This window comes from Ammospiza caudacuta, chromosome 11 (assembly GCF_027887145.1).
Source record: "Ammospiza caudacuta isolate bAmmCau1 chromosome 11, bAmmCau1.pri, whole genome shotgun sequence".
In the NCBI taxonomy this organism is placed as follows: Eukaryota; Metazoa; Chordata; class Aves; order Passeriformes; family Passerellidae; genus Ammospiza; species Ammospiza caudacuta.
Genome location: NC_080603.1, coordinates 12782560 through 12905760, shown reverse-complemented (window position 1 = coordinate 12905760; position 123201 = coordinate 12782560). Strand labels below are relative to the sequence as shown.

The 123201-nt window shown below is 37.5% G+C and overlaps 1 protein-coding gene across 1 annotated transcript; it reads left to right on the top strand.

The window, feature by feature from the left end:
* The first annotated feature begins 12609 nt into the window (after window positions 1-12609).
* Window positions 12610-119976, top strand: DNER (delta/notch like EGF repeat containing). Its single transcript, XM_058812316.1, has 13 exons — window positions 12610-12852; window positions 56694-56990; window positions 67381-67475; window positions 69883-70049; window positions 83796-83941; window positions 89486-89639; window positions 91577-91690; window positions 98600-98824; window positions 106262-106384; window positions 108274-108387; window positions 109433-109564; window positions 113028-113274; window positions 118917-119976. The coding sequence occupies exons 1-13, from the start codon at window positions 12610-12612 to the stop codon at window positions 119026-119028; spliced, it is 2169 nt and encodes a 722-aa protein (XP_058668299.1). The 3' UTR covers window positions 119029-119976.
* The last annotated feature ends 3225 nt before the right edge of the window (window positions 119977-123201 follow it).

The following is a 123201-nucleotide window of genomic DNA, read 5'->3' as shown; positions in this document are numbered from 1 at the left end:
TTGAGAAATCAAAATTCCTTTCAGTACTTAGAAATTGTTAAATTCTGGCTAATCAGGCTAGTTATTTCCCCTAAACTAACAAGTTTTCTTTTATCCAGCTGAAGAACTCGTGCTTCCAGAACATGTAACGGACATTCTTCTGGTGAACATTCACAGAGTTACCTGTGCTTGCTCAGACCAGTGCTACTGAAATGTAATACAGACTTGTCATGAGCATGAGTAGAATGTGAAATCCTTGCACAAAGAACCTGATAACTGAACAGTTTTTTATTACCGTATTAAACCCGACCGAAGGCGCTTCACCCTGTACATACAATAATGGTAGCGCGCAGTGCGGCATAGTTTGCATCCAACTTCAAGGCAGTGTTTAAACTATGGACTGGTGTTTAAATTGTTCTGATAACTTGATCAAACTGAGCACAAACAAGTGTTTATAGTGTGTGGATAGCAATTTGTTCATTTTTTTAAGGTTCTATATTTTAAAAAAAAACTGACTTGTGTAAAAAAAAAAGAAAAAAGCTAATATTTTGTATTAAAATATCATGTGTATTGATACTTTTTTTACCCATGTTGTCTCCCTCTAGAATCTGGCTTTCATTGACTTGGAAATTTTGAGGAGCTTTCAGATTTGATAGTGTAACTGCTTGTGTAACTGTTTCAGTGGGAAAATAAGTTGGTGCCTATCTAAAAGGAAGGAAAAAACAAGTACCTATGGTGGTCTGTTCTGGCTGTCATTTTGAGCACAGAGTACGTTTTTAGTTTGCCTGAAAAGTGAATGAAACCCTTTTGGGTGACACTTCTTTTTTCCTACTAAGGGCAGCTTCTAGCATATTAGAAGAGCAGTCTGGCTTATAAGGTAAAGATAGTAAATTACAAGAATAAACTGAAAAGTCACATTTTGCATAACTGCAAGTATTGTCCTGCAAACAAATATGGATATCTAAAAGTAGTTTAGAATGAGTGGAGGGGTGGTGTGAGATCTTAAGGATTTCTCCTTTTCAGGAATTTTGGATTAAGGGAAAAGCTCACTAAAATCAATCCAGGGGTGTATGTGGTCATTGTAGTACTGCACTGTTTTGTATACCTTTATAAGGTATAATAAAAGGTGCAATCAGAAGTCTTATCTTTGAATATGGATGCTTTTTTAGGATGGTAAGTTCAACTCTTCTTAGGTAACACCAGTTCCTATTTTGGATGAGTTTCATGTCCTTCTGTGTTAACATGAGCAGCAAAAAAATAATTATTTCATGAAAGGGCCATAGAGGCACTGATAGTTCCTACTGAACTTATGCAATATTTTTGTTGTTGTTAGATGTTGGCTTTTTACCAAAATACCTGGTTTAGGGAACACTTTAGCATCCCATCTGACACGAATTAGTTACAATTGTTCTTCATGTTCTCTAGGAAGGTGCACAAAAATTAATTCCCATCATGTGTGAAGTCCTCCATGCTCACTGCCAAACTTAATCAGATACTCAAATTTCTATATGCAGACTGCTTGCATAAATGAATTGCCCAGATTCTTCTTTCCCCTCAACCATGTGTTTTATTTTCTATCTCCTTTCCCTTACTGAGCTGATGAGAAAGTGGGTGCCTGAGGGCAGGGACTGGTGAAATTCCAGGTGCCTGTAACACTTGTGCCCTCTCTTCTGGCCCCTGATGGAGGTAGGTCTGTCATCTGTGGAGTTTCTGGGCCTTGGTCCCCCCTGTCTTCCCATGAGTAGTGCCAGTTCCCATGCTCTGAGCAGCCTGTACTCTGCAGAGGCAGGAAATAAGGGCCTACCTGGCATGAGATAGAATGCCATGGTTTCAATATGATCGTGCCTTCCCCAAGCCAGAAGTTTGCTATAGCTAAAGCTGTTGGCAGTATGGAGAAAAATGAAAAGCCTTGCTGAAATGGATTCTGGAAATGCTGAAATTTGAGGAGGAGGTATAACCTGCTGATAGGTGAGCCTTTTCAGGGCTTGCCCTGTCTTTTGCCTCCTTTCCTTTCCTGGTCTCTTGATTGCTTGAACTGTAAAGCATCTGTGCAATGTGACCTCTTCCTGTGTTCCCAGCGTGCCATATCTCTCCCACTGTGTTGTGGTTTTAGGAGCTTTTCTCAGGTGAGTGTAGGTGGCTGCCCCAAGAGTAGGAGTGGTCACCCCAGCCCAGTGCAGCAGCAGAGGCTGCACAGGCAGTGCTTGATCAGAACCTTGCTGCCTGTTGTACAGCAGATGGGGAACATTCCATCCTCTGCTGCCTGTGACTGACAGCCAATGGCTGAAGGAATGACTGATGCCTCCAGAGGAATACCATGTTCTTGTCTCCTGGTACTGGAACGTGCCTGTATTGATCAGGTATGAAGCTGCTTTGGGGCAGAGGGAGGAACAGATTCTGGGTCTCTTGTGTGTATCTGGGACTAGTGATATCTCAGGTTGTAGGCAGAACTAAGTGGAGGGAGAATAATAAGACACATTCAGTATTTCCAAGGCACTAGATTGAAGTTCCTGATAGCTCTGGATCTAGTTTGGCAGCAGCTTCTGGAAAACTGGTTTAAAGAGAAAAAAAGAGGAGAGCAAAATGCTACAAGAAGACACAAAACCCAACCTAAAAGATGTAACAGCTGACAGGAAAGCCCCTCTCCCACCCACCCTTCACAAAGGGGGGGGAACTCTCAGTCCTGTGATATTTCCCCACAGGGAGAACACTGAGCAGTTGAAGCTGGAAGCGGTATGCTGGGGTAAAGCAGCACGTGCACTGTGCCTTTGCTCTTGTCTAGCTCTGTCCTGTTTCCCCTCCTGCCCCTCACTTCAGGATTAGAATTCCTAAGCCCCCATAAAAGACAGCAGTAGACAAGCCTGGGGGAGAGTGTGGGACAGCAACCACCCTGCCCTCTTGCAGGAAGAGGTGTGGAAGGAGGTTTCCCTTGCAGAATGTAAGCTTCCACACTGAAAGCCAAGGCAGGTTCTTGCTCTGGAAATAGATGTAATGCCGTTTTCACATCTCCCAGCTATTTCCCAAATATTTTACTCTTCCTTTAGCTGCTAATCCAAGGTGTTCTAGGCTAAATATAGGCCAGGTCTGACTGCAGCTCAGCTGTTCTTGGGACTTGCATGCAGAAACCTCTGACAGGCAGGGTGATGCAAGCACTGATCCAGAAATAGTTAGCCTATCTAAGAGGTGGCATTTTATTTCCCAGCCTCATCTTCCAGCCTTTTTTACAGATTATTGCCTCAATGTATCAAAACTGTCAGGATATTGGCTAAACAGTGACAATTTGCTAGCTGATTACTTTCCCCCCCACAATGTTTCCCATATTCTGTGCTATGCTTCTTAGAAAAAAAAATAAATTCATTCCTTCACTTTTGAACTTGGCATGCTTAATTTACTGGAAGTACTGCTGTTACCATTCTGAAAGGTTCCCCAGAGTTTTGATATTTCTTGATAGAGGACCAGTTATTGTTCTGGGGCACTAAAAACTATAAAGGCTATTCAAAAGGGAAGAGGTCGTTTCAAAACTTAATCAAGCAGCAAAATTATTCTATCTTTACTAACACTGGGTTCTAAGAGTGGTAATTTCCAATTTATAGCCAGCAGTACTGGCACTTCTGGGCCAGGAGCGGGAGGGAAAGGGAGAAAGTGGCAAGAGAGCAGCTCTGCTGGAAAGGCTGAGCCCTGGTCAGCTTTGTGCCCTGGCAGCCAGGGAAGGCAGCAGCATCACACTGCAGTGATGGGAGCACAGCTGGTGAATCAAGGGAAGGGATTATTTCCTTTGCTTCATATCCCCAGAGGAGAGATTCTGCAGTCCCCATGGGTTTTTTAAGACCCAAATGGATATGTGTTTGTTTTACTAAAACATACCACAATTCTAAAATGAGCTTTCTTTAAAGTCAGAACTGTATGACAGCATCAAACTAAATTGGTATGCATTTTACCCTTGCACTGTTTGTGCTACATCAGTCCCATCAATTTAAATCAATTCAGTGGGAGAAATTCATATGCAGAGAGGTTTTCTAAATTTTCTGATAAAATGAGTGGAAAACACAAGGGTCTTAGCTTCAGCTGCAGATTATGGGTAATCTCCACATCAAAGCACTCCTTTTCAATTGGCTGAAAATTACAGGCCTTAATTACTTCTACCTTTCAAAATCGTTTAAATTCTCAAAACTTTTCTGGCTTACTTGTCTGTTTTTAATATTGAATGAATTTCTCATCTGTGATGAGAAACTGTTATGACTCCATGTTCATCTCTGCCCCAGCAAGCACCTGGTCATTTCCAATTTCTTTTGGAGAAAGTAGTTAACATGATTTGACAGCACTTATGGAGAGATGCCATAATTGCATATAGAGGAGTTTCTAGAAAGAGCAGTTTTCACAGGTATTAGCAAAAAATAGCATCCTGAAAATGGAAAGATAAGAATTAGCAATGTGAAATGGACAAGATAGGAAAAAGTTCTGTCCTGTATGTGGAGGTTGAAAAATGAGTACTGATAGGTGAGTGACCAGCAGTGCTGTGGATGTCCATGGAGATGCTCAAGACGTTTATGGTCATGTTCCATCACTCACCTCCTGCTTTACTGTGTTAGTGCAAAAGCTTAGTGATACAAAAGATATTTTCTACCAAAGGCTCACTGTGCAGGTTGCAGATGAATTAAGCCTTGATCTTAAGAAATGTATGGTCAAAGGAACAGAGTAATATGCTGTTTAGGATCCTATGCCCAGTGTTGATACCCTTGTATGTTCCAGTTGTCAGTAATATTTGATATTGTTGAAAGCTGTTGGCAGAATTCAACAGGAGGCCTGATTTTGAATTGGTATAGATCCTTCTTGTCTATGACAGGATAAACAGAAAAAGATATATCCAGAAAATACCAATTAATTCAAATCAAGTAGGGTTTCATTTTGTATATCAGTTCTTTGGTGAGAGGCATTTATGGATCCACTAAGCAATCTTTGTTAATGAAGCTTCATAGAAAAACATTTGTCTGAAGAACAACAGTGAAAGAGCAGAGATGGGAGTTAAAGCTGTACGGGCAGCACGTCATAGGAGGAACACAGGTGCTTTGTGCTAGCAAAGGTGACCCTGTAACTCAGCAGCCCCTGCTCTGCCCTAGCAGCACTGATCTCTTGCACACCTCTTCCCAAAGTAAAAGCAGAAGAGATGTGCAAGTTGCATTGGGTAGGCAGTCAAAGCTTTACAGCTGAATTGTGGAAGCACTGTTAAAACAGGGCCAGAGGCTGTGCAGTACCAGCTGTGTATTGTACAGCTCTGTGTCACTTCTATCTTCTCATATCCTTGTCATTTTTGCTACGTACATTATATGTTACAATTACTGTCCCCACTTTTGCTTTCCTCTTTTTCTTCTCTCATGGTTTATTTTTCAGTAGTCTTGTACTAAAACACATTCAACTGCTTCCCTCATACTAATAATTTAAAGGTTTTATCCTCCTGTGCTGAAGCAGACTATTTCTGACCAAATCACATAATAGCACTGATGTCCAGATGTTTCACATCTGTTGAGTCCAAATTAAGGCTTTTAATCATTATTCCAAGAGATTTACTTTTTTTTTTTTTTTTTTTTTTGTGTCACCCTGACTTCAAAAATAGATTCTTATATCCACACTGGATCTGAATGTGCTGATGCTTTGTGCAGGTCCTCTCCTATCCACTCACATCATTCACTGGTTGTATTGGGTCCATTATGTAACTGACATTTTTGTTTTTCTTTTTTTTTGCTGCTAAAGACAACAATGCTTATTCCCATTCAGGGGATGGATACACAGACTGCAGCTTTGCCTGTGTTAATAGTCTCTTTTCTCCATGTATATTTCTTAGCTCCCTTTCCTCCACCACATTAAATATAAAGTTCTTGTCTTCCAGTGCTCTGAGAAGGAACTGTTGTTCCCTCTCTTGTTCTTCACCTCACACTTGAATGTATTCTCATGGCTGCCTCAGGCAATTAAAAAATCTTTAAAAAGCTTCTTTGTCATGATATTTGCCCCAGAAATGATCATGATAAATGACAATTGCTGTGGATGCTTCTGGCTTGTGATTACAACTGCACGAAGAAATTGCATGTGCAGTGGTTAACAAGGAGAAATGGTAAAGATGCAACTTTTACTGCCATGATATGTCCATGCAAGCTATAGTACCTTGGTCTTAAAAAAGGTGACCACAAAAAGTTCAGCTCATCTAAAAATATGTTTAAAACAGCTTAATATTAATGTAGAATCACCTACAAAGTAAAAGTGCTATGTTAATTATTTTAATAGCTCCTTCATCTGTAAGGAAAAAAAAGTAAAATTAGATCTGGTGACTGAAAACTAGAATAATTCAGATTAAAATTATGATTCCTGAGAAAAATATACCTTGAGTCTTCATCACTAGTTGTCTGCAAATAAAGACTGGATATTGTAATTTATGCATATTTTTAGTCTGAATATAAAATAAATGAGAGGCTCTTTATGTGGGAGGCCTCATGAAAACTGGCCCAGAACTGTCTTACAACATTACCATTTTGTTTTGAAAAGGTTTTAAGAAACAGTGGAGAGAGTTTCTAACAGGCTGTCATTAACTCTGACTGGGGCCTGTGTGGAATGCCAGCACACATCCTCTGCCTCTGCAAACACCACTGATACCTTGCATCTGTCCAGTCTACTTTTCCCTAAATTTGTGCTGTGCACAATGGCTCTCTTTTTCATGATAATGAAGTCATAGTGGCTTAATTGTTTTCCCATAAACATATAATATTTATTTTTAGTTTGTACAGAAATTAGAGCCTGGTTGTTTTCCCTAGCAAGGTTCAGCATTGTGTAAACCAGTAGTTCAGAGCTTTAGGATGAGTTTTGTACTTACCACAGCCTCTCTGTAGCTGTTAGGCAAGAATCCAGCTTAACCAATGTTAAGTCTTTAAATTGTTTAGGATCTGAAGCTTGAGCAGGAATTCTTCTCTGTGATGGGGGTGAGGCACAGAAACAGGTTGTCCAGAGAAGCTGTGCCTGTCCCATCCCCAGAAGTGTTCAAGGCCAGGCAGGGATGGAGCTCTGGTCTAGGGAAAGATTTAGGACTAAATCTTTAAGGTCCCTTCCAAACCATATTGTGATTCTGTGATCTCTTTTTGAAATAAATGCTAAAGGAGAAAAAGAAACTGAAAAGACAAGTCCACACTGTCTACTAATTATAAAGTCATGTAAAAGAATAGAGAGCAAAAAAGTGATATTTTATTGTGAGTTTCAATTCTAGTGAGGTTGATATTATGAAGCAATAATAAATTGAAAGACTTCAAATGAACACCTGAAAAAGGTTTGAAAGAATAATTGCATGAAAGAAAAAAATTGCAACTCTGTTTTGTATTTTCTGGGAAATTTTGTGCTGAAATTAAAGCAATAAAAGCAGTTCCTTATTTGGGGCATTTTTTACTGCTGGCTGCCCCTTGAGAATCTCAGGTACTGTTCTTTTTTGTTTATCAACCAAACTAAAGCATCACCTTTTTGATAACTGCTCAGGAAGAATAACAAAAGAAGCATTAAGCCTTAAAAGCTGTCAGTAAATTATCTTTTTTTTTTTTTTTTTTTTTTTTTTGGTTGGTTTTTTTTTGAAGGGGGAACAAAGTGGTAGGGTCAGCTGTCTATTGGCATTTTATTTTTCCTTTTTACAGCTTCTAATATGTAAGATTTCTAGTCAACCAGAACACAGATGTCACATCCTCTGCCATTCACACCTTGAAATTCATAGAAGTAAAAAGTCATTTAATTGCTGGATATAAATATAGCTCTTCTTCAGATATCTTGCTTCCTTGAAGTTCTTACGGTCTAATACTTCTCCTGATTGCTGCCATATTAAGCACAACACTTGAATTACTGAAACATCTCTATAAATTCCAGGATGAAGATTAAGGTAATTCTGACATTAATTAATTCTGATCCTGTGCTTTGCACTTGCTCTCTTTCTTTAACTAAAAATTACTGTCTGTATGAATGATACCTTATGAATTATTTGCTTTATCTCTACTGAAGTTGTAGTTACATCAGATCATTATTTGAAAGTCTAGGTCACAGCTTAAGAATAGAGCAGAAGATTGCAAATGGCAAACCCTATTCATTCTAATTACTCTGTTGTATCTACATCATAGGATTTAAAGACCTTAAGCTGTACCTCTGCTGGTTGCAACATCTGTCTTGTGAGAGACTTTTCCAACAAGTGAATTCAAACCTGGTATAAATATGCAGAATTCTACTCGTTGCAGTTTGCTTAGAGGTAGGTCCAGATCAGTTTTTTCCTATGATAAGTTTCTCATTTTATGAAGTACAGTAATATCTGCTCTGGTGTCACACAAAATGGTGGTAAAAAACACTGAGAGTATAGAAACCACTTCTTGGCTGAAGAGTGCCTGTGTTCAAAGGATGTATACAGCTTTTTGGTGAAAGGTGTGCTAGCCATTGAAAAAATCTCTGTTAACCCTTAGAGATAAGAGCTTTCTTAGATATCTGAGAGTTGTTCTGTTTGTGAAATATCTATACTGTGAATATTTTATCTCGTTGTTCCAAAATTAAATAAATCCCACACAGACTGTTAAAAGTTGCTGTGAACCAAGCAAACAGGTGAAGATGTGGGAAGTTCTGCCACTCCTCAACTGCCTGCCCCTGATAAAACACACGTCATGCATTTTCACAGCACGGTGGCTTTGTGCTCCCTGATAGAAGAGTTTAACTTCTGCTCTATGGGTTTTGTCTTAAAGCACAATTTCTGACTACCAAGAAGTTATGATTCCCACAATGAAGAATGTTTCTCCACCTGGGCTGGCAGCTCTTGATATTCCTTGTGTCAAGACCTCCCTACTTGTACTGCAGCTCCCCTGCCCAGCAGACATTAAATAACAACACACACCGTGCACACAAACCTGCAGCATTATCACCACTTCTTACTGCAAAGTTAGCAAACAAAAAAAGAAAACATGCAATTTCCAAACAGCTTAACAGAGGGGATCAAGTTAAAATAAATATAAATGCAAGAGCTGGGTAGAAAGGCAGATAAATCCCTACACATTGTCAGGGAGCAAGGTGTGTGCCAGGCTGTGCCAGGAGAGAAAAAAAACACCAATTATTCAAGTGTACACAGAAATGAAGCAGTATTTTTCCCTCACCCAACTACAGCAGTAAATAATGTATTTTAAAAATTCTGTTTCTGTTCAGAGCCTTAAACTACCTTTCTCCTATGGTTAAAAACTGCCCTCACAAACCCAGGAAGGAGAGACAAAATAAGTTTCAATATGAAACACCTGAGCACCTTCCTTCCAAAGTGAGTATTCTTACTGAATTCTGTGGGCTACTTATGTGTTTAAATTTGTACTCCAGTATTTTGATAAATTGAAGTACGGGTCATTCAAAGTTAAATTAATAGTTTCTATTCCAGTAAACTCTATGTGTTTGGAAAAAGAAAGTTAAAAACATGCAGCAAACATTTTAAGTAAATGCATTTAAAGCTTATGAAACACAACTTTTAACAGTAATAATTTGTGATTCCAGCAATTATTTTCAAGGGGATGTAGCTTTAATTTTGCCTGCTATTCAGAATGAGATTGGGAGAACAATGGGCATTTTTAAAAAATTTGCCTTCAGTTGCATGAGTGAGGCCCTTCTGAAATTTTCCAAGTGCCATTAAGGTCCCAGTCCTTGTGCAAATTGGAACTGGAACTCCTGAGATGCTGTAAAGCAGGCACAAGCTGAGGGAGGCATGAGGAAAATGTTAGTTTTTCAATTTCAGTTTGACCCAAAACAAGCAGCAAAAGAATCACAGTCCAGACACTGTTCAGAAAAGGCTCAACACAGCAACTTTCTTATATAAATTAACTCTTACGCTAGTAAAGAAAAATGCAAGAAATAATTACTAGTTTTAAAGGAACTAATCAATATTTAGAAAATAGATCATTGTTGTCATGGGAGATATTTAAAGCATGTGGCTTTCTTTTAGCAAATAAGAGTGGGTTTTTTTTGGTTACTAAATATTTAAACAGAACAGATAAAAAAATCTCTGTGAAATCTCCTTCAAGCCACTAGAGGATGAGTACTTCTCCATCAAAATAAATAGTTAAGCTGTAATGTAGCTTATTTAAGCCACACTAATAAGCTATTTAGCTGGTAATACAATTCAAATCCTAGCAAGTGTAAATGAGGGAGACAGCTTGAATCCTTATTGACTACTAAGATTATTAATTTGTTTATGGAAACCTGACTATGAAATTATTTAAACTATGCACATTGGAACGTTAATATGCATAAAAAGAAATAGCATTTCAAAAATGACTAATTAGGTAAGCATAATATTTTCTGTTGTAAGGTTAAATATTTCCATATGAAATTAATGTAAACATTGCTTATATATTCTGTAAAAAGCTAAGAAAACTGTGATGAAGGTATGTACAACCTGACTCAGAGCACTGTGTTATGTCCTGCTTGGTCAGCTGCATTGGTTGACCAGCTTATTTTTCAAGTTGTTATTTTCTGCAAATACCAGGCTACTCCACCAACAATTCATCGTCTAGTGTAGCTGTCAGTCCTGAAACCATATTTTCCAATGCTTATATAAATGTCTTACTCCCAAAAAACCTCAGATACAGACCAGAATTATCAAACCCTTTGGGGGTACAGGAACAACTGGAAATAGGGTCACTACATAACTGACTGTTCAGCCATCCTCTTTGTTAGGGAAGATCAGTCAGCAGCTCAACACAATTAGCATGAGCCAGGAGCAGATCTTGAGCAGAAAGATGGGTCAGGTTCGAGAGGAGAACATTCAGATTGTCTGGTTTTGATGATTTGTTCTATAAAATGTTTAGAGAACCGGCCAAAGCTTGTTATTAACAAGTATCTTCGACAGCCTGTGCAGAAAGGTGAAGTCCTATGAGACTGCAAAAGGACAAAGCTTATTGAGGAGGAGGACAGAGAGAATTACAGCCCTGCTGCTTTACCAGCAAATCCCAGAGCAACCTGGGATATATACAAGTTATTTCAGAGCACTAGGAAGATAACAGGGAGACAAGCAGCAGCCTCTGTGGACTTATCAAGAACAAATCCTGTCAAATGTAAATGGAGTCGGTTGGAGCGGAGCGGTCACCGCAGCGCCCGGGCCGCAGCCGGCGGAGGCAGCAGAGGGAGCCGGAGCGGCACCGAACGGGCTGCGAGGAGAACGGGGAACGGGGCCGGGGGCATGGAGGAGAACGGACAGGATTTGGGAACGGGGCCGGGGGCATGGAGGAGAACGGACAGGGTTTGGGAACGGGGCCGGGGGCATGGAGGAGAACGGACAGGGTTTGGGAACTGGGGAACTGGGCTGGGGGCATGGAGGAGCACAGACAGGATTCAGGGACAAAACATCATGGTCAAGCTGCTTGAGACCCTGAGGAATTGGGCTGGCGGGATGGAGGAGCGCAGACAGCTCTGAGGAACGGGGCTTGGGGGTGGAGGAGTACGGACAGGATTTGGGAACTGGGCTGGGGGCATGGAGAAGCACGGAAGCCCTGAGGAACTGGGTTGGGGGTTGGAGGAGCACGGACAGGATGCAGGGATATATCATGGTCAAGCTGCTTGAGACCCTGATGAATTTTCAGTTCAGTTAGCATCACCAGTTATTTCTGCTCGCGATAGAGCTTTCGGCCGTATGTTAAGTGTGAAAGTTAACGAAAATTGTAGCCAGGAATCCTCCTATGCCCTGTGATAGGGATGTGAGAAGTTGTCAGTTACGAGAAATTCAAATACTTCACTTTTGCAGAAGCAAATGGATAGAAGGCCAAAGAACAGGGCTTATCTATCTGCTGATTTACAGATCTTGTACCTTAGTTCTAGTAAGAGGTAGTAGAAAATTCCCCAGAAGACTGGTAAAATAAAAATCGATTTTTAAAAATCAGCCGTAGGTAACCCCACTTGAGAAAACATACAGGTTCTCTGCCGTATGAGAAATGACAGGATTAGTGTTTATGCTTTTCATCTGACTCTGCTTCGGCCTCAACAGAACTTTAAAGTAATCATCAGCGAATTTCACTAGTGAAACAGTAAATAAGCAGCAAATGGTGAGCTGATCTTACGCAGGAGTGTCCCTTCTCGCTGTCTGCCTGAGCCGGGGCAGCGCTCGGTCCCGCGGGGCTCCTCTGCCCCGTCACTGGCATCGGCAGGAGGCCCGGCAGCCCCGGAGCGCCCCTCGGGCACCTCAGTAACGCGGCAGCGGCCGGGGCGCAGCGCCGCTCCCCGTGCCCCGGCAGCTCGGCACAGCCCGGCCGCCGCCGCCCGGGGGATGGGGCTGGTGCGCAGCGCCGTCCGCTCCGCCTGGGCTCAGCCTGGCCCGGCGGATCGCGGCAGTCCCGGTCCCGGTCCCGGCCCCGCTGTCCCGGCCCGGCCGCGCCCCCTCAGCCCGTCCCGCCGGGCCCGCGCGCTGCGGGCGGGCGGCGCCCCCTGGCGGTCACGAGGCGGCGCGGCAGCGGCTCCGCCCCGGCCCGGCCCCGCCCGCCCGTTGCCCGGGGAACGCGGGCCGGGAGCAGCAGGGCGGCCGCTGCCTCCATCCCTCCTTCCTTCCTTCCTTCCCTCCCTGCCGCCGCCAGCAGCGGAGCGGCGCCCGCACCCGCACGCCCCGCCGCCATGCCCCGAGCCGCCCCGCTCCTGCTGCTGCTGCTGCTCGCCCTGGCCGAGCGCCGCTCCTGCCTTCCCGCGCCGGCCAGCGCCGCGCCCCCCAGCCGGGACCCCTGCCTCAGCCAGCCCTGCCGCAACAACGGCACCTGCTCGCCGCTGCCGGCGCCCCGCCGCCTCCAGCTGATCCTGCCCCAGCCCCCGGTCGGCTACAGCTGCACCTGCCCCCCGGGGGTCACCGGCGACTCCTGCCAGGTAAGGGACGCGCCTCAGCGCCGCCCGCCCGCCGCGCGTCCTTGTGCCCGTCCCTGCCCTTGGGTGTCCCCGCGCTCTGCGGGGACAGAGCCAATGTTCCCCCCCGCTCCCGCCTCACCCCTGCCCCGTCCGCGGGTGGCTCTGCCCGCTCTGCCCCGCTCCGCATCCCGCCCTTCCCGCTGCCCTGCGCCGGCCCTGCCGCCCCGGCCGGTCCCGGTCCCTGGCGGGCGGTGTCGCGTCCCCCCCGCCCCGCTCGGCCGCTCCCCCCGCCGGCTCCGATCCCGGCCGCCGCGGGCACCCGGGGCTGCTGTGGCCCCGGCGCTGCCCGGGCTTCCCCAGGGGCTGCCGGCCCTGCGGGCTGCGAGCCGCGACCACGGGCGGCAGATGGAGCGGCTTGGGGCTCCGGGCTCGGTCGGGGTGCGGGAGGATGGGGCTGAGCTCAGCCGGTGCTGCCAGGTTAATGTCAGTACTTCAGCCCGCCCCGCCGCCCAGACCTCGCAGGTTATTTAACACTGACTTACTGGAAGGTGAAAAAGATGGTCCTTGGAAGCGGATGCTCCATTGCATTGAATGCTAGTCCTTAAATCGCGTCTCCAGCAAGCAGTCATTTTCATAGGCTAGGAGTGCTCGCTCCCACGTTTCGGGTGCCTTTTGAATTGATCTTAAATTCTGAAGGATCGGAATGTTCAAAGTAGGGATAATGATTTAAAATACAAAGAAGCAGTAAGCAGCAGTATCTTTCTAATGTGCTTAGGACCTAATGTAATATAATATTTGGGACCTAATGTAATATAATATTTGAATTTAATTATTGTAATGTGAAATAGTATTTTTCTTTTTTTTTAAATTTTTTTCTCTTTTGTCTCTAGCATTAAGGATCTTTGTTATCATGTTAAGAAATTTGCAAACACTCAGTTTTGTCTATTTCCAGATACGGAAAAGCAGGTGCAGGTACACAGAGGTTTGTTTCATGCATGTGTATATGCTGGGGTACTTTCTGTGGCAGTGGTGTACAAAAGGCTCTGTGGATTGATGTCCATTTGTCAGTGCGCTCGCTCGTAAGTGCATTTGACATAGAAGCAAATGACTTCAAGTAATTTCAGTCAGCGTTTTAGTCTTTATTTTCTTGTTCCTTTGTCATGTAGTATCTGAAGCATACTGCTGAATAGATGAAAGGGATAATGAGTTTACTGAAGACTTAATGTGTAGTGGAGTGTAAGAGTCATTGTAAAGCAGGAGCTCTATGCACAGAGTTCTCTGCTTCCCTTGAAATGCCTCAGCTGGTTCAATGTAACAATGAAAGTGAAAATATTTACACTAATGAGATTCTGTAAAATCGGAGAGATGAAAGTGGATTAAATAGATTTCTCTTTGGCTATTTTAGATCTTGTCTTAGGAGTTTACTCTTTCTATCTCTACAAGGAGAGAAAGAGAGCGCTGTGTGTTTGCTTCTGCACGTTGGTGTAAGACTTAAGTGTCTGAGATCGATGACTGAAAGATTAATGACCCTTTTGAAGACCTAGTAAAATGTAACACTTGCTGCCATCACACCTCCTGTGAAGTGTTGTGCCTGGGGATCTGGGTTTAATTGTTATTCTAATAAAAGACATAGGCGATGTTTTCAGAGCAGTTATGCATTCTATTAACTAATAACAGGAGGCTCATGGTGTTACACATTTTGTTTCTTTTTATAAAACAGTGAGCAATGACCCTGCAAGGAATACTGATAAAGAAATGAGTGCCACTTCTAGCTATCACATCAGCAGCAGAAGTGTGGATACCAGGTAGTTCTGGAAAGTTAATATGGTTTTTAAATGTAACTTTAACTGGAGACCAGGCAGGGTTTTTTAAAGGTGTAATATAATTGACAGTACACCCATCTTTGAGGTTTTGCTCATTTTATCAAAATAGGGAATAAATAAATGTTTTATAAATGCCTTACTTGTGTTGCTCTGTCATTCAGCTACCTCAGAGATGTATCAGGTCTCATTCAGGTATCATTCAGATACCTTAACAGATGCCTAATGGCTTAAACTTCCACAAAGAAACGTCATGTTTTCTAATTCAGTGACAGTAAATAACTATAATGATTTAGAAATAACTGTAAGGATTTTTTTTTCATGTGCCATTACAGGTTATGAGAAAACTATTGGCTAAATCAAGGCGTCATTGGGATATATCTAGATATGGGTTTTTGTTTTAATGCTGCAGTTGTTACTGAACATTTGGACTCATAGAGAGAAACGCCAGGAAGGGAAGAAAGAATAGGAATTATTGTCTTTAGTTACTCAGATCATGGAAAGTAAGTTTGGATTTTTGGAATTTATGGTGGAGCTGGAGTTCTTTGGGAACTCCAGCTTCCCTAAAAAGATAGGATTGCTTTTGTGTTCCTTCTTGTAGTGAAGGCAACGTTTCAATGATTCTGCTCAGATGTGTCAAGATTTTAGAATGAAGACAAAATGTACTCAATGTGCCTGTGAGCCAGCTGGGCATGGTGAAGTTGATAATGCAGAAAGATTGCTGAGAGTCAAACCTGGAGACTGCACATCAATTTTACCCCTGAAGATTTTACTGTAACTGGTTTGGATGCATCTGTGGATGCTGGTGCTGGCATGGCAAAAGAATAAAACTGACATCACATGAGATACTTCTAAAAGTCAAGAGCTTTCCTATTACCAAGTGATGTATTTTACTGGGGCAAGCCAACTCCATGATTTCACGTTAGAATTGCTTTAGTAACTCATTATTTATTTAACAACAAAAATTACAGGTCCTTCTAGTGCATCCATCCCATGAATTAGGCATTTTTATATATCTCATATTTTTTATGGTTTGAATATACTTTGCTTTGCAAACTTCGGGCTTTTTTTTTTTATGGATTGTCTGCTCCCCTTTGTGGGACATTGCTCTAATTTACACCATTTGTTTTCATGGTTCTGAATTTTTTTCCCGCTTCTCTTGACAATACTTCTAGTCTGTAAGGGAGACATAGAATTACTGTGTTGAAGTATCTTAAACTTTGGTCTGAGCAAAGAAATCACTTTCCCAAGGAAATTGTACAAAAATTATAGTGAATTCAACTGCCTTTTTTTCTGTGGGAATTTGAAATTGACCATTTCTCAGGTTTACACTGAGAGAATTTGATGAAATAAACTGAAATGAACATATACTAAAGTTCCATTAACTTTATATTCCCTAAAGCTTGTGTTTTACTTTTAAAAACAATCTTTGCTTTTAAATTACTAAGGTAATCACTACTCTGTTATGTTTAATGATGTATAGAACCAATAATACAGTTTTTCTTGACCCAGAAAGTTGTATGTAAAAATTAATCTTTGTTAGTGCCTCATGAAATAATTTTAGAGACATAAGACACAAAGTAAGTAGTTAGGAAATGAAAAACCTTCATGATCAACTTGAGAATTTGCTTAAAAATACAGACTTGAAACGTAGCTAATTGCATTGAGTTGCATGATGTTTATTTGATCCCATGCTAGTGCTAATTTTGTTAAAAGGCTATCACATGAAGAAATATTAAATTATTAATGTATTTTAAAATACTGTCATACATGCTTTGTTTTGCTTTTCTTGCTTTTTTTTTAAATTTAAATTTTTTCTCTTTTGGTTGATAATTTTCTTGTTCTTTTACTTTGTTGCTTCTTAATATATTTTTAGTTATTTTATAGATTGTTAGTAATGAAAACTAGAAAACAAGTAGTGTCCAAGCATAGTGAAGCAGCACTCTGACTTTGCAGCAGTGCCCTTCCATCCAGTGTGATTAGTGATGACTGCCTGTTCCACTGCTGACCCTGGCGTGGTAGCCACTGGTGCAGGGCGTTTTTGAGATAGTGCTCAAGTTACTCTTTTAGTAGCAAAGAGTTCTCTTTGGTCTTGGGGATCATTTGTTGTGCTTACTCTACTGGTTGTATTTCCACACCTAGAACAGAAAATATTTTTTAGACATAACTGTGGACATTTTATTTATAATGGAATCCGAGAAGGATGTAGCCTGAGTTTAAAAAAGTCAAGGAAGGAACTGATATTATAAAAATTGGACAACAGATTACATTTTAAATTTTGGTCTTATAGTTATTTTTAGAATTTTTAAAGTTATTTTTTATTTCCCTCCTGAATTTCTGCCTGATTGTTCTTCTTCATTCCCTCTCTTTTGTTTTGTACCTTTGAATGCCAGATGAATTTATTCTTGTCTTTGATCGTAGTATTTGAATGTTTGTAGACTTTAGTGCAGGGATTTCAGGATTTTTTGTCCTTTGACCTCTGCTTTTGTTCTTTTATCTTGTGTTGGGGTTTTGCTTCTTTTTTCTTTGGATTTTTTTTTTGTCTCAGTAGATTTCTAGTAATGTGATTAATGCTGAATGCAGAAATCCAGACTTAGCAAACTGCTGCAGGAAGAAGGGTTGTTGTTTTTTGGCTCAATGGGCTAATACTTCAGCATGAGCAGTATGAATTTCATTGGCCAGGTTATTTCAGGTTGCACTGGACATTGCTGTGTAAAAGGACATCCTTTAATCTAACTGCTAAATCACCTTGGTGTCAGTATCCTGATTAATTCCTCACATGATCCTGTTTTCTATTAAGTGCTGACATCCCTTCTGAACAGTCTCTAGTCCTTAAATTAATAATGAATTCTCTAATGTATTTCAAATGCTATTTTTCCCATTCTGTACTCATTAATGAAGAGTATATACTTAGATGATGTGGTTATTGTGATTCAAATGTTTTATGATGTGACCACTGTGTTTGCTCTTTTACCTTTAATAACAGTAACATACAGAGTTAGCAGATGCCCTCCAATTTTCTTCTTTTATTTGGATGTCCTTAGCCTGAGTTCTGAGGTACCATGTTGTTTCCTGCTGACTAGCTCTGCTCACTCTTGCAGTACTTTCAGGATTTAAATATTTGCACTGATGAATATACTATGTATGAGAAGAGGCTGTGAGAGCTCAATTGGTTTAACTTGGAGGCCACAAAGGGGGATCCAAGTGCCCTTCTCAGCCACATAATGGGTGGTCACGGAGAACAGGAACAAAATTTTTCCCAGATGTAATCAGTGAAAGGAGAGGGGACACACATGCTATAGTAGGGGAAGTCCCAGAAATCTAAGGAAAAAATTCCATGCAATGCTGGTGGTCAAACACTGCAATAGGCATTTAGAGCAGTTGTAGGACCTTCATCCTTGGAGATTCTGGGCTTGAGTGCCCAAAGCCCCTGTGCACTGTGACCTGAGCAGGGCTTGGAGCAGAAAACTCCCCCAGGGTCCTTCCAGTCTGAACTGTTCTGTATGTACACACCCCTGTATTTTTTTCCCTTCCCATTAGATTTTGCATTTGCCTATTAGTCTTGTCCTGTTCCTGCCTCCCCTTTGCTGGAAATCTGAATTATTTCCCTGTTGTTAAATATGTCTGTTTTCCATCAAGTTTAGACTGTAGCTGGATGCTGACAAACTTCTTGCCATGCAAGTAGGATTCCTAAGATGGCAATATTACTGTTAGATATCTGAAAAATGAATTCCAGGACACTTAGTTTACATCTCCTTTAGTCACAGATGACTATATTCACATTGCACAGTCATTGTTGAGGTTTTTTTCAATTTACAGTTGTGTGTCACATGGAACTTACAGGTGTAATTTGTTTTCTGTGAGTTCCTGTGGTCTGCAAGTGCAGTGTTGTTCAGGCCCCTCGTGAACTCTGATCCCCAGGGTTGCAGTGGAGCTGGTGAAGTTCTGCAGTGTGGCAATGTCTGGTTTCAAGCAGCACAGAATAAATAAATGGGAGAACTAGTTTCTTCTCCCAATTTATTTTAGCTGTTAGAACATCTGGTTTCTCTGAGTGCAGTAGAAATGTATTTCCAGTCAGAAATTTAAGCTTTTAAAATTAGCATCTTGCCTTGAAGCATATAATGTGAAAATATGTAAGAGACTTCTCAGCAGTTTCCTAAGCATTCAATAAAAAGTTGTGCGGTGATTTTTGCCATGTGATCTAAACAAATTTATTATAAATATCTGTAGAATAAAACTGGAATTATATAATAACCCAAACTATCTCAGTTATATGAGAAGTTTTTATTTAGGTATCATCTCACACTGACCTTTGGAATCTTTGTATTGTCTTTTCCAGTATCTCAAAAGGCTCTCTTTAAATTAGGTAAAATAGTTAATTTTAAAGGCCAGTCAGGTCATTAAATATAGTGCAAAATACTAAGTTCTGGAAAATTCCATCATATAAATGAAAGTTTCATGTGTTACTTTCAATACAATAATTTTTTTATGATTAAAGATTGCAAAAAGCTGGATCAGGTGTAAAGTAACAGAATAATAGTAGAAGATATGCTATGCTAAGATGTTTCAGATTTTCACGTATTTTATTGAGTTTATGCTCTTTGATCTAAGAGAATCAGTTTGCAATCATATCTGCTTAAAAACCATAATTGTTTTACTGTCCTTTGAAATAATCTAACTTGATGTTGTCATATGTATATTTTGTAGCTCTGGAATTCATCTTTAGTGGAGCAGATTCTCAATGGAAGTGGAGTTGAATGCCTTGGTTCAGTGTTAGAGGAGTAGCAGTAATTTCAGTAATTTCAGAAGTGGCATTTTGCAGGATCTTGATTGATCACGGGATCATGAGTCCAGAAATCTTAGAAGATTATTAATTAAAATTAAAATTCTGTTTTAATAGGCAGATATGGGTCTGCTGAAAACAGTGTCCACTTGACCACAAACATACATTTGTTGGTTTTTGGTTTTGCAGTTGCTTTTGGTGTTCTCACAGCTCACTCTGTACTTGTTAAATATCAAACTCCCATGATATTTTGTGTTACATTTGTGTTCCAGTTAATCCCATATCTTAATTGAGTGGTAAAAAATAATTCGGCCAATTTTCATTTTCTGTTTTTTAATGTAATTGCATTTTCCTGTTATATTTTTTCCCTTTAAAAATATGAGTTATTCTACTCTTCCCTCTGTGTGCATTTAGTGAATATTTTTCTTTTTGTGGTGCCCTTTCTGAACTGAGTAAGTCAGTTAATGATATTCCTGTTGTTTGTTTGTTAATCTAAAAAAAGGTTTAGTGCAATGCTAAATCCCATTTTTATGTATGCTGAGAGGTCATCTGTTCTCTTGACAACTGCGCTAGAAGAAAGGCTTCAATAATATTAATTTTTTTAATACTTTTGGTTGATGTGGTAAGCTGAGCTCAGCAACCTGCCTAGTGGCATGGTGATCCCCAAATGAAAGGTTTCAAATTTCCAGTGCACCAGCATCAGCTGAAAGCGCATTTTTGGCAAAAGTAGGGCTAATTGCATGAAAATTTCTTAGTGGCATTAAGTCAAAATCTGAAGGTAGAAACAGTTTATTATGTGCATTTGACACTGTAGAGCACTGTTAATTAAGGATCTTATATTGTTTTTTAAGGAAAAGAAGTAGTTTATTCAGCTTTTCATTTCTGTATAGTTTTTCCAATTTATACATTACTGGAATGATGTAAACTCCAAAATAAACGTTCTCTGGAATGAAAATATTCATTTTTCAATATGAATTCACAAAACATAACTTGTAAATGTGTTATTAGTAAAAATATCTTGAACTGTGATTCAGTTGTAATTTTCCAACAGTTTGGTAACAAGAGAAAGGTACATCAAAATTAACATTGAGAAAGTAATGTTTGCTTGATCAGAAAACCCTTTAATTTTTCCATTGGCTGAGTATAATCTCTTACAAAGAAGCACTCAGACACTCAAAAGCTGATTTGTGTGCTGCATATGGATCCTATTTGAGTTCAGCAGTACATATCAGTGCCCTATATTATTTTTCAAGTTGACCTTGGTTTACTTTACTATTATACAGACTGTGACAATTATAATGTATTTTTAATATTATATTCTGGTGTAAACCCTGAAAAAGTAGCTGTAAATTCTATAGAAAGGTCTGGAATTGATAGATAGTGGCTACGAATCTGGATATCAGGATTTGGTGCTTGCAATTCTCACTGCCTTGCTGAGTCACACTGGGCAAAAACTCATAGAACCTTCTTACTTCCATTTCTCCTCTGTAAATTCAGTTAATCCTGGGTTTTCAAAAGGTTAATTTGTGAATAAATATAAAGGCTTCAAGACTGCTGAGTGAGAAGTACTTTATAAGGAAGCATAGTATTGAAATGCCAGATTCTGAATTACACATCAGTGATCCTATCAGGATATATTTAAATTCTAATGAAAAAAGGCTTCTTATTAAAGAAAAAAAATCAACCACTTGGACTATTTTTGTATCTGGCAAATATTCAGTCTTGCAGTTTACAGATGAATTTAGTTTCATAATGTTCTTTCCCACTGGAAACAGGGCAATATATCAATGACCAGTATTTCAAAGACTTCTGTAGCAAAGGTGTTTGTGAACAAGGTGCTCTTGAATAAGGTAAGAACAGAATTCCAATTGACAATGAAAGTAGGGTTGTTTTACTGAGATAAGGTCACTGAATGTTAATGATTTTGAGAACTTTGTTGTACCTCATGTATTAGTTGCAACAGCAGCTGTATTGTCAGTTTGAGAAGACTTTGGGGTAGCCGTAGGAACAATAGCTGTAAAGAAAGTAACAAGATAGGGTTCCTTTTCTTTCCAACAAGCCTCTCTTTCAGCCCAGGTAGCCTTATCTGGTCCTTTGTGCTGCATCTAATAAAGCTGCAGCTTGTTCACACAAGTGTACAAGAGGAGGAATAACTTCACTCAACCATGCCTATTCAGGATAAATAAATAAACTCTGATTCTTTGGGAGGAATATATGTGAGTTTTGGTGGGTGTATGTGGTAGCATCTTCACTGAGCTTGAGTGTTCAACCTGCAATTTGAAGATGTGCAGATAATGTCACAGGAGAGCAGAATGTTATACCCTTATATGAACAAATAGAGCTTGGTTCCCTGAAATCACATAGTGGTAAATTTATTTACAAGCTAGAGAAGGCAGAAATAGAGAGCACCCCAAGAAAGATCAGTAGATATGGAAAGATTTGAATAATGTGGGATGGATTACTTGTTCACTTTTATACAAACAGGAAGAGTCTGAAGGTAATCTTGTGACAAGGACAATCTCTTAAAAAAACAGTATCAGTAAGGCAGTTAAATTCTTTTGGGCATCAGCTATTAATTAAATCATGTGGCTAAGGAATATAAATGGACAATTTTTTGTAATTTTCCAGACGTGGTATGTTGCTTTGATCTCCCTTTGAGATGTTTATTGGTTTTGTTTGTCCATAAGGACAGTAACTATCACCAAGAACCACAATGACGATTCTTCAGTTTCTTATTCAGCCTTAGTGATTTGTGCATTCAATTCAGCAAATCTGTAAAAATTAATGCAAATTTTATTTTTATTTTTGCTTTAAAGGTGATGTATGATTTATTCTGCTGAAGAAATTAAGCAAATTGTTAAATACCTTTATCAAAATCAAATTAGTGAATGAATTTCTGTAATGGCTAGCCAAAACAATTTTTTTAGGTTTCTTACACACCTAGCAGTCTATTAATAACTTGTGATTAACTGTATACTTGTACTTCTATTGTAATCCAATTTTCAGGTAAATTTAACTGTTTTCAGACAAACTGAAGATTAAACAGAAGGAAGAAGGCTGTCTGAGAGTCTAATAATAGTTCATGAGCTAAACGCATTTTGTGTTGAGATTTCTAATTCTGCTGTCTGGTCACAAGAGAGTTTTCTGGCATTTATTGTGATTATGGAACGCCAAGGTTGTGTTCTGGTGTGTGGGGATCTGAGAAACTTTCTCATTTGAGAATGTCTTTGAATTTCAGGGAGTTGGGTTACATGAGGTTTGCTGACATGGGCAGGGTCTGTAAGATCAGATACTTGATTAAGTCTTTTTAAGGCTACAGTGTACTGTGTGATGATGGCATATGTGACAACTGAAGAAAATGGTGTTGAGTCCCCTGGGAAATTAACATGTTTAATTGAAGGAAGGACAAATTGACTTAATACATGACTGTAATAGATTCTAATGTTAAAATTTGTCTAATAATTGCCTTTTAAAAGTAATGGAAAGGTACTGAGTTGATGTTACAGAAATTCTGGTTAATCTTTCTGAGGATTTGTGGGGACCTGACTTGTACAGAGAATTTTAAGAATGTGGAACATCTTTAGAACGGTGCTTGGGACTTGACTGTGATATCACTTAAAGCTGATGTAAACTCATAGTAATTTTTTTGTCTATGAAAATATTAAATGTAAATTTAGAAGTTGTTATTTCAGTAACCATTTGAGCTTTAGTTTCCTGGAATGTACCAAGGAAATTCTCCAAGGTGAGAGAACGCAGGAACAAGGTCAGCTGTGCTGTTTGATTCCAAAACACCTTTCTCTCCAATTAAACATCTTCCCCTGCAATCATCAAATGTCATAATTTTATTTTCTGCAGGTGAGTGAGAAAGGATGGATCATTAGTTACAGTGATTCTGCCTTTTCACAAAGGCCTGCTTAAGAACAGCAGGATAGATCTGGCGTTAGTCTGCTCTCTGACTGTCAAGTCCTGCTGGTTGCAGTGTGTAGCAAGCCAAGGTATGGTCCAAACCTTGCTGGTTTTGATTTAGGAACATGGAGGCTTTTCTGTTAATGTAACATATTTGTGAGTGATTTAACCATGTTTTATGTTTACATGAGAGGTAATGTAAATCATTATACTAATCAATTGAAGGATGCTCTGGAATGACAGCTGTGCTGACAAACCTTAGTATGTGACACACAGCAAATGCAAATGTAGCATCTTAGTTATTTTTGCATGATGTATGTACTTTTCACTTTGTAATGATTTCTGCAGCATCTTCCAGCTTCAGATTTCTAGTTCTGAGGACATTTTTGTTTTCCAAGATAGATTTGCATCCAGCTGTATTCTGTATTCTCAGATTTCCTAAGCTCCTTGCCTACGATGGTTCACCCCACTGAGAGGTGGGGCCTTTCCTGCCAGCAGCTCTTGAGCTGTGGGAGCTGCTGGCTGGCAGAGGCTCTTCAGCCTTCTTGGCAGTGGGCAGGGCAGTTCTATGAAGTCTTGAGAACTTCAAGTTACCCTGGCAGTGTTATGGCTTTGAGATCCTCTTCTCTGATTCAGAGAGTGGGGCTGCAGCTGAGGGCTTCGAGGGGCAGCATTCCCTGATCTTGGAGCAGAACATTAGTGCTGCAGAAGGGAGGTAAAGTGTCTGTCAGAAACACATCTGTGATTTGGCCTCCTCTGATCAGAGGTGCCAGCACAAAACTCATTTTAATCAATCAATTGTCATTTTCTGATAACCCCTATGTTCCGCTAGAAGTTTCTATCACTTGTGGTGTCTGGAGAGAAAAGTTACTGAGTATTTAATGGTGTATTGATTTATATGCTAACTTTGCCATTACCTAATCTAATTTTGGACATAAAACTGTTGAATACCAGTTGTTGTTCTGCACAGTTTATTTTTCTCAGTGTCTTTAAAATAACAGAGATGAGATTTTCTGTTTTTCAAGGGAATTGTAAAGGTGTGAGGTTGATTGCTGATCAAGCTGAGCTGATGAAAGTTGTATCCCTCATTTTAGAAGAATTTGCTTTCTTTCTAGAGACAATCATGTCAATCCAGAGGGAACCAGAGTGTATGTAGGGATGTTCCAAGTGCAGAAACTAATTTGCAGTCATTCTACTGCAATTATGGATGAGTAGAATAATAAGTCATTCATAGTCCCTTTAAACCTCATGGAGTAAATGGGATGAAGATGAGTGTGGAGCACAGTATTATGTGTTTGCATTTCTTTAGTTAAGACAGGAAGCTTTGGGAAGAAAAAAAAGGACAGAAGTTAAACTTTATGAATGACTTTTAAGCTTGTATAACAGATAAGCTGAAATATTTGCTGTAGATATTCATCATAGAATGAGGAAATCAATACATTCAGGCTTAATGACAAAGCACTTGTGTCTGTGCTCTGGAGTTTGACAGTTATAGAAGCTTTGATTTCATGTACAAAATCTGCTCTGAGCAAGGGAAGTTTGCATTGCTGTGTTGGCTGGTTTGGAAAGGGAGAGCTGGGCTGGGGCCCTGCTCTGGCGTCCACTCCCACAGCACTGCTGCTCCTGAGCACACAGCTGTCCTTGCCTTTGACTTTCACAGGCTGAGGAATACTTTTGAGGATGCTAGCTAGATGAGTAAATATATACTTCAAACGGCCATTAGAAGGCAATCTATTTGAAATATTCTCTAGGTATGTTTTTCTAGTTTTCCTCTACCTTTATCAGAATAACATCTGTTCGATTCCCTGTTTGTTTGATGCTTTGGCATCTGTTCTCTGCAGTTGCAGGAATGTAATTTCTGTAGCTTCTGGTGTTGTCTTTTAACTGTGAGTTGCATAAATAAAGTTAGCTGCCAAAAATAGTTTTTATTTTCTTCTTAGACAAAGAGGATTTAGATGCTGAAAAAGTCTGATAGCTTCTTTTCTTGCTTGACTTGCATTTCAATGGCATTGTGGGATTTTCCTTTTAGTACTGACAGTTCTTTAAGTATAACTAAAAGGATAGTTGGTTTGAATTTTCTGTGTCTCAGCTAGGTGAATTCACATACTATATCAGAGAATTTGACTGCTGGCCTTTCCTCTAGCACTTGCCTGTATTCCAGGTCTGAATAAATGCATTAATGATGCTGCATAGTGTTCCAGGTGTCCTTAGCACTCTCACAGGTATGAAAGGATTATGAATTTTTATAATAGGAGCAGATTATGAATCTGCTCCTATTATAATACTATATACCATTGTTCATGTGGATACAGCAACCCACATTATTTTTAGCCATCTGTACGGATTTTTGAATATTACTTCTTCGAAGGCCAGCATTCTTCTTTAATACAGAAGCAGACATAGTTAGACATCTGCCATAGGATTTCCCATGAATAGAAATATTAAGAACTAATTTGTGGCATTACGGTATGAATTGGGATATACAAGAAGCAGATAATTTAGAGAAAAAATAGTCAGTTTTCATTGCTGATGAGTTTCCAAATATAATAATATTTATTCTCCTTACCTTTTTTTTTTGGTAGCAAATCTGATTTGCGTTTCCACAGCGAATGCTAGAGAATTAACTAGAGTGATCCAGTTAGTTTTCACTTAGTCCTGTTAAACAAATGATGGACTTATAGGTAAAATATTTTTTCTCAGCAGCAATAACCTCAGCAGTGACTTACCAGCTAGAAATAATGCCTATATTTTAGTTCTGAAAAATGTAGTGATACTTGCTCAATGCTTGACAAATTTAGTAGATTTCTCTGTTTCTATGTTCTTAACCATGACTTTCACTTATGACTTTCACTTATGAACATTAAGTAATACTGTTATTTCAGAATGTATTTAGGTCTTTAGCCTTTTAAGATCTCATTTCTGCTTTGGCCAATAACTAATGTGGAGGTCATGTGCCTTTTTGCTGAAGTCATATTGCATAGTCATCTACATCAACTTGGAAGTGTGAGTGGATTGCACCTCTTCTTATTCCAGATTGAGTGAGAGGATTCTTCTAGAAAAGAAGTTTCTCTAAAATTCCTTTTTGTGAAATATGTTGGGAGTCAGTCTTTGTAATTCTTCACAGCTGATAATTTTTGATTTTATTTATAAGATTGAATTTCTGACGGACTAGGTCCTTCAATGAGTTTTTCCAGTTGTAATTACAATTTCACAATTGTTTTACTGTTCCGGTTTATTCTGGAAGGATGTTTCTGGAGCAAGTAGATGGCTCCTACCACCAAGCTAGCTGAGAATGGGAATTTTATTTGAAAATCCTAGCAAGCACAGAGGCATCATTCTGAACAAATTTGTTTTCAAGATTTTACTATGAAATTAGAAATGCTTTCTGGAAAATCAGATGATAAAATAACTCTTACTAGTGCTGCAATTCATCTTGTTTTGTTTGAACTAACTAGACCAGATAGCAACTTTCTTATTTTTCTACACTTGTGATAACTCAGTGCAGACTGATAGTGTAAGTAAAATCTGAGATTCCATTTTTGTATGGGTTTTGGAATTAATTTAGAATAATCTATTGTTGAAGCTGTGTAACAATAACTTATTTCTAGCAACATTTAAAATAATCATCTACAGTGTTGCATTTGAGCTTAGCAGTTGAATTGGACTCCCATCATTTCTATATAAGCAGATATACCCAGTGGTGTGGCAAGTGTGGTTTAATTTTTTCACGGAGGATTGTGGTGCTGCTGACAGTCTTCAAGAAGCTCATTTCTCCAGGTACTCTGAAATGGCTTCTATAGAGCAGTGCAGCTCAGAGGCCTTGCTCTGAAACCTTGAATCATTTGCTATGCTGAATAGATGTGGTAAGCACAGTTTGTTCTAGGTGCCCTTGGGTTTTGTGCTTTTTAAATTTTTTTTTTTATTTTTTCATTGTGTATCGCTATAGGGTGAGTTCTGTGTTGGATTCTGTGTGAAGATAAAATATTTGATATGATTCAAGATGAATGAAGAAAGAAAGAAATAAGAATCTGTTTTGCAGGCATATTTAAATTCCTAATTAAAGACTGTTTCCATTGCACTCAGCTGATTGTGGGTTGGATCAATAGACTGCAATAGTGATTAATATCTGCAAGACTGCATTACTGGTCAATTCAGATTAAATAATTCTGGCTACAAATAATAGATGTAAGAAAAAAAACCTGTCCTCACCCTGCTTGTTCTTCTTTGTCTCCTGCCTGATCTGTTAACATTGTTGTTTTTTGATCTAAAGGTTGGGAAACTTGGTGTTGCAAGTCTTGATTTATAATCTGCCCCTAGAAATTTTCTCACAGTTTTCTTCAGCATCAAAAGTTTCTGTGTGTCTATAATGTTGGAATAAGATATGCTCACATTTCACTTTGGAAATCTCTTGATCTTTTAAGAAAAATATAGACCTTCAGACTACAAAACGGACTCTGTATTTTTCATTCCAAATATTGCAAACTTTCTCATACAATTTAACAATATGGTGACCTTTTAGAGCTTATAGAGGTCTTCTTCAGAGCTGGTAGGTACTGTAGATTTTTACCTGCTGATACTGATTTACTTTCATTATTGTCCCTATCAGATTTATTCTAGAAGTGTTTTAGTAATAAATCTCCAGCAATGTGGTGGATTTTGGTGCTATGTTTAATTGTGCCAAAGTCTTATTTTGTATCCCTGTGTATTTACGCCTTCATTTTGTCCCGCTTTTATTTTTCCTTTATCAGTTTACCTTGTTACAGGACATTATTATTTGTTTAGTTTGTCTTAATTTCTGTAGAGTGGTTCTGAATCCCTGAGAGTGTTCCTTTGTGTGGGCTACAACCTTATGGAATTCTCAGTATTGGTTAAAACTCCTCTTGTTATGATGAAACATTTTCACTCAGTACTAATAAGCACACCAAATACAAATTCTGTTTTTCACTTTATTGCAGGATTTTGTTTGTGCACCTGTGACAATGCAAAGGTCTGCTTTCTTCTCCTAACTTCCTCCTTTCCTTGTATGTTTTGGGGAAGTTTTGTACAGAAGGGCTGAAACTGGGATGGAAAAGCTTTGGACAAAATCTTTCTCCTGCTAGTAGTCACTTTCCATTATCTGTTATTGGGGAAATAGCATACTCCACATGGAAGAAAGCTCCAGGGTACTGATGAGGATCATGTGGAGTCACCTACATTTGTCTGTGTAGAGCTGAGCTTTATTTAGAATGGTTAATGCTGATCAGGAGCTAACAAAGCTCCTGACTCCCTGCCAGCTCCATGCACAATTACCCTGGTCCCTGGAGTGTGGTGCTGAGGCACTGCAGCTGACTGGTAATGCAGCATCATGCCACAATTAACCCTGCTGAGCCAGCTCCAATGTTTTCCCCATCTGTAGTCTGCTTATTTTCCACCCTAAAAAATCTGCTAACAACTGAAAGCTGAATGTAGTCATCAAATTGTCCACGTGGAATTCTATTGTTTTATATGAATAAAATGAGCCAGTTCTGATTTTGTGTCTTAGGAAGTTTCACGGAATGCTCTTTACTAATTACAGTAGCCTACAGATGCAGGAATCTTTTCCTGCTCATTTTTCCCTGACTGCCAGGTCAGCTCTCTATAAATGCTGATGCACATCCAGCTCTCTCCCAGCTGTTTGCCTACAAATTGCAAATCAATATTTGATGGTCAGCCAATTGTCTTTTCTGGACTTGGTTGAAGCAAAGAATTTTTTCTTTTACAAATAATATATGTATAAATAATCATTTATTTGCAAATGATAAATGGCATTTCTTGGAAGTAAGAAATTCTGTTTATTATTTGTAATAATAATGGCTGTTTCTCCTTGCCAGTCTGGCTCCTATGCCCAGAGAGCCTTCTGTAACTTGGTCTGATGCAGAGAATGAGCCTTCTCCAGGAGACTCTCCTCACAGGAAAGTGTGCATTGTCTGAAAGAAGCCAGGCTTGGTGCATGTCTAACAGCTTCATGGGTTAGACATCAGAGACACAGTGTCTGTGCTTCCATCTCCATTCCTCTGCAATTTAAATTCAGGTGTCTGGGTTGCTAAAGGACAAAATCAGATAGTTCATCTGAAAAAAGGAGCTATCATATAAATTCACAAAGGTTATCCTTCCATCTGTTTTTCAATTAACAATGAGAAACACCTCATAACTTTCAAACAAAATATGCGAAAGTTAGGAACCAGAACATGTATATGTAAGATGTAACTATTTAGACAAAGAACTTTGCATAATGGGTTGGCATTTGTAACAAAATGTTTTGAACTTGATGTAATAGCTGCAGTAATAAAAAAAATATTCCAATAGTTATCAGAATGTCATCTGGATGTCATGTCTTTTTTAGGAAAGCATATGAAATCTAAAATTCAAAAATCCAATTCAGCACATTTTTAAAATCAGGGTTTTCAAAACTGTAGAGTTTTGCAATTGATGTGTTGTGATGTGTTTTCATTTATACACCATTCACTGTCAGTTCAGGCCAGCTGGTAAGACCAGTAAAAGTGTTCAATGATACCAATTTTGAGGCTGGTGCCCTGAGAGTCTTTTAGGTATTTATCTAGCAAAATTACCCTCACATTTCAGTAACTTTAAGTGTCCATGAGTGCTGAAGTGTCCTAATTAATTTATCTTCTTAGAATTAACATAAAAAGATCCTGTTTCATTCTGAATATGGGTAACTAATTAGTTACAAGTACTTCTCTTTATCTGGCTTCTAATATTAATATTTTTCATATTATATATATAATAATATTGTTGCTGCAATACAGTGAAAAGCATTGAGTGATAAGCATTGTTCTGTTTATCTTGAACCATAATTCAGCTCTGGTTCCTAGAAATTCAGAACTATCTTATTCCTGTAAAAAGTATAATGTTTTATCTATGTTTGCATTTTGCATGTACATGTAATTCTTAAAGTAAAAGTATTTTTTTGGTTGTTGGAAGTAGAACCATATGATGATAAAAAGCGAAAAAACCAATTTGATTTCTCAAGAGAAATGCTTCTTCACTAGACACATAAATGGACACCATCTATTCCTATCTAAGTTTCTTAGGGGAAATTATTGGTGCTGTCTTAACTGAATGGTTGAATGCTTAGTTGATTTTTTAAAGAATGAAATAAAATTTCTCAGTTGTAATCCATCATATGAAAGGATTGCTTATAAAAGCTCTGGTTCTATAGACATCCACAAAGTAAGTGTTCTTGCTGTTTTGAAATATGCTTGAAAATTAATGCCATATTGATAGTCCAAAAGTATAAAAGTGATACCTGTTAAACCCTAGGGTCATAGGCATGTTTTACATGGTTTCTTTTTTCAGAAGACACCCTGAATGGTTTCAGACTGCATGAGTCCAGTTGAGAATCATTGCTTTATTTCACTAGATTTTCCTGGGTTCTAAAAGGATGGAAACTAAGCAGCACCTCTGGCTCTTAATTGCTCAAATCATTCATGCATTAAACAATGCACATGCAAAGCAATTAAATGCTGTCAGTGTGAAGTCTGTTTTTACAGTTTTGTTGTAAGACCTGGAGAAATACTTAAAATAGCAATATCTAATAATAGAGAATGTATAATAGAAAGACTTAACAGTGTGGAACAATTATTTCTGCAGAGGGTTTTGCAGAGGGCACACAGACTGTCTCAGTGGCTGAGGTTCCAACCTTGCTGAGCACCAACCTCGAGCGGCTGCCGTGGCTTTTTGCAGCCACACCTTTATTGAAAGTGCAGCGTGGCTGTGGCCCTTGGTGCTGCCCCAGGAGGGATGGGATGGGATGGGATGGGATGGGATGGGATGGGATTCCCAGGGCCTAGGGCCGGTGCCCAGATGGGTTCCCAGCCCAGCTGCCCTCCAGCCCAGGCAGGGCAGGTGTTGCTCGGTCACATCAGCGCTGTCCCTGTCCCTGTCCTGCTGATGCTCAGCCACTGTGCCAGAGGAGCTGCGAGACAAAATCCCCACGCTCAGGGACACAATTCAGTGGTGGACAAAATCCTTCAGCCTGGGAAATGCATCCATAGCACAAATCCTCACTGCAATGCCATCTGCATCCTTTCTTTCTCACTCCTGCAGAATCCTCAACGCATTGTTTGTGTTTTATCGCTGTTTGAGATGTGCACAGTCAGTAAAGTAAATTTATTGCCACCTCTTATGTTAAAATTAAACAGAGAAAGGTTTATAAAATTAGGAAATACGGAGTCAGGCCTGGAGGTTTTCTAGTTTGTTTCTGTGTAGGAGGAAACAAGTGTATTTTGCCAAGTATCTTTAATTGTAAAAATGTTAACAGTAAGTCATTCTGATATTTTTGCAGGCAAGGAAAGAAGTAAGATACTATTTTCATGTTACAAATGGATGAATCATTGGGATTTAAAATGTTTAACAATTTAATTTTCAATCTGCTGATTTTAACAACAGAAATTTTTGGCATATGCTTGACGTTGTGCAGAGATAGTTTATTTCAGTCTTGTATTTACATGATGATCTCTTGCAGTAAAAAAAGGGAGGGAGGGGGAATGAAAAAGGAGAAAGAAGGATGAAAGTTCACTTAGGGCTTGCTTTGCTTACTGTGTTACTGCAGTGGATGGTAGCACTCAGGTTGGATGAGGACGAAATTTTAGTTTATGGAATTACATTGTCAGCTAGAACTCAAATAATTGATCACTTTCTGGAACATAGCTTGCATGTGTCTCTGCATCTGTGTTCAAAATGAATAAAAATTATTTGTGACTTTATATTCAGGTTTACTTTTATCAGATGAAATGCAAAATTTCCACTTTGGGCTGGAATGCTCTCCAGCTTCCATGTCACATTATCTGAAATCTGTGCTGCCAGCAAGTGTGAGTTGTTTTGCTGGATTGCACAATTTCAGGGAATAGTGATAGTTTCTCTTCAAAACTATCAACCATTTCAAATTATGGTGTCCATTATCAGGAAAATAAGTTTTCTAGCTTGCACTTCTTTCATGCTTAGTCTTGTCCAGATGCAGGGATATCAGTGAACTGGTCCTTTGATGTAATAAACCAAGCGTGTATTCCTAGGCACTTCTAAAAATACGAAATCTTTTGAAGTTTTGTAACAGTTGTAAGCAAAACTTTTTGGTCTGAAAGCTGCAGTATTTAATGACTTGTGAGCTTGAAATTAGAGTATTGTAAAGCAAAAAAATAATAACTGATATTGCCAGCAGCCTATGCAGTGACACCTTTCCTATTCCATTGAATTTCATGTGAGACAGATTTATATATAAGAAATTAAATCTAAAGGATTTACATCTATTTGGAACAGGATTATGTTAAAAACCAGAAACAGGGTTCATTTTTTTCTAAATTACAGAAAGGAAGTTTTCTGACTTTGAAACCTAGTATCAGGGTTTTTCTAATTCTGAAATGTGTTCTTTTATTTTGATGTCTCTTTTCTTTTGTGCCAGTGGGGTAGCGCAGTATAATGTCACTTCTTATTTCTCCTACTTTGAATGATTTTTGAGATTTTTTTCCTTCCATATCAAAGATGGTCTTTGGTGGCAATTCCTCATTAGTCTCAGTTTATTTATGGGTTTGCTTATCCCCTTTGATGATACTTCTCAATCTTGCTCCGTGTTATTTAGAAAGTGAAAAATAGTAAGAAATATTCCTTGCTTAATGTTAAAGAAATAGTATTTCTAATAATCTAGAAGTGTATCATTTTACTCCTGTCTTTCTGTCCCCAGATATATCTGACTCTCCTTTTCGTATAACACACCTCAATGTTCTTGAGATGGTAAAATTTGCTATCACTATCACTGCCTTGATTGCTCCAGGCTTTTAGTTATAATGTGTTGTTCTTTCATTTCTCTCTTTGCTTTCTGCTTTTTAATAGGTAGACATAAGATTAAATTTTAACATTCTTTAATAGGCATGTTTGACAAGCACAGAAGTTAATGAAGTAGTATTAATAACTTTTTATCAAAGTATTTACTTGGGGTTTTAGATCTTGCAACTTAAATTAGACCTGACTTTAATATCATATTTTTAATTAAAAAAGGAGGTTTAATGAAGGCGTGTTTGTAACTAGGGAGCATTTTCTACTATGTTATTTTGTTTTGGTTTCATTAAAAAGTAAATGGTCCTACACATAAATTCTCAGTTATGGTTGTAATTTGAATAGAAATGGGGAAGTCTGGCATTATGGAGAAATTGGATCCATAGGTGTGACTGTCAGGACTAGTTTGTACTTGGTTCAGTAAAATGTAAGTGGATACCCTTAATTATTTTGTACTTAAAAGAAAAATCCTCACAACCAAACAAAAAATATCCTTACTTTTTCATCATAATCTGCTTGAGAACTTATTTTTGAGCAAAACCTTTGTGCTGATAAAACTACTGCCTTTTAGATGTGTGCATTGTTTCACATTGAAATATGGAGAATTTCAATGGCATACTTTTTTTCATTCTCTTAAGAAAACAATGAACACTTGCGTTGCATAAAATAAAAACAGCCAGATAAACAAAATTGTATGATACCCTGAAAGAGAAATAATTTTGTCATCAGCCTGTGAATAAGAAAGTTTAGATTAATTTTTTGTTCTTTGATTTGACCATCATCATATGGGTGACACATGGGTTTACAATGATGGAAGAATACACCCTTAGGTCTACTGGAGAATTTTTAAGAAAACTATGTTACACAATTTTTATAGTTTTTAGAATTTTTAGTGTTGAATCTTTTTATTTCAAGGAGAAATCAATGGATGGGATGCTAGTTTTAATAAAGAATTCAAAGAAGCTACCTTCAAACTTGCTTTGACAGAGAGTGAAAACAAATACTGTCCTTTACTGTGGCCTTTTGTTGGGTTGAATATTAAATAGTGTCCTGGTCTCAATTCAAACAAATGTCTCTGAAAAGACTTACTTAGTTTAATGGATCAACCTTGTAAACCAGCAAACAGCTTATTAATAGTGTACTAATATTGGGCTGGTGAAAATTTGATTGAAGAAATTAGTCCAATCAGCATTGCTCTGTCTAAAAATGTTTGGAATGTTTCTATAACAGTCCAACATAGTATTGATATTGCAGAAGATTATATAGGACAGGACTGAAGAAGTTGCCAGAAATTATTAGAAAATATTTCAGAAGAAATTATTTTCCAAAATCTTGTAATGTGCTGTCAGAACCAGTAATTTTTATTTTTTCAGGTGTATGCACAGTTTAATTGTTTTGAAATTGAATAGAGAAGCTCTTGTCAGTGTATTTTCTGAAAAACTAAGTTCTACCACAGGGGAAAAGTTAACAAGGAGCCTCTGAAGCTGGTAAGCTCATGACCAGCGGCTGTTAAATGCAATGTTGCCTTGCTCTTGCTCCTGGAGCATGCAGATCCTATCAGGAAAAGTGTGTCTTCAGTTACCCCTTCTATCAGACTATCAGGATTTGATTTCTCCTATGTGTATGGGTTCATATGTCAGGATCAATTAACTGAATGATCTAATAGTGGGGCACTCCCTCCCCCCGCCCCTCAAAAAAAATTCACCATCCTTGCCTAATGTTGGCTGGAGGTGTGATGGTTACCACATATTAGTTAAAAAGTAGTAAAATTAGGGATTATTTTGTGAATTTTCAGCCCACAAAATGGGGGAATATGTTTTTATATGTAAGAACTTAATGTGACAGCAAAGGTTTTGCATATTTTTTCCCCAACATGCATTAATATTCATCTCTGTCACTTTCTGACAGTTGGCTGTTTATTCTGGATATCCACCTAAGAGTGAAACAATGCTAAATGACAACGAACCCCCAACTTAATTAGGTAAACTGTTGGCTGTGACAAAATGTGTCTCAAACTCCTTGTTTACTTCTACATTTCATGTAGGCTGCAGGTTTAAAAAGAGGATTTATTTTTATTTTTCCTCCTAGAACCACTGACTTCTCCCTGCCCCTCCCCATAGATTTTTTTTTTTGATGGGTTACCTGAGGTAATTCTTGAGACATTCAAACTCCAAATATAGAATGACCACAACAGAATTCCAAATGAAAGCTTTGAGTGGCTTCCTACATATTTTATTTAACAGCTTCTCAATTTAAGGTCACATGTTTTGGATTCCAGCTAGTTAAATTTTTAGCAGTCTTTAAGGATGTAATGTAACATACAAAGCTCTTGCATTTAGACATTCTCATGGTAGATATTCTCAGATATGATAACTGAAAAGCAAAATGTGTTTTTTCCTAAGCTACCTTCAGATAGAACTTCTGAGTTACAAGCCTGTTATCCCTGGATGTAGACTCCCTTCTGATAACACTGATCATGAGGTGTCTCCTTCTTGGGTCAGATGGTTTTAGGCAGACTGTGTCAAACACACTCGAGAGCTCTTCTGCTCCTGTTGAGAGCTGTTCACATTGATTTAGCTTGGGAAGGGCTGGAGTTTGCATAGCCTGTCAAATTTGGGTCATTTGAGCTGACTGCAATAACCTCCCATAGAAGATTCTGACCTTGCAGCCGTGGTAATCAACCAAGACCATAATTTTCTTGTAACTCTGTGTATAATAGTTCATGTATGTTTGTAGTATCTATACAATTACCAGTGAATGAGAATCCTGCTGTACTTGCATAGCACAGAGGCACAGAATCATTCCTGTATGAAAGAGCTTCCAGTTTGTCACAAAAGAAAACGGATGGTGGGACATGGAGACCTAGCAGTGTTTGCTCCATGGTTGGTTTGTCATGACAGTGCAGAAAAAGCAGTGCTAAGGGCTTGATTAATAAGACATGAACAAGAAATATTTTTGGCTGTCTTTGGAAGTAAATGGGAGAGCTGCCTGTCTCCAGTCTAATAATCCTCCTGCCCTATCTACCCTCTCCATGTCTGCTGGCAGCAATGAAAGTGTAGGAGTTTGAAGCAAGAGTTCTCTTTTGCAGGATTATATGAAATTCTCATAAAATGAGAACAGCACAACTTCACAGACACAATTTAAGTTGAAATAACTATTTGAAAACCTATTATAGAGGAGTCCCTGCACAAGGAATGTATAGTTTAAGAAAACCAGTTCAGTTAACCTGGCATGACTTCAGTAACCAGATTCCACAGGAATTGCCTACATTCTGCTAACCCTGTATCAGTGGTTCATGGCTGCTGTATAAACATCATTTTCTAGTCATAGAAGATTTTGTATAAATGTAATTCCTGGCATTATTATCCACTTTTGACTAATACATGTTTTACAAAGTGCAGAGCATTTTGATGTGAATGGGTATCCTCTTCCATTATTTACATATTCAAATCATTGTTTCCTGCAGTGTGTATCCTCAAATGAAACCTCAGGAAAGTATCTGATGAAAGAGGTCAGTTAAAATACCTGTTTTATTTAAAAATACCCATACTTTTTCTTTCTTTGCTTTTACAAAGTGTAGAGGGGTGACTGCTTTGGTGAGTTAAAGCAATTCAGAGATATCTTTAGTCTTGCATGACATGAGATAAAAAAACAAATTACACAGCCTTGAAATATGACAGGGCAGACTTTATTCTACTGCATAAGGTGGATTTTAAAAATAAAAAACTCCCAGAACACAATAATTTTGTTCTTGTCCAAGAGATTGTATTATTAACTGGTAATCTTATTCATTTTTACTAGAAAGTTTGTTAAACATCCTGGGCTTTCATATGGTACCAAAAATAAGCTGCTTGATGAAGAAGTCAGCTGTAGTTTGTGAGGGTTTTTTATCTCGAGTGCTTTTATCTCCTCTTCCTTACTTACACACATTTGTGGTGAGAATTATCCCTATTTTTGGATCATGATGGCATCTTTGTTTTGTTCTGGAGCTAATGTAGGTGTTTTCTGGGAAGTGCAGCTCTGCTCTCCCCATGTGAAACATACTTGTGCTGCTTTGGAGCCATGACAGAGTTCGGCCAAGATTGCTAATGATTTCTGTTCCAGTGCTATGTGAGAGTATGTTGAAACAAGAGATCTTCAAAATGTGCCATGAATGTAAGGGAAGGGGAGAGAAAAAAAGAAAAATATTAAAATTTTTGAAATAGGATAGAGAAAATAAACCATTTATTCAAATCCACATACATCTGAAGGAATAGAGTAGCAATCAATCTTCGTAGTATCAGGAGGGTTGGGAAATAATGCAGAGCTGATAGTAATGAACTGAACTTACAGCATCTGTCTTCTCATATCCATTTCCCACTGCAGCTAAAAGATGAGGAGCCCTAAAAGAACTAATTTAAAACCACAGTTTTTAATTTTAGGCTGTGGTGTTTTTGCTTTTCATATGAGAACCTAATGAACCACAGCGTGCAGATCACAGTTTTGTTCATTAAATTTTAGGAATGTTCATTTCTTATATGTATTTATAATAAGTAGTTCCTGTTTATAATAAGATGCAGCATGATGCTCAATATAATTTTATAAGGCAAGATGGAAATGAGTTGTTTATATCTTGAATATACAAAAATATGTTTGAATGTCTCCTAAGGATGCAACAGCCTTGTTAGGAAATGTACTTATGTTGAATCAGAGGAATTGGAACACATACCTAAAAGGTATGCACATTTTTAATTAAAAAAAAAAAGAAAAAAGAAAAAAGGATGGTGTTGGTGGTCCATGCTTCAGTCCTGAAAAAGTTCTTTCTGCATTACACTTAAGTATTATCCTCTTATGTGTGAGGATGTATTTGGAGGCATTGGCATATAAATGTCTTGGTAAATATCTTTCTTTCAGAAGGGATGTGTTTCTGAGGATTACACAGGTGCAGGAGGGTTGCAGCTATAACTACCTTTATTTATAAAATATGTGTACTGTGCTTTATAATAACTTTTGAAAGTGTATAAATGCCCGTGTCTACTGCAAGGAACGAGGGAAAACATTTTTCCATGTGTTTTTAAATTTTTATTTATTTTAACTTACTGGAGTTATGAAGGGTGCTTTGGTGGTGATTGGAGCAAAAGTAAGGAACAAACAGATTTCTGGATCCACTTAATGAGTTAGCTGAGATTAATTGCTGCATTCTAAGATGCTGACAAAGTCGATTCTAATAGGGTTTTTCAAAATATTTATGGCAATTATAAATTTCAGTGTGAGATGAAGAAAGATCACTGTCTTATTTAAGCCTACTTTTGTCCAAAGGAACTTTGAAAATGTTGTAGTCCACATTTTTTGAGAGTTTTCATACTTCTTAGAACATTATTAGGAAAAAATGACTTCTTAATCACAGAGAGGAAAAATTAAATTGTTTTATTAAAAGGAAAGTTTTTGAAAGGTCATTTTCCTGGCCCAGTGTTTTATACCTGTCAGTTACAAGCAGTAGCCATATCTACAACATTTTGTCAGATTTTTTCTATAACAAAATTAATTATAGAATATATTATGAAACCTTTGCTTCCATATGACACAATTTAAACTGTATTATGTTTTTTGTAGTCCCACTTCATAAGCAAAGCAGCTTGTATGTGGAAAAATATAAAATAAGGCTGATTATTTTAATCTAATTTGATATCTTTTTGAGGCATAAGAGCTTGGTTTTCAATGTTTTATGACAGCAGACATGCAGATAATATTTGTATTATACAGTAAAAGGCTATGAAGCATAATCCATGTTGTGCCTGTTTAGGCTGAAGTTTGATGGTTTTAGGTTGTTGGTGTCACCAATGTTTTGTTCTGAAACAGTGAACACATTAAAATATCCGTAATTTTTTTTTTCTTTTAACCCCAGCTATGACCCTTCACCATAGATTAGAGACAGGGCTAAGGGTTCCATCTAAGTCAATGTTAGATGACAAAAATCTTGCTATTTTACTTTATTTACCAAAAACCCCAAATGGTTTACCAAAAACCCAAAAATGTTTTGACATGGGTGAACTTTGTGATGGCTTCTGAATGGAAGTGCATATAACTGGAGATTTTATTGTCAGGTGTAGCCAAGATATATTCATGCACAAATACAGAGGCTCATGTTTATAAACACTTAAATACTGGAGGTAATCTAAGAAATTCGACAAATTGTTTGCTGCTGTCTAAGCCCTGGAGATCCATTGGAATTGCCAGTACTGAGAGTTCATAAAATTTGAAACAGCAGTACCCAATTCTAAGCATAGTAAACAAACCTCTTACAGCTAAAAAAAGAGAGAATTTTAGAATTAGAACAGAAAGAGTTTGGAGAGGTTTCATCAGAAGTTTCCTTCACACATGGAGGAAAGTCATCTTTGGGGTTGCTGACAATAGAGTTCCTCATATTGAAGTTCAGCCACGATAGAGAGAAAATGTAGGCAGCAGGACTGGATGGTTTTGGCATTGAAAACACTTGAAAATCATCATGTTTGATGCATCTGAGAAAACAGTTCATGCACAACGCAGGTTCCAAGAGTACTCCAGATTTCAAGAGAATTAGAGAATTGTTTTCCCACTTTGCTTTCAGTTAGTAAGATGAGCGTAATGCTCCCAGTAATTTTCTGTGCTCTCAAAGACTCACAGTGTTCTGTGGTGTGCTCTGCTTGTTCTGCTGAACAATGTTGGCCCACTTGTTGGAGGACAGGTGGAGTGCTAATCTAGGATAACTCATGAGCTGTTTTTTGGATGATGTCTGTGTATGTCCTTTCTAGAGTTCTAGCAATTCCATGGCTTTTCCATGACCAGACTTAGTCATTATTTTTTATATGGGGTATATGAAATGTCCCCTTCTGTACTCACAATGTCTACAGAAGTTACGTTTGTTTTTTTCTTCCTTTGTAAGCATGTGAAATCTGTGAGGGACAGTGCTCCTGAATGACTGCCTGGATGGGCAGAAAGAGATTAGGAGGATAAAAGTATCAAGTAGAGATTTCCCCCCCTAAATGGTTCTTATTTTTATATAATAGAACTTCACATTTTTACCTGCTTTCAAAGCCCTGGTGAGAACAGCCCATTTCTGTCTTATTTCAAAGGAACACCTTCCTGCCTGACTGTACATCTACAGTCTCTTGCTCCAGCTGTGGCTTTGGTTCATCAATTCACCCAGTTCTGGGTGCTGCATAATTCTGATAATGAGGCTTTGCCATTTTATATAGGTCATCACAAGGACCCAAGGACAGAAATCAGATAAGAGGAAGCAATTGGAAAGGAAATGTAAAAATTCAGTAACTATATCTTTTAATAGGGAGCTAATTGGGTGAAACTTTTAATCCAGAAGTTTGATTAGCAAAGCCTTGGTTAGGAGTTAAGTCATTATACTTTATGGCCTTTCCTTTCTGGGTGAAAGACATTTTGTGATGGTCATGGATTCAGACACTTTAAAATGCAGAGGCTCCCTTTGCCTGCCAGGTTTTTCCATGGAGTCCAGGTAGAACAAGTGTTTGTGAATATTTAACATTTTTGCAGGTAAAAATCACTGTGCAGAAGACTGAATATTGGAAAAGTTCTCTCCTTCTCTCCCTCATTTTAAGCATCTTCTTTTTGGTTTAGAGGTGTAGTATTTAGCAGCCAAGGATATCCTGGAGTGTATGAAAAATCTCTGTAGAATCCAGGGGATTTTGCCTAGCAAGTGGATTAGCACTATCATAAAATTGTAGAGTTTTCTTTGATCTTTGAGAGATTGCAAAATTATGATGATCCATGGAGCAGAGGATCCAAATAAGATTCAGCAGGTCATTATTAAAATAAGTATTAATGGTAGCACTGAAAGGCCAAGTCAGGATTGGATTAAACTATGATTTAGTATTACAGGAATATAAAAAAAGATTTTGTACATAGTCCACAAACTTAGTCTGGTGTAATTATAAGCATCTGATGCACCAACAGTAAGAGGTGAATTCTGGTAAATATGTGCTTGTGTTAGTAAAAATCACAATTAAATGTTTGTCTTTATTCACTGAAAACAAACTGATCTGAAGAAAGTGCAAGATTTCAACAAAGGAAATGATGGGGATGTGTGCCAATAAATATCAGGTTTTGATGTAAATGTTGAATGCAGGGCCCACTATCAAGTTTTTATTTTACTCTATTTTTAACCTGTTATTTAAGAATATGTTGTAACCTAAAATATTTATGTATGATTCTGGCTTATCCTCAAAACATTACTGTGTCTTCAAATTAGTGGAACAAAATGTAAATCCACTACTGTTTATAAAGAAGTGAATATAAAAAGTCTTCCAAAATTTTCTGTGTCTTGAAAGACTCAAGGACTCTGAGTAAAAAAAATAAAAGTTTGAAAGTATTTTAAACTGGAATACTTTCTGGGACAGATATAGACAAAAAGGTGTATATTTTGGTTTTTTGCTTTATGTGTAAAGTTCTCTTAACCAGTTTGGAATTTACTATTGTTCCATCTTATCTATGTGAAATCCTTGGAGAAGTTAGGCTACATTTTCTTTAACAGAAAATGATAAATGTAAGCTTTACATTTCAAGAAGCAAATTAAATTTGTGCCTAAATATTGTTATACATCACCAGAGTTTGTGGATATGTACGTGTGCAGTTCTAGCAAGAGTTCAGAAAGGCGCAGATTTCCACAAAGACATATTTGAAGAACTTGGCTTTGAGTGATAGAGGAGTGGGGAGAGTGGGGAGTTTGTTGTCTTTCAGTTTATTTACTCCCAACCTTCCATCCCTAATGCAATTTCATGATGCCAGTGCACACTATCTGGTGCTTGGCTTTTGGCCTGTGGGTAAATATTGATTGTAAGAAAAATTAAGGTCGATGTCCTGTTTGGTTCAGTTTTCTGCTGCAGAGATCAGAGAACCTGTAGTATTAAGAAGTGTGCAAACTTACATTTTATATTCCTGTGATTTACCACGTGTCTTGACTTTTTCATATCAATTTTGGGAGACTGTATTTAAAGACTGTGGGATATATTTTTACCAGTGTTTCTTTCCTCAGCCTCAGGGGTGTTGTTTGCATTGTTAGGTCATTTCTGTATTGCTGGCTGCTGTGGGGTGTAACTTGTCATATTTTGACAAGTTATGGAGAAAGACTTGATGCTAAATCAAGAGAATTTCTGTCATCTAGCTATGCAAGTACTTGAATATTAACAATGTAGGTGTCATGCATTGCTTCAGTTGTAGGGTGTCAGTATTTCTTATGGAATATAAATTCTGCTGTCTTGTCATGTCACTAAGTATCTTACTACTTGCTTTGTCAATAAGTAGCTTGTTCTGTCTCAGGGCCTGATTGTTTTTATAGTTCTTAACTGGCAACTTAAGCTCAGTTTTCCTTCAGTATAAAAATATTTTACACTAGTTAAGTAAGTTTGTAAATAGAACTGACACATTTTGCTAGGTGAGTTTGATATAGTTGGAAAATGTTGACAAACTAATAATTGTGTCTATTAGGAATTCAAAGGAAAAACTGCATAGTTTGTGGGGTGTAGTCATATGTAATATGGAGCCATATGCATTTTTTGGTAAGAGCTCTTTATGGGAAATAAAAATTACAGACAAAAATGTTGAAGTTCTCTGGGAGCAGAAAAGGGGTTAGATAAGATTAGTGTAAAAAATGTTCAGTGCATTTGCTTGTCTTGGGTAGTAAATCTTGGCCACAGAAAGGGTGATGAAGATACAATATGTGTCTACTGAGATGGAGATAAAAGATAGTTTTATTTTTGGAAATATTTCAATATTTCTATGATAAACAGAGCAGGTAAATACGTGAAATAGATATGCTGGCTTTTATCTAAAAAAAAAAAGAGAGAGAATAAGAAAGAATGTGTGATAATGCTTTGTTTTGCAAGATCATTGCAATTTGAAATCTAATAAGGATTGGTGGAGAAGAACCATATTAAATCACAGGCATAATTTTCTACTTAAAGAATAAGTGCAGTTGCAGTAGGGTATATCCTAAATTGTGAATGCAAGTCCAATTTCAGCACTCTAGAGTGCATTTTTAGTTCCAAGCTGATTATATTGTGGGACAAGAAAATATGACTAGTTACCAACATATGGAAAGTTATTGTAAAGGAAACAGAATAATTATTGTAGGCATTTTACCAGATGGTTTGTTATCTAAAAACAGCATTGCTTTGCATTGCTTTTATTTTTCTGTCTTTGCAATCAGAGTGAGCAGAAGGAACATACCCTAAAGAAATTTAGGATGGGATGGTGCCATGCTTCAATCTGCTTGTAATACCAGCTTTTCAGTTTCCAAATATTTATCTGGCAGATCTCTACATGTTTGTGATGGAAAATGGCTTTATTTTTTATGTGCTAGGTACCACAGCAAGGAGTTACAGGCACACCTACAGCACTACTTGCTGCCAATCTACTGGCTTATGAGGAAGGGGTTTCTGTGTTTGGTTGTTCAGTTAGTATAGCAAATTTTTTTTAGTTGCGTTTCAGACATAAATAGCATTGACTGTGTTCCAGACAAGACAAAAATCGCAATGCAAGAAAGTCAAAATTGAGGTTGTGCTTTTTATTGAGATTCAAGTTCTATTTGAGATCATAAATTAAAATGAAATTGCTCGTTATTTTATTCTTACTTGACATTTTTGTGTGCAAGAAATGATTCCCGAATGTCTTCATCAAATATGCAATCTGTTTGAGTAATGGATAATAAAAAAAGTAACAGAAGTGTGACAAAGCAAACTGGAAATATATTAGCAAAGCAATGTCACAAAGCTTGTGCACGGGCCATGTGCTTTTATCTTACCTTTCAATCTGTTTCCAAATTCAATACTAATTCACAAGACCAAGAAGATCCCTTAAAACTTTTCTGGCTTGCAGACTTCACTTTACTCTCTGAATCTATTGAGGGCTGGAGTGTGACTGCCAGAACTGGACTGACATTTAACCTGAATATACCTAGTCACTAAATTCCAGTAAAATTGTCATGGCAATCGTTCATTCCTGGTAAGATGCTTTTTGAACTTAAAATGAGTAGAAGTGAAGCTATTGGCAAAGGACAGCTTTTGGATATAATTATGTTTATAATTTGTTTATATTTTGTCTATACCTATGTTTTAAATGCATGTGTGCCAGCTAATCCATCCAGAAGTTGACACTGGGACTGAAACAGTCCATTTTACTGCATGTGTTGTGTTAGGCTTTCTAGAGGTCTGTCCCTTTGTTCCACTTGGTATGGTAAAAGCAGATAGTGAAATATAATTCAGTCTTGCTGAAAGCCCTAATAAGCAAAATTTTTTATCTGATTATCTGATTTAAATGGGAATTTAATGTTTCATTTACTATTCTTTCTTTCTGCTGTCACAGGAAGCCAGTGATTTAGTAGAGAAGACCAGAAGAATAGAAGTCACTTTTTATATATTGTATCTCTCCACCCTTTAGGCTTCAAACATAATTTCAGTAGTGTTTCAGAAATCTGTATTTATTTCCCTCAGGGGTTAGGACCATGAGCTGTAGGCACACAGTTTGTGGTGATTGGGATGGGCTGAGCCCCATCCCCAGTTGGTTTCAGCTGTGAGCAGCAGGTGAGCAGCACTGACAGCAGAGCCATGGAGTGCCCAGGGGCACTGAGCAACCACCAAAGGGAGCAGAGGGCACACAGGGGCAGGGCATCAACAGGAGGGGATAAAAGGCTGGGCTAAAGAGCAAGAAGGGCTGACTCTTGAAGCCTTCTGAAGAGGTGTGGTGTTACCGTGTATGGGTTGAGCTTTCTGAAGTTTGCTGATGGTGCTTTGTGTGTTGTGGCCGTCTCAACTGTGACAAGTGCTGTGACAATGAGGATTTAATATATATCTGATTGTAGAAGATTTTTTCTTTTTTGACCACAAATGTATTGTGGTCTCTTCTGTCTCTCTATTATTTTTTTTCTTCCAGTGTATATTTGGCCCTGGAATTTAAGGAGGTATTGAAGATGGATTATCAAAAATTGACTGGAGTTTCTCTGAATCAACTGCAGGAATTTTAGGATAATGAATTGTTTACTGCTGAGCGATATTGATTGTTCTGCATGAGCTTGTAATTCCGCAACAGATCATTTGAGCAGAGAGGGAAAGTTGTATGGATTTGGTAAACTAGCAAAGCAGATTCTAAGGTTGTAGAGAGGGGGGCTTTTTTTAAAGTGATTTTTGGTGAGGAGAGTGGATTTTGCAAGCCCAAATGGAGGAAAGCTTTTGGGCTGATTTGTAACCCAAATACCCTAGTGTAGCTTGCACAAGGGAAGAGGAATTTGTTCACCTGCTGTTGATTTTCCACCCACTGTATTCCTTTCCTTCTCACCCAGTAAAGTGGGTGTATTTCTGGAATCTGGGTGTTAGCTGACTTCATTGTCAGAGGTAAGCAATGAGCTAGTGTAGTCCCCAATGAAATCCCCTTTGAGGACACATCACAGACTATTCTGAGTTGGATGGGACCCACTAAAAGAGGGTTTCTCTTGAAACAAGTGCACAGAGATTTGGGTGGTGGTGTCCTTCAAACAGGAGGTTAAAGAGATGTTGGGGGTGCTTGTCAAAGGGTGTGCAAGGATTTGAACCCAGAGAGACAAGAGTAAAACTGGAGTGAGCAAATGAAATGATACAGAAACCCAGAGTTTATTAGAAGTTCAATCTTTTTGTGAATATCCATTAGAACTCACAGAAGGTATCAAGAGTTGTTGTCATCTTAATTCCTAATACCTGTTAGGCAGGACAGTGGTATTTTCTAGGATATTTATTGAGTCTCTAATTCTGAATCTTATTCTCAATTTGCAACTTATACCCCTTTACTAAAGGATGCAATATGCATAAATGTTGATTGCTCATTAGAAGCTCAGTTCCAACATATGTTTGATCATCAAGACCAGCCTCTGAGGGTGTGATTGCAGTAGATTTCCCATAATGGTACTTCAATTGTGTTATATTTTAGCATTTACAGAGAACTTACAGAAAATTTGATCAAGAAGCAGTAGTATTGTGATGAAGAATTTCACAAGAATGTTTTTTTCCTAAGGTGAGCAGCAGCCCAGTTTTTTCCTGAAGAAGACAGAAATGGGACTGTATTATTTTCAGTGTTTCTGTTCCAAAATGTAGGTCTCAGTAGTTCTGTTGTGTTCTTCCATTTTGCAAATACAGCATTAAGAATCTACTCCATTGCACTTTCTATCCTCAGAAGGAAAGGCAGTGGTGTAGTGCCTTAACATATTGTGTAACCTGACAGAGTAAGATGTGTAGGATATGGTACAGCAGGGATTTAATGAGCCTTTTTTTTGTCCATTATCAGAAACTTCCTGCAAGACATGCCCATAGGAGTGGTTTAAAATCATTACTTTTTTTTTTTCTATTTTTCCTATCTTTTAAAAGCAGTTTGTTGTAGTATAAATGTGTTTGCTAAAGGTCAAGGACAAAATGCTGATGCAAGATGTGTGTGTGCAGTTTTCAATAATTTATAAAACCCTGGCATTTGTCAAAAAGATGCCATCTCATTCCGTGATGTAAATACATGGAATGGACACAATGAATTCTCTGTTGGGCCCCCAGTGACAGAGATACTGTGCAAAAGGTGCTTGACTGTTTTGCTATTTGCAGTGTTTGGCTGCCTGTTCAAATGTTTCCTGAATCACCATCTTTCAGTACAGTTACAACAGGAGAAGTGGCATTTTTAATATTGTGACTAACACTTGTAACAGAGCTAAGCATTCTGAGAGACAGTGTCCAAGTGCCTCACTAATGCATGATGTGGAGGCAATGTGCTGGATGATAACCCCAGAAATAACCTAGAATTCTTTTACAGTGCCAGGAAATACTCACTTGAATGCTTGTAGCTGTTTCAAAAGGAGAGAAGTGCTTCAGCCCCTAAAAACCTGAGAATCTGGGGTAAAATAATATCAATAAACACTTCTTGTTGCCTCTGGAGTACTCTCAGACACTCTTATGTGTCTTATTATCTATTATATCATAAATAGATATAGGAGAGTGCCTTTCAAAAGCCCTGATGTTTGCCACCAAAAATGAATGTTTTGTTATAGGAATTAATGGAAACTTGAAAAAAAAATACACAGAAAACTATTAATAATGTAAGTGTACATGTAGGACTCTAACTGATGAAAGGCTGCTGGAGTGATCTGCAGGAAACACAATTCTGCTGCTGTTGCCTTTGTGTTCCATACAAAGCTTCCCAGCATGGCTGTGGTCAGAGCTGGAGGTCCTTGCCCTCGCAGATCCTGTGGGTCACTGCTGTCAGGTATTGTACAGGGGAATGGGGACATGCAGAACCTCAGAGGGGCTGTGTCCAAAGCGGCCAGGACAATTTGGGCCTTGAATAGAGTGAGTAGAGAGTCATGGGTCAGATAGATAGGAGACAATGTATAGTGTCGAAACAAAGGAGACTTGGTGTAAATGTTGCTTTTAATATTTTGATTACTGTGATGAAAGGGCCAGAGAAAAGAACAGAAGAATATCACAATACCAGTATATAAATCCAAGATATACCTGCATGTCTGGTACTCTTTCCACATCCTAAAGGGATACTGAATGAAAACAAGGTGTGTGATGTGAAACAGCTTCTAAATATATGACTTGGATCTATATTTACATCTATGGATCTATATTTAGTTATTACCCTTAAGATTTTTTTAGATGCTATGAAGTATTGCATCAGGAAATTAGAAGTCTAATTCATAGATCAAATCATGAAGGGATAAATTAGTAGATTGGTATTACTAGCTAAAACAGCAGATTTGAAGTCATTCAAACAGAGTAATAATGGATTTAGAGAAGTAAATAATATGGGGATTGATCTGTGGCATAGGTTTCAACTTGTCTGGATACAGACTAATTCATAAGGGTAAACCATCAGAAGAGAAATTTAAGTGACAGAAATTGTAGAATGGTATTGTTTAAAACCCACCCTTGTTTCTAGAGCTTCTAGTGGACAGCAAAATGACAGTGTGCACGCAATGTAGTTTGATGAGAGGTATAAAGTCTTTTGATGTATGACCTCAGAACAGAATTCATAGGAGAGCTTATTTGGGTCACAGCCCTGCTTTCTCAGTGCTAGGAAAATGGGCTGAACAGTATTGTGTCTGTTTTCATAGATTCCAGGGTTCAGACCAACTAAAAGAGACTTGGAGAAGCAGAAGCAGCCCTACAATGATTTATGCCCTATAGGGGCAGGGCCCCTTCATCTGTGCCCTTTCATCTAGAAGGGGCACAGATCCTGTCCTTTCTTTCAGGAACTATTCATTAATATTGTAATGCATTTGGTAAAAGCTGGGATCTTTAGGACAGATTTAAAATGATAGAAGATGAGTTTGTTGCTGGGCTGAACCTTGACTCACTTTACCATTTCTGCCATGTCTTTCATCATGGTGAACAATGAGTATGCATGGCATCTTGGAGACACCAGCAAGAACATATAACATGTTTTCAGCACTTGACATCTCTGATGTGACAGTGAACACACTGAGTGGCAATTCCCCTATTTATCATGACAGGTTCCCTGCAACTTGCTTCAGGAGACCTGAGATTGCATACAGCTGTCCCAGAGAGGAAGGCTGTGCACCAAATTTTTATTTCCCTAGACCCAGAGATTCTTGAATTGTTCTATCAGGAAGCACATTCCTCTGCACTAAAGAAAAGTCTGTGTGTATAACCAGAAGGTCTGAGAGTGGCTGAGTAGCTGAAATTGATAGAAAGTGATCAAAACCTAGCATAAGAAGAATTGTGCGACATAGACTAGCAGGACAAAACCCTGAGCAATTGTTATTGGATGGCATAGGAAAACTGATAATCCATTTTATTTTAATACAACTTTAGAAGGTATTTTGGATCTCAAGATTAATTTGTTTTAAAAAAATAACCTCAGAAAGGATGTTCTACTGACTGGGCAAAACTGCTATTTCAGATGAGGCTAAAAGAAGCACTGCCTCTCACCACTGAATATAAAGACCTATTTTATGGCTCTGCAGACTGGTTTATTCTTCAAGTTCAGGCATATGCTGCTGCTGTTTTCATACCTTAACTAAGTGCTGTGAAGCAACTGAGTTCACCCAGGCTGTCATAAAATGTGAGATTCAACATTGTAGTTGAAAGTGCTTTCACAGAGAGGGATGGTGACAATGGCAGTGAGTGCCAACATGAGTGAGTGAAGGTGTTTAGCAAGTAGGAGTAGAGAAATTTGGGGTTTCTATCTCCATCCCAACGTTGTTCAAATATTTAATCCTGTTACTTTTTGCAGTAAAATGGTAAGTTCTTCAGGGATGAGGGAGTGGATGTTGATTTGAAATTCTTTGGACATTATGTGTGGGCAGGTGCTTTGTTATGAAATAAAGATGCCTCCAGCTCTGTCTTAAAATTAAAAATCACTTTTGACCAGAAAACTGTTCCTAGTCCAGAAAGGAAGGCTTTGAATCCTTGTCCACTGTAACATTGAAAGAGCTGAAGTCAGTTTCTTCACACTGGCATCTCTTTTCACCTGCTCTCTGTAGATAGAAGATCTGACATTGCTGCAAATGTCAGATGCACAATGTTGTTTAGTATATTAATTAAGTATATTTAGTAGTCAATTTAACCCTCGATAACAATATAGAAATGTAAATATGTTGTATTTGTAAAAATATCAAACAATTTGAATGTTCTTTCACAACAGGAGAAAGGCAAATATATATATTTAAAAAGGAATTGAAAATAATCTGATGAGAAAAGCAGGAAAAAAGTAAGGTGCTTCTCCATAATTGTTTATGTACATGCTGACATCTGACAGTTTTCAGTGGTTAGTGTGAAGCAGATATTTTCCTTTCATTGAGGGAGAGTGAAGGTGATCTCAATTTACTTTGCAGTTATTTCAGGATATCTTGAGGTAAGAATGTGCCTGAGGATAGGTAGAGCAGAGCAGTTGGTGTCTGGTAACTTATTATACAAGGGTAAATCAGCCATTTGCTGGAGCTCTGTTTTGAAAATCTATCAGGCTGTTCAAATTCTGCCCTGTTATGTTTGCTGGTTTTTCAAATAGATTTGGGCAGCCATGCTTTGGTTTGCAATTAAACAGACAATTTCTTTAGGCATTTTTTTTTCTGCTTCACTGAAGTAAAGAAAAATGTTTTATATCCATTTATTGCATTCACTGGCAGTTTCATTACTCTGAATATTCAAAACTCATGGAATGAGAATTGCAGCTTGGAAGAAATCCAAAGTTCTCATTGTTAATGGTGTTTCAAAAAATCATATTCTGAATTATCTGATAAAGGTTACACTTTATTAGATTTATTGATAGCTTTCCTCATGGGTTGGGCCATAGGGTTGAATTGCTAAATGAAAAGAATAAGTGTTTGCTTTTAGAAAGAAGTTGCTTGTATTCTGTTTTTAATGGGACACAGTTGTTGGTCTTGGCCTTCTAAATCTTGATTAATCTCAGTTTTGTCTTGTAGCTAGTTCCTAATGATTGAAGCTGACATAGCTGCCAAATTCTTGTTTTATGTAATAGCGAAATGTCCTGTTTATACTTTTTTTGAGGAACGCCCTTATTGCTCTGCCTTCCAGGACCTCTGTATACAGCACTTTTTATCGCTTTGTTGTTTCCCATTCTGTTGAATCCCTGATACTCGGGTCTCAGACTGGTTTACTTCATTGCCCACAGGCAGCTCACAGCACCATGATGGCACGGCCTTCCTTCTGGCAGACTGACATTCCAATTCCTGTGCGGCCTGGCTCTGCTCACTGTGGTCACCACACCCTCTCAGGCAGTGTGTCGCTGTGTCCTGGTGCATGTGGCACAAGAATTGCTTCTGGAGTGTCCTTAAATTCTCACACAAAGGACATTGCAGGCAGCTTTTAGGGAGCAGCCATTTAAGGTGGCAGTACCTGTGTGATCACAGTGCTGATCGTGTTCTATTTTTACATCCTCATGTGACAAAAAGCTCTCATTCATCCTGACTCTCCTAATCAGGGTGTTTCAGCCACTTTTATTTCTGTTGTGTTCAGTCACAGTTGGAAAATGAATGCATTCTTCAGCGCATCTGTTTTGAAGCAAATCTTGTTCTGAAGAACAATAGTGTCTAAAAATGCAATATTAAGATGGTTTTCCTGTCTAGTATAGGTTAATTAAAAATTTTAATATAATTTAGGATTTTTCTTGACTTTAAAGTTTGCTGAATAATTCTGTAAACACTTCTGTCCATTGGAGCAAAGAAGTGTTCAGAAGAAACCAGAATGGCCACAGAGAGAAGCAAAAAAGAAAAAGACTAAGTAACAAACCTGAATAGCTGCAGGTTATATATTTAGCCTTGCTCTACAGGGATGTATTTCTTGATTGTATTTATTTGTATTTCAGTGCTGCTTGAGAGTTCCTATTGCCACTGTCTCTGTGGTTCCCATTCTGAAAAAAAATTGCTTTCTAACCAGCCAACACTGGCAGTGTGAGGAAGGAAGTGTAATCCCCATTTTACAGTTGGAAAGAGGCAGAGATGGAGTCTGGCTGTTCTCAGCTCACACAGGATGTCTCTGGAAGAGCCAGAAATTGAACCCAGATATGTTGCTTGAGTCCTACTGAGTCTCAAGGCAGTCTTTTGTCAACACTAAAGAAAATGCATTTATTTGATATACTCATCTCAATGCTTTTCCTGTGGATACTATTTGGAACATCTGGGGTTTTTTTTAAATTCAAATTAATTTTTTTTTTTTGCTTTTCATTTCATATTTAGCACTAATATTTAATGTGAGATGGAATGGAATTTACAGCTTCACTGTGTGAAAGATTGCATTAGAATAAATTTTAATAATAGTTTTGACATAATTAGACACATTTTTTCAAAGAGATTGCATTTTTTGATAATCTTTATTGTCATTGCTATGTAAAAGATTTAAATCTGTTTCCATCTCTTTTTCATAAATTGATGCATATGCAAAAATAGATGATATTTCAGATGCTTAAAAGGAAAAATATTTCCTCCTCTACTTTGTTAAAAGCAGATAATAGGTTAGACTGTAGGTTTTAATTATTTTCTTTCTAAAGTATTCAGAAATTGATAACTTTTAATGTACCATGCAAATCTTGAAATTGGTGTGTGAATGTGGTGGATCTTCCTATGATTTCATCTGGGAGAGAAGTTGTTTGCTTTTGTATTGGGGAATTTCTTCAGCAATGTAGGAGCAAAGCCAGTTTTATTTTTACTGATTTGAATTTCTCCGAAGATCTTTTTACCAGAACATGTGAAGAGACTTGTCTAAGTCCCAGCCACTTGAGTAACTCTACATATTTGAGAACCACAGCAATTTACCCTGTAACTGGAAAAACTATCTCAGGGAGCCATGGAAAGTTGAAAACTTTGGGCTATGCTGGTTTTAATATCTGCAGGCTGTCTGAGGTACTGAGTGCTTCTGGATGCATTTGCCAGGTACCAGCCTTTGACATGATTGTGGCAGCTTGGCTTTGTTAGCAGCTTAACATTCACCATGTAGAATGAATTTAAACAATCTGCTGAATTCTTAACATGAGGACTGGATTTACGGTTTTCTTTATTTTCCGTATTTTACCGAAGTTGCAAACTGGTGTAATATTGTCTGTGGCTGTAGGCAACAGCAATAAAAACTGACCTAAAAGTTGGTTTTGTACTAACACATCTAAGAGGAGAGTTGCAGGTGGAAGAGAGGTTTGGCACAGTGTTTAGAGCTCATCTGTAGCCTTGGCTTTAGACTTGCCATTCTATTTTTTGAAGCTCTCTGGAGGATCTACCTGGACTATCTCCAGGTGGAACAAGTAGAACCACTTTGAAGAGAAGGTGAATGAGCATCAACTGACAAATTGGTGTCATCACAAGTAGTACTGGCAGAAAGACCTTGCAGATTTACATCCTGCAGTGTTACATCTTGAAACCCGAGGAAACAATTGGACTGGCTGGCAAAGGATCCATTTTTGTGAGTGTGATTCTTAAACAAGCTCAGTTTGTTATACCATATTCAAACTGCCTTTGGAAAATTAGCTGTGATCTGAAGGGCACCCTGGTATGCATCTGTCTTAGGATTCTATTGCAAAAATGTTTCAGGGATTACAATTGTCCAGGCATATGGAATAGTAATTGCATGCAAATACATTTTATGCTTTTTAGCTTGGCTCTGTCAGCTGCAAGGGCTGGCTGTGCCTGTTTAGTCAAGGGATGTATTATAAAAACAGACAGACTATTAAATGAAAAACTGGGGATGAAAACAAGAGGCCGAAATACAAAATATACTTTCTTAATAGTGACTATGGAAATTCTGTACCTAAACAACCCTGGATTTTTTAGTGGTGATAATACTGATTTAGTGTTTATTCATGGGCTATATGGATTTTTGTTACTTGCTGCCTTCTTTTCTCTGTGCAAGTCTCTGAAGATACTGTGACCTACATGAGGAGTGGCTAAAAAAGGAGTTTGTAATTGTCTATTTGCAGTACACTTAGGTTCAGCTCTTAGTTATGAGACCCAAGGTGTTTTGGTTTTTTCTTTTGACTTGGTTTAGGTGTTGTTTTTTTTTTTTTTTTTTGTTTTTTTTTTTTTTTTTTTGTGAGTGTCAATAGTTCATTGAAGGGTAAGCCTTGAAATTTTGCTAGGTTTAATTCTGATGTAGCCAGGCTGTTCACTGTGTCAAAATGTTTCTCAGGTCACTTGGCTAACCATTGCTGCCACCTTGGTGAGGACCAGAGAAACAACAGAAACATCCCAACCAACACAAATTAATCAGTTTTATTTGCTTATGTCTTTTTATCTGATAATTAAAATTGACTGTTTAGTTCAACAGAAAACCTATGCACAAATGACATTGGTTTGTTTTGATAGGCTTATTGGAAGACAAATGAGCTTATGAATTACTAGTAACTAAGGAGTGAGAATGATGATAAAATCCTTTGAAGTGCTTCATAAAACAAAGTTTTGAGGAAGTCTGTGGCTGAAGTTCAACATCTGTTCATCTTTTTAAATTTTTCATCTAATCTAAACTGTTTTAATTATTTTCACTTCCACTCTGTCTGAAAGGGTAGGGGTGGTTCCTAAAGCACAAGGTTTTCTTCAGTGCATGACAGGGACAGCACTGAGCAGGACTTAATAATTAATTAAACACATCTGTTTCCAGTCAAACAAGCTCAAATCAGTTTGCATCAAATAGAATGGATCACACAGCATTTTTTATTATTGAGCTTGTTAAGTGAATGGATGCATTCAATAATGGGCAAAGTGCCCTTTGTGGTTGAAAGAGTTATTTTTTTCTTTCTTGTTACTAGGCTTGCAGGTAATAACCTTAACGTTTTAGGTGTGACAAGAACAATTGAATTACTAACACAAAATAGGCTTATTTTGAATTTGGATTTATTTTGAAAGCATGAGTAAAGAGCTTATCCTACAATAGGAAATCTGCAGTTCTTTGAAACTCAGATCTAGTCCAAGAAACTAGAATATGAAAAACCTATTGCAAGGAATTTTTGAGCTGTGCTTTGTTCACATGTCAACACATTTTATCTTCAGTACTCTTAAAGGGAAAGAAAATTTCTATGAATATCTCTGGCACTTGGCAGTGGAGCAAGCTTAAAATGTAACTGACAAACCATAGAACAGAACTAGCTCCTTCCTGAAAATTGTTCTTTTCTGTCACTTAAATGTTATTTTGGGGAGAAGAGATGTAGAAATTGTTCTTTGAGAACTTAGGTGTTCTTTTGACTTGTAGGGGAAAGAGCCTTTAAGGAGATAAGCCCTTCTGAACATAAAACCCCATATTTCCTTGATATGTCAAGTATATATGTAAACTTGCCATATAGTTGAGTGTTAAAAATGAGGAAGAGTCAGAGCTTGACCCTGATGTCTAATGTATCACCTTATATGTATGAGCTGTGCCCCCAAGCAAAGTAAATAACACTCTGAACTGTGACCAAACCATGAAATAAATTAATAGACCATATATTTTGGACTGTCCTCTATGGCCTCTAAGCCTTCTGTATCAGGACAAAATCTGACATTCATCATTGACTGTCTCCAAAATTAACTTTCCTAATGATCTTTCCTCTATTTTCTGTCCAAAAATGTTACAGAGTCTGGGGTATACAAAAATTTGAGCCAAAGAAAGAATTCCAGCTGAGGTCAATAATAATATTGTTTTTATATAAGGAGGTTTTAGGATTTGGTGTCCCTGACATCGGGCCTTTGGATTAGTGGAAAGATAAAATTCCTAGTGCAGACCCAATACTTGTTTTTTCCATTAATGATATTTAAGGTTTATGTAATTATTCAGGTATTTATAACAAATATTTAATAATAAATAACTGTGCTGCTTTTCTGAGAAATGTAACATGAAGCATTGCTTATGCAGAGAAGAGAAGGAATATTGTACAGGAAAGAATGGAGTAACCTTTAGGACTGGAGCACTTGGGTGAAATTTACATTTAAAGATGAGGAAATGTCTTATTCCAGTGATGTGTTTTCCCTTTGATGTGAAGACAAGTGAAGGGAACTGCCTGATGGTCTTGGTTGATGACAGTGAACCAGCAGTGTGATTTAGCTCTCATTAAGGCAAGCATTTCTTCAGTATTATCTTGGAAGCTGTTTCCAGGACAAGCAAAATGTTGATGCTTTTGCAAAAGGCAGTGCTAAACTTTGGATTCCCAGGTGCAAAAATAAACATGGAGGGAGGGGCTTGTCCTCCCCAAGGAAACAGGGCAAGTACAGCTGATTTTTCCAGGAGATGAAACTTGAAGAGTTTGTAAATGTATAGCTACAGATCTATAAATGCATTATGAATGTAAAATTCAACAGAGAAAAGGGAAGACCTTTAACTTGAAAGTCAGTGATGACATAAGGAACTACAAAATAGCTGTAGGAAAATTCAAGATAGAAATTAAAGGCAGCAAGGCTCGGAGAGCATTATTCCTACATCACTGGCTTAGTCTTGTCCATGCTACTACAAATGCTGTTTTAAAAACAGGCACAGTTTTGCCCCTGCATTCTAACTCCTGTTAGAAAGCTTTCAGCACCCAAATGAATCGGACTCTGAAACTGCTGTCCACAAAATGAAGTGTAGGTAAAAGGCCCAGCTCTTTCACAAAGGAAGTTGTGTCCACAAATAGGATTGTGCGATGTGGTTAGCTCTGACCACACAGAGCTGCTTTGTAACCTGCTGATCTCTACAAGTGCTGTGCCCTTTCCTATTTCTGTAACTCCCTTAAATTCCAACATATCTGATGTTTTCTTTGAATAGGTTACTCTTTTAAGTCTGTTTTTGAAAATTCCTGATAGTGAATGGTGGTCACGTTCCTTTTTTGTTTATCTCTTTGCTCGAATGTGGCTACAGTGAATTAGCATAAATGGTGTGAGGAAAGTAGTTAATATAATTTGTATTCTTCTTTAATCCTTTGAATTTACCTCCTTGAAGATAAATCAAAGATGAGTTTGGTTCATAAATATGTTCAGAAGATGAATACAGTAGGGGGAAAAGAATCCTGTTTTATGGTATTTTTAAGACCAGAAATAAATCCTTTATAATCAGTAATTGACCTATATGATATGTTTTTTCCAGTTTGTTTCAGATCCTTGTGCCAGCAACCCCTGTCTCCATGGTAACTGCAGCACCAGCGGGGATGGGTACCTGTGTGTGTGCAGCGCGGGCTTTGAGGGAGCGCACTGCGAGCGCTCCGCCCGCGGCCCTGCGGCCTCCGCGGGGACAGAGGCCAGCCCGCCCCGGCACGGCAGCCCGGCCTCGTCCACCCTGGAGCCTGACATTGCCCTGCCCCGCTCCAGAGCCACCGTCACCTTACCCACGTGGCAGCCAAGGGCTGGACAGAGAGTTGTGGACCTCAAATGGGATGAAATCGAGGTGAGACTATTCGGTCGCAGTGAAAATTCACTGACACGAAACCTTTAAAGTGGTTTTTTTGCGTTGTCATTTCTGCGTGGTTTCATGATGTCCTCATGAGAAGGCTGAAGATGTGATCTCTGCCCCGAGTTAATATGCTGATAAAATTGAAACAAAAACCCATTTGATCCATGTTATGAGTAATGGACTTAAGCTGGCTAATGTGTTGTATTAGATACTTCTTTGAAATGGGATAATATTGGTTCTTCCAGTCAATTGTGACAACGTATCTCCAAACATCAAATAAATTTAGGAAATGCTAAAAGTTAAAGCAATTCCTTTAATATATTTTTTGGTATTTGCCATTATTATCGCATTTTGCTACATGTTTCTGCATTATTGAGACAACACAGTTGCTTGAGGATTGGAAGTGGTAGCTAATACATTACACAGGGCACAACTCTAGGGATGCAATGACAGTGGTGGAAACTTTTAAATGTTTAAATTTTAAACATTTGTTTTAACTCCAACAAACAAATCTCTGTCAAAATGTAACAATATCTGGTAAAACTACAGTTGGAAAGCACATAACGTATGATCCTTAATAAATGTGATCTTTGCTTTCTGCTGTGTTGCACTCTGTGCTGTTTGTAATGCTTAAATATTTTCATAGACTGAAGTATCAGCAAAAATTAAAAAAACTATCAAGCTTAACCAAGTTATTGTTAAAGGAATGATCAGCTTAGTACCAAGTTCTATGAATAGTGAAACTTGTTGCTGAAAAAATACTTAAATTTCTGTAGGCAAATTTTTATGACATCTTTTTCTTTTTGAGAAAGACCTTGTAATATAATTTTATTTCAGGTTATTCAGGAATAAATAGGTAAAATGTCAATTGTGTCTTTTTTTTGAGATGTTTCAATGAGTTTGATTCTCCTGAGGTGTTTTAACATACTGCATAATGAGAAAGTAAGCAGACAGGAGTTTAATCATGGAACAAGTTTAATCATTTCATCACTCTTTTCTGGCCCAAACATATTTGTTGAAGTTTCCACTGTAAAATTTATTTAATCAATGTTATGAAAGTAGAATCAGACCATGTAAAATATATGTTTGTTGTGTTACAATTCTGATATTAGCTGAGGTAGAAGTATTTATAGGGCTGTATTCCATTTCAGTGGGAGTGCTGGTGGGCAATGTCTGGAGCATAAAGCTTTATTTCCTGGAATTCCATCTCCCATATCTGTTATTTTACAGTAGAACATATGTCAGGCACCAAGGATGGAGTTTGGAGAGATCACTGAAGCAGAAACAAACAATGATCTGCTCTTATTACTTAGTTTAAATGCAGTCTCATCTCTGCATGGGTGATCCATATGTCCTGATCAATTAAGGGCATGCTCTTCCCTGTTCCAGATTTCCCTGGTATGTCGTCCTCAATCTGTGGTCTGGTGTTGTATAAGGAACATTTCTGCCTGGTTTGCATTTTAGGTAGATTCAGTAAGAATTTCAGTCAGGCAGATAATTCACAAGTGACTATTCCAATAGCTGAAATTCACCCTTCTGCATGTCTTCTCTAAGAAATACAGATAGGTCATCAGTTGCTATTGCATGACTAACACTAGCATGGCAATTACTTGCTATCCTACTACAAAATTGCTTGTGTTGATGTGTTTTAATATACTGTGATGGGTCTTGTATTTTTGACAAGCCCTCCAGTGTGGCATAATGACCTTCTACCTTGTTCTTTGGAAGTCACAGTGAGAGAGATGATTATCTGGAACAAAGAGATTTCAGTTGCTGATTCGAGACATTGTATCTGATCTCAATTAACTGAGGAGAGTTGATTTGCCTGACGGTCAGTGCTCCAAAGCCTCTTTAGTGGAGGTTTCAAAAGTCAAATGTGTTAATAACAAAACTCTACCTTTCCTCATTGCTGTAAGATCTTTGCAAAACTTGATCATTCACTCTCTTGAAAGGAAGAGTAGATGTAGGTTTTGTATTGCAAAAATGTTCTCTTGTGATCTTTGAGTTTCAAAGGATAACAAGTACTGATATTATGTTGTTGTTTGTTTTTATGAATCTTCCCAGAGAGTCTGTTTTCCAAATTATTCTATACTGGTAGTGGAAGTGAATTAATGTTCTTCAGACCCTATGGTCTCAGAGAGAAATTTTGCCAGACTTTTTCCAAATGGAAGCTCTCACTATCTTCAAGGATGAAGTTTCCATGAAAGCTTTTCAGGGAAATTTTGGGAACTCAAAGAATGAACACCTGAGAGAAGTAAGCTGTCTAGGAGAGGCATGATGTGTGCTTACAGTTGGACATGTTTTCTATATTCCTTGGATAGCAGGGATACATTTAGCACTGCTTGCTGGAATCAGCTGTCTCAGTAGTGTCTGTACCAGCAGGTAACACACGGATGTCTTTGGATGCAGTTTAATTTCTGAGTGGTCTTCATATAAGAAATTAATCTTTTCGTGATGTCCAGATTAAGGACTAAAACCATAGATCATAAGCAAGAATTTTTTCTCTCAGTTGATTTTCTTTAGTATAATATGAATTTATCTTTGTGCTTACCCATTGACAGATAATTCTTTTTCCTACTTGGGGCAAGGGGTTCCCCTTGTAGAGAGATCCAGCTAACAATCCCCATTTCCCCAGTTCAATCATCTTTTGTGTTACAGTGTATAGGAGATACTTATTAGCCAGTAATGGAGGGAAAAGGAACCCATCTCATTAATCCTACTCAATTAATGGATTTAATAAAGATTTAAATGTACAAAATCAATGGTAAGAATAGCAGTACCATACTCTTTTATACAGCTTTTCATAATAGACCTGAAATTCTTTTCAAAGGAAATCAGCTGTATTATTCCCATTTTACAGACTGAGATGCTGAAGCACAGAGCAGTGGAGTGATTTGCCAGGTGTGCAGCCAGAAATTAGAATGCTGAGCATGTGAGTCCTAGTCTAACCTTCTATTTATACTGCAATTTTGTGCTCAGATTCAAGGCTTTGGAACTAATGATTAGAGGCTACAATAAACTTCTATTTCCCCTTGCAGTGGGGACAGCATTTGTTTTATGTGTGTCCTTAGTCAGTAAATTGCAAGCCTTTAGGAGAGTGGCTGAATCAGGTGTAAAATCCTGAGTGTTCCTGCTCTGTAGCAATGGCAGAATTATTCCTTAAGTATATTCTTGAAACAGGAACCTTTTAGTCTTGACTAATTTTATGTGTTGCTAAATGTTTTTGCATTTTTTTGGTCAAAGTATGATATGGGTGCAGAAGGAGGAACAGAATCTGAACAAAGCCATTTGAGATTGATAAATACAGAATAGAAACTTGATCCTTAAAAATGATATCTTAGGAAAACCTTTCACATGGAAATGGGTGCAGGTTGGAGTATAAATGCTTGTCCTCTGCTTACCCTGTTTTCTTGACATTCCCTCTTATTATTGCTGTTAAGAGCTGGAATGTGTGTAATTTTGATTTGACTTAGGACAGCTTTTCTAACTGTGTATAAGATTTGTTTTTGAAATCTCAATAATTTTTCTTTTGTTCTGAGAAAAATAAATTCTACAAACACAGGAGAATGAAGGAAGCACAGATTTTGGTAGAATAATATTTGCTTTCTTCTAGGATAAATCTGTAATTTCAATAACTCTCCTACAATATTAATTTCTGGAACTTTTTGTTTATATAGAAACATAATTTTCATAGACAACTTGATGTAAGTATCTCTGGAGAGCTGCTACTTTTTATTGTATTTATTTTTTAAATAAAAACCTAAATGTCTCTAAAAACTCAATATGCTTAAACAAAACTTATGTGAATTTCATGCAAACCTCAGTTTATTATATTCCATTACTAAATCATGTTCAATAGATAGTCATAAATACTAGGTTTCCTAAAATTTAAGCTCTTTGAGACAGAAGTTATGTCAAGATATTGAAGGTCTTCTCTTCTGAAGCTATATTGGTGGGTGGGCTCAGGATTTTTGGTTATCCAGAGCTGTTTTTGAAAAGTATCTGGATTCATTTAACTGTTCCTTCAGGAATCATCCTGTTTTGAAGTCCTAGGGAGTTCAAGGGAGAAAGAGGGGAAAAAAAAAAAACAACCCCGACCCTGATGTGTTTACTGCCTTTCAATGTTTTGGTGTAGAAATATCTATAGCTGACTTGACAGTCTTAGGTTGAAATTTATGTCTCAGCTTATCCTCCAGTGAGCTGAGCTCATACACTGCATGCAAAGATTTGACTATGTGCAATTTTTGCTCAATGAACTTGTTGACACAGTGTTTATCTTTCTTTTCAGAACAGTTCCATAGACTCTGGAATAATAAATGACTATTAATTCTTGATGGAAGTAATCTTTGTTGAATGACTGTGCTGTGATCTAAGTAGAGGATAGGCAGCTAAGCCTCACACAGCCACTTGCTCACTGCCCCATCCAGTGAGATGGGAGAGAAAATTGGAAGGGTAAAAGTGGGAAAACTCATGGGAAGATGAAGACATTTCAGTAGTTTTAAAAAGGAGAAATAGAAAACAAGAAAGAAAAAACCTGAACGAAACAAGTAATGCAAAAAGCCCTAATTACTCACCACCAAGTAACTGATGCCCAGTCACTCTCTGAGCAACAGCAGCTCTGGCCAAGTTCCAGCACCAGTTTCATTGCTGAGCGTGGCCTCCTGTGGAGGGGATGTCCCTTTGGTCAGCCGGGATCTGCTGTCCCACTGTGTTCCCTCAGCACCCCCAGCCTGCCCCTGGTAGGGCACTCTGAGAAAGAGAAAAGGCCTTGATGCTGTGTGAACACTTCAGTGATAACTAAAATATCCCTGTTACCAACCCTGTGTTCATCACAAGTCCAAAACATGCAAGCACAGCAGCATAGCACTGTGCAAGCCATTGTGAACAAAATTAACTCCATCCCAGCCAAAACCAGTGCAGACTGAATGTCAGATTTTATGAAGCTGACCCTGAATTTGGTGGATGGCTTGAAACAAGAAGGCGGCTTGCTGAAATGATAATCTAGGTAATCTGTCATTGTGTAAGAGAGCCTCCTGTGCCTGCTGATGCCTCTTGGTGGGATGTTGGCATTGATAGTCTATGACAGAAAAACAAAGTTTTAATAATGTTATCTGGAGGATTGCCGTGCACTGGAAGGTGCTGGATCCTCCTGGTGCTGTGGTTGCTGACTCTACAAAGTGGCTCTTGCTCAGATGGGCAAAGAAACAGACTTCCAGCAAGAGAATTTGCTGGGTGGATGTGCAGCCTCCCTTACACCGGGTTTCAGTGCTGTGATAACTGGTAAGACTTCTTCATCTGATACTGTTTTTGGATGCAGTCTGTCAGTCTCCCCCTGGTGTTCCTCAGAGAGGCACTACTCCTACTCTAAACACTTTTGCTTTTCTCTCCCACTGGTGAGATATGTTAGAAGTAAACCTTGATTTTCTTTCTGTTCTGGTTTTCTTTCAAGCATTGTCCCATTTGAAACTCTGAGGGTAGAACCAAGTGCAGTGATGTGGAGGTTAAGCTAAATCACACTAGATTTTTCAGCAGCAGTAGTTTTTCTGTGCTACAGGGCAAGGATACTGGAACTGCTTTTTTTTTCTTTTAGAATTTTGTTCTGAGTTCAATTTCTGTGCTAGAAATGATCCTGCTTTGTTCCTTGACATCCTGACATTAAGAAGATAGTACTAGATCCCTCTCTTGTGGTTCTATTCCGTTGCCTTTTATTTTCCTACTTCTCTTTTCACCTTTTATTTGCCAACAGCTGTTCAAGATCTATAGTTAGGATCTAACCTGTTTTATTTCTTTCATGTATTATTTTTTCCTTACATAAGGAAGACTGCCAAAAGTGTTACATGTCTTAAAAATGAGGGATGCCTCTTGCCACACTTACAGGGTCAGAAGAGAATAAATCCTGATGGCCTTATTCTGATAAAAAAAGTAGTTGTATGTTCAGAAAAGCCAAAATTGCACGTTATGAAACTTGCTTTATTGAACTGAAATTTAATGTGAAATCCCTTGGAAGAAAATCTGAAAGAACTAGCATTTACAAGACCATCCCTCATACTGCGTTTGTCATGACAGTTTCTGTCCTACTGAAGAACTGAAAGGTTTTCTTTCATAATGACCATGCCAGTTTTCATGGGGTACCACCCAGAACACAGCCTTGCTTTTGTCAAAAAACTCATTTTCTCACTCCTTCCATAACATAATGTCTTGGATGAGTTTGTGTCCATCTTTTTTATTTAGTTAAGAATTATGCGTGCATTCATACATTGTGTTTAATTCCAGGCTAATTTGCCCCACTTTTCTCTGGCTGCAATACTGTGCAGAGTTGTCTGTTGCCCCACTAGGAGGTAAGAAGAGGAGAACAGCTTTTGGAGATGAAAAAACAAGAGGTTGACCAGATAGAAAATTCCCAAGGCAATATTTTGAAAGAGAACATTCTCAGAACAGGGGGGAAGTACCTGAGTCACAGGTGTCTGTGTGTGCCTGAATGTGCACACACATGCACACATACTTATTTGTGGTTAATTTGGGGATATTTTCAAAAGAAGCACTTTCACTGTGTGCTGGAGAGGGGTTTAGTGAAAGCTGTGGTGTCACTGAAGTTACAATGACAATTAACAGGAAATACTTAATAGGCAGCTGGCTCATGGGCTGACTTTTCACTGGCAGCCTCATAGTGTCGGTGAGCTTCAAGGCACCTCTGGGTTTCTTTCTAGTCCAAACCCTTGCTCCAAGCAGGGTCAGCTAGAGCAGGTTGCTCAGGACTTTATTCAGCTGAGATTTAAGTAACTCAAAGGATGGAAGGTCCACAAGATACCTGAGCAGCCTCCTCCACTGACTGGAACTATCTGTTGGTTTTTAAAATTATTTATTAATATCTTGTTGATAGGGTAGTGAGGGCTTTCTAAGGCACATATAAATTTGGCCATCCTACTTACAAACCACTTTTAAATTTGAGGAAAGTGTGGTGCATTTTGCAAGAAGTAAAAGCTTTCTGCCATTCTATCAACTTGGGACTGAGGTACAAAAGAAATGCAAACGTATCATGGCAGCAGAATGGCTGGATTTTGCACTGTCAGGATTAGTCTGCCTGTGTTGATAAGGCCTTGTAGAATTACAAATGTCTGCTCAACTTTTTAAGAAATCTACTATGAAATTTCATATACAACAGCTATCTTCAGAGAACTAATTTCAGCACTGAGAGGCTGCATAAATGTAGACTTAGTCTGTAGGCTCCTCTTCTCAGCCTTATTGAATTAAAGTCTAGTACACTTAGGAAAGTAATAAAGGCACTCACTCATGTAAAAATATTGCCTTGGGATTTATATAGGTATTTCAGCACTTGTTGGAATAAGTGTATATCTCATTATTCTAGTTTTGTTAGGCAAGAGAATATCTGCCTAACTCATGCTATTTAATTTCTTCAGAAAAGTTGCAATATGGAAGAATAGTCTATTTCTCTCTTAGGCACCAGTCCTGATTTTCTTTGCAATCTCTTCTATACCACTGCCATGGCCTGGTAAGGAAATCTAACAAATTCACTGCTGGCTTGTTAAGGCCCAGGTGGAGATTGTAGGAGTGAGAACTCTCAAGATTTCACTCTTGCTTTCTCAAATGATGCTGCTCTTTTACCTATGTAAAGTCTAAAGGCATTTGAAGGAGAAATATAGTTTTTGTATATTATGTTATCTTTTAAGAAAAATATAGCATGATTTAGATGCAAACTTGTGAAACTTTTATATAAAGAGGAATTCTTTACTATCCAAAATTTTATATTTAATAATCTTTAAATAAGATATTGAAGAACAGTCTTGGATGTATTCTATGTTGACACGGGAGCTTATCTTTGTAATCAGCTCCTAAACATACTTCAGACTCTGGAGGGTGCATGAAGGTTTTATTTTCTTTGGTGCCTATTTTTAAAGTAGCTGCATCATTTGTGTAAATGTTTATAAGTCTGTTCCCCAAGAACCTTCTTTTTGTCCTGACGTTTCTGCACTATTAAATGCTTCAGGAGAAGTGTTGGATGTCATTGCAGTTATGTTATGTTTTCTTTTGATTGTCTTTAAATGACATTAGATACCTACTATATTTGTATTTTTTACTTTAGACTAGAAATGATCTTTATTTTGTCCTCTGAAAATCATTAAAGTATATTTCCCAGTGACTTCAGTTTTAAATATCTCCTACCAGTGTCCTTTAATGCTGTAATATATTGGTTGTCTTTGGCCTCATTCTTCAGTAGTACAGTTTTGCAGAGTGCTCTGTTAAGACATGAAAGAGACACAATTAAAACTCTTTATAAAAATTTCTCACAGCTGTGAAAAAACTGTAATTTGTTTCTTAATTCAGGTGTCAAAGCTGTCATTTTTTGTCTCTACAGAACTTGGCTGAAATAGGATGCTGCTGAGACAATTTTTTTCCTTATGAGAGTTACTGCTTCTTCCTATGTTTTTTTGTCTGGTTCAAGTAGCAGGGTTGTTAATATATAAAAAAATTCAAATTTCCGTTGTCATAAAATCTGGGTTTAGCATCCTATTGGTTTAGATGTTTCTTTTTACTAGATTCTTAGAGCAGGAAGTCAGGGCCAATTACAAGTGGCCATTTTATGAAGGTTAAATCTCAGATCATGTTCTGTAGCCACTTTGTTCAGCTCTTGCTTATATGATTCTATTAGTTTTATTCCAGTTGCAAAGATATCAATACCTTTTACTTTAAAAACTTCCATTATTAAACAGTAAGGTAAATGAAATGCTTACATTACAATTTCCCCCTATGTCCTAAGGTATGATCCCTGAAATTGTAAAACTATAGAAATACTATGAAAAGGAGTGTGTTATAGATGTAGAATGAGACTGTATGAGAATAGAGATACTTATTTCTTTTTCCCCTTTGTTCCAATAGGCATGCAGATTCTCAAAGAAAAAAAGTTTAAATGTTGGCAAATATAAAAGGAAGAGTGTTAGCCAAACTAATTTTGGATGCATTGTACTTTGACTGTTAGTTCCATACTTTTGACTCCTGAGATTTAAAAGTTGTAATGGATATGTTATAATTTTTCAAAGTTATTTTGAAAAAATACAATAAAATTGCATCTTGCTTTATTTTCGTGAACTATATGTATTCATATTGTATACATCAGGGAATTCAACAATGAATTGAGTAATCTAGACACTGGGAAATCATTCACTTGGGAAATGTGAATACTGAGTATTTGTCTTGCCTGAGTCAAGATAAGTTCTGAGTGTCCTAAAAATTATTACTTGCATCATATTCTCGACTTCTGTTCATGTATTATTTACATGTGTTTCATTACATTCATGTAATATTTAAAGTTTCAATTGTATTTAAATTTACAAATTTTATTCTGGCTTTTGCTTTGATGTAAGATTAATTCATGGAAGTGTGTCAGGTTGCATATTTGTATTTTCAGATTAAGGTTGATGTAAAAAGTTTGAAAAACATTCTCTTTGGCTGAAAGAATAGCATTTCAAACTGCCTAGAATTTTGAAGATTAAACTGATATGTTGGTTTTTTTTCCAATGTGACATTTCATAGGCAAGTTGATGAACATACATGAAAAGTTATTTTAAACTTCTGATGATATTAAGTGATAGACTCAATTATGCCACATAAAGTATTCCTTATTTGAAATAAATGTACTCTTGGAAAGACTAATAATTTTCACACTATCTTAAGGAAATTACTGCTATGAAGATCTGAATAATTAGGGAGTCTCTGTGGTTCCTGTGTTGCATGACACTGTGTATGGTGTCTGGATGTAGTTAATGTAATAAATTATTTTTTTGCCTACCAGGCATCACTGGATTTGGCAAATATATCCTTTTGTCTCACTGTGATCATAATTTTTTTTTCCATCTGAAACTACTGTTTGTCCAAGCAATTTTTACTTGGAAAGAAGAGTAATGGGCCAATGGGAGAGTGTTTTTCAAAGGAAAAATCTGTTTGGAAAAAAACCCCCATATATCAATATGGTAGAAAGGCAATGTCTGTATTTGTTAGTATAAATCCTTCAGTATTGCATAGATTAATGATGAACTATTTCTTGGATGTAGCAAATATTAGAGCATCATTTATTATTCTAAAGGACCAGAAAACTCTTCATATTTTTCTAAATATGTTAACTTTTAAAGGAAGAGGCCTTTAGAAGTTCAGACTTTTCTGCAGGAGCTTTTTATTAAAACAAAACCCTGAAAGGATGGTTATGTGAATTTTCAGCACCTCTTTTGGCAGCATTAAGGTTTCAGTGGATGTTCCTGAGTATTTTTAGATGACTGCTAGACTATTAGTGTCATTTGTAAAAAAAAAAATCTTTCATGTTTTTAGTCAGATTTTATGGCTTATTGTTAAATGAAGTTATTTTTCTTTTCAGATAACCCCAGATGTGGCTTGTGGAAATGCCAGTTCCAATACTTCTGCTGGAGGCCGGCTTATCTCCTTTGAAGTTCCACAGAATACATCAATAAAGTGAGAATATTCTTATATGTGATGAAATACAAAAGCACTTTTATTTTCATTTGACTGGATATTTTAGAAAACAGTTTTTCAGATAGGCAAATTTGTCAAATGACTAAAGGATGATGAGAGAATTCAGACAGACTTCAAGCATGTAGCAAAGCCATGATAGCTCTTTGCTTGGCATAATTTCTCCCACATCTTTAGTGTTTTAGAAGATGTTAGCATGTAAGCTGTCTCTGGGCCATCATAATGCATTAGAAATTAGGGCAGATGTGTTGAAGATGTCAGTTTGGAAAAGATATGACTTAGTGCAGTGAACACACTTTTTCCCTCTTTAATCTCAAGATGAACTTGCTGATAGAAAGTATTATTGTTGACTATATAAGTGCCTGTATATTGTGCATTTGTATTTGGTTTCTGGGTTATTGCTTTGGGTGTCCCCATTAGCTGTGAAACCTTTGTGTTTGTCCTAAAAAACATTTCTCAAAAAATTTGAATTTATTCTGTTATTCACTTTTCAAAATCATGCTTTTTGGATAAATGCTTGTTTTGTTTTGTTTTGTTTAATTAACAGAACCTAACTTCCTAGAAAGATCTGATTCTGTCACTGGGATGAGGCATTTTCTTATTGGAAATTTTATTAAAAAAAAAAAATCTGCCAACGTAGTTCTCTGGCTCACAGCTTTGCTGCAATTTTAGACTTACATTTTCCCAAAATAGCCTACTTTTCTCATACTGTCATCTCATCTTTCAGAATCCCATGTTTCTGTTAAAAAAGGCCATGCTCACAGGAAAAAAACAAAGTGATGCAAGCAGACAAGCTGCAGACAGTTTGGAGCAGTAACTGTTAAACGTGGGGGCCGTCCCACCCTTCCCACGGGCTTTGAATTGTGCTCATTCATGAGCCTTGAGCCCAAGTCAGGAGCAGATCTGGGAGCGTGGATGCCCTGGCTGGCTGCAGTCTGAAAGCAAACAAGTGGCTTTTCTTGGAATCGGGAAAAAGCCAGCATTTGTGGATTCTAAAGTTGTATTTAAGAGCCTTGATGGAGAAACCCAGTTTTAAAGGAGGTTGCAGAGTACACAGTTGGTTTTGGTAATTTTTACATTGTATATATTTAGTAGAGTTTTATGCCTGAGTAGATTAGTGCAAGTCAAGATCAATTTTTATTTCATTTACTATCTTAAAGGCACAAGTAACTTACCTGATTCAATGGCTATCTCTGAAAGGGGAATAATTTCAGTTCAGTAAGTTGATTTTGTTTTGATTGTCATATGAGACCTAAACTGTAAAACTAGTTGCTATCCTGTTCTAAAAGTGAGACATTGAACTTTTGTAATAGCAATTGGGGTTGTTCTTAAAGACGTTGCAAATACTGTAAAAAATTTGCTTCTTATGACACCTAGTTGCAAGATTTTTTCAATGTCTGTTGCACATTGGTTTTCTTGTTTAAAAGTCAAATAACAAGTGACCAGGGATAAACTGCCTTTGTTTTTAGCAGAATTGAATCAATTTCAGTATAGAATATTGTGGAACAGAGCTTCATCTCTAGGTATTTGAAGGTCTGTTTACAGTAGGAGAGACTTACCAGTTTTTAGCAGTTGGATGCAGTTATGTTTGTATTTCTGGAGGTTTGTTCAAACTCATTTTGGATTCCTTCATAGGAAATTAATGTAAATACTTGGGACCTTACCAGAAATATGACAGATTTTTATTGTTTCATTATTGAGGTGAGTAGGAAAAGCAGTGCCCTGTGAGTACAGAGACTGGCATAATGTAGCTCCCTAATGGAGCCGACAGAGTGGATGCAGCAGTAGACTTTCTATCCAATCTGTCAATATTCAGGAAGGCACCATGGGCTCAGTGACCTTGGGAGCATTACATGACTCATTTGATTTACAAGAATAAACTGTCCTGAATCTTCGATCTGGTGTGTCAGACAAATGAGGATTTCTAGCAGGATCTGTCTCCTGGTATTGAGTGAACATTGAATGTTCTTCAGTAAACAGCAGGGCTGCGTGTACTTCAGCTGCAGAAAATAATGGCACCGTAGCATGGAGGTAATACTCAAAAAGACATAATTAAAAAAACTGAATAAGGATCCCTCTTAAGGATATACCTCACTATTATGTGGTATTTATCTAAAACTCTTCTTGGGTATTAGGATGGTGACCTTCAAGTATCAGAAATTGGGACTCTGTATGATTTAATCTGCTATTACATAAACTATTATGCAAATCTTACAACTGAAGCATTTTTAAGTTCTGTGGACATGCTAAAGACATTCAGGGTTTTTCCTAATTCCATACTTGCTAGATTTAGGTTTCCCATCTTTGTTAAGGTTCATTTCTACAGTGATGTACTTCCTAATTACACCGACTCTCTCAGTGTAAATTTTCTCATAATTTCTTTTCTTAGAATAAGGCAAGATGCTACTGCTTCTCTCATTCTGCTGTGGAAGGTCACAAGCACTGGATTTAAACAGTGTTCACTTATTGATGGCAGAAGTGTCACTCTTCTCCAGGCACTGGGTGGACTTGTCCTTTCTGAAGAAATGCTTGCATTAGGCAACAACTACTTTATTGGTGAGTAACATGCTGACTTTCTGTCCATCACCTCTAGGTGACAGCTGATGGTTTGCTCAGCATTTAGGGGAACAAAGGACTAATTCCTTTAAGTGCTGAAAGATCCTAATGGGATATTGGGACCATGTTTCAGACATTGGTTCATTCAAACCAGACAAGAGCTACTCTAAATTCTTACACAGTGGGCACCTCTCACTTTAAAATCTACACAGTCATTTTTGTCTGATACCTTGAGATGATGCAAGTTATTTTATATGTTCTAATTTAATAAACTTTTGGCAAATGCTGCAGTATATAATTGAATGCTTGAGGTGTTTCTTTGTCAGGGATTGTGTCATGGGATGCTTTGTGAAGAAGCTTAAGCCTGTAGACAGGAAAATTGAAAAAATACATTACAGATCAGATTTCCTATTACATTTTAACAGTGTTTAATTGCACAGCTTTTTTATCTTCTAGTGTTGTCTCTGTGACTATGGAGCCTTAGAAATATATTATTTGTTTCACTCAGCAATTAAATGTTAAGCATCTTTGTGGAAGGAGTATAATGAAAATAGCCTGATACGTTATTTTTAAGGGTATGGGAAATAACACAGATTTAAAGCTATATTTTTGCATAGACACAATAGACTTAATTAAATTGAGATTTCTGGGCAGATGTTTTATTATACCAATGACATGAAACCAAAATCATTGTAATAAAAGTACTTATTTTTATCTGCTTGAAAGCATGCATATTTTTAAAGGAACTATAAGCTGCTACAATTGTTATTTGAAAACTTACCCTGCTAATAAATGTAAAATTAAAAACATTCTGATGTGGAAACATGGTGAAAAATTCCAAGTTCATAGCCAATACAGGAAATCCCTAAATACAGAAGTAGTACCTTGTTCTCTCCTTTTTCAGCTGTCACTTTCTAAAGATACTGCTTGAAGGTTGTTAGTAGAATAATTTATTTCTTATCATCAGTGGTTTCCATTAGTGATGTTTATTTCCTTCAAATAATTTTCCACTTTCTTTTAACATTATTGTTCTTTATAAGAGACTTAGTTTTAGGCTTTTTTCCCCCGCTTTTAATCTTATTTTGCATTTAATTTATCAGAGTTAAAGCCTTCCTCTCATGTGTCTGGAATAAATTTTTGAATTTGCTTTTTGGTAGTTAATGTATGATAAAAGTATCCTGAAGACAGGATAATTGGTAGCTTTTATGCAGTGGTGAAAATGCCCAAAGGCACAGCTTGGTCTGAGCTCCTAAGCAGAGAGCCCAGCTTGCTCTGTGAAAGCTCCACTTGGCTGTACAATCCATAAAGCATAGGTTATTGATTTAGATAACTAAAATATGTATTGTGTTACTCTTTCATAGCTTTTCTTGTCCTCTCATTTCTATAGCTGAATTTCTGTCACTGGGATTCTTTGAATTTTTTTATTGTGTGCTGGATGACGTGAGGTGAAAATGTACCTTTTCCTAGATTAATATAACACAAGGTTGACTTCACAAAAATGGCTTATTTTGTGCAGTACAAGTATTCTGAGACCTCTTGCTTTACTTCCATGTGGTTTTCAATACTTTCTTTGGTTTTTCATTTCCTGATAGTGAAATTCTTTGTAAAATTTTCCAGCTGCTGAAACTAAGGCATGAATTTTTTAGTTTAAGAAAGAGCCTCTGAATTTCCTTCTCAGTTGTACGGAAATATTCTGCTTACTTCCCATCATCAGTTTTTGCCCAATGAAGTGGAGGTCTGGGGTGATTTACTTAAAAAGTAACTCAGTTATTTGGTGTGAAAATGAATTTTGTATTCACTCAACTGAAATCCATAATTCTGCCAAGACTTATAGAAAAATAATTTGATCTTTACTTCAGATTTGATCCAGATGTGTGGAAGAGGTCTGTCAATTTGACGTGCCTGGCAAGTTTTTAATCATTTAGCTTTCAATAAGTCACTTGAATAAAGTTTTTCTTATAGACAAATTTCCATGTCTCTCGATAGACATGAAGAACTTATTCAAAGGTACAAAAAGTTAAAGTGGGTGATTTTATATTAAAAAAACCAATAATGTTGCCAGTGCTTTTGTTGATGTTATTTAAGCTAGAATGATATGAGGAGGCCACAAGATGGTGTAGGTTTTTGTAAGCAATCACACAGTAAAGCTGCAGACCATGTCAGTTGATACATTTACTTTATATAATTTCCTCCTCCTTCCCCAACTCTTTTTCTGTTTATTCAAGTGTAATTTTAAAGGTTTCTTCTCTTAATTGGTTAATTTTGTATGAGGGCACTTTTTTAGGCTTGTAAAAAATTTCTGAATAGAACTGTAAAAGAAAAATGAGGAAGATATGGGTGAATTTTTTGGTTTGACTTTTTTGTGTGTGTGTCTCTTTTTGATCTACATCCTTTTTGAGTCATTTCTCACTGTGTTCCTTCCAAGTTTTGTTACTCAGCAAGGTACTTTAATTGCCTCTTGCAATTCTTTCTGAATAAGTGATTTATATCAAAGATAAAACATTTAGGGAAATATTATTTGTTTTGTGTTACCTTGTGGTGACACAACTTTAAAGTTGTTTGTACAAGATTGAAAAGACTCAGAAGTCAGCAGTAATGTGCTGATTTGCTGATCATGTGGTTCAGGGCACAGTGTCTAGAGGTTGGGAAGAATGCTGTTTTTGAGATCTAAAAATAGACCCTGTCAGCACAGAGCTGTTCACCCCAGAGACAGTACCTGCACTGTGTGAGAATGAAGGGGAGAGCACAGCACAGCTCACCCAAAAAGAGCACTCTGTGTTCTCTGATGGGGTTTATAAAATGGCTGCTGCATCTGCAAACAGCCTCTTGCAGGGCAGGACAGAGAGATGGTGCTGTGATTATGCAGCAGGATTACGTGGATTAATTACAGCACTGACCTGGCTGTGGCCAGCAGCAGGCTGCCTTGCACATTCTGTAGCACATTCCTTCCATGTTTTGCTCAGGGGATTTTTAACAAGTTTCTCTAAGATTTGCTACTACACACATGCCAGTCTTCTAAACTAATTTTTTATGTTTTATTAGAGAGTGTACCTATTAGCCAAGGGGGAAGAAACCCCAGTATGGCTCAGGCTTTGAAGTGAGCAGGTGAGTTGTGGGGATTTGAGTAGGATGAAGCACATGGCCCAAGCCAAGGTGCTGGTGGCTTTCAGTGCCAGGTGACTCCAGACAGAGGTGGTGATGAGGTGGTTGGTCTGTAGGACAGGCCAGGTGAGCTGTTCCTCTCTGCTCATGGTTTGCAGGAGCAATGTTTCTTTTCAAACCAAGATTTAAAAAAAAGGGTGTTTAATCAAGAGCATTTCTGAACAGGAAATGTTTTTAGTGTCTATTCTGTGGAGTGCTCTAGGTGGGCATCAAGATTGGCCAAAGAAATTGGCCAAAAAGAGAACCAGGAGGAATTTAATAGTGTCTTAAAAGAAGAGATGGAAATTAAGGGTTCAACATTAAAAACATTGAAGTAAAAGGCAGGCTTTCCATTAATTAGACTTATAGATTCATACTCTTTGTCCCAATATTCTTTGAAGTTAATGAGTGATTCCTGCATTAACTATTTATGATATTTATAAAATGTCTCATCAGTATTTGTTTTATTTCTGGATCTTCATATATTCATGCTAGCAGTAATGGTGCTAGAATTTTTGAAAATGAGTTAACTGCAAAACTTTACATAGTTAGAGTCATACACCTATTCTTCATTGCAATATATCTCGAAAAATTGAAATCAGATGAAATACATTTTACAAGTCTGAAAAAGTGAGATAAGAGGTCCCTGATGCACCATCAGCTGGTGGAGGAGTCTTTCAAAAGTTCTCATGAATGCTAATAAGTTACAGCTAAGGATCTCTGGGGTGAGTTGAAATTGCTGCTTATTATATGTTTTGGGAGGAATCTAATCTACCCAGCACTGTGCAGTCCTCTCTTTCAGGGAATAATACACTGGATTTTGGAACATGTATATATTTTTCTATACTAGATTGTTGTGAATGCAGAAGATTTACTGAATTGATTAAATAATAGCTGTCTTGAGAAAAAATTATGCATTAACATTTTTCTTTAAAAAATAAAAAAGGACTTTGAAGGACATTCTTAGCTTGTGCGGCATCTCCCACAAAAATCCTTTATGATTTGTTGCATGCATCTCTTTTATCCAAGCATGCTATCACGCGGTGACTGAGAACTGGAACATTAATTTTGAGAACATAGTTTGCTGTCAAAATACTGAAAAATCCAAATCCAATGTAGACTAAAAGCATTAAAGCATTTCCTTTTTTTAAATGCTCACATTTTAGAAGTTTTACAGTGATTGTACACCATCTGCTTCTTCATGAGTCAGTTAATTTACCCTGGTGCTAAATTAATATACCTGTTTACTAAGGCAACAGCTCTGCCCTTCAGGTGTATCCAAGGTACACCTGTGGCTGGCAGACTTGCAGTCAGGCAGGTCTAATTTCACACAGTTTCCAGTCTGCTTGGAAAACTGGTCTATATCCACCTGTGTGGCTGTACAGATAGCAGAACATATTTAACAGTCCAGTTAACAGCTAGGACACAAAACAACCAGAGCTGCTCTCTAATGAATTTGGAGATTGAGTAATAATTCATTGAATCACAGAATATCTGAGTTGGAAGGGACTGACCAGGATCATCCAACTCCTGGCCCTGCACAAGGCACCCAAAGAATCCCACCCTGTGCCTGAAAGCACACTTGAACTCTGTCAGACTTCGTGCTGTGGCCACTGCCCTGGGCAGCCTGTTCTGTGCCCAACACCCTCTGGATGATAAATCTTTTCCTAATATCTGACCTAAGCCTCCCCTGACAGCTTCATACCATTTCCCTTTTCATACCAATACAAAATGGCATGTTATTTGATTATTGTATGTTTATTACTTAGTTTTAAGAAGTGTTTATCTGGAGGTTTTGGGCATAATGAAGAAGGTGGAGCTGGCGCTGCTGACTCTGTGCATGCAACCTATTTCCTTTCTTTCTCCTAACAACATTAAAAAATGAAATTATGTTTTCAAGTCATTAACATGGCTGTTAGGATATTGTCTCTGTTGAAAAAAGATCATCTTCTTATCAGCTTTCATGATAAAATGTTGGTAAAATTTATCTTCTGCCTCAGTGTGCCCAGAGCTGAAGCAGTAATGATGGGAGCTTCTTCAGAAAAACAGTAAAACAAACAGCTGGGCATTAGTATTTTGCTTCCATTTTCCCATAGGTAATATGATAGAAAATTTGTATATAATTGTAAAAATAATGCTAGTAAGTAGCTTGAAACGACTTGCTTTTAGACTTTGTGCTTTATTTAGCACTTCCACGTGCTGCTTAAGCAGCTGCTTACAACGCAGCTTCTATGAGATGTTGCTACATTTGCTTTTTAGCTTATTGTCTGCTTATAAAATCAAAGGAAGACATTTATAAGCAAAATGGCTATTTCTCAGATAAACCCTTGCAGATAATAAGGTAGAAAGTTTAACATTTAATATGAATTAATATTTTTATCTGAACAGAAAGTAAGTCCTCCAGCACAACCTTTAAATTATAATGTTTATTTTCATCACAGCAAACAGATACTGATGTAGACTTGTCAGTTGACATTGCTTGGCATGTCATCTGGTGTTCTCCAAGATGCCCAGCCTTTTAGATCAATACAATATAATTAGCTGCTTTAAACTATAATTATCAAGTATTTAAAAAATATTTCCTTAAATAAAATTGGTCGCTGTACAAACTCACTTGAAAATAGGTGCTCTAGCATCTTTGTGATGAGATGAAGAGTACTGATGCCATTCAAATGCCAACACCTCTAAGGCAGCTTGCTTGAATTCTACAAAACTTTTTGATGTTTGGCTTAAAAAGGAAAATTAATGCTTGGCTTCTGATGCACAAAATATCTGCTGCTTTTTAATAAATGTGGGAGCCATATGGTTCTATGTCAGGAAGGATAATATTTTTCAATCCAAAATGCTATCCTGACTTTCAAATGCAACAAAGTATTTTCTATTCTAACTCTGCCCTGAGCAGTTATTTGGTCTTCTGTTGTTCTTTGATTATTCAACGGGTTTCCCTGCAAGACTTTAACATGCATTAAGGAGTAGTCACCACCAATATTTGTGCAGTTATATTGAACAGGCAAAATGAAACAGTGTAAAAATACTATGTGAAATAAAAATAATAGAGAGAGATATTTTGAAACAAGTTGGTCTTTTCTAACTCTTGTCTGGAAATAAGATTTTAGATTAGGAGGCAAATTGTAGCTGGGGTTTTGAGATGTGGTTATTATTGTTACAGGCCTCTAAAACATGCACACATTTCTAAAGAAAGCAGTTTGCTGCATCTTGAAATTGTTTTCACTTAAGCAAAAAATTAAATAGGACAATTTTATTTCATAATAGGACATGTGTGAATTGAATTCACTGAAAGCCACGTAATCAAGTTACTCTAGCTTTAACAAGTTGCCATGTCTCAGCTGAGCATCTGTGTGAGCTCCCAGTCCAGGGCATATTGCAGTCGTTTGACTTAACCCTCTTTCACTCTGGACCTAATTAAATCTCCGTGCCCTGCACATGCTGTGGGGATGTGCAGAGCCCCTGTCCGTGCTCTGCTCCTTTTGTGCAAGGCGGCCTCGCTGGGGGGAGTTGCTGATGACTGCTCCAGTGAGTGGGGTTCTCAATTTTAAGTGTGTAATGTGCCTGGAAGGGCCCTATTGTCTGCAGATTTGAGCATTGTGCTCAACAGAACATTTCCCTGGGGTTTTGGGCACAGGAGCTAACCTTGCAGAAAATGGCCTTTTGGTTAGCAATAGCAGCAGCAGCAAAGTGTGAACTGCAAGAAAAGCGTAGTGAAGTGTTAATTTCAATGATTTATTTTAAAAGATGGTCTTTCAGCATTCAGCTGAAATCCAAACCATTCTGAAGAATGCTTTGGCCTATATAAAAAAGGGTATCTTTGTAAGTATGATAAAATAAATACCCTGTCCTTTGTGATCAAGTTTCATGTACCTCATCTCACATGTAAGTAGATGTAAACATCAGAGTAGTTACTATTTTCATACATTGTATTATGTTTTAAGCTAGCATTTAAATAAGTTTAGAGTAATCTTTATTAAATTAGTAAATTATTCAAAATTAATTTCTATTAACATCTATTTCTAGCAAGTAATAGTGGGAAATTATTTTTCTAGTCTGTCTTGGAGGTTCATCTACTCAAATTTGTGATGTTTGGTGAAATACCTTTTGTTTGTTTCTCTAATTTTAAGATTCCTTTTTCTTCAAATATGACTTCTGTGACCAATTTGCAAACAAGATCAATACATTTATTTTAAGTTGATCACATGGTTGTTTGCATGATAAGATCTTGGACATACTGCTTAACCTGATCCATGGAATATGGATACCAGTGCATAACTGGTACATTTTCTCACCAGTGTGAGACACGTTTTAATAATGCTTGTAAAATGCATTGAGATCTTCAGCTGGTAGTGTTACATGCTGTAATGTGTATTTAAAAGTAGGGTAGCCACTAATAGAGCCTCTCAGTTGAACCAGTCCCTAGAGATATATCCTGGCCAACCTTGTCATCCCATCTTCTGCAGCTCCCCTTAGTGTAGTCCCAGCTGTGTCACTTGTATTCCACCACACTTAACTGCATTTGCCAAGTGTGGAATCAGAGCTTCTAGTGGTCTACATTTGGGCCCAAAATAGTTCTGTGCCAGCTTGGCAACTTGGCTGAAATGCAGACAAATAAAGATACACTGGGAAATTGTGATACAGGAAATGTTTCAGAAGAATAGTCTTGTCACTCTTTGCTGGGCTTTCACCACTACTGTGAAAGCAGAGTCCTTGAAGCTGGGGGAGAAGGTCACAATAAGCTACTGCCACAGCTCCTTAATAAGCTGAATGCAAGTGGCCTTGTAAGAGGAAGTGCACTCCTGCTAGCTGACTCTTTCATAATTCTGTCATGGGGTTTGGTCCAGGTAAGTTATTAAGTTGGACAATTGTTTAAGTAACAGTGAAATTCAGAAATTGACATTTGTTATAGAGGAAATGTAGTGGAACATGGGACTTTGCTATGCTAAGTGAATTAAACTATTTTGCTCAGTTCATAAATATATTTTTACTACCAGTCCTGCAAAACTGAGCTCCAGCTTGAAAGGCAAGCTGTGTAATGTTTCTTCTCAAAGTTTTGGTAATAATTTTCTGACACCCAAATTTTGCTTTCTCTTACACCAGTATAACACTATCATTGTCCATCTGCCTCTGGTAGAACTGCAGGATTGTTACTGAGGATGTAACTTGAACAGCAGCACTCTTACCTTTTAGTGGTTATACTTGAGAAGAGAGTGTTTGATTGTAGGAGCCCAGGCTGTTTTTATTGTTGGTAGCAAAGGAAGAAAGCAGATCCATCTAAAACTGACTGTGGCTATGAATGCGACTTGGAGAAGACAATGAATGTGATGAGGTGGTTTTCAGTCACCTCCCAGGAAAAATTCTTTAAATTACTGTTTCACATGAGCTTGTAAAAAATATTTGAAACAGTTCTTGAACTGATTCTCATTAGAATCTGTATATACTTTCAAAAGCAGTATCTGACCAAGGCTTCTGTGAATAAAGCACAGTAAACATGCTGATCTATATAGAATTTGGGAGAGTTGTGCCACCTATAAATAGTGCTATTTGTGGACAAAATAGCAATTTTGCTATTGCAGCTGTATTTTTGTATCCCCAGATGCTGTGTTGCCTAGCAGCATCGTTAGAGAGTGATCTCAGATGTTCTGTACGGTGCTGATGGCGCTGATGTACTGCATCAAAGATTGCAAATGGCATTGATTACCTGTTCCTCACTTCTCATTTTCTTATGTATGATAATCATCCTGAGGTAAACTAGGAAAGGATTCCTGACCCATTTTTCCTATTCTGTAGCACAGTATTGGTGTCAGGGTCGTGAGGGGATTGGTAGGCCTTAATGACCCTGAGTATCAGTGTCATGGAGAGGGGGGGTAAATGTTTGTCCATTTGTAAATCAAAAGCAGGCCTCTACTACTTTAACATGTCAAGATAAATTTGCAGAATTGAGTGCATCACGAGAACATCTGGTCATGCTTTTTCATTTGTTAGGTCTCTAGAATGAGTTGGACATGGCTTGTATGAACAAGAGAAGGATTGAGCTTGCTTGGATTTGATTGATGGAAAACTGTTTGAGATTGTGATATAAGACAGTGCCATAAGAGGGAAATCGGTTCGTATAGGTAAAGTAAATATCCAACTTCATGCTTAGATCCAAGAAGGCACTCTGAAGCATGGTGGGTGATTAGTACAGACCTCTGTTTTCATAATAATTTTCATGGTATTGAATGTTAGTTATATCACATGACATGGACGTGAAATAATCTTTGGATAAAATTTGGACAGCAAACATTTTAGGAGGAAGAACTAGAATTCATTCCTTTTTTTTTTTTTTTTTCCTGGTGGGTACTGTAATAAACATAGAGTTCTCTTTCTTTCCTAGCTTCCTTTTTTCAAGTATTCTTATGTCTGCAAAGTTCAATGGCCATTAAAAAAAGAGGTTCAGCATATTGACCGCTCTTGTTTAGCTTGCTGGATAATGTTTTCTTTTGTGGGGGAGAGATGTCTTCAAACAGAAAATTCCTCTGGACTCTTTTACACTTTAGGTTATTTCTATGACTTTCCATCATGTGTGGATGAACTATCAGATATACTTAGGTAGCTTCTCTCCTGGACCCGTAAAGTTTATAAAGGATGCTCATTCTGCTCTGAAACAGCAGTGTTTTCTCTAGAAGCTGAAATCTGATCTGGAAGTATCACAGCTTGGCTATGTTACTGCATGACAAGAACTGAAGATGTGGTGCAGGCACACCAAGTACTGCTGCTTTGATCCTGAAGGACTGATATGATCTGTTTTTCTTCCGTTTAATGATATCTCAGTTTCCCATTTTCCAAATAATGAATAGCTGACTGTACTGTACATGGGGAATGGGGTGGAGAATCTACATCACCTTATTCTGGGGCCCTTTTTAGTTTTCCTACCATCTTGACTTACCAATGCCCTTGGTGCAAGGGCTGCTTGCTGTGCAGGGGAGCTGTAGGTACTTAGTGTCTTTGAGAACTTCACTGCTTTGCAAAATGTTGAAGTTGGCTACTGACCCCAAAAGCTTTTGGTGTGGGAAAGTGTTGAGAGAGAAAAAGAGAACAGATGGAAACTGATAGACATCCCACTGCTGTCTCATTTCCTTGGGAAACCAGGCTAAAAATAAGTTGAAAACTTGAGGACTGATATTTTGTTGTGAGTGCCCAATCCTGCCTTGGCAGTCATTCTCACTCATCCAAGAAACCTTTAGGTGAACTCAAAGATCTACTCTTCTGTGAAGTGGAACTAAAAGGATAATCTACTGTTTCAAACAAAGGTGTATGTCTTTGGAATGCATGTATTCATTGTGTAGAATACAGAGATACATTTGAGCCAAATGCAAAAGGCGTTGGTGTGTGTCAGAACATGTGGGGTGCATAACAAGAGTTAGTGAATGATTTCTAGTGAAGTGTTTTGCTGACATTATATGCAGTATGATAACCTTCTTGGTGATCTGTTAGCTTCAGTCTTCCCTATTTTGACTGTCCACTGTGGACCAGCTCACTGAGCTCAGACTGCTGTGTTTAGAAGGAAGGTATTGCTCAGAAATGGGGCTTGTGGGGGAAGCAAATAAGTTTGTCTAGTCTAGAAGGCATATACTCAATGTTTGAGCACTGGTAATCTGAATGGCATAATATGATCTTCTGAAAGTATCTGGACATAATGATGACACCTGTCCTCTTTTAGTTTAACTTTATTCCTTTTTTTTCATTCTTAACTTTCTTGATGTGAGTGAAACAGGAACACCCATACCTCGTGCTCCTAGACATATGTGTGTGGAACTGCCAGGGAGGAAGGAGCTGTAGTGTATTTTACCATGCTTTCTGCCAAGGAAATTGTCCAGGCATTTCCCAGACTACCAAATGTGTGTGCAGAAAGCTTGAAAATGCCTCCTCTGCAATCTATGACTACTCACATCACATTATGATTTACTGGGCTTGAGAATTGTTTCCGTTATATTACTGTAAATAACTCAACCCTGAATTCTGCAACTAAAAATGCTTTGATGCCATTATGTTTTAACTGGCTTTAGAAAACCAGCAAGGTTGAACTGAACAAAATTACCTTTTGGTATAAACTGCTGTAATATATTTCCCCAGACCTGAGATGAAAGGAGCTGTAAATATGGTTCTGAAATTATTCTCCCATCTAGAAGTTAAAAATAGAACTTAAAACTCACTGTAGTTCAGTTGCTGTTATGGGAATTGGGGAAAGAATTAATTGAAGTGCTATGACCTGAGTTGAGCAGGGTGTTATATTTAGATGGTCAGGCAAGCTTCTTTTAGCCATAAAACCTAGAGATCTCAGAACATTATATGTAACTTCTATAAAGTGAAAATAAATACCCATGTTTGTATGTTTCTAGTATTTACAAATTAGGTGAGATAATTAGAATTCACAGGAAAATGTGTGGCATTCTAGAGAGAATAATGATTTTTTCAGTGGTTTGCCTAAGGGCTTTTGATACCAAAATAGTAACAAGATTCAAAGTACAAAGAAGGTTGATTTAATATTTCTTTAGGGAACTGTCCTGAAGAATATGTAACAATCTGCTTCAGACAAGGAAATGTGAACCCAAAGACATTTTCTAAATACCACATTCTTCCAAGCATTCACATATAATTGCATGACTGCCAATGACAATTGCATTCAATTGTTAAAGAAAAATTCTGGCTGCATCTTTGAACAGATGGGTAAAAATGGGGTATGTAATGAGGCCAGAATAAATTGGCTTGCTTTGAAGAGGTCATCAGATTACAATAATCTTCACTAGCCAAAACAGACCATTAGGCATTTGGAACTATACCCAATACATGTGTTTTTTGTTTTTTTTTTTTTTTTTAATCTGATCCTTTAGAACATTCAGCTAACTTGTAGAGGCTGTACTCAAGCCAGTGGTGTCTATGTAGGACATAAGATTTTCCTGTTTGAAGGCAGGATTTAGGGATCATAGACAACTAACAGCTGAAGGAATGAAGCATTTAAAAAAGTGAAATCTAAAAATGAAGAACAAAGAATTCAAGTCTTCCACATGATTTTGTGTGGAATTTGTAGAATTAGTCATGCTTGACACTTCCATATGCAAAATGTAAGTAATGCTTAGCAGCTGTTCTGAAAGAGAATTCACTTTAAGCTCTGTTTCATTAAACTTTTGTTTTTTCCTGTTCATTAAAAATACTTTGTTTTATTTTTTTTCTCATGACTAAATGTTGTGCTATCTCTAGTTTGTAATGCAAGAAGCTGAATTGCATCTTTGAAGCTCCTTAGAAGTTTAGGCTGTAAATGGATTTTGCAATTTAAAGTGGAAAATCTAAGAAAAAACATTCTATGTCATACACTGCATCTAGTGTTGTTCTTTTAAAAATTAAGGATATTTGTTTAAAAAAAACCCATCAATTTTTCCTTAAATTCTGTCTATATTTTCTAAAGAAAAGAGGAATCATAGAATGGCTTTGTGCCTGCAACATTCCATTTTGGCACTACAGACTCTTTGTAGTCTGCCTACATGGAGGATAGTGAAATCAAGGTTTGACAGTTTATGGAAGGATCTTTGGTGGTTTTTATGCATAAATTCTGCATGCAGTATATACACACTGTACCAAACCCACATTTTTGTGTCAGTGCACATTTATTCTCCTTAAACAAAACCATTAAATGGAAGGGCTGTGGTCCAGGACTCTAATCAGAGTGCTGGAACGAGGCAGCTCAAGCACAAGTACAGGACCAGGGGCTGTGTGTTTTCACAAGGACTCTGACTTTATCCCATATGTCATGGACTGTGTGCGTGCCCCATTTTATCTTTCCTGTCGTCCTTCTTTTATTTTTCAGATAAATCTGTTAGGAGTATGTGTGATAGTGAAGTTTTTATGCTCTGGTGTTTTTTAATAGCTACCAACCACAATTTTTTGCCTTCCATGTAATTGCAGGTGCTAGCCAGGGATTCATTAATCTTCCTGTTCCTTGTCCAGTGTTCCTATTTCCATGTTTAGTTCACCTTTACCTGCCATATCAGCTTATAGAGACATCAGATCAGACATTCAATAATACTTGTATTGCAAATACACAAAGAAATGCTGTCAAGTGGTATAAGTATATTCATGCAAACTTCATAGAAAACAAAAGGGATTCTCCATCTTTTACCAATGTAGGGAATCTGGCTGCTTTTTAGCTCTGAAAGTAACTTTTATGAATTCATTCAAATGAATTTCTCCACAAAATTTTATTTTCATGTTCCTTGTCGTTAAAGAAATTAAATATATATTTTAACTTTTCAAAAAGTAGCAGGCAAAAGCATTTATTTTTGAAAAATAAAAAATGTAGGTTTGAGCTCAGGAAATAGATCTGTTTCACCATCCTGTCTTCCTTTTTAAAATCAATATAATGAGGTTTGTCTCCAAATTGTATTTTAATTTGTATTTACGTGGCTTGCAGTCAGAGGTGTGTATTAAATATGAGCAATTTTCTTCTTAGTTGCCAGTTTATTTCAAATCAGTTTTATTTGTTCATCTAGCTGCAGAGCATTAACAGTATCAGCTTATTTTGTCATATAATAAGAATATTTTCTTTTGTTTTTTAAAAAGGATTTTTGAATGATTCAGTTACCAAGTGCATTGTGGCTCTGCGCCTGACTGTGGTGGTGAAAGTGAGTACCTGCACGCCTGTGGTGAGCCATCCAGACAACTTCCCATGCTCAGGCAAAGGGAAATGCATCACCAGGCCAGATGAGGTAAGGCCAGCTCACCAAGACATTCCTGTAATGTGGCAATTCCGTGATAATTGAAACACAGCGCAAATTGTCCTTGGTGTTTATACCTTGCAGCTGTGGAACAGGCACTGACATATCACATTTGCTACTAAATAACAATATTTATCTGCTACACCTGAAAATCAAGTGCTTGAAGTAAGAAAATAACAGAAACGGATGTAGAGATTCATACCCTGTCCTGGCAATAAAAACAATGGTTCAAATCAGGTGTAAGGGAATTTGTTCTGCATCTTAGAGTCACTGCAGAAGAAAGATTCCCTAAAGGAGGACCATGGTGTGGGCACTTGGGATCTCCACTCGCCAGACCAATGTGCTCAGATTTGTGAAGTTCTCAACTTTGTCATAGGTTTTAGGTCAGCTTTAATCTAGTGCTTCTCTCTCCACCTCTTAGTAACTGCTTACTCAGAGTAGACTCACCAGTGCAATGAAATTACCAGACCATAATTATAAGAAGCAGAATGGAGTAATTTGATAGTGGTTGCAAGGTTTCCTGTACAGCTTTGTCCTTTACATAATACTGCATTAGGGATTACAATGGCAATTCCACTGGACCCTGGGGATTTTGTGTGATATAGCAACATAAGAAAATAAGAACCAAATCTGTCAAATTTGTAGTCTATTCTGCTTTTACAAAACCAGACTGGGCTTTTGTGATTTAGATACTGTATACTCTGTTACCTTCTATACATATTATTTCTTATTTCATGGATTGAAAGTCATTTACAGCACAAATATGCACACTTAATCTTTGGTTTTATATTATTCATTTGGGAGATAAAAGCAGTAGTAACTGTTGAGTAAATATTAACAGCTGTGAGCCTGCTGTGAGCACAAAAAATTTGGCATATTGAGTGAATTCACTTGTAGTTCATCTGCTACCATTTTCTGATTTAAATTCTCAATAAGCATGTTTGATAGAAAATGGTGTTTTGAATTGTAACAACAATAATTAAATTGCCACAGTAATCTATACATACATGGCAGTACTAACATCTGGAATAATTATCTGTTTTATTTCTCAAAAATGAATTTGTAAAATGCTTGAGGTAATGTGTGAACATAATTATTGCAAGATGAATTTAGAAATAAATGCTGCTTTACTATACCAGCTGGCTGGTATCCAAATAAATTATTCATTCACATACAGTGTCGTATTTCATAGTCCAGTTTAGTTTTTGTCCTTTACTCTATTTATCATTTTTATTTTATAAAGTGAGTATTTTCAATTTGACTTACATAAATAATATGTTCAAGTTTACTATGCATAACAGCATATCAGAATTTTGTCTTTTTCCATTATTTGTCAATTTGAGTGTTATATCTTTTGATACATTGCCTCATTTAATATATTTTCATGTTGTTTGTCCAATATGACTCTAATTTCTTTCTCTTGTTGCATGTGATGTTACCAAATAAGAATAAATTGTTTCCTATATCTATGCAGAAGAATTAATGCATTTCTGTATTAAGGGAAAAGCATATATGGCCTCTAATAATTATCCATGTGTTATTAACCTTTTAAGATGTTGCAAATAAAGTAATTTTTTCTTTAAAAAAGACAGATTGACTTCACAGCAAGAACGAGAGGCAATTATTTAACTCAAAACAAAGATGAACCAGTATCTGTATGTTTCTAGCTGTAATCTTGACATTGGAAGCTTTCTATGTTAAAAGCAGAACAGTGAGTGATGAGAGAGCCCTGCCTTGTGCACATGCAGGCTGCTGCGTTCCTTGGCAAGTGAATAGAAAAAATTAGGGTTGTTTTTATCTTATCACTACTCTTTCTCTGAACCTAATAACCAGAAAATTTCTAAATATAAAAAATTTATAAAAATTATGTAAATATATTTATATGACCATTAAAGATATATAAATATCTTCAAATAAAATTTTAACTTCAGACATGCAATTGCTTCTATTTTTGCTGTCATTAACTGCTCCTGAGTTTTCTAGAACTTGAATAAATGAGGAACGCTCCCAGTGTTCCTCTCAAATGCCATCAAACCTGTGCTAGGTGCCTGCTGGGCTGGGGTAGCTTGCTAGAACATCAAATACAGTGACCAAAAAGAAGTTAATTTATATCCAGCCTGCTACTCCAGGGGAATTAAAATGCCATGTTGTCTTTTTGCCTGTCCTGTGTTTCTAAATCCATGAGCTTTCCTTGCTCTTTTGGCTATTAGGTGCATCAGAGAACTTCAGATAGGACCCCGATTCATGCCCAGCATAAAATAAAAATAGAAGGGCATATTTCATTAAGTAGAATGTTTTTGCCATAGTCTAACTGAAATTATGTGAGATGTACTTTAAAATGTCTTGATGATTTCCCTAATGATGGAGCAAGTGGCTGCCAAAATTGCATGCTTGACATGACAACCATGGTCTGTTTCCCACAAGGCACTTCTTTTTGCAGAACATAAACTTTAATTTTCTTTAAATTTAAAATGCGCCCTTTGTGATTTGCTGTTTGTTTTTATCCATAATTCATTCTGGTTTTGCACAATCTGGTCTTGCAGGATGCAAAGCAACTTCTTAGAAGAATGCATAAAAGGCCCAATGCCATGAGCAAGCTCAGAGCTCTGCTGGCTGTAGTCATTGCTTCCAGTGCCAAGAAGATTAATGGCTGTCTTTGAGCTTTTATGTACTTCATAGTTTTATTTCAAATCTAGTAGTGTGTAAAAGAATGTAGGAACACATCTGCTTATTGGGAAATTTAAATGAAGTTAACAATCTGCAGTGATATAAGCACAGGGGTTTACTGTTATGTATAGAGTGCATTTAACTATAAACAAATGAATTCTGGTCTAACCTGGGAGTCTTGGCCAGTTTTCACTCATTCCTTGCTGATCTATAACCTGAGTTCTACTCAGCTAGATGCTTTTTATAGAGTGTGGTTATGAAAAGCAAAGTTCTAATGCAAAGTTTTCTTTTCAATTATTGCTGCTTTTGAATGGAAGATAAAATTCATCACCTTGAGTGAAGTTCTGTGCAGTGAGGTGATGCTGAGATCAAGTGATGCCTCTTCCTTCCTTTGTATGAGCTTTGTGCCTGTTTTGTGGCAACTTCTCCACTTCCACTTCTCCACAAGGGAAACAGGAATGTGTCAGAAGTACAGCACTGGTCTTGGCATCATCACAATATAAATACCACTCTCACATTCAACTATTTGCCTTTACACCACGATGAGTTAACAGTTAATGGAAGAGACATGTTTTGGTGTTAACCCAAAGGAGAGAGATTTGCCTGGTGTGAATTTCTGATTTCATGTAAGATTTTGAAGTGAACTTGGTCCATACACTGATTGTGAGTGCCACAATTCTGCTTACATAACAGGTTGTTTCTCTCACATATTCCTCTGTTTCATAACTTTGACTCTCCCATAAAAAATATGGATGGGCTGACTGTCTAAGTATAACTTTTTATTGCTAGATTTAGAATCCATTTCACAAAATTTTACACAAAAAATATCTGGCCTCTGCCAGCACAGAGAAATAATACATTGAAGTGAATAGCTATCATTTCCATGTCTTCTATGCAAGCTGAAAGCTTTGGGACAGATCCATTTGATAATAATCTGTTAAAGGTCAAATTATAAAACCCCTCATGTATACCTGAAGGTATGCTGTCCTGCATATGGACTTATTTTCCTAAGTACAGCATGCTCTGAAGTATGTAATTATCATGCAATATTTTGCTCAAATGTTATAGTAACTCACTCTGAGTTGTACTAAATACTGAAAGCCTTTCTCAGTAAGAGAAAGTAGACGTTAGTTTTTTTCTGGCCATCTTAACTTCTTTGCCATAGTGAAAAAAGGATTTATTACTCTCCTAACTAGACTAGCAAAAAAGTACTATATTCCAGCTATTTTTATGATTGCTATATATATAGCAAATTATTTTAAAAATTTATTTTATTGCCATCCAAAATTATACTATATATTTGCACTTAATCAAGTAAAATAGATGATCTTTTGATTGATAGTAGATAATTTTGAAGTTTTTACTGACATTAATTCTAGCATAGTGACAGTGTGGAGCTGCTTCTTGACTCAGTTTGGATCAAAAATACTGGTGCATGTTATCTATTCAGGAAAAAAAAAAGTAATATCAATTGGGGAAGCGATCATAACCTAATCTTCTCCACAGAATAACTTGTCAGCATCTCAGAACTGTTACCTGTCATCAGATATTTCAGACTGAAGTGTTAAAATGCTTTTCTTTTACAGCTTTCAAACACCATTTTGTTAATACTCTTTATGGTAAATTGATCCCTATATCAAACTCTTGGATAAAACTTTAAAGATAGTTACTGTGCTATGTGAGTATAATAATTTTGATTCTCTCTTGCTTGACTGTCTTTCCTTTCTGTTGAACTACAGCCTTTTTTGGAAACCTGTCATTGGTGTGTGAGATACTCAGAGCTGTTTGGTGAAGAGGTTGGGGTGAATTCCAGAACATGTGTAGGCTGTACACTTAAGAAGGGCTTCTGGCACTCCTGATGAATAACATAGTCATGGATTTGAGTTTTGAAGATGTATCATATTTATTCTTGTGTAACTCTGCCAGTGTGATAGTTGTAAAGAAGAGTGGAATCTGGAGTTTACTGAGTGAAGTTTTTATTTAGGTGAAGATGATTATTTTCTACTTAAGTCACAGCTGATTATTCATATGAAGTAAAGCCAGAAGCCCCCATCTCTTTGTTTCTAGTTCCATGCGTGTTCTGCACTTTGCATTCCAGTGTTTGTGCATGGGACAGCTGCGTTCCAGCACTGAAGGTCTGGCTTTGGGACAGCTGAGAGTGAGTGATGTTGCCATCTAGTGTTTGAAGAACAAAGATTCAGATCTCATCTAAATGCATACCAGAGAGGAGAGAGCTTTCCTTGCTGCTTTTCTTGGAGACTTCCTTAACAATCTTAGTCACCTAAAGAGTTTTTAAATCTGATTTGAATAATTTTATTGCTAACAAAAATGTGCCATATCATGCCTCCTGAAGGTACTTTAAGCCTTTAAGAGGTGTAGTGGTCTTGATTTTTATTAAACAGCAAAGTTTGGAAAAGGTAATGAATGCACTCAGAAGAAGACATATTTTAACAGAATTTAAAGGGAGTGTTACTGCTGAAGTACCACTCTGGGAGCTTGTCATGTAGAGAGTGCATATCTGTAACAGGACTTTGTTGCAGTAAATCTGCACATTATTGATTCTGACATTTATTTCAGCCTATAAATCTAATTTCTGGAATAGAAGAAAAAATGTATAATGATTTAGATATTATGGATCTGATCCCAGACTCCTTGTCTAGATGAAATGACCCAACATCATTAAAAATTTAAGCTGAAGAATTGGTGCAGGTTTAGTATTTCAAGGAGTAACTTTGTTCAGTTGATGTATTTATAGCAACTACTGTTGTTATGAACAGGAAAACCAAACCATCTTTGTTCAGAAGTGTATAAAATGAAAGCATAATCTTTGAAAATTTATTGTGAAGTACATATCCTCTTTGTTTTTAGGCAACATTTTTTTGTGAGTGTGAAGATGCATATAAGGGTTCCCTGTGTGAAGAATTTGATGCCTGTCAGAGCCAACCTTGCCAGAACAATGCAACCTGCACTGATGTAGCACAGAAACACGACAGGAACAATTTCACCTGCAGCTGCCTGCCTGGTAGGTTTTGAATTCCTGAATAATGCAGCTTTGGTTGACATTTGGTGCATCTCTCTTTGCAGAGCAGTGAACTGTGAAACTTCTGATACCAGAACAGACAGAAACTGCAACAACAACATAAGGGCAGTGGAAGGTTCTTCACTGGTGAAAAATGCCACAGAAAGCACATGTCTGAACCTTAGCCCTGTGAGGGAATTAATCATAACTAGTGGAACTTTACCTACTAAAAACACAGGAGGAAAATTTAGTTTACATCAGCTTTTTTTTCTCCCAGAAGTGTTCTGTGACCACCACATAGGTTTAGCTTTTTGGGTTTTTTAAATCTTATTATTTTTTTTAATATCAAATGTCTAATGTCATTCAAATGGCTCAATCATTTTTAAGTTCAGTGGTTTGTGTTTTACCCATAATTATTGTATCCACCAAAATGTGTGTCCACACACTAAAAACAGTCTGGAAAACTAACTGTTGTCATTTAACTTTGAATTTCTAAAAAAATATTAATTCCATATGAAAAACATTAAAGAAAATTGAAGGTAAGAGTTTAATTATCCTATGTGTCTCCCTATGCAAGTTTCAGAAACATTTATATGTGAACATGATCATGTTTCCCAAATTCTGGTAGAAGGAAATGTTATGAAGTTAAATGTCAGCACAAAAGGTAGAGTTGTAATGATTCTTAGTGTGTATCTCACAAAAAACTGCTTTTCCCCCCTTTCTCTGGGGACTGTTTAGTGCCTCTGCATTTCTAGTCCCTGTAACATATTTGGGATGCTATTCCTAAATCATATTCTCTTTCAGATGGACAAAACATGCCCTATAGGTGGTAATAAGATAGGACATATTTTATTTATAAATGATTGCATTAAAGATAATTATTTCATAAAACCATAGGTGTTTCCCCCTCAAATTGTTTAATTTTTGGGGGGGAGGGATTTCTACTTTATTTTCCTTTTTCTCCCTTGCATCAGCTAAATCCTGTGCAGGTATGTCCTCTATCTCACCTTGGGGGTCTTTCTCTTCTACATCTGTTCATAGCAGTGATAATCATTGCTTACTAGCCTTTAACACCAGCCATTTGGTTAAATATGCTCATTATGGAAGATTATTAATAATTTTTTGTAGGGTTCCTTTTAAAAAAAATAAGATGTGCCTGGATGTAGCATGTGGTTTTTTCCTCAGTCATGCATCCAAGATATTTTCTTGGAAGTAATTAAAAATTAGAAAAGGGGAATGTGTGGTATTTGTTATGAAATTTAGGTATGGAGTGTAGAATAATTTAGATTGTATTTTAAGTTTGTTCATTTTTTGGGGATGTGTTACAGACATCAGACATATGGAACAAAGCAAACTTATGGTCAAATAGTACAGTACACACAATCTGTAGCTTGTGAACTTATAGAAGCATATTTGGAAGAGTTTGCAACTGTGCTGAGCAGTTCTTCACAGCTCCCACTTAAAATAAACACTCTTCTTGAAGCCCAGAAGTAGGAGCAAATGACAGACATTCAGCATATGCACAAATAATTCACAGTGTTAAGTTCTGTTTAAAGCCTTGCTAGAGATTATTGACTTGGGATTCTATTTGCATTGGAAAGCCATACCAAAATGACTTTATTTTTTTGGTTCTATGAGTACCAGTGAGGACCCAATATCTATTGCCAATTCACTAGTGATGTCAGAATATTGCTGTTGGTAAAATACAACAGATGAAGTCTCTAGAATTCTGCTGGTTTTGTATGCTTCTCTCATGAAGTATACATTTTAATTAGAAATCTCATTTTGTAAGGAATGAGAGACTGTCCTAGATTCTATTGCTTATATTGGTTAATTTGATTCAAGAAAAATAATGGTACTACTTGGCTGGCTGAGCACTATGTTTAGTGGTAAGCCCTTGTTTTTGCTCCATATTCTGAATATTGTGAGCCTTTTTGTAGGTTACACTGGAGAGCTGTGCCAGTCAGAGATTGATCATTGCAGCCAGCAGCCGTGCCAGAATGGGGGGACCTGCTCATCCCACCTCAATGGATTCAGCTGTCAGTGCCCTGAAGGTAACCAGCAAACTCCTCTCTAGTACCTCATAGAAAGTGCTGTTTTTACTCTAAATTTTCAATTATAGTGACATGTAGAAATGTATATATTTTTTTTTTAATTGTGCCTTAGCTTGTAATTGTAGGCAGAAAAGACAATGAGATGAGAAATTTTGGATAATCAGCAGCAGGATATGAAGTGTTGTAGGAGTTTAGTATTTCAGTGTATATGTGGTGCGGAAATGTTCTTTATTTCTACAGTAGAAATCAGACTCCAGCACTGATGAGAATGGTGAATTTGAGGAGACTCAGGATGTGATCTGATTTTTATGTTGTCCACTAAATGGGTGAGAAAAAGATGTCTCCCTTATAATATTTGCACTTTTCTGCACATGGGCCAGTTGGCTAAAATGTGTGTAAAAGTAATAACTAAAGGAATTATTTCAATCCCCAAAAGTTTTAATTAATTCTCCTTTCCATTTGGACATATTCCTTTCTTGACATGAAAGCTTCTCACTGATTCTCACTGGTAAATCTTGTAAATGTGAAACAAGGACACCCCAATGCCAGAGTGTTCTTTCATAACACTGTGCTGACTGCAATGACAGATCCCTAAATTGCGCATGAAAAAATTATCATGAGTGGAAGTTTTCAATTATGAAGCCTCCTATTAGTTATTTATAATTAAGATTGGAACTTTGAGCTAATTATACTTCTGTCCTTCCTTGATCTGTGGATGTTGGTTTTGTTCTACCAGTACTTTAATGCTTGCTGTAAGGGTGTAAATCTTTGATAGCTGCTCTGGTAATATCTATGTGCTTAATAATGAAGATTATTTGTAGTTTCTTCAGGCTGATTCCTTGCTTTTCTAGAGTGCTATGCTTTAACACTTAACTGCTGTGTTGAAACTGACATATTGACAGGCATGCAGATCCTGCATGTGGAAAATTCTTGGAAATTGTTTCCCTTAAAAATAGTAGTGAAATTCAGGAGAAAAAATATTAGATGTTAGACTTGGTCTATAATTAACTTGCAATTTCCCAAAGAAATCTTTCAGGAAGATTCAAGAATCTGAAAGGAATGTTCAAGAATCTTTAAGACAGCAGTGCAGGCAATGATCTTTCCAATAATGTTGGGAAGAGCAACTACTGAGATTTTTGGTTGTTTTATGTCTGCCATACGTGTTTCTGTGTGTGGCTCATTAACTGCTCTCCTGCTGCCCTGTTAATGAATATGCTGATCATGGCCCAGCCTCACTCCTGGTGCCCACGGGCAGGGTCACTGCTGGGCTCAGGGCCCTGCAGGGCCAGGCACTGTTGCTTCTTCATTGTGTTCTGGAAGGTCTAATGTCAATGAGCTGAAGAATTCAGATAGCTTGTGAAAGGACAGAAAGTTGATTTAACAAAATATATTGTCTAAGTTTACTAATGCCTGTCCCTTGATCATTCTTACATCTTTTGAGGTGTTATCCTTTCACAGAGGCATAATTTGGGAGCTTTTGTTTGGGCTTTAATCTCTGAAGAGATTCAGTGATTTTTGTAAATACAACAGAGTAGTTAGTTGAAAATTGCAGATGCAGTAACTTGCAAATTTTCCTGCCAACCTCCAATTTTCTAATTTAAGTGAGGTCTCTTGCTCTGCTGCTACTCTGCTCTGCTTAATGGCAATTGCTTGTTGAGAAAAGGCTTTTCTTTCTGTCACTGTGGGGAAAGGTAACCAAGGAGCTTATGTTTGTGTAGGAACTACAGTCTGCAGATAGAATACATCTTGGAAAAGGATAACAAAATGCAGAAGCTATCACACAAGGAAAAGAAAAAGATGACAGATGAAGGAATCACATGGAAACAATGAAGAATGATCTTGAGATTGTGCATTTCTTTTACAAACGAGATCTGTAGTTCATGAAAAAGTGCACGATAACTGACAGAAAGCTAAACCTGAGGCCTTGAAAAAGCAGCCTACCTCAGATGTGAACAATTCTTGATGACTCTTTAGACAATTTTACTGTCTTAAGAGTCCTTTAGTGAAGAAAATTTCATTATGCTTACAGAGTTCATTTTCTGTAGGATGCACTGTAGGTTTTAATATACAAAATATGTCAGAAAATAAGCTCCTATATGATGTTGTGGAATCACCTGTAAAGAGAAAATTGGATTTTAGACTTGAATTTGTAGTGAAGAAGCTTAAGCAATACTGAAGACCAAAGAATTTGTTTAAAATTTTGACACTGTCGCTTTCTAAATAATGTTTGGATCTTGTACTTGCTTACAGTCGGATAGGGATCTTTGATTGTTTTATTAATTTTATGTTAATAAACATACATTTAGTAAATATTAATTTCAAATGATCATGCAAATGAATTTCTAGGCATTCTAAAACCCTACATGTAGTAAGCATGAAAATGAATATTTGAAATTTATATTCAGAATCATTCCATCCTTATCACTCTTAAATATCTCCTCTTGTTTTCTTCCACTTATTGCAGTGTATAACACACTATTGTACTGACAGTAACATTAATAGATTTTATTTAAACTGCTTGGGGTACTGCTCCTCTCTTTACAAATTTGATTATTCCATTTTCTTTAAGCTTCTGAGAAGTTATGTGTATTTCCAAAATACCCTGAAGTGGAACTAAATATACAAATAATAATTGGAAACATAAAATACCCCTGATTGGTATAACTAAATGTCATTGCATTAAATTAATAAACACATATTTTTAAATAAATCAATGTAGGTTTTAGAGATGTTGAAGCTAGTGATCCTTTTTTTATGTAGTTAGAAAATTCACAGAAATCTTTGCTGGAAGTTAAAATAAATAGAAAAACAACTGTATGGAAATTAACTGATTGTTTGGTGAGGAAATGTGTTCCTTCCAGACAAAATTTTATAAAATTAGATAGAATGAAAGACTTGGTACTTGAAGGTACTTCACCCTTTGTGAATTTTGCTCATACGATAATATTAAAATTATTTAGTAGCAGGCTGTGGTTTAAAACAAAGCCAGACAATAATGAGCAAAGTGCAGATCAATTACAATAAAGAACTGAACTTCTGTTGCAAGATATTTCTGAAGTTCTGTTCCATGCAAATTTGATGTTCTGATGATAAGTATAGATTAACTGCCTTCAGTGTTATAGGAAAACATTAATCTTTGATAAAAATAACTTGCATTCAGCTGGCCAACCCCATCAAACTGACCTGGGTTCTTGGGCTCTTCCTACATGCTTTATGTGGAGGTCACCAGCTTGGACAAACGGAGCAGAAATATTTTAATTTGGCTTAATATATTTTTGAAAAATGGCAGCAATAATGTCAGTCATCCTCTAGAATAAAAGAAGACAGAGCAAAAACAATGCTATGATAAAGAGTTTAACATATATAGATTACTTGAAATTCACATTTTAGCATTGATTTTATTTACTTTTGACAGTTTGATTTGAGTAGTTGCAGGTAACTACTGCTAGCAACACACTGAGCAAAAGTGTCCTGAAATATCTGCAGGCATTTCTGAAAATACTGGAAAGCAATAAATTTATGAATGCTCTTATAATGGCTTCTGTGGTTTAGAAAATGGTTTGACAGCTGCAGAGGATGCTAAGTTGTGATTCATACGTGTTGATTTGCAATAGCAGCCAGAAAATGCACATTGTCACCATGAATCTTAATTGACTGAGAGAACAGAAATTATTTTCTGGGACTTAAAGTAGTTTAGGTTTCAAGGTTTTCACTATTTTCTCTGCTTCATCGTTCATGTAAAAGCCTTTTTCTCTAGGACATCTTGCAGATGTCATTCTAACTTCTTTAGGTTTACATAGAATAAACCCATTTACAATCTTGATCACAGGAAACTGGGCCACACAGCTGTTGCATATAGAAGATTTCCCAAGGTTACTGGTGATCAAAATGCAGAATTTTTCATATTACCATAAGAGAGTTTAATTTACCTGAAGAACATTTTGTTGTTAATTAAAATTTTTTATGGCTGTTTAGTTTCTGGTACTTTCCACTAATCTAATGTTTTTACCTGGCATCTTCCCAAATTGCTCCTATTTTTAATAGACTTCTCCTTAATGCTTGAATGGGTTTAGCCTCTATTCATCTTCATCAAGAAAGACTTAGCTAGAGTGAATTTCAATCAAAATCTTACAGCGTTTTAATGGTTTCTTGATCCTTCTGATTAGTAACTTTTTTCTCTCTACAGAATTCTGATGAAATACCATGTATTTCTATTTCCTTACAATTCAAATTTCTATAGGGAAAATAATAAATTGCTTGTATTTCTTTTAGTGCTTATCCCTGCATTTTGAAGTTAAAAGTTTTGTAGTCCTGAGCCCTTGCAATTCACAGGCCTAATTTTTCACATACTTGTAATTATTGGAATTGGGTCTAATGTAACATTCAGACAAGTTAGTTGTTCTACAAGCTGTATAAAAGGCAGTTCTGTGGTGTCTTCAGAAAATGTTTGACTTCCTTGACTTGCACATGATTCTTTTGCTTTCAGTAGCCAAATAATTAAAATCCCACTGTGGTGAGAAATTCGGATTTATTCAGAACCTGTCTCTGAAATCTGATCTAGTTTCTGTCACTGCACTGGAGGTCTGTAGCCATTTATAAAGCATATCTTTATAAATTTATAAAGTATATCTCTGTTGTACTTCCTGACAAGTAGCCAAATTACCATCCATGTAAGCACAGGCATTGTACTGTGGGTTTTACCAGTATAAATATTTTCCATTATTGCCTTTCCCCTTTACCTTCTGTGTTATTCCTTGGTAGATTTTGTATTCACTTCTTTCAAATTACACTACACTTTGCATTTCATGTCCCTTTTATGCCAGCAATGACCTTCAGGCAGGGGTGGGTCCCTGTTAGCTGGTTGAAGAGCAGTTCAGGGGATATTTTTCTGCACATAAACAATTATGGTTTTTTCCTTCTGGAATTTCGTTGTTTTCAGTCAATACACCTCTGAATTTGATTTTTATAGTTGTTACTTGCATTATTTGCTTTCAACAATTAGACTAGTATGGATTTAAGTGTACATTCAGAAATGCCAGAATAATAGATTTCCATATTTTCTGCTTTGAGTATTTTCAAATATTTGACTCATGCTTGAGATTTGAACTTCCAGAATCACCTAAACGCATTTCACAGTGCAGTCAAAGATAGCACAAGGGCAACATGTTTTGGTGTATTTTAAACCTGCATATGTTCTTGAAGTGCTTTGTCACTTGAAACATTAGCCATCTGCCAGTAACCTCCTCTTTGCAGGGAAGATTACTGCAAAGGTTGTATTAGTGTCATTGTGTGACCTCAGGTCTCCTTAAACCTTGGTAATCTGGTTTCAGAGTTACTTGAGAGATTTCACTGGACTCACTGGCTGATCTCCTTCTGGTAATAGTTAAAAGTCCTTGCAGATACTTTTAAATCTGACCAAGATTTTATTACAACAGTCCAGGCTTTGTTAATTTGCTAGTGAACCATTGCTGGAATTACATCCTTGCTTTTGGGGTTTCTGTTCTTTGCAGTTTCTGATGGTTTAGTTATCTTTTAGGCTCTCTCTGTTCAGCACTGCTGAGCAGGTGGTCCTGACAAAGCCCATGAAGGAATTGAAGCTACAGCAACATGGGGAGGACAGAAGGCTTTGCCTGTTCTTCATCTGTGCCATGCCAGACCTGATTTTCTCTCCTGGTCTGTTGCAGAGTTTGTATGACAAAACTTAAAATCCAATCTGTAGGTTATTTCTTTTCTTTCCATCTTAAAAGCTACCTTTTTTTTTTTTTTGTAAATTACATTATTTTTTCCATACTTTCCATTCCATAATTCTGATGTAAGACTTATGGATATCTAAGGGAGATGCAGCATTGAAAGTGGTTTTTCCAGAACCTAATGTTTTGAAGACACCTATGAAATCTTGCTGCCAGTTGTGACCAAAAAAATCCAAAACCTCTGGCACTCACAGAGCAATTGTGGCCTCCCCATGTTTTCTTAGTTCCATTGATATAACTTGTGTTAACTCTGTAAGTAGATCTCTGTAGGATGCTCTGTGTGGGTTACTCACCTTTGCTCATTATTCTACTGTAATATTATGAGCTTTTTACAATGTAAAGTATTCCAGGGAATTTTAAGCCTGAAAAGTGATGGTCTGTACAAAAGGACCAAATACTTATTAAAAGATATATAATCGAATGGAAAGGACAGTTGGTTCTGTTATTTGGAAGGGTTCTAGAATTTGAATATGCTTTTCTCACTTTAGGATACAGTAACCATACATTGTGTTACTACATCCATGATGTATGTGTATGTATAGATACAAGATGCTGTTACTGTAATTTATTAAAACCTATAAAACCTTCTTCCCTATATCTGATTAAAAGTTCCCTTGCAAGAATATCCTTTTCCTTCTGTTTTTGCATGGTGTTGCTTTAATTAATCATTGTCTCTCCTGCTAATGAGAAGTTTGTTCTTCTAAAAGATATTTCAATTATTGAAACTCGGTGAATGCATGTATGTTTAAGAGGTTGTTAGATTTTACATACACATTAACAGAGGAAAAATAGGTCAGTTTGGCCTTTTTTTTTCCTTTTTTTTAGGCTAGCCAGCTCCTGATCTTTAGAAAATCTCCTCTACTTTTCAAGCCAGATTCACTCAGAAAGCAGATAAGCGCTGTTGGTTTCAGAAAATATTTTTGCAGTTCCCTGCCTTAATCATTTATAATATGATATTAGCTGAAGCATCTCTTTTCAGAGACTGTTAACAGGCAAAATTAGAGTTTATGGTGTAAAAAGTCTGTATTTTTATAATATTCATAGAATTAAAAAAGAAAGGAATCTAGATCTCTCTGTGGCTTACATTTGACTTGCTTTAGTTCTTAAAATTGTATGCATACCAGGATGCTTACTTACCAAACCCATTTATTTCTTTTAGGGTTTTTAGGAACCACTTGTGAGGACAAAATTGACCCCTGTGCATCATCTCCCTGCCAGAACAACGGAACCTGCTATGCAGACAGACTTGCCTTCTCCTGCAGCTGTAGTCCTGGGTTTACAGGACCCACGTGTGCTCAGCTGATCGATTTCTGTGCTCTGAACCCGTGTGCACATGGCATTTGTCGCAGCGTTGGAACCAGCTACAGATGCCTCTGTATCCCTGGTTTGTACCAAGTTACATCCTCTGGAAATCTTCTAATATTTTAATATGTAGGTTCCATATATAGCTTAAAATGACTTCCTTTTCTTCTCAGTCTATAAAACAGATTGAGCAGATGTTCTGTCTGTTTAGAGCAGTGATAGGAATCTACACATTGCACTTGGGAAACCAAAAATTGCAGAGTGAGCACTGAAATACCCACTGAGATCCATATGGCTTGAGTGAGCTCTACAGCTGTATTACAAAACTGTAGTCTGCAGTATAAATCTTTCCAAGGCGAGGCATCAGCACTGTTGGAATTAGAAAATTTGGTAGAAAGAATGGAAAATTTGACACAGATCATTTGGGAAAAACAGACAAGGCAGCTGAACAAAGGTAGAGAAGGAAAAATATTGGCTATTTCAAAGGGTTGAGTTCTGCTGTGAATGTTTACACAAATTGTCTCTCTAGAGGAGATCCAGCAGGGCTGCTCAGGTGAGTCCAGTGAGGAGACTCAGCTGGGAGCTGTTTGGCAGCACAGCCTGACATTCATGGGGTCTCTGTAGCAACTGGTTTAGCTCCAGATTTTTTTCATCCTTGTACCAACATAACAGGATATTGGGGTGCTTATAGCCCCCTTTCTTCATGTTAGCAATGCTAATTAGAGGTGAAGTAGCAGTTAAAATATCTGATAACCAGAGCTACACATCCACTGCTGCTTGAGCACTTACAGAGTGAGCATCAATCTTTCTTTTCACTTGAATAATTTTGGCATCTTTTTTTTTTAGTCTGTTCCCATGAAGCTATAAACTTGAAAACTGAAGAAATTAAGGATAAAACTAATTTCCAGTGTACAAGGGATAAACTAAGGAGTGACATTTGATAGTTAGTAGCTCTGCTGTGACATTCACATTGTTCTACACTCCTTTCAGAGGAATACCTTCTTTCTGCTGCTTTTCCTTGTTTTCTGAGAAACCAGTCATGATTCTTCATCTCTTCCATCTCTGTTTTCAGGATGTGCATGTATCCCACCAATCTATTTATGGATATTTATGAATATGGGGATTTTGTAATGAAATTAACTTATTCAGCATTTTTAGGTGGTGTCAGAATTTATCTGCTGTTTAGAGACATGAAAGGAACCATCGGAAATATTTCGGGAGGAATTCACAAATTACCAGAAGCTATGGAAATTTGTTGTTGGAGTTGACAGATTTATAGTTAAATTACATACTCTTTTATAAAGGAGAAAAGTATGAAAGTGAAATGCTGACAATACCACAGTAATGTTATAATACATTTGTTGACAGCACTTGTCATTAATAGTAGGAAAACCTAGATATTTATCTTTCCTGGGAAGTTTTAATCTTCCTCAGCAAGTTCTTTGCCTGTAGTTCAAACAAAGAAAAGCTAGTCAAATATTCTCAGTCAAATAAAAGCTTTTTTCAGAACTTTGTCACATAAACCTGATTAGAATTCCATAGTTTGGCTTTTTCAAAATTATTCTGTCTCTCTCAGGACTTAAAAGTAATCTTAGAACTTTCATGTTATGAAAACTTATTTTTATTTGAACAATACTTATGCTTTTTAAAGTTACAGATAAGGAGCCTTAGAGGTGGCATCCAGGACCGTATGTGGCATTTATTTAGTTAAACTCTTTTGTGTTGCTCCATGTATTAAAAAAAGAAAGATTTATTTTTTCCAAACATTTTGTAGGGTGCTGTAAACTTCACTTTTAAAAATAACATTACTTGCTTCACATAGAGGTGAAACTAGAGGCAAAATTAAGTGAGCTCATCATTAATCTGTCAATAGTTTGAAAACTTGGGTAACTTATTTCAGAAGGTCATTTAAGAACTGCACCTAAGTGGCATCAAGATAGGGATAGACAGAATATATCTTGCTTTTATACCTTTTATGCCTTTTCATTATTATGAACATACCATTATGGTCTTTTATTAACTCAGAGCAGCAGAATTTTAATCAATTATTTTCAGATATTTTTCCCATGACTTAAAAGGATAGTAGACAAGTGGCAGTCAACTTCAGTGTAGATCATCATGTAGGAGGCACTGTGACTTACACTTTGCCCTTGATTTGGATAATTATTGAGTGTAAGGCAGGTAAGAGCAATTAGACTTGAGGATTCCTATGTTGCAATTCCTAAAAAAACCCAAATTAATGACTGCAAATCATAGCCTAATACATTTTTTGGTATGTCTATCAAAAAGCAGTTTGATAGAGGGGGTGAGTAATGTGGTTTTGTCTCTGGGATATTAAGAAGCTGGATTCTATTTACAGTTTGGCCTGAAGAGACCTTGACAGTATCTGTTACATTACTTATAAAGTGAAGGAATAAAATTTGGGTACAGTTTAGAAGCGTTATCAAGGGTTAATAATAAAGATATTGCCAGGAAAGAAATGGTCTCTGCCTTGTGACCTTGAGGCTTTCTGACTTGCAGGCTCTCAGCATCTGTGCCTGCTCCCAAACCATTGGCTTCTTTGTGCAGGAGGCTTTCAGACATATCCCTGAATTCCTACATGTAATTTTTTTTTTAGGTATTTTAATGGAAAGGCTGTTAAATGGCATTTTAGAATTCTCTTCTGTATTGATTATCTGACATGTCTGAAAAACAGTTTTATGAATTTGGAATCTATCACTTAAATTTTGTGTTCAGCTCTAGGATGCTGTAGTCTTTTTTTTTTTTTTTAAGTATTTGACAGAGGATATAATTTTCTAATACAGAAATAAAGTGCCTAAGAGTTTTGCTTATATGTGTGACCTGAACACTGTCCTTCCTTTAAGCACTGTTTTACAGTATCAGTTGGATTTTGGATTTTCATCTGTGGAACTTCTGTCTCAAAAATTAAACAAGAGAGGAATTTTAAATTGTTCCAATTAGTCCAAGGTCTGTGCAAGTCTCCTTGCTTGGTAGGCAGATTGACTTCTTTGTTTCTTTGGCCAGTGTACAGATTGAAGAATGATGAATGATAGTGGTTATACTTGCATAGCTGCACAATTTGCAGAACATGAACAACCAGACATTTGCTACTAATTTTGTTTGTGTGTGCTGGATTTCATTGTGGGCTTTCATCTAATAGCTTGTAGAGGAAAGCTAATTTGTATAAGCTAACTTGCAAAGCAGTCTAATATTTTGAATGTTCCTATTTTCAGAGTGGAAGGAAAAGTGTATAAGTTATTTCCAAGTTGAACATGCTTCAAATGTCTGCTGAGGGGCTCTGTGGAACTCCCAAGCCTATGCAACCACACCTGCTTTGTACTGTGTGTGTGATTTTTCAATTGCACATGAAACCTTACCTCAAATCTGTATTTCTATGCTTACACACCCTAATTATTAGCACTTATCACCTCACCCTTTACAGGTAACAAAGAAATACTTAATGTTTGTACATTAGATACAGAGGTTGTTTCATGTTTTACTTCTTACCTCATATTAAAGAATTAATTCTAATAAAAGTTCCTGTGCTCTTTTCCTGGCTTCTCATCTTAAGTCTGGTTGGTGAAACTAGTGGGAACCCTTTGTGTCTTTTGTGGAATGTTTATTTAGTCTCTGGCTCCCCAACCAGTTTCTTCCTCCTGATAAACCTTTTTACTCTTTATATGCAATTGTTTTAATACAGCCACCATTATAAATTTCCAGTGCAAATATTTAATATAGTATTTTTAGTTTTGTCTAGTCCTAAGTGGAGAAATATAGCTAGAAATTGCATGGCTTAATATCACAGTAATGTTTTGGATTTGGGTTTTTTAAAGACACAGATTTTGAAACTGCACAGCACATGTACAGACATTAACACCTGTCCTCCATATAGATATATATGATGGCATATATAGAACATTTGGGAAAAAAAAAGAGAGGAGTTTCAGAAAAAGTGCTGCAGGGTATAAAAAGTGACTGCAACTTCAGAAGTAGTACCATGGAGTATGTTCCCTTGATTTTACTGCTCATGTAGCTTAATAGATAGTTCTAGGAGCATAAGTTAATTTTAGTGCCTTTGCAGAGGCCAGAGCAAGATTTGTCTTGAAGCAGTTGCAATTTTTCTTTTCTGTGTCTTTTCCCTTCCCACATTTTGTAACTGGGGCAGGCATGTGAGCTCTGGAAGAAGTGACTTCAAGTTAATTCCAGTTCCTGACTGTCTCCGAGCCCATTATTGCTTCTGTTTCCTCATCTTGTTCCCACTTCTACATTAAGACAACATTCCGTGCAATCTGACCATGGCTGGTGAGCCTGGCTTCCTACCTTCCTGCCACCTGGAGTATTCTTCTCTCTTATTTAATTGCTGTATAAGCTCAGATTTAAGTGAGCACATTTATTTCCTGGCTATATAACATGCAGCTCTGTGGTACTCAACAGCCATAAATGTGAACTGATGCTGTTCCCTGCACAATAGAGCTGGCTTGCATTGTACCCCATCAGGCCTTCCCATAAAGATGGGATTTATGTTCTGCTGCCTTGATTGGGTGAAATGTTAAGTATGGATAAGCCCAGGGAGTCACTCTTGAGGGGTTCGTGTCTAAAATGGCTCAAAAGATTTCAGCTTTGTTCTTTATTGATTCCTAAAGGAAGAGTAAGCTTTTGCCTTTCTTTTGTTAACCTGACAGTGCAGACATTCTTGAGATTATTCTGCTGTATCTTTTGCTCTTGAAGGCTTTGACAACCCCCATGTCTTCTCCTCATCAGCCTGTGTGACACAGATTGTGGGCTCCCTTTCCCATTTTCTCCTCTGCTGTTTTTAACAGCCATGTACAAAGACAATGCAGTTCAACATGTAATTGAAGGCCATACCTGGGCACAAATGGATTTTTCTCTGTTCTTCTCAGGTGTAGTTTTTTCTGCTGTTTTTATTATATGTTAAAAAGATATGAGATTTTATTTCTATCAGGAAAATAACGTGCTCTCTTCGAGGCAGCCTTCCAGTTGCTGAAGAAAGAGGAAGAAGAATTTGGGGATCAAGAGAAGAATGGCAACAGATCTGTTTCTGCTTTTGTAAAGCCCAGTAGCAGTGGGCAGTACCAGTGGGATGGCCACATAGAGGGAAAAGGGGTTACATAGGGACATCTTTATTTTAGGGTTTTTTAGACTCCCTGTCCGTTCCTCAGCCTCTGAAGATAGCACATCAGAATTAAACCTTCATTTTCAGGTTCTGCTTGAGTTCATGAAGATTCTATTACTAAAGATTTTTCCAATTTCATGTGGCCTGGAAAAGTTGCCCTTTTTTGAAGCTGCAAATCCTCCTGTGGGTTTTTTTTATCCTGTTCAGGGCACAGTAGCTGGAGAAGTGTTGTTAATGTAGGTATATTTTCTTTCTTTCTGAGTGCATCCACAGAAATATTGCACACCACAAAAGATGCAAGGAGCTGCATTTGGCATTGGCTGGGAACATAAAAAGCAGCAGAATCACAACACTGCTAGAAGGAGAGGAAGCAGCTACACTAGAATCCATTACTCTGAAGTCATTTATGAAAAATGCTCCTGTTTCAATTTAAATTCTTCAACAAAAATGTATAAATTATTTATGTAGTCTTTTGTCTTTTTGAAGATATCTGTATGAATTCAGTGTACTACAGGGTTTTTGTATCAGTATAATTTAGAAGCACTAATACGAGGAGAAATGCTCGTTAGGAATGACAAGGTGGCTCTTATCTCCCTGAGGAGAAGCAAGCCTTTCCCTCAGGTGGTCCCACACTGGAATGTTCTCCATCCCAGCAGTTCCAGCAGGAGGAGGCTGCTGGCCCTAGGGTGAGGATGGGAGGGTGAAATTGTGTGTGGGTGAGACCTGCCCTCTCGTGGAGAGAGGAAACATCTTTCCCCGGCTGAGTGCAGTGTCTGGCAGCGTGGGCAGGCTGCACTGAGGAGGTGATACCATCGTTCATATCGATTTTGGAAACCAGACAGCTATTTAGTCACAAATTCCCTTCGTTCTCTTGGAAAGGTGAGAAGTGGGAAACATTTTTTCTGAGAGTATCTCGTTACATCGGTGTTAAACACTGGGAATTCCCATCTGTTTTTCTGACTGATTCTCCCATCTGATTTTGCTGGTTTTTATGTGTTGGCTACAGATCTCACTACATAAGAATATTTCATATACTCATAAACTAGATAAACTTCATTGTAGGCTAGCAAGAAAACCCATAACATTTAGCATAATTAATTCTTTATTGCCTGGCTGGCAGCTTTGGAGAAAGTGGTTCTGAAATGTTTCTTAATACCTTACTAGCCCAACTATTTCCTATGAAAAGGCAATTTTTTTGAGAATTGTAATGGATGGTATTGTCTATCTATCTTGACTAGTACCAACAGTTGTATCTTCAAAAAATTTTGTTTTGAATTATCCATAATAGGGAGGGAGAGGGTAAATGCAAATATTGTCTGAAGGCAGCATTTATCCTATTTTCTATTATTTTTTGAGAATTTTGGGGAATATTTAGACCAGGATGCTGAATACAGATTGATTGTGACTTACTAAGAGAATATGCCCCTTTTTGGTTCTGTGTTCATGAAAGATACCCTCCTTTCATATCTGACTTTTGCTACTAACTAGAGATTACTTTAAGAAGTAAAATCACACTGAAGAATCTACACTTCATATTTTAGGCCTTTTTACTGGAACCTGTATTCATGCCCACTGCATATTTATTCATTGTATGTTCATTAATTTAATTTTCTTATAAGTATAAAGAGGAAATCAAGCTTTTATAAGCACATGAACACAGTTCCAGTGCCTGGTATTATATCATAGACTACTCTAGGTCTGTAATTTCAACTACTATTAGGGCTAATGATTGTGTGGCACACTAAGTAATAAAAAAGGTGCTGTTTTCATGTGGATTAACTCCTTCTTTCTTATCTCATAGTACAAATTACTCTGTGGCTGTTAACAGGCCATGTAGCTTTTCTCTGCTTCTGCTTTCTATGTTTACTTAATCAGCCCATAGTACCTGCCTATGGCTTGGAAATACTGTAAAGATGAAAGTACCATTATGCTGCTGCAGTGCTTTGACATTGTACAGCATTAATGCTAAAACATGTAATCATTCTAACTACTGTTATACAATTATCACCTCTTTGATGAACAGTGGCTTTGATGCAAGGATCCAAAGGAGCTGGGAGATAGTCAATATCCTGTATTTCTTTTAACAATCTGAGTATGGGTATTCACATTCCTGCCTCTGACCTCTGCCACCACCCTCCATCCTTACACCTCATTATGGTTTATCACAGGAGCTAGGAATTCTCTCAGAATACTATGCTTCTAATAATTTCTTGGTAATTTTCACCTGGGGAACAGATGCCTTTAAAATCAGTGTCTTAACAAATATCAGTTTGCACAGTATATTTAAATAAACAAGCATCTGCCCATGGCCTATAGTCGCCTAATAGTTAATTTTTACTGCAAAGTGTTCCATAACTATTTTTGTTTCCCCTTCATGTGATTTAGGTTACCATGGCCTTTACTGTGAGGAGGAATACAATGAATGCCTCTCTGCACCCTGCCAGAACGGAGCCACCTGCAGAGACCTCATCAACAGCTACGAGTGCATGTGCCTTGCTGAGTACGAAGGTAGGCTGGGCTTTGCAAGTGTTCTCTGCAGTTTTTGTGGCAGGTTCTGCTACAGAGATACCATATCCTGAGCAGAAATATATCCCTCATGTAAAATTAACAGAGACAAAATTCAGTATTGATCCTGATCCCTTAATCTTTATTCAAATTAATAGTTAAAATTTAGCTCCTCTGTGAATAATGCATGTCCTGGTCTGGGCACAGTAGGATTTTTCTCTGTTCTTCTCAGGTGTAGTTTTTTCTGCTGTTTTTATGATATGTTAGAAAGTGATGAGATTTTAAAAAACCCATAACTGTTAAATAGACTTTTTCATCAGTTGTTGTTGGAGCCTTTACACAGAGAGCTTTCAAATTATTTTTTATTTTCTCTAGTGAAGTGAGCTAAAACATAATAATAAAATATTAGTATTTGAAATAGATTAGCACAAAGGAGTAGAAATAAAAGCTTTATCTTCATTGTTCATTGAGAGGACTGTAAAGCCCAGAGAGGGTAGTAGGTCTGCGGCTGCTTTTCCATGTTAACTGCAGCTATTCTTAGATCTGTGTTCAAATGGAATCCAGCTTTGGCATTTTTGAAGTAGTTTATAAAATAGATGAGAATAGCGTTTGTTTGGGTATACAAAATCTTTTATCTCGCAACAGATTTCAGCTCTAAACAAATTAGCACATATCAGTGGTCTGTGACAAATCCTGTGGGGAAGGCTAAAGTGATACTTTTTTAGTGTATTCTGTGTTGAATCGTTGAGGACATTTTGAATGTAATTTTATATGCTATTAGGATTATAAATAAATAAATATTCTACACAGAATGACTGTGTTTTAAGGAACATTGCTCTAGCATTTTCTCATTAAGCGTATCAATCCTTATCTGTGCTGATAAGTAACGCGCAGTTAACAGCTGCTTGAGGCTAAATGTGTGTTTCATACTGGTGATTGCACTGCTCTTTAACTATAGATGAAGAATTCATCATTTTAGAGGTCTGGTGAGGAAATGACCCTCAGCTTTTCATGACAGTATAAGCAGCACTTAATCATAATGTTCACCATAATATTCATCTTTTCTTCTTACCCCACCTGTTGGTGGAGCTGCAAGCACTGTGTGCACAGCACATCGTGCTGGAAATGAAAGCAGGGGGCACCTGATCCTGGAGGCTGCTTCTGCTGATCACTGAGCTCCCATCATTGCAGTACTTGGGGAGTTCAGTGGCCCCATATGTTTTATCTGAACAGTAGACCCCAAGAAATAACGCATGCAGCACTGGCATTAGATTCTCTCTCCTGGTCCCTAGGTGGGAATATGCTGTGTTACATGTTTTGTATGCCAGCTGCAGCTTGCCCTGTCTTCTCCAGGGCAAACCTGCTGGATTCACAAGGCCTACAATGGGCATGAAAGAGTGGCATGAGGTAGAGCCATCCAGTTATATATTTTTAATTATACATTTGAATTTCTTTTTTTTATTACCTTAGTAATATTCCTCATTTCCAGCAACAAGTAATGAGAGGCATCTGAATGCTTATCTGTGTTATTTAATAAGTTATTACATAAAATTCTTAGTCAAGACAATTATTGTTGACATGTTACTGAAGAATTTTAGATAACTGATCTGTTTATGCTTCATTACATGGTTTTTCATAGACCCAATAGTTCTAAGCAGAAATTGCCCTGTCTCTCCTAGCCCACAGCCTGTGGGAAGAGCAGAGAGGAGGCATGTGTGTAAAAAGTTTAGCCAGCATAAACCATGTGGCTTTACTGCTATGGCATCATTAGCCCAGAATGACAGGTGTGGAGTCTGCACACTCATCCAGGTGCAGTCAAGTTATCATATGTACTGATTCCATGCTGCCAGTATCAGTCATGTCAATGGCAATTACTGATTTTTCCTTTTCAGGAAGGCACTGTGAATTATACAAAGATCCTTGTGTTAACATCAACTGCCAGAACGGTGGCACTTGTGACAGTGAAGGTCTGAATGCTACATGCATTTGTGCACCTGGATATGCAGGCAAGTGATTTGTGTGTTAAACAGAACACCTAGCTATCATTGTTCACTGTGTCTAGAGGAAGACATATACCAAGTAAGACTGTGTCTCTTCAAGAAATGAACCAATGTGAGCTTTGCTGTATTGTGAGCAGTCTAGTGACAATGAAAAGAGCTTTTCATAATACTTACATCTGCTTTGAACTTTGTAGCAAAAAAGGCCTGTTACTAAAGTGACTTCACAAAGCTAACAGCTATTTAACACGGCTTATGACCTTGCTACTTGAGACTAGACTGCATTTTAAAAATAGTATTTTGAAGATTTCCAGGTAACCCAATATACTAATTGGACACTGTTGAAAATGAAAAATCTTTTAACAGGGACCTTAGTTTCTGTGTGCTCAAGAAACCTCTTATTCCATTATCTTAATAAGCAACTGCTGAAAGGTCTAAAGTACTTGTTATGAATCAATTTACACTTTCAGAGTACTGGTAAGAAACTCATTTAATCTTTTGGCCTTGTACTTAGACTGATGTGATTGGCATAATCCAAATATCTGATGTCAAGATAATTTACAATCTGATGTTCTGTTAGTTATGTAAGGTAATATCCAATGTGAGAGTAATGGGTAAACCCATTAATAGCTGGTTTATAGGTCAAATTGTGCTTTTTGATCTCTTCTAGTTAAAGGACATTATTTGGAAAAGAATTAGCTTTCCATTGTACCCTGTCAGTTTCTCAGGCACTGATTATCTACATTATTGCATAGCATAACAGAATATCCATGATCGTCTGTTGTACCACATTTTCTTGGGATGGAAATTATATTTAGAGAAATGAGAGTCTCTGTGAGGTTAGTCAAGTCCCTTAGTCCTCAGGCTTTATTTTCACCTGGTTGAATAAGGATAATACTTCCTTCTTGGAATCCTTTTGATGTTCTGAGAATAGAGATGTATTGCACTATAAGGAGTTTTGCAGCAAGAGAGAAGTTAAATGACTGAGGATGTACTGCTACATCAGGCACCTGTCATACATAATTTTGGTTTTGGTTTTTTTTCCCTATGTAAGGTGAAGACTGTGAAATTGATGTAAATGACTGTGACAGCAACCCATGTCACCATGCTGGAACTTGCATAGATCAGCCTGGTGGTTACACCTGTCATTGTCCTCATGGATGGGTCGGTGCAAACTGTGAAATACGTAAGTGTTGGAGTTCTCTAAGCATTTCTAAAAAATGTAAGTTATATTAAAGGAACTTTTTCTTTATCTCTAAATACCTATCTGCACAAATACTCTGAATCATACATAAATGAACACAATAATGGTAAATTAATTTTATTTTTGGCCATAGCATTTCAAAAGTGGTTGTGAAAATTAAAAACTTCTTTTTCTGGGCACCCTGCTTTGAGATGTGTCAGACTGGATTGTGAGGGATGCTGTCTCAGAGCTGGGCACTCAGTTTGCATTTTAATTGTGCTCATGCTTCACAGCCTCCCTGCACACTTTGGATCAAGTGTGTTCCATAGCAGTATAAGCACATTCCTAGCAGGCTTGTATTGACTTCTGAGCACCTGCAGCTCTAGTGATGTCTCAGCAAAACAACTTGGAACTTGCTTACCTAAGGAAACTGGTGTAATTGTTCTGTAATTTGCGTATGCAGGCATTTAACAACTTTTTCAGGAATAACTATTCCAGCCATAGGCTAATTTCCATCAAATTTGTTAGATAGAAGAAGGAGTCCAAGACCAAATATTTCCAAAGCATTCAGTAAGTCTTAAGAGAGGTTCCGCTGGGAGGAACAGCTTCAGTGTGGGCTTCTTTCTCATTTTAAAGAGAAACTTCACTGTAAGGGCATCCTTATGGCACAGTGGAGAGTCCAGGAGAGGCAGAATGTATGAAATAGCCATGTGAAGATCTTTGTGCTCACTGTGAATGAGCTGTGAATTAATGAGCTGATGGGAACTTAATTCTAATCATCTCTAGATAGGCCATATCCAGCTCTTTTATAAACAGGTGCAGCACTTCTGAACTCACTGGAGACAATGACAATGGAGACTTGAGACAATGGTGCAGTGGAATTCTTTGAGCTCTAAAGTTTGAATCTATTAGTAAATGTGCTTCTGTTTATCTTTACAGTTCTCTTTGCCATATTTATTATATTTCAGCAGTTTGTACATAACGGTAGTAATGTGATGGAAATTAAATTTAAACACTGCATACTGACTTTGTATTGGCCCATGCCTTTGAATGCTAGAAAAAGACACAAAGTCAGACTTATCAAGACGTTGGTGTTTGAGTGGCATTTGACTAAATAAATCACATTTTATCCTTTGAGATTTTCTGTTACTGACCATGAAGGAGACTATTGCTACTTAATCTTTTTTGTAGAACCACCCTATTTATAGTTTTTTCACCAGCTGGTTTAGCTGCTTGAAGTGACTACTTTAACAGGATTTCAGGGTTATCTTCTTGTCAGACTGTTCTTTTTAATTTCCAAGTGCTGTATATTCAACAAACTAGATAAGATGTACCTTGCCTGGATGAATTGTGATATTTTTTAATATCATCTTATGATCCTTACCAGTATTAGCAATTCCAATTAAATAGGATTAAATTGGTCCTAATTATAAAGAGGATATTCTTTATTTCAAAATGAAATGCATTTGCCTAAACAGTTAATGGAGCATTCACTGTTAAAATGCTTACAAATGTCTCATTTGAATTCTCTAATGCCTGCTGGTTATTTGTTAATATCCTTACCTTTGCCACATTTGTAATTATTAATGTAGTCACTGAGGTATGCCAAAGCGTGTGGTTACTTGAAAACTGACATTATGAAGAATTTCTAGTACAGACCATCGTGTGCATTGAAATCTTATTCCTAATTAATTTTATGAACTTTAATACAACAACTCTAAATGCTGTTATTTTGAGCTGTCATATGCTATTTCTAATCTCTGGAGTACAAGATATTAATCTTTATATTTTGATACGGTGAGGAAAAAGGGAAGAAATTTTTCTCATCTTTGTCATCCAGAAATGGAAGACGTGGAATCTAAATCAGAAATGTCTTGCCATATATCTGCAGACATTAGGCTGAATTCAGATCTAGTCTGACAGCCTGACAGAAACCACTGTGTGTGACAGATGTGCTGCAGAACAGAAATAGAAGCCCATCCCAAACTGCACAGAGCACAGCTGTATTCCCTCCCTCATATCCTGACTGGGCAAACTGCAGTTACAGTGCTTTAGAAACATTAAATCACTGAATGATTCAGGCTGATCAAAACTTTACTGACCTCTGAAGAAGATAAGAGAAATGAACAGCCAGTCCTTAAGCTCAGCTCCCATTTGTGGACAAAGTCTGAGCACCCCTGAGCTGGGAGGTGCTCCAGGACAACTTTCACTATTGTGACAAAGAGCAGCCATTTCTCCAAACTCTGCCCAGCTGAATCCCACATGTTACAGCTTTGGCCTTTCTCACCACCTGCCTCTAAAACAGATTTCTTTTCCTGTCCTTGTACACTCCCTGTATTTCTGCTGTAGATTGAGATTTTATCCACTGCTGCTGAACTGGAGATTTCAACTCAGGTGCTTGAATTATCTGCCATCATCAGCATCTTTGAGAGGTGGCTTCTGAGAATATCTTAACCTCCCAAAGCATGTGCTTGGAAGCCCTGTTCCCAGCCTGTTTGTGATTGAGGAAAGGGAGATTCTAAATCAGGGCAAAGCAGAAGTACATTTGAAAAAGGAACAGGCACCTGCTAGAAATAACTTTTGCAGAGTGCTACATTTCTGTAGTCAGGATGATTCAAGTCTGTTCCTGTTTTGAAATAATATGAGACCATAGGCTGCCAAAAATGAACCCTGGAGGGAAGTACAGGTTAATTAGAAATATTCTGATCCATGCTAGAGAGAAACAGATCTGAGGACATAGGCAATTGATAGAAAATCTGTTTGGCATAGATATAGTTTGGGGATCAGGAATATTTATATAGAAGATCTGGAATACATAAATACAAGAAGCCTCTTCCAGATTGGCTTTATTTTAAGGTCTGCTTTGAGAATCTCAGGGAAATTATGCTTGGAAAAAGACTATAATGGGCTCCTTACTGTAGGACCTTATCACGTGTCCTTTTTGTCCTTGAAATGCTGAAGTCTCTGCAGTTTGGTGGAGATAGGCATAAGAAAGTCTGTGTTTCAAATTACAAACTAAGTGTGTTTAGTACATCTTAAATAACACATTTTAGTGGAAGGCTTCACTATTGGAACAAACTGCACAAGAGAACTGGTTGTTTCCTAGAAGCTTTTGCATAAAACTTGCCTGCCTTTAGAGAGCCTGTAATATAAAAATAGCATAATGCAAGAATAACTTGATTTTCTGTTCCTTGGGTGACACAGGAGATCTAACTAGATAGGTGTTCCTATATCACCTTAAAAATCAACAGAAAAAAGTGGGTGAAGGTTCAGCATAGTGCTATTCAAATTTGTAGCATGTCAGGCCTGGTGGTGTATTGGTAACAGAGCCTGGGAAAGTTCAAATTACCTATCTCCATAGTTTCAAAAGTCTTACCTATTGAAAATTCATATCTTAAAGTAGTTCTATTCAGCAGGACGGATATAAATTATTAATTAATGGTAACCTTTTATTTCTTACTGGCAGATCTGCAGTGGAAGTCTGGGCATATGGCAGAGAGCCTGACCAACATGCCTCGTCACTCGCTGTACATCATCATCGGGGCGCTGTGCGTGGCCTTCGTGCTGATGCTGATCATCCTGATCGTGGGCATCTGCCGCATCAGCCGCATCGAGTACCAGGGCTCCTCCAGGCCAGCCTACGAGGAGTTCTACAACTGCAGGAGCATCGACAGCGAGTTCAGCAGTGCCATCGCCTCCATCCGACACGCCAGGTTCGTGCTGGGGTGCTGATGTCTGGGAGCTGTTCTCAGGTGCCATTCAGTCCATGCACACTGCAAACAAGGGCTGGTGGCAGAGCCAGCGGGCTGCTCTGCTGGGAAAGCACCAGCCCTGCTCACTGCTCTCACCTGAGGTCATGTGGTTGTGTTCACAGGGACGAGGGAAGAGATGAGAATCTGATACACTCCATGTTTCAGAAGGCTGATTTATTACTTTATGATATATATTATATTAAAGGAAAATGATATACTAAACTACACTAAAGAATAGAAGAAAGGATTTCATCAGAAGGCTAGCAAGGAATAGAAAGGAATGGAAATAAAATCTTGTGATTGACCAGAGAGTCTGAGACAGCTGGACTGTGATTGGCCATTAATTAAAAACAACCACATGAGACAAATCAAAGATGCAGCTGTTGCATTCCACAGCAGCAGCAGATAATTATTTTTTACATTTCATTTCTGAGGCCTCTCAGCTTCTCAGGAGAAAAAATCCTAACAAAAGGATGTTTCATAAAATACGTCTGTGACAAGGTGTGACAATACAGCAAAACTCCTTGAAAACACAGTTATTCTGACTTTATTTGGAGTAACTGGTGAAGTGGAACAGATGCAGAGTTCTTAGCCTGTCAGATCTGTTAGGGATGTAAAGATTCTTTAACTGCTATACACAAGTAATATGATCAGACAGGAAAGGCACATTGATTTTTGTGACTAATTTACCAGATTATTCAGTGAGAATCTCTTCACATCACTCATATTTGTGCTCCTATTTGCCTTTCTTACTTGCTTTCCTAGAGACAGTAATTTTTTTACTTTGAAATTTAATGGAGCACTTGCAAGGCAGGGCATTGAGTGTCAGAATAATCCAAAAGCAGAAGTAGAAAGGATTTGAAAGCTCAAGTGTAAGCCATGGCACTAATATGGCATTAAATATACCCAGCTCCCTGCCAACAATCGTGTTTAAAAACTTCCAAAGGAGTTGAGTAGATTTAGAAAGGGCTTTACTAAAATTTAACCTGGATTTTCTTTGCTATTAACCTGGCTGCTTCTTTCTTACTGCTCTTCAGGCTGTAATGAAGGATAATTTACTGCTGTTCTTATCACTTGTATATCAGGTGCTGAGCCCTCCCCCTTCTCTTATATGATAAAAACAAACAAAGCAAAGCAACTTTTTTTCTTTCCTAGGCTTAACTAGCCCATTCTTTCTGTATCCCCTCCCAGATCACGTCAGCTTTCTTATTGCCTTACTGGGACACACTCCAGATTATATTTATCTTCTTTTTCTTTTTTGAAGGAGGTCCCTAAAGCAGGAAGTAGTTCTCTGTCTGAAGATTCAGGTGCACCAAATAAACTGAGTAATCACCTCCTGCATCTTATATATGGCATTCCTGTAAACACATCTGAAAAAGAAACTTGTGTGGTTTTTTGTTTTGTTTTGTTTTCTTTTTTTCATTTCTAGTGGCAAATGACATACTTCTGTGACCTGTGAGACCTTTTCCTCATCCCAAGATCCTCAGTGTCATTTTGCTTCCTAGCCAGTATGGCTTCTTCTGTGTTTGGTATCTCTCTTAATAGGGTGGAACTTGGATTTTTGGTGTTTCTTTTTTCCCATTTCTTCAATATATCAAGATCACTTCAAATTCAACAGAGTATTCATGTGTGTTACCATTAAAATGCTCTTAAAACAACTGAGGGAGACATGTTTCTGTGCACTAATATGGAGAAATATGTGCATGTTGGTTGGTGATTGCTGGTAATTAATTTTCTGAGTGCTCCAGTTCTGTTTCAATGAAGATGAAATAGGTTAAATTGTACCACTGCTGAAGTCATCAAAATTAGCTGAAATGGATGAGGTGTTCCCCCAGGCTCAGTTAATCACATCACAGCTTTGAGTAGTAGTTCTTCAAAGTGTTCCAACTTCAAAAAAGTTCTTAGACTGGGATGGATTAATGATGATTTTTCAAATCTATATTATGTAGTTAGAAATTACATTATTGTCCATTGAGGGTTTCCCCATCTTGGAAAAGGTATTTCTACTTAAAGCAAATGAAATGTTTTAATTCCAAATAATTTTCAGTGCCTCCAAGAATGTGATCCCTTATAAAAGTCCAAGATGGAGCTGCCAAGTAGGGTAATTCATGGAGGTTTATTGTGGAGATTGTTGTGTATATTTTGGGTTCAGAAAGATATAAACCACTGGTTTGGTCATTTCAATCCAGTAAAAGGAGCAAAACTTTTATAGTTATTTTTGCATAAATTCTTAAATCTACATATCTAAAGGTCTGAATTTTCAGAATAGCTGAATCTGAGAATTCTACTTTCAAATAACAGAAAGTTAAGCATTTTCTGAAAATAATTCCTTTTCACAGTTAGATACCAAAATTTGCGAGTAATTTTAGAAAATGGAGGCCAAGGGAAAAGTTAGTAGATTATTTTCTTTAAAGGGAAGGTTTCTGATAGTGGCAGGTGTCTGGGACTTGTGGATGCCTGTTGCATAGTCAGTAAATTATTTTTAAATTACTTGTTTGTCTTTCTCAGCATTTTTTTCCAAATAATTTTTAAAAATAATTTGATCTTTACTAATCAAGGTATTTGCTGTAAGACAAAACCAATGTGCTTGAGGATCATTACTAATAAATGTCTACTTCTAGGGAATGTTCCTAAGGTTAGCAGATCAGAACTAGGTAATTTTCTGAGCAGAAAATGCACAGTTGTCTTTAGCATCCATTATACAGACTGTAAAGACAAAAAAAGCACCTTTTGCAGACAAAAAGAACCCTTTTATGTTAAAATTTATGCATTCTAAACCTGGAAGAGAGCAGTGGAATGAAATAGTTGGCTAATAGGCTGCTGGCTATGGCAGCCATAAGATGTCATTGAAATGGAACCAAGATCTGTTATTGAAACAAAATGGTTCACTTTAGAAAAGCATTCACACTGAGTTCATGAATTATCTGGTGACAGACTATGCTGCAGTTAGTTCTGTGTGTGCCCAGATATCAGAAGCCTTCATGCACCACTTACAGTGTAGTTTATTTAATTTTTATTTTCACGTGCTGATCTGTCCTGTCTCTGTGTCAATTGAAGAGTCTGGTTCATCAGACTCTGATTAAGTTCTCTTGTCACAGCAGGGTCAGCTTCTCTCCACTGCATATTCTCCCCATTCCTGTGGAGCTGCCTGTGTCCCACTGTGGTGTTCTAAGATTTCTGAATTGGATGAGCGTCAGCATGCACTCATTTCTTAATGGCATAGATCTCTGTCAGCTGCCTTTTTGTAGAATTGTGATCACGTGCACATGTTCTCTGGTCTCCACATCATCTACCAATTGCTTAATATATATACTCTGCCAGGGTTAATTTTCTGGGATTACAGCTCAATTTCTCTAAGCAAGGCACAATTCGACTTGCACATCTGACCTTTTCTCTGAATAATGCAGAGGAAATAAATCTTCTTATTCTCCTCCTGTGGAATCCAAAAGAATCCCTTCGTTCTCTCAATTTGCTTTATCCCTTCTTAAACTTCTGGTCTCTGTCTTTTACTGCTCTTGTTTAAATTTTATTTGTGGACTCAGTTTGCCAGTTGCTGGTTTTGAGCAGAGTAGCAACATGTTGTTAGTTTCTTAATTCTGTTTCTGGGTAAACTCTGAACTTCTGCATGTCCCACAGAAGTCGGAAGTTTCCATTTCCTCAGGATTCAGCTGTCCAATGTTCTCAAAAATTTGAGTGAAGTTGGTGAGGTTAATAACTCTATAGTTAGCCATCTCTTGCAATGTTGTTTTGAGAAAGTGGAGGAGCTGGACCATTCCAAATGTGAAGCTGATTTGCAGCGTCTGTCACACACGCGGACATGACTTTGCCAAGAATTCCTACAATGAATATGTGCTATCCTCAGAACTGTCACGGAACCCTCAGTTTTTCTCAAGCTACACAGGTCTCTCTTGTTCAATGCTTCACTGCAAAATATATTTTCTGATTGTTATTTTGTATATCTTTGTGACGTGTAATATTGTTATATACTGGTAAGTGTGTCTGATGTACACATTGGAAAATCACCATCATCACCCATGAATGGACATTACAAAGCTAAATGAAGAACTTCCCCAGTGCTACTCCTACATTGTTAATCAACCCAAACACATAATTGTTCACACTATAGCATTGAAGCTAATGTAAAAATTATTATCCATTGTGTCCCTCCAGTATTTTTCCACACTCAGTGCTTCCCAGGATCGAGATTTCCCCACACAGTCTATACTCTTTGTTAGAGGAATAATCTTGTGTTTGGTGGCCCTGGAAAGAATCTTTATTCACTTGTTTGTATATGCTTTTGTTGTAAGCAGGCAGTTAATTGATCCAGAACACTCTGTAGCAAGAACCTGCAGCTTTTCACTATTGATTAGTCCTTGAATCATCGCTTCCTGCAGATCGTATTGATAATTGTTTTGTGTGTTCCTTTATGCCATCAATTACAGAGCATAGCCCTGCTGTGCACCCTAGCACATACACACCCATTGAACAGAGCTCCCATTTAACACTTCTGTCTTTAACATAAACCTCTGAGGTTGGTGATAGCTCTGTTTGTTTGCTGCTTTGGGCAGAGGCTGCTTCTGAAACACCTGATCAAAGCAATGTGGTTGAGCAGCTCCATGGCTCACCAGACCATAAACACAACTTGCACGTGTGCTGGGCTCTTTCCTCAGCCTTCCCTAATTAGGGGCACATGTCAACCCTGACCTCAAGGAGAAAACAGATTTTGTCCTGTTTCCCTGTATGCAACAAGCCATGTGCTCTCCACTGTCAGAAAGGGCAGGTAGACCAACTGAAATCTGTGGAGAATGTTCACCATCATTTGTACCTCTGCAAAGCTCTATATTTCCTTTAAACCCTTGAGAGTGATGGTGAACATGGGTGATTCAGAATTCAGTGCTGCCTCTGCTTTAGTAAGATGCCATGAATTTATTCCTTCATTCAGTTCTTGAAATTTTATCTCATTTGTAGAAAATCAGGTTTATCCATCATGATGGAGATGAGCAAATGTCACCTGTCTGCATTTATTAAAATAACCTATAGAAGAAGGCAGACATTCATGCATGGGAATGAATCTAGTGTAGCCTTATGGACAGCTGAAGTATTTTGAAAAATGAAATTTTCACCATATATCATAATGCTTCCAGCCAATTCAGTTTTGTCTGCAATTCTAAATAACTGAAAACAGGCAAGAATGAAATTGAAAATTATGAACCCCCATAAAAGTCTTGGGAAAAAATCAAGTTTATTTTGGTTTGGCATAAATATTATCCTCAAAATCTGAATTTTCTGGATTTTACTTTCCAGAGTACACAATGTAAATTAATGTATGCTTAATATAGTCAAAAGTGCATAAAAATCCTTAGTGTGGATGACTAAAAAAATAATTCTGTTTCTGTGATTTCTGTACTGTTTTCTCTGCATCAGGTCAATAAGAAAAAAATAATTGACCATTTTTGCCTCATTTTCCTGTGATTTCTTCTGGTATATAGAGTTTATCTAAGCTGTCTGACTTTGTTCCTGATCACAGGCCATAAATGAATGTGTTGTTGCTTTGGACTCATTCATGTTTCTGTTTGTCACCAAAAGTTTTCTTTTATTTCCAGGTTTGGCAAGAAATCCCGACCTGCAATGTATGATGCAACCCCCATTGCTTATGAAGATTACAGCCCAGATGACAAACCTTTGGTTACACTGATTAAGACAAAAGATTTGTAATCTAGTGTATCTTTTTTGGATTATTTTTCAAAAGGATGGGCTACTAACCTAATTTAAATATTTTTAAGAAGAAAGCATAAGTAATTTAAACCATTAGATGCTTCAGAATTTTCTGTAGAATATTTAAGAACCAATTTTCTGCAGCTTTTAGTTTGGAAAAATATTTTAAAACAGAATTTGTGAACTTCATGATTTACATTTTAATGTACCTTGAGCTCTATAAATTATAAGCTTATGATAGTGTGTGCTTTTTTCTTGGTAGACACTATTACTAAACCCAGATGAGTTTCTTGTGGTTGTTACAGAACAGAAAACAATAATTAATGAGGAGTTCTTTATGAAATGTCAGTGCCAGCTTTCTCAGTAGAGGTAGGAAAAATGTGAAGCATAATATGATATATAATATATCCATTAATTAAAAAAGTCTAAAATGTTTGTGTTGTGAAAAAGAAACTAGTAAAAATTATTATTCCTAATCTGAATGAATTAGCTTTTGCCTTATTCCATGCATGGATAGATAACCTATTCCTCCATTATTTCCTGAAAGTTGCTAAAAAATACTCTTGAGTTGATGTTTGACATTTTTGTAATAGTTATTCAGGCTAGGCCTTGTATAATAATTAAAGTGCCTCTTGAGGCAAAGTAAGGGCATGATCCTTTAAACATTGAAATCAATGAGAGAACTTCCATTGAATTCACTGGATATGGGATTGGATCCTACAATTGGACTGAATCTATATTTTTCTTTAAAGGTTAAAGTTTTTTTATATTGTGAGTAAACTAAGCATATGGTTTGAATTGTTTGTTTCCTAAAGGTTGTTGATGTACAGTATTGTTTCATGAAATATTGTGTATTTCTCATAGTGCTTCTTAATTAGGATCAGTATGGGGTTTTTGTGGCTGTATTTGATCGCTTATGGGCGTCTTAAATTCTTGCTTATTTCAGAAAATACTGAATAAAAGTTAACCAGTGAAGATTGCAGCTGTTTCTTTGTTTTTCTTCATTTCAAATTGAAGTGTTGTCTATAAATTTGAAAGGACATGAGCATATGATGCACTATAAATAATGCTAAAATATGACATTCCAGCAGTTAATCTGAAAGGGGAAAAAGGGTTTGTATTACCAGTGTAATCTCTCAAAAGTGAGATAAATGCAGCTCCAGAATAAAGGCACAGTCCTGAATGGTGCATGTGCAGGTTAGTAATACCATTCTGTGTCTGAATTACAGAAATGCCAAATGCTCCTGAGAAATCCAGAGTTACCTTTCCTGATGTCCTGTGTCTGCTACCATGGGCTTTCAACAATGCTGGTCTGAAACAGTAATAATTAAAAAGAGGACTGAGGAGCTCAGATCCAGGTTTAAATTAGATTAATTCTTCAGGCATAGTTTTCTATGACAGAAGTTGTAAATTTGCATCTGGTGGCTGTCAGAGGATGTTTTTATTATTGGTACAGTTTTCTGCTGTACCAATATATTGAAACTTTTGTTTACTGTGACTTCTAGGAGTCTTTTGAGAACCCTAAAGAAAGAAAAATTGAGAGCAAGCTATACCCTGTACCATTCTTGGTAACTTGAGCAGAAAAGAGGCACTGTTGTAATTGATTTGTTAATCAAAGGAAAGGAAATACTCATTCTTCAGAATATTTGGCCTTTTCAGTCACTAAAATATTGGCTTGCAAATCTATATAAAGTAGGGAAACAAGCAACTCTGTTGTTTTAGGGAACATACATATTCATGGTCCATATTTTACAAGAGAGATGTTGCAATGAGCAGCAGCCTTTCTGCATACAAATCACACCTTGGCAGCAATTCTTGACCAACCTATATTTCTCTCAATTGACTGACCTGAACGATAAGTAATTTGTGAGGAGCTATTTTCCTGTCAGCTTGAAGCCTCTAGCTGCTGTAAATCATCCTGTGCATCCTGTGAATTGTGTTCTGAAAATTACTTTGTCTCCTTCCAATTTATTTTATTGAACTGTGATGGCATGTTATGCATGCACTTGTGAGATATTTGTGAGGCACTGCCTGCCAGATGGAGCTGTCCTGAGACCTGGAGGGAACAGACCCATCTTGTGTTTGTATCTCAGCTTTGAATCTGCAAGAACAAGTTGGTTACTGTCTTTGTACACCAGACTGTGTCCTGAGAACATACATGAATGTGGGCAAGGGACACTGGTGATTTCATATCCTTTTCCCCAACCATGTGAAGTTTGCTCTGTACAGGGAGCAAATACCACTTGCTGTTAATATGCTACACTTTTTCTTTTTATCTTTCTTTTTTATTCTTTTCCCCGTGTAAATAATCCATTTGCAGAAAGGGCTGATTGTATGTTGTCTTCCCCTAGCAATGGGCTAAGAGCCTCCAGCTCCTCCTGGACAAGTCTCTGGGCTTGACATCAACTTCTAGTACTTGTGTGTAGGCACACAGTTTGTTGTAATTGGGAGTGGGGATGGGCTGAGCCTGATCTTAAAGGGCACAGCTGTGAGCAGCAGGTGAGCAGCACTGACAGCAATGAGCCATGGAGTGCCCAGGGGCACTGACCAACCACCCAAGGGAGCAGAGGGCACACAGGGGCAGTGCATCAACAGGAGGGGATAAAAGGTTGGGCTAAAGAACAAAAAGGGCAGACGCTTGCAGCCTTCTGAAGTGATCAGATGTTACTCTGTATGGGCAGACACCTGAAGTGTTCTGAAGTGGTAAGGTGTTGTTCTGTATGGGTTAAAGCTTTGTGATATTGTGTGGTGATACTCTGTGTATTGTGGCTGTCTCAACTGTGACATGTGCTGCAACACTTGTGTGCTCTCCAGATTTGGTTATTTTTTCATGCTCTTCCATCTGGAAATAGGAAAACATCCTTGAGTGTTTTTTTCCCCAGAAGCATGTACATGTCTTCTTGTTTCTTGGGATGTTGTGAAACTTGTCTTTACAGCTTAGAGTTGTGACACCTGTGCTATCAGGAAAATGTCATAATTTACATGGATTCTGGATAGAGTCAATCCAAAATGGTGAAGACAGTGACCCTATCCATGTGGTTGGGCTAACTGCAATAAGGCACAGATACACAGCCTGAGGAAAGAGTTGAGTACAACAGCTAGGAAAACACATGTTGGCTAAAACCATACAAATTATCCCCTTTAAAACCTGCAGGTGTAAAGCTAACTTTAGCTGAGAAAAATTAGACCAATTAGACAGATTCATCCTCTCCTTGCATCTTGTCTCTGGGAGGCACTTTGGGAATCTGCATTCCTCCTGTGTGGGCTCCAGAGGTGACACCGTGCCAAACCCTCAGGTGAGAAGTCTCAGTCCCACATCAGAGCCAGTGTTCAGTAACAGATCTTGCACTTGGAACAAGCTGGCTCTCCATCCTTCCTAACTCCAACATGCTTCGCCTTCCAAAGGCACAATGAGAAATGAAGGTGTTGAGAGGTGCAGGTAGCTTGAGAAGGAGCCAGGCCTGCTGTGTCCCCAGCACACACTCACTGTAGATGCTCTCTGGGTGAGGGGCCCAGCCTTTCTGCAGCTGAATGCAGACCATTCCTGGTCTGGAGATGACTCAGCTGAGCCTGCAGGAACTGTTTTCAGCTCTCTAACCCTATTCCTGTTCATGTATTAAGCAGTGAGCTCAGAGGGATGCTCATGGCTGGAGATGGGATGTGGGAAGGCACGTATGAGGTGAGAGGTTGCAAGGAGAGCTGAGGCTCCTGCATAGCCCTGTGCATTGTCAGTCAGGGCTGGGTAACACCCTGTTCCACCCTGCTCTCCCTCCACTGCAGCTGTGGCCAAATGCTGCACTGGTGTGAGGGGAATGAGAGCTGAAAAGAGACTTCAACTCAGTAATTGCATCCTCAACCAGTGAAAGTCTCAGTGTGGTTAATCCCTTTGAAAGCAATTGGATTTTAAAGACAATGTGTGTGATGTTTTGGGGGAAAGTGGCTTGGTGTTCCTAGACATCTAAAAATATACAAGATCTGACCATAGGAGTAAACATTGCTTGTTTTAGTGAAGTCTTGTATGGTGACACTTCTGTCACAGAACTGATGTTTTCATCTTGTCTCAGCCTCATTTCTGGAAACAGCATGGCTTTTCTCCAGCAGGGCTTTGCTGAGAAATGCTTGAGCAGTTATGACATCCCTGAAGATGTGTAGTTTCTTCTTTGATAGCAATAG

Bases quoted from the DNA above. Each gene is read 5' to 3' on its own strand.
- DNER (XM_058812316.1), top strand. From the start codon at position 12,610: ATGCCCCGAGCCGCCCCGCTCCTGCTGCTGCTGCTGCTCGCCCTGGCC. The intron at 91,691-98,599 runs GTAACCAGCAAA...TATTTCTTTTAG, and splicing joins CAGCTGTCAGTGCCCTGAAG to GGTTTTTAGGAACCACTTGT. The intron at 113,275-118,916 runs GTTCGTGCTGGG...TTTTATTTCCAG, and splicing joins GCCTCCATCCGACACGCCAG to GTTTGGCAAGAAATCCCGAC.